Source organism: Stenella coeruleoalba, assembly GCF_951394435.1.
Source record: "Stenella coeruleoalba genome assembly, chromosome: 12".
Classification (NCBI taxonomy): domain Eukaryota; kingdom Metazoa; phylum Chordata; class Mammalia; order Artiodactyla; family Delphinidae; genus Stenella; species Stenella coeruleoalba.
Window position 1 is genome coordinate 32,388,467 of NC_137158.1, and position 144,179 is coordinate 32,532,645.

General features: G+C 43.1%; 1 long non-coding RNA gene across 1 annotated transcript; it reads right to left on the reverse strand.

The window, feature by feature from the left end:
• Nucleotides 1–57,485: 57,485 nt before the first annotated feature.
• On the reverse strand, nt 57,486–104,715 carry LOC307195256. The gene is made up of 3 exons (XR_013830762.1): nt 104,067–104,715; nt 60,346–60,453; nt 57,486–57,738 (listed from the first exon to the last, which is right to left on the reverse strand). It is a non-coding gene; the product is annotated as an uncharacterized lncRNA (long non-coding RNA).
• Nucleotides 104,716–144,179: the final 39,464 nt, after the last annotated feature.

Genomic DNA, 144,179 nt, shown 5'->3' on the forward strand with positions numbered 1-144,179 from the left:
ATACACAAAACCAGTCATCCCAGAGAGAGCAGGACTCTTTGAGGTGTTCAAAACACAGAGGTATCTGGAAACATTCATCTCTGTCTTAGGAGATAGGTTCCTATTAGTTTTGCCCAAACTAGCTGGTTTATTTAATATATTGATGTGAATACAACAATTTGACTGCAATTCCCTTTTTCTTTCATCTTGTCATCATACCAATTAAACTATTTTACCACACAACATTTTTTTACAGTGATCCATTTTCCCTTGCCCAGGTTTTAGATATTATCAGTTTCTACCAATTTTTACAATGGTGCCAATTCTTAAACTTTACCAGAATATAGAGTTTTGTCTTTAAGACTATATGAGACTGTTTATCTCACTCTTGGGTTTCCGTTAGCTCAGTACTTAAAGAGTACTGACTACTAGCTGCTACAAAGACCAGTGAGTACCGACTGAAAGAGGGAAGATTGAGTCTTAATAGGAAATTCCTTTGACTAGCAGATATATTTATCACACATGTTATTTGGTCCATTGTGTTTTTTAATGCTAGCAATAACATTAAAAATGTAATGTGGCTATTGACACTTGAAGATTCTATGATTCGTTTTCTCTGCTCATGGACTAAGTATAAAAATAAATGGCATTTTCTGCTATTTCCCAAGTCTTAACCATATTTTTTTTGCCTACCTCATAATGACTATACTTGTCCCCTTTCATCAAGTATGGCCAAAGAAAAGTCAAAAACTTGTGTTTCTCTCTGAAATCAAGGTGGCAAATTATCAAGAAGCAACTCTTCGATGCTTTTGAATGGCTGAAGCAAAATATCCCACCTTGATTTAGGCAAGAAAAAAGCCAGAGAACTCCAGTTGTTTTATAAGATCTTAACATCACCAAAAAAAAGAAAGAAAGAAAAGAAAAAGGATTACTGATTTCTCCTTCCTCATAGCTTTAGACCACAGAACGTGTCAGGATTTCCAATAGGCTCCATTACTCATACATCAGAGTGTGTGTGTTTCTCTCCAATGAACTCATTTACCATCCTGTAGAAGACCAAGGGATTTGGTGCCTATATCAATCAGGTAATTGCTATAACAAATAAACCCCGAAAGGTCAATAGAAGTTTACTTCCTGTTCACTTAACAGCACTATGCAGTATTCCTGGTAGATGGGCAGATTTCTTGCACTCAGTGAGTAAGAGATCTGGGTTTCCTCCATCCTGCGGTTCTGCCGTTCCCTAGGATTGCAGAGTTCCCTACATCCAATCACAAGGACACACAGACTGTGGTGAAGGCACACTCTGTTCTCCATACCCTGGGCCAAGAAATGTGTATCATTTCCACTAATAGCCCACCAACAAGAATAGTCATGTGATCCTACCAAGAAGCAAGGAGTTTGGCAAAGATGTCCATGGTTGGGCAGACACTTTCCAGTGACAATTCTGTGATTGGGGAGCACTTATTTTGATGAACATCTCGCTCTCCCAAAAATGTTCAACTGAACATAGAAATTTTCATGAACTAATGACATGCACTGATCTCATATTCTTTTTTTTTTTTTTTTTTTTTTGCGGTACGCGGGCCTCTCACCACTGTGGCCTCTCCCGTTGCGGAGCACAGGCTCCGGACGCGCAGCCTCAGCGGCCACGACCCACGGGCCCAGCCGCTCCACAGCATGTGGGATCCTCCCCGGATCGGGGCACGAACCCGCGTCCCCTGCATTGGCAGGCGGACTCCCAACCACTGCGCCACCAGGGAAGCCCTCTCATGTTCTATTTTGAAGCAGATTCTCTCAATATCAATACACCATGATTATAAGTTACTTAATTTTTCTAAAATTCTCCACTCTTTGAGGTTTTAGGGATACTCTTTAGCACAACAAAGAAATGGTGTACTAAGAGTTCTTCAATATCCCAAAGATTTAATGAACTTTCCGTAGACCTCACTCACAGAGGAAAACCGCACGTGATCGGAGCATCAGTTTGATAGTATGACACTTATCTGTGTTCTGTAATTTTTGCCTGCATATTGTTATAGTTTCATTTTTATCTTTAAAAGTGCCCTGAATTGGAACATTGTTTATAGAACCTTAATTCTTGACAAGAAAAGTATACTAAGTTCCAATTAATAAGTCAGTCATTTCCCTCTGCTGCCTGTCTGCTCCTTATTGGATCCATAGGTCCATAATGTGTCAAAGATGGCAAGAACCTTGGACTTGATCCAGTCCCAAACTCCTCATTTTACAGATGAGCAAATATGCTAGCAAACGTTATTGATCCCCACTCTTCCGATGAGTTTTCCCTTTGCTTTTCAAGCCTTCACCACTTCTTTTTACCATTGTGAATGCCAGGCCATCACCTGAACTAGCTTCCCTGTGACTCCTGTACCCTTGTCTGTGTTTACTCATGAAGTGCAAGGGCTTCCGTTATCCAAGCAATTTCCTAAGTAATATGGCAGGCAGTCCGTGTCTCATTTCAATGTTATTAGTAAAAGTGATATACTGATATTTCTGTTTAACACTTGGCATTGTTCTTTGACAGACATTAGTCAATATAAAAGAAAGCTCTCTTGTTCTCTCCCTTCAGGAACAGAAACTATGAAAGAAATGTCCTACACAACACCCTTGCCTTTTTTGGTTAATTCCTGCCACCAGAAGCTGGAATTGTAATTTAGTTCATCATAAAAGACTCATTTCTCCCCATCAATCTGCTCCACACTCTCATTGACCTTCCAGGAGGACAATCACAGAGCCAAATGCCTTTAAAGGTTAAAGATATCAATTATATCTCAACAAAGCTGGAAAACAAACAAATAAGTGTTTAAGAGACTCATACTAGGGAAGTTTAGTACAGGTATTTTTTTCTTTTATATTTTGCAAGGCCGGATGTTGAGAGTCACATTTCCACATCCAAAGATTTTCATCCCTTTGTACCAGAGTATATTTCACTAAATGTTTAGTCAGTTTCCAAACATTTTTTTCTCAACATTTCACTGAAATGTAATGCATCACTATCAGAGTATGAGAAGCCACCATCTCCACCATCTCCTTCCTGAGCTCCCCGTCCCTGCATGCACACACACTCACAAGGTGGGTAAAGCTCTCTCCCTTTGCATTTCCATAGCAGCTTCTATTCATATCTGTCTTAACACTTATCAAGGTATATACTTCAGATGTTGGGGTGGAAACTAAACTGTAGCACCTAGTGAAATATGGAAGATTCTCAATAAATACTGGCTAAGTAAATGTATAGGAAACCGTTAACGTTAGGTTAACCCAGATATACAAATTAACACAGACTCCTAAGCTTCAGACCAGAAAAAGCACAAAGTAGATAACAGGAAGATTTCTTTCTAATTGACAGGAACGATACAGTTGCAATCAGGTGCAATTTTTTAGACTACTGATGATTGCTGAACTCACGGATAGAAATATGAGACTGAATATTTGTTCATATATTGAACAAATATTTATTGAGTGCCTACTGCTTACCAGAGGCTGTAAATAGGAGGAAGAGTATGGATAGAGCCAAGGGTGACTTTTAAGTTCTTTACTGAATGGCCTTTAAAAACTCCCTTCTCCATGGTTTTCCCATTGTGTTCCCAAGGGGTTATATCCTGAGGAGCACCTTACTCTCAATACTTCTTTATATCAACATGTTTTAACATTCCTCTGAGCCTTACTGTGTATCGGTCTCTGCGCTAAGCACTTTACGTGGCTTATCATATCCAATCCTCCTAACAATCCATTCTGAAGATGAGCTGGAGACAGAGAGGTGTAGTCATTCTCCCCAAGGCCACATGACTGCAGAAGTGATCTCCATACCCAGGCCATGAATCACACCACTGTACCCCTCCTTGTGGTTGGACCTCCCTCCCTTTTTCATAGGGGATATTCAGCCTCCACATCATATATTCAGCAAACCCTGGCTCAAGGTCAAGACTGAGGGCCCGTGTCTTGCTGCTGGCCCCTCGCTTGCCACTCTTTGCTCAGTCATTCTTTCTCCCACAGCTCCACCTTTGGATGCTCTGCACAGTGCTAAATCCCCCGCTCTATCTCCAAAAAGAGACACACGCGGTAATTCAGGATCCTGACATAATGAAGAACAGCACGGTTCTGGGAGCATGCCATGGTGAGGGTGACAGCTTGGGCACGTTGGGACCACACGTAGCCCATGAGATCACAGTGCCCTTCGAGGCCTTCGGGGAAGGGAAATAAACCCCCTTGGTCTGAGGAACTGAACCCCCGGGGATGGGATGGATGCTCCACTTGACTCAGCAGTCTCCCTTTTGACCCGCAGACCATTGGCTCTGACGGGCTTCAGATGAAACTTTCTCCAGCCTGCCTCATCAAAGGGAAGCCCGCTCCTGTGTGCACAGAGGCTTTGAGGCTTGAAGAGGAGAAAGAATATAAAGTGAGGAACTGAGGGCTCTCAGAGGACATCTCTCCCCAAAAAAGCAGAAGGACGCAAGAATAAAAGACCCATGATTTCTCTAACGGTACGTAAAAAATACAGGTTGCTAGTTTGTCATATCGTAAACGTTTTCCCCACTGACTCCGAAGCCGTCGTGAGCTGAACCAAATCTGAATTAAGAGAGGCTTCAAAGGAAGCTTAACAGTTGGTCACAAGGGGTAAATTTCCCTGTACTGCCAAACGGAAGGCTCCCCAGAGGGTGCTAAGTGGTAGGGTCCCTTCAGTAGCTAATACGGTAGAAAATCATAACTCTTCACAGGCCAGAGCTGGATGCCACTGCCACCTTCACCAACTTGCTCAAAGTCGCAGTAAAACCAGAATGCAGACACACAGCTGTCATCTCTGATGACGGATTTACTGACTTCGGATGGCCGCTTCTCATTTTAATACTTTCCTCCCCAGCCAGGATGCGAATGACACAGACACACGCCACTGAGATTCAGAAAACTCTTCCCACAATTGCTGTGCTTTAGAATAAAGAGTCACCTTCTCAGAGAGTGGGACACCTTGGAACAAGTGCACATTTGCAGACAAAGCAAGAGGAGAATGTTCAGGCTCCCCCTCCAGCCTGAGGGGATGGGGTTTGCTCAACCTCCAGCTGCCTGTCTGCTCCAGAAGCCTTTCTGGATGACGACCTACATCCCCCAAAGGGAAGAGGAAAGCCCACACCGTTCCCACCAACTGGGATTTTGACTCCTCATCAGGGAAATTTGTGAGTGTGTTTTGTTGTTGTTGTTGTTGTTGTTGTTGCGGTATGCGGGCCTCTCACTGTTGTGGCCTCTCCTGTTGCGGAGCACAGGCTCCGGACACGCAGGCTCAGCGGCCATGGCTCACGGGCCCAGCCGCTCCGCGGCATGTGGGATCTTCCCGGACCGGGGCACGAACCCGTGTCCCCTGCATCGGCAGGCGGACTCTCAACCACTGCGCCACCAGGGAAGCCCTGTGAGTGTGTTTTATAAACATTTCAATAGTGCTATAAGCCTGGCACTATTCTAAATGCCTTGCAACTTGTCACAGTAACAATCCCATTATAATACCAACGAGGAAACTGGGATGTAAACGTAGTAATTTGCCCCACGTCACACAGACGGTAAGTGGCAGAGCCAGGCACCCAACCCAGGCTTGGGCTCCAGAGTCCAAGCTCTTCAAGGCCAAGCCCGCTGCCTCGCCATTAATGCTCTTTTTCTACACAAACTAAATTCATGTCTCTGTTACATAAGAGCTTCCTCTAGGTTTGATATTCCCAGCAGGGCTCACACGTTATCAGTGTTTGAAGGTGCAATTCCACAAGCTGGCCCAAGACTCTGGGGGAAAGGGAGAAAGTCAGAAGGAGTGGAGAACCCTTGCCGTTATGCTCCCATGAGCAGTAAACTGGGCAGCTTTGTTTTCCATTGCTGTTTTTCCGGTTGCTGTCAGGAAACCAGGGAGCTTGTGATCCATCTGCTGCTTGGGGTGATACCTGTGACAACTTCCGTCTGCAGGCTCCTCTGGGTCTTTTACGTCCCCACTGGTTGTTACTTGGTTTCTCTACTTCTGAAATGTCTCCGGATGCTGTTTCATTATGTAGAGTCAGGCAGAAGACAGACGGATGCGTGTGAAGCGGCGGTGAAGCTGCCACCGGGTCTGCAGTGTCTGTGGTAGTTTATTACTGCTGCCAGCAGAAGAGAAATCTGATCGTGGCAGACGCAGCCTGCTGTGAATCAATATTTTACAGGTAGTATACTTTGAAGAGATGACATCGAGACAGAATCAAAAGAGAGGAGGGAGAGAGAGGGAGAGAGGAAGAAAAGGCACAAGCAGGAGCAGAGAATTTATCCTGACATCCTTTGACAGTCCTTCCCACAAAGAGTGAGAGGAACAAGCCAGGGTAAGGGGAGCCGACGCTGACGCGGGGGAGGATGGACTCTTTGACAAAAGCCATTACTCCCCACTTGCCTTCACCACACACACGCCATCACAAAAGGGGAAACGCAGCTGTGATACCCTTTGGACCAAAGGATGCCTGTTCTGAGGCGCAAGCTGAGAAACACCCAAAGACACGACAGGAAGCAGACCTTTTCCCCTCTGGTTCATGGACCGGGAAGCTGAGAAAGCGCTTGGTGGAGAGATGAGCAAGCCCTTCGCATGCCTGTCCTGGTCTGTGCTTTCCAGGTGTCCTTGGGGATCTCTGGAAAGCATTCCAGAGCCTCAATGAGGATAAAAATAGAGGGGAGGTAGCAGGAGTTTGCCAAGGCTTTCAGGCTCCCAGTGGACTGCGCGTAGGGAAAGCTCTCCCCGGCAGCACGCCTGCAGACACAGGTGCTGACAGACTGACTCCCAGATGAGGTGGGAGGCTTGCTGTGCTGCCCAAGACACAAGGAAGCTGTACTTATATGTGGCCTAGAATAGTGGGAATGTGGCTTCTCGAGGGCAGAGAATTAATGAAATAGCAATCAAGTTCCTCCCCTGGACAAGGTAGTAGGGATATGAGAGAGATACAGAAACTAATAACCCCCAACCCTTGCCTTCATGGGGAATTAAGACAGATACACATTCTGCACTAATGCACAGTCTACTGATGAGTGCCCAAGAGATACTGCAACAATGCACTGCGGGACTTCAGAAAAGACCGAGCTCTCTTATACCCTAGAATTGTAGCCTTTTAAGATCCGAGAGGAGCCTTGACTTGAGGGATGAAGACAACTGACTTGACACTTGACAGTGGGATCTGGGAGAGCCTCCAGCCATTTGTGCCAGGACTGGAAAGATGGGTGGAATCTGGGTCTGGCAAGCCGCACTGGGTTTCAATGGGGCAATAGGGCAAGGAGACATCCCGGGCAGAGGAAGTTATCTAAGTCAGCATTTCTCAGACGGTGTTCCAAAGCGCACGGGGAGTGTAAGAGAGATGTTACATGAAATAGGTTCTTGGACAAATACATTTTGGAATTCCTAACTTACATGGAGATATTAACCCAGGGTTAAAAATGTTAGAGAAAGTTTTAGGGTGAGAAAAAAGGTGACCAATAGTTAAAATCTACAGCAGTTAGAGTGAACTTTTAAGCAGGCAAATCTGATCATTTCACACCCCTGCTTACAATCCTTCCAGGGTTTTCCACTACTCTTAGAATTAAGCCCACGTGCTTAAGAGAGTTGTCTTATGCCCCTCCCTGGCATCATTTTAAGCTTGTCCTTTCCCTCTGTGGATCCAGCCACGTGCTGCTCTTCTAGGCCTTCGAATGCATCACATTCTTTCTAATGTCCAGGCCTTAGCATGTATGGTTTCCTCTTCCTGGCTAATTCCGAAAAATTCTTTAAGCTTCAGCTTATTGAGAACCCTGAGTCAGGTTAAAGTCCCTTACCATGTGCTCCCAGTGAGGCCTGCTTTTCCCTCCACAACCTCGCACCCCGTTAGGGCTGCACCCTCAGGAACACAGTGCCCAATGCCCAGGGAGCTCTGTAACACAGGGAGGATGAGCCTTGAAACATCTGCTAGCGCCAGGGCATGGGGGATCCCTGAGGAGGGAGACTCGACATCATTAGCAGCCAGTGAGTGGACACTGGGGGAAGGGAAGACAGCCTTGAAGCTGTTTCTTAAGATGGTTTGGCAGTGACACGCGAGGTAGTTTGGAGCACAGAGAGGCTGCTAAGAAGACAACGCGTTAGGAGAATACTGCAAGAGCTTGGCTAGAGGTAGGGAGTCTAGTCCAGCGGGTTGCTAAGGAATGTGAAGGGAAACGAGAGGCTGGAAGAGAGAGGGTCTGTGGAAATAGTCTATAGGACGCCACAAGTGATGGGACAGAAAAGGATAAGGGGAGCAAAGGTGACTCCAGGTTTTGAGCCCACGTGACTGGGAGACTGGTGATGTCATTCACAGAATGGCCTTCAGGAGACGCAGCTGAGAGGAAGGGACTGTGAGAGGAGGAGGGAAGGGGTTCCACTGTGGATACTTTGACTTTCAGGGGAAAGTGGATGTGGCCCTCCCTGGAATCCCTTTACCAAGGCTGGAGTCAGCCTCACCTGCTCCCTCCCTCGCACATCCTGCCATTGTCCATCTCCTGGGTCTCCCAGCTTGGTCCCTTCCTCTCCTCTCTACCGCCTGACTACTGCCTGTACACAGGCTCTACCACCTCTCATCTGAATTCCATATGCTCCGTGATGGTTAATTTATGTGGCAACGTCACTGGGCCATAAGGCACCCAGGTATTTGTCAAACGTTATCCTGAGTATGTCTGTGAGGTGTTTTGAATGAGATGAACATTTGAATCAGTAAACTGAATAAAGCAGATTGCTGTCTCCATTGTGGGTGGGCCTTGTCCAATCAGTTGAAGGTCTGACTAGAACAAAAGGCTGACCCTTCCGAGAATAAGCAGGAGCTCCCCCTGCCTGACTGCTCTGAGCTGAGACATTTGAGTCCTTCAGACTCAGACTGAACTTTGGCTCTTCTTGGGTCTCGACTCTGTAGATTTGGGGATTGGAACTTACACCATTGGCTCTCCTGGTTCTCAGCCCTTCAGACTCAGAATGAAACTACACACCAGCTCTCCCAGGTCTCCACCATGCCGACTGCCTGTCTTGGGACTTCTCAGCCTCCAGAATCTCATGAGCCAATATTTTATATTCTCTTTCTCTCTCTTTCTCAGATAGATAGATAGATAGATAGATAGATAGATAGATAGATAGATAGATAGATCAACAGAGATATATCTATACAGAGAAATATATCCTTTTGGTTCTATGTCTCTGGAGAATCCTAACACATGTACTCTTTCTCTCCCTGCCGACCCATCTCTCAGCTTCCCACTTTCACCATATTAGGCTCAATGGACAAATTACTCTTTCTAAATTAGCTCACTTCCAACCATGCTACTCCCTAATGAACCTGGATTTAGAAGGTAGGAGGGTGATGAAGAAATCAGATAAGAGAACCACTAATCTTAGGGAGAGAGAAAAAGAGATGATCAACAGTTAAATATCACGAAACATTGAGGATAATGAGAACCCGAATGACACCACAGTTCCACAGTGAGCCATACTAGTGACCCTTGAGGGATCCATTTCTGCAACTTGCTGGGCTAACCTGAGGTTGAGAAATGCAGAGCAGGAATAGTGGAAGCCCCAGAGCAAGGCTTCTCAAGCTGTCTGTGAGGAAGATTCAAGCTGCTCCTCCGTTCTCACCCCCAATCAATGGCAGACTAATATTCTTTAAAATACAATAAGGGTGGATTACTTTTTAAATGATCACATGCTTGGATGTCATGGCAATTTCACATTGCTATCAAAGTTTTTAAACACTTCCTTTCAGTTCCTGAATTTATCTCACTGTGGACCTGTAGCAAACAGCTCACATCTGTCCATGGATCACATTTTTTTCAGGTGAAGTATAGTTGACTTAAAATATTATATTAGGGCTTCCCCGGTGGCGCAGTGGTTGAGAGTCCGCCTGCCGATGCACGGGACGTGGGTTCGTGCCCCAGTCCGGGAAGATCCCACATGCCGCGGAGTGGCTGGGCCCGTGAGCCATGGCCGCTGAGCCTGCGTGTCCGGAGCCTGTGCTCCGCAACGGGAGAGGCCACAACAGTGAGAGGCCCGCGTACCGCAAAAAAAAAAAAAAAAAGTTACAGCTGCACTCACACACACACACACACAAAATATTATATTAGTTTCAGGTATATAACATAGCAATTTGATATTTTTATACACTACACACCATACAAAGTTATTATAAAATATTGACTATATTCCCTGTGCCGTGACTTGTTTGTTTTTGTAACTGGCAGTTCGTACCTCTTAATCCCCTTCACCTATTTTGCCCCTCCCCCACCCTCTCCCCTGTGGTAACCACTAGTTTGTTCTCTGTGAGTCTATTTCTGTTTTGTTATACTCATATGTTTGTTTTGTTTTTTAGATTCTACATATAATTGAAATCATACAGTATCTGTCTTTCTCTGTCTAACTTATTTCACTAAGCATAATACCCTCCATCTCTATCCATGTTGTCGCAAATGGCAAGATCTCATTCTTTTTTTACGGCTGAGCAATATTCCATTGTGTGTGTGTGTGTGTGTGTGTGTGTGTGTGTGTGTGTACTACATCTTTATCCATTCATCTGTTGATTGCTACTTAGGTTGCTTCCATATCTTGGCTACTGTAAATAATGCTGCTATGAACTTTGCGGTGCTTATAGCTTTTCAAATGAGTGTTTTCATTTTCTTTGGATAAATACCCAGGAGTAGAATTGTTGGATCATATAGTAGTTTTATTTTTAATGTTTTGAAGATTTTTCATACTGCTTTCCATAGTGGCTGTACCAATTTGCATTCCCACCAGCAGGGTACTAGGGTTCCCTTTTCTCCACAGACTCACAAACACTTGTTTGTCTTTTTGACAATAGCCATTCTGACAGGTATGAGGTGATATCTCATTGTGATTTTGATCTGCATTGCCCTGACGATTAGTGACGTTGAGCATCTTTTCATGTGCCTGTTGGCCATCTGTATGTCTTCTTTGGCATGGGCATTTTGAGTAGCAATGATCTACATCTGTACTGTCCCTTCCAATGCAGTAACCACTAGCCACGTGTAGCTCTTGAGCATGTGAAATGTGGTTAGTCTGGATTGAAACGTGTTCCCAATATCAAATGCTTAGCATGAAAAAGAATGTCAAATATCTCCTTAATACTTTGCAAATTGATTACATGTTAGGATGATAATATTTTATGCATATTGGGTTAAATAAAATAAATTATTAAAATTAATTTCACCTGTTTTTATGTGGCTACCAGAAAATTTTACATTGCATATGTGGCTCACATTGTATTTTTGTGGACACTGGTCTAGATGGCAAAACACCTCAAGGGTCAAGCATCCTTAAACCTGCAACCATGGATTCACACCAGCAATTTGTTATTTTTCCATAGAATCAAACCACAACCCCATCCCTGTCTTATTTCTTAGTCATGTAATTATATCCCAGTTGTTTCGCAAAAATATTTGCTTCCAGGCGGAGCTGCACTGAACTGAGCACAAATGGGTTTGAGGGAATAGCTCTCCCGGTACAGAAGAAGGCTCAGGTTTTGCAGCCTCCAAAACTACAGCGGGAAAGGGTAGGAACAAGAGTGTGCAGGAAGAAGAGGAGGACATGGGTCTTTGGAGGATGAGGTGAGCTTCCCTGTAAATGTCAACATCTCAGCGGGTTGACCTGACTTACTAAAACCCTCGTGGGGAATTGTGGTATAAATACTTAGTCTAAATTACTGAACTAAATACTCTCTTCACAGCAGGCCTCAGTTAGTTCTTATATTAAAGAAGAAAAGTTGTCCTTGGAAAAAACAAACCATCAGGTCCTGTTTAGGAATAATTTGCATTTTCAAGAATGTCATCCCAGTCGAAAGACTCTCTTAACAGCAGATTCACTGTGACTCAGTATCTGAAGAAAACCTTTCACTTGACTGAGAGACTTTGGCTTACGTGTGGGTTGAGGAGGGAGGACAGGATATAGTGTTAAATTGATCCCACGGTTTTGTGCTCTTTAAGCAAATTAGCAAACATTCAGCCAAGACTCTTGTTAAAGATTTTCTAATAAATTAAAGAATAATAAAAAAATTATTATTGCCAATTGAGGATACGCAGCGTTATCTATTTTGCCAAGAGTGATCAATTCGATTCACCCCAATCATTCCTTCCCCTTGAGACAGTTCCTTGCGTATTGGCACACACACCAGGTTCTCACTGTGGTAAGTGATTCGTTGTTTTGGGAATCACTCCTTTTCCACGTTCGCTGTCACTAGCAGGTGGTCTGACCGGAGACCATCAGGCAAACGATCTGCCTGCCACCTCCACCCCTTCCCGTTCAAGAGGCGCTGTCCTCACGCGGGGACGTGGATAGGAAGAGAGGGAAGCAAAAAGCTTTCCGACCTCTCTGTCGTTTTCCTAACCATCCAGAGCCTCAGGGCAGTACTGAGGTTACAAGCTTAGGCTCAGCTACTGCCTTCATATGCTTGGCATCAGCCACAAATAAAAGAGTCATTTTATGACTTCCTCTTTAAACCCATAAAATGCGTGGACTTAATGTACTTGATTATCATATCGGGGCAAGAAAGACTGACTGTCACTCATTGTTATGTGAAAAACCTAGAAAATATCATAGCAGTGTGTGGTATCCAAATACTGAAAACCTAGGGAGACAACACACCTCAGTTTATGTCTACTTTCAGGATGTAATTAATAGAGCCTCCTTTCATTCCCCCAAAGCACCCCTACTTGGACAATAAAGTATATGGCCACCCTACAGAACTGGAAGAGATGAGCAAAACAACTGGGCACGCAACCTACTCGGTCCCATTGCCTCACTTCTATGAATCACACTCATAAAAGCTGTGTATGCAAAGCAAATGCTGCATAACCATAATTATGATTTCCATCGGGAAGTGACCATTGATTAGGAAATGGAGTTCTTTTATTGGAGAAGTGTAGGGCTAGCCAGAGGTTAATGGGGACAAAAACGGGCTGGCCTTGAATCCTTGATAGATTAATACTGATTTGCATGGTGAAGGTTAAGTGCTATGTGGGCTGCCAAAGGAAACGCAAGTGTCTCAGAATGATTCTGGATAAACAGGAAGGTCAGAACAGGAACAAGGGCAACCTGTGCTCTGCTCCCGCGTATGTCCTCAGGGGGTGACATGGTCGCCTCTCTAGGGGCTGAGCTCCTAAGTTCTCAACAGCTCACCTAATGTTGACAGCCTGGGAAGAGTAACAGGAAATAGTGAAACACATGCTTTTACAGTACAGTGGTCCTTGCCATGGCCTATCTCTGGGGCAGGAGTCTAAATAGCTAACACAAGGCACAGCCCAAGTGGATGCTCGCTGGAAACGGCCAGTGCGACCGTGCTGTGTGTTCCGTCTGAGAATCACTGCTACGGGCAAAGCCCAACAAGGTCTGAGTCTACCCCACTGCTTACACACCCCCTCATTCCCTATGCTCCAGCCACACTGGCCCCTTTCCAACCCCTGGAACAAGCCAAACTCAGCTCCACCTCTGAGCATCTTCCAGTGCCTGGTATGGTCTTTCTCCAGGTCCCAGAAGGGCTGAGCCCTTCCCTTCTGCCAGGCATCAGTGCAGAAGGCAGCCCCTTAAAGGGGTCTTGCGGACAACTCTATTTAAAGGAATCAACCTCCTGGGATATTGTCTGTCAAGTCCCCCATTTATTTCCCTCATTATATGTCACAAGGTGGAACTGTCTTGTTTGTTCGTTTCCTTCCTTATTGTTTGTCTCTCCCTCTAGAACAAACTCCATGAGCACAGTAGCTCTTATTCTTTTTTTAAATAAATTTATTTATTTATTTTTTTGGCTGCGTTGGGTCTTTGTTGCTGTGCGCAGGCTTTCTCTAGTTGCAGTGAGCGGGGGCTACTCTTTGTTGTGGTGTGTGGGCTTCTCTGTGGTGGCTTCTCTTGTTACAGAACACGGGTTCTAGGTGCTCGGGCTTCAGTAGTTGTGGCTTGCAGGCTCTAGAGCACCGGCTCAGTAGTTGTAGCACACAGGCTTAGTTGCTCCGCGGCATGTGGGATCTTCCCAGACCAGGGCTCGAACCCGTGTCCCCTGCATTGGCAGGCGGATTCTTAACCACTGCACCACCAGGGAAGTCCCACTAGCTCTTATTCTTCTTAGCCATTATATCATTGTGGCAATGCCTAGAACATGGTATTTATTGAGTGAGGAAATGGATGGATGGATGGATGGATGGATGGATGGATGGATGGATGGATGGTGTTTACAGGGGATTGGGCACAATGATCCCCAGTGAGGGATAGTTGCCCCAAAGCTACCTTGTCAACCTCATCCTCATGGAGTCAAAAAACCCTGAGCAAATAAGAAATAGCAGGGCTGAAGGAGCTCCTTGCCAGATACCCTGCATAAGCCCGATGACGAGAGTGAAAGAGTGTCCAACTTCTTCCCAAGATTCTCTGACCATGGATTATAAATCACACAGAACCCAGAAAACTTTGTCCACCATCTCCAGCTCTCTAAGCCTCTGTTCACAAGAGCAAAGTGAAATATTAGGGAGGGGAAGGCTGGGACACTACCAGGGAACTCATGGAAAAAGACTTACTGGGAATTCTCTGGCAGTCCAGTGGTTAGGACCCTGCACTCTCACTTCCAAAGGCACGGGTTCAATTCTGGTCCAGGAAATAAGATACCGCAAGCCGCAGCCAAAAAAAATAAAAAAGACTTCCTGAGGCAAGGGGGCACAGGAAGAGGGACTTAAGGAGGCTGGGAGGGGTGACTAGACCAATGTCTGAATGAATCATCAGGTCTGTGGTCTATTCTGAACACATCTGCTGCCCCATCCATCCTCCACTCCACAACGCGTGGACAGACACTGTCTAAATCTGAGGAAGTTACTTAATCCCCAAGTTTTCATTTTCTCACCTGGAATGTGGTAATAGGGAGTTACCTCCCCAGCTACTGTGAAGAGTGAGCACTTTGCAGATGAAGAGGGCTTGGAACACTAACAAGCAGTGTAGTTTGGTGATGACGCAGAAGACTTCCAAAGACAAATGCAGCTATCCATGAAATTACACCAAGATGCCTTCCAGCCTAGGAGGGGAAAACGCTACAGTGGTGAAAAGAGGTCATCCCTGTCCCCTGGAGATGAAAAAGCATTAGGTCTTAAAATGTGAAATTTTTCTAAGAAGGAGAAACAATGTAACCACACATCAGTACAAGAGTATTCTATCTTTTGTCACAAGTTTACGGAAGAAAATGTTAAAGTCATGACACCTCAGCAAAGCTGAGTAAGAGAACTGGGGTTAGCGTCAACTGAAAACTGAACGGGAGTTAAGGACGCTTCGCCCAGCCTACATTTTCAGGATACATCATCGTAAAGCTATGAAACTGGGGGTGAGGAAAGGCAGGGGGTTTCAACTATCTAATTTACTCAACTGATTTCTATATACTTGCTTTTAAAGGGTGCTGTCTGAAATACTCCCTCAAATTCTACCTTTAATATCATCATCATAATAATTTCCATACCACAGTGACAAATGCTCCAAGGTTCAGAGTGGCATGGTGGTGAGAGTTACTGCAAACGGCACATGAACTCTACGATGTAGTTTTGCTCAGGTATAAAAGGGACTCTTTGATTTGATCATAGAATTATCAACTGAATTATTTCTAATATAGGAGATATTATTAGTGAGTCAATGGCTTTTCCAACACACTTAAAATTTAGTTCTTAAATTTGAATAATGGGAAATGGAATAATATCTTTTCCCCAACATTTTGCCATATCCTTCATTTAATAATGTGTACCTAGAGGAATTCCTGATGTGGGTATATTTTTCATCTGTGCTTTCAGATGTGCTTATTCATGCATTAACATGTAATAGAGGAAATAAAATTTCAAAAATCTCAGTCTAGAAGCTTAGTTGAGAACTGAGGTTTCGATACATGTTAAAGTCATTGTATGACAGTATTATAAACTTGTGAGTTTATAAACAATTTGAAAGATATTCTGGGGTAAACATAAACCATTATCAATTTGGCTATTGTCTGAGTGCTCTGATGCGGGGGTTTTATAAGTGAATTCAGTGTCGTGCACCTAAGCATGAGCCCCTGGTTGAGCACCCCAAGCCATCTCGGTGGGTGTCTGCAAGCTTGCATTTGGCCTTCATCAGACTCACCAGCACTTTCCCTTTAAGATTTCCCTCAGTGTGCTACACTCAGGCTCATAACAGGCTTTGCATTTGAGTATTTTGTTTTAGTGTTGCCTGTAAGTAACTTTAACACTTGACTAACCAACCCTTGGTCACTTGCCCTGGGTATTTTCCCTCCCGAGCCCTGGAGCTGACGGCTGGACCTACAAGTGCTACAACCCACAACCCCTGCCTGAGTGTGTGCATTCCCTGAGTCTGTGTGACGATGACTTTTTCCCCTTCTTGTCCTGGAAACCTAACCTTTCCATTTATATTTTTTCTATAGGATAGAGAAGCCCTGTTAATAAAGACGTTTCACAAAAAATGTCCATCTGTGCTCATTGGGATAAATGAGGAAAAGGCAAGGTGAACATAGCATCCCACTCTAGAGTTAACCCAGGGCCAAACCAAAGCTTGTAATCCTAGATATTCATTCTAACCATCTTAATGTTTCAACATATCATATAGCTTTTATAAAAAAAAAAAAAAAGACCGAGGTTATTTTTATTTCCTGGTTACAATATTATATTTCGAATTTTTAAATTGGCTAACATGCTTGGTAAAAATTTTTAATTTTATAATAAACAATAACTAATCTATTTGACATCTTACTCTGGTTATTTTATTTTTTAATTCCTTTAATGTCTATTCTTCTATTTGTAAAACTAAACACACACACCCATATACAAAGTTTAGAAAATACAGAAAAGCATAAAAACAAAATAAAACAAAATCACTGAGAATCCCACCACCTCGAATTGCATAGCATTGCATTCTGATGCATTTTCTTCTTTTTCTCTCTCCATTTATTTTACAGTAAATCAACAAATTGGCTCAGAATCCAATTAAAACCCCTGCTGCACTGTAATCCTTTGTAGAAAAAGAAGCCACAAAGGAAAGCTCAGCTTCACTCACCAGGCCCTGCCTCTGGATCCCAAAAAGGATGCCATCTCTTCTAATAAACATATTTTGAGCACCTTTTGTGTGCTAAGCACTGGGCCATGTGCAGGGAACAGAGATAAACCACTCAGTGCCAGCACAGTCACCCTCGGGAGGCAGAGAAGTAAACGGACAACGTAGTACGAAAAGCCCATGACAGGAGTGAGCCCAGAGAACAGGGATCAGAAAACCTTCCTGGGGGGGGATGGCACTAGGCTTGAGTCTCAAAGGACTGCGAGAACCTAGTTAGGCAATGAAGAATGCACGTGCCACAGAGAAGAGCCAGCAGCGTGAGCAAAACCTCAGCACTAGACAGACTGGCAGATTCAGGACCTGCCAGTCATCTTACACAGCTGGGGCCACAAAAGGGGTTATCCACCAGAGATGTGCTCAACTCAGTAACTTCCTCCTAAGGTTTGGAGAAGCCAGATGTCTGTTATTTGGATCAATCTGCGTCAGAAGTGGAGGCACTGGCATCAAGACAATATCGATCTTCTGGATCTGAAGCTATGACCTATGGACTTTCCCCAAGGCCCCCTTGGACTTGAATCAATCATTTTTAAGGGTGGCCAATGTCCAGGTTGATTGAAGACATTTACTAAATGCCAGCTTAGAAAGGAAGCAATCTTGAGCAGGTCTCTCTCTTTTTTTTTTTTTTTTTTCCTAGTTGAAATCTATCAGTCTAATCATCTGCAGAGGTAAAACCTACTTAAGTGTAAGAGCACAGCTTCCTAAATTATACATTTTAATAAAAAGACATGTAGAGGCAAAAGCGTGAATAGCGTACATGCCCTCTAACCTATGTGTGGATGCACTCCCTTATTATCTCGGTACAGGCCTCATCTCCACCAGCCTCTGGTCAGAGCCCGTGTTGAAAGCTCACGCTGCTAACGAAAGTAGCAGTGCGTGACTAACAGTACACGTTAAACCAGGGATGCCAAACAAGCTTCATTTCACCTGCCAGACCCTGCTGACTGGTAGTGACTGACTACCAAGAACAAGGGAGTGGATGTGTTAGACTTTACGCGCCACACAGTCGCTATGGCGGCTATTCAACTCCGCTGTTATAGCGTGAAAGCAACCACAGATAATACACAAACAAATGGGCACAACTGTGTCTCAATAAAACGTAATTTACAAAAACAGGTAGTGGGCTAGGTTTGGTCTGCTGACTCCCAGCCTAGAGTACTGAATGGAGAAAGGCCCAAGCCAAGTGATAAGGGTGGGGACACAAAGTTGCAATCACTCTATTATATTAACTCCACCTAGGGCTTGAAACTTGGAAATGAGACAGCTTAGTGCCAATTCTGACTCTTTCTCTAATTTACCAGGTAACTGCAAGACAGTTGTTTCATTTCTTATATTGGTTAGTGTTCTTGGTTGCAAACAACAGAATCCGCTCTGGCTAGTTTCAGGCTCAAAGTCATGAACCACACAGCAGGATCAACATGATAACCAAGGATCTAGGGGCTCCATCCCAGACATCTAGAGAGCCAGATGCCTTCACCACCATGCTGAGCAGTGGATCCCTCACCTGGACACCAACTCGTGTTGCTCACTTCTGCGTTCAAGTCTCACTCTTGTGCATCTGAATAACAAAGTCTAAGTGACATATCTGTTCCCCAGCTGAAGAGAACAGCTGGGAAATATAGGTTTTAGATTCTCTCTTGAGAAAACAATTCTCACAATATAGGAAACCATCAAAATTTAAAACTCGTGCACAAAAGACACTGGGCAACCCTGACTGACAGAAGTTCTCTATACCTCCCAGTCTGAATTTCTTCCCCTGTAAAATTGGAGACCCTGTTGTTGTACCAAACTGCTCAGTAAGGTAATTTAGAGGTGATGTAGATGTTTAACTTCTAAAATAAGGAAAAATATTTTACTTTGACATAATTGGTTATTTTTAAACTTCTCAGGATGCCAACCTAACGTGTGAGCAGCTGTTGAAACACATAATAAATATATGGCTTAAAACTTAATTTTATCACCGATTTTTACTTGTAATTCATTACTTTATTGTCATCCCACCTCTAAAATTAGCTACCCCATACACCAAGGGGTAGAGGAAATCCAGGAAAATACAACTAATTTTAATAACAACATTAATAACAAGAACCTTCCCAGTCATACTTTTACTATATACAGAAGAACAACTGATGTCATTTTGCTCGCCTCGCAATTTTTAAATCTTCCTTTCCTTATTTTTGTCACTAAGTACATCAGACCAGAGGCCGTGGCACCACGTGTCGCCTCTGTAGTCCTGGCAAGTGTCCTTTACACCTTGACAGCTTTATCACCTACAGTCAGCCTTTCCCATAAGACAGGCAGGCATGTTATTGGAAGCTGGTGCGTCGGCTCCTTGCACGCGTTTATTGCTCTTCTCATCTTTGTCTACAAAGGAGGAGGCTCTTTTATGGTTGTGGGGATAATTGATTCACTAGACTTTCCTCGGGTCTTTCAAAAAGCTTCTCACCTTATCACTTATTACGATTGGAAGCTTCTCTCGCAATTCAAGCAGTAGGGTAATTTTCCAGACTTGGGGAAATCTTCCCTTCTCTCACTTTTTTATGCTGGTTTCTCTTAACTAATAACCTGTACCACGAATCTCCATTCCTGCCATCAGTCATTACCACTTTGGCAATTAAATTCATCACATGGGCCTCCCTCTCCCGGTTTCCCCAAGGGCTCTTCTAGAGCACATTTCATCTAATTCAGAAATCAGCTGCTGATCTTTTTTAAAGATAAAAAATACATATTTGCTCCTCATAATCAACTTTTCTTTAAATAATGGAGAACTCACTCCATTTATTTAAAGACATAACAAAGTTTATTCCAAGTCATCTCGGTCTTGTTCATTACCGTATCCCCAGCAACAAGCTGGGCCTGGCACATAGGGGTCCTCAAAAGTACTTGTTGAATTGATAAATAATAGAAATAATCAACCTTAAATTTCTATATACCATGTTCCAGATTGTTCTTCTCAGCCTTTATATTCTATGGCACAAACACCTCTGGTATCCAGTATTAGATAAAAATATCAACCACGGCAAAGTAGACATTTCCATCAATATCTTTCTTAAAACAAGAGAAACAGAAAATGGTTCACCAAAGGTCCAGTTGGTTAGGACATTATATTTGTATGTTCACTAAATGTAGCATAGCCATTTCCTTTGCTTTAAGTGTAACAAAGAGGGTCAGGAATCCTTGGTCTACCCCTATCACCCCCAGTCTGTTAAGTTAAGGTAACCTCTTAGATAATGAATCACCCTCTGGTCATAATTTTTGAGCCACTAGTTGTAGATATAGAAGGTGTAGGATATACATTGTTCTTTTCATTTCACATTTTGAAATGCAGTATCTCTAATACCTGGGTTATTCATGGAAGTACATAGATGGCTTAATCCACAAAATGTTGTTTATATGTGCAAATTATACCAACTGCGAAAGAATCCGTAGCTTTAATCAGCTTCTCAAATAAGTCAGTGACCCAAAAAAGCTCCTATCTAAATGTAAGAGTGAAATCTAGCTATACCTGGTTGTTCTGCTTGAAGTGGCCCTGCCTAAGGCAGCTTGAAAAGAACTACTAGGGAATAGCATTTCCAGCTTTTCTGGGAATTCTATCATCTGGAAGTCTAGAAGCATCATAGACTCAAGATGTTAACTAACTTAAACTATTCACCAAAAACTATTCTCTGGAAGACTAGGTGCAAAAAATTATGAATCCAAGTCAGTCAGGTTAAAACAATGACCTTTCTAAGATGAGATTTAATCCATACCAAAAAATTCTGCCCAAAGTGCCAAACTCTGCTGGGTATTGCATACAACACACAAAATGTGGGATCGTATAAGTAGAAAACCACATCTATATCCATACCATGGAATATTACTCAGTTACAACAGAAAATAACTTGCTGATACATGCTACAACACGGATGAACCTTGTAAACATTATACTAAGGGAAAGAATCCAGTCACAAAAGACCACATATTTTATGATTCCATTTATACAAAATGTCCCAGAACAGGCAAATCCATACAGACAAAAAGTAGATTGGTAGCTGCCTAGGGCTGAAGTGTTGAGGGGAAATGGGAAGTGACTGCCAATGGATATGTGGTTTCTTTTGGGAAGATGAAAATATTCTAAAATTGACTGTGGTGACGGTTACACAATCCTGGGAACATACTACAAAACAGTGAATTGTACATTTTAGATAGGTGAATCATGTGATATGTTAATTGTATCTCAATAAAGCTGCTAAAGAATAAAAAAGAATGAGCTGGGGAAGGGTGAGCTGTGACAGGGCGAGAGAGAGTCATGGACATATACACACTAACAAACGTAGTAAGGTAGATAGCTAGTTGGAAGCAGCCGCATGGCACAGGGAGATTGGCTTGGTGCTTTGTGACAGCCTGGAGGGGTGGGATAGGGAGGGTGGGAGGGAGGGAGACACAAGAGGGAAGAGATATGGGAACATATGTATATGTATAACTGATTCACTTTGTTATAAAGCAGAAACTAACACACCATTGTAAAGCAATTATACCCCAATAAAGATGTTAAAAAAAAAAAAAAAAAGAATGAGCTTTCTCCATATCAGAAAAAAGAAATAGAAAACCACATCGAAAAGTCAAAAGCTGAACGCATAGTATGGTGTGTATGAGGCGTGCATTTCAGTCCGTGCTGATGGCACAGGGTGGAATCGTTTTAGGATCTGCTGGAAGTCAAATGACTCTCAAGAACAGTGTGGAAAGGATATGTTAATGTAAAAATTCAAGTAGTGCAGGAGGACTGAATGTCCAGAAAACAAAAGGCTGTGGATCTATACTCAGGAATGGTAGTCCTTTTTGAGTAAACATAGGTAAGCTCTTCTCACAGGCACCCTGAACTACTTCCTCTTTCTAAATGGTGTGAGTTTGTCTCTGCAGCCCACAGATGTTGCAGAAATTCATCTCATCTTGCTCTTTACAGCCTGGATCACTGTACCCTCTCACTCAAGGGAGAGGAAATGTGTACAGTGCTTCTTCCCCCATCCCTCACCATTGGACAGCTTCCAGGGAAAGCACTTGCTTTGCCTGGGATTGAAACATATCTTTTTCATGCACGTGTTCCCAGCCAAGACGTGCTTCTTAAGAAATATATTACATATAAAGACTGGGGAAGCTCAGAACCAGGCTTCCAAACTTCTTTTTAAATCTAAAACAACAGAGAGTAGATTACCCATGCTTTTTACTCCATATCAGGATATATGTATAACATAGTTTCTCCAAACAGAGTATATTTTAAACAATAAAAGCTCAGAGGGAAAGACTTTTCTCTCTAAACAGACACCGGAAACTAAGTACAAAATGCAGTATCTCTTCCAGCAAAAAAAAAACCTAGGTGTCACACTGGAAGGTGGAGAACAAGATCTGAAGAGAATGAGCTATAGCACAGGTACTTTTTGATTAGCAGGATGGAAGGCAGGTGGAAAGAAATTTGGGTGTGTAGCACTGAAATGGTCATCACTGAAAAAGTGAGAACTTAAGGAACTAGTATTTGGATAATCAGTCCAAACAAAGTATTTCCTGAGTCGAATGAGGTTTTACATTTTCAATTACCCAGAAAACTGCCTTAAATTTCCATTTCATGCTACGAATATAGATACGGGCAAAGCTATTACTGATGGGGGTGGGGGAGAGGGAGGGAGACAAGTGAATTAAGAGTGAACTGAGAATGCGAAAGTTTCTAACAGCTTTATACAATCATTCTGCATAACTTAACGTTGGGGGTATAATTTTGTAGGTGGAATATTTCAATAGCATCCATAAAATTCAGGAAAATAATAATAAAGGTGAGTATTAAAAAATAAAGCTAACCAGGTATCATTTCATTTTATATAAAATGGAGATTGCATTCCCAGCTGGTCTGAAGTTAAGACAGCTATTTCCATTTACTATGCCCCTTAAAGCAGTTTTAAAAGTATCAGCCTCTCCGCTCAACTGTAAAATGCCTGCTAGTTTTTGAAGGAGTGCTTTGGAGGGTGAGAAAGATTCAACTCTAAAATGGCTAAAAGACAGTTTTATGAACCTCACTGTGTCTACAAGATGAAGAATTCAGGCCGTTATCATGTGCTTATGTTTCCAGGATATGAACAGGCAGCTCCTGAGTCCGTACTGATGACTGCTTACTATGCTGGCACCTTTTGTGCCACACAATAGGTAACACATCTGCAAAACTGCTCTCAGAAGCAGGAAAGGCAGTTGTTAAAATTACACTCTTCCTACATTAAAACCACCCCCAGTCGTAAGCCTTGCGAGTACCATTAAGAAGTCATCTTACCTGATCCCTGTTGATGAGCTTTATATATATACATTTAGTCTTCTGAAAATATCATCAAGTCATGTTGCCAGCCTTCTATTATTAGCAAGGATTCCACCTCTTGTGAAGCAACAGAAACCAAACCATTACAGCTTATAGACCCCCTAATTCCCACATTAGGCAACCAGTCTCCCATTGGGTTGGAAAAGGCTGAAATTTGCATGCATATAGAGTTTAACCGGAAACATTCATTTCAGTAGAAGAGGACATCTCAAGGTGGCAAACATCAAAAGTTTTCCATTCCCAACCCATTTGCCTCTTGTACAGAGTCGGTCTCCCTAGCCCACTACCCAGCAGCCCATCAGAATCATGAGGGTCCATCCGGATTATGTTTAATATTACCCTCAAGAATTGGGCACCTCACTTTTTCCCAGAGGATGAACTTTTAGAGCAGGTTTTCTGTAATGAAACCAGAGTCCTTGATTAAGAGCAAGGATTCAGCAAAACCTTCATGGGAATCTCTGCCTGTTTCCTAGGAGGCTGGATGCCCAGAAAGCCACATTCATGAAATGGTGGTCCAAGAATTTTCTCACATTTTTATTTGAAATCTGGATTTGTTTTCTGGGGCTGCTGTAACAAATTGCCATGCATTGGGTGACTTAAAACAACAGAAATTTCCAGAAAGTTCCAGAGGACAGAAGTCAGAAATCAAGTCTCCAAGGAGAATTTGTTCTTTGCATCTCTCAGCTTCTGGTGGCTACCAGCATTCCTTGACTTGTGACCACATCTTTCTAATCTGCCTCCATGGTCACAACCCTTCTTCTGTCTGTATTTTCTCCCTTTGCCTCTCTCCTATAAGGACATTTGTGGTGGCATTGTAGGACTAACTCAGATAATCCAGGATAATCTCTTCATCTCAAGATTCTTACCACAGACATCTGCAAAGACCCTTTTTCCGAATAAGGTACAAATTCCAGGGATTAGAATTTGATAGCAATATCCAAGGCCTTAATCCTTGAGTAGCCACAGGTTTTGAAAGGGTCATTGGTACAACTGCTGATTGACACAAGGCTGTTGGTTTATTTAACATTTTCCTCTAATCTGTGCCAAAAAGTTTGGGTTTTTTTGGTGCATTGGTGCTAGAAGACGTGAAGACATCTGGCCTTCCCTGTCTGCCCTTTAATCCTGCCACTCACTTTTATCCTCTCTCCATCACCTTCTCTTTGCCCAACACACTGACTTTGCTCTGTTACCAAGAAGGGGAATGTGTACAGTGCTTCATCTCTTTATTTCACTTGTCTCCTTTTAAAGTGAGTAGGCAAGAAGAGGAAGCATAGTTCACAGAATCCTTAGGCCACAATGATTTAGCTTTACTCTCAATCCACTGCCTTCAGGAACAAAAAAGGTTTTTTTGTGTGCCATAGTCTGTTCCCTCTTTGTCTCCTTTCTTCTTTATTCTTAGATGAACTTGGCTAACAAAATGTGGCTGCCCTGCTATTTGAGCCCATTGCTCTGCCAGCTCCTGGCCAAGGTGAGGATTGGGGCCAGGAGACAATTTAAGGCTACATCTCCGCCCAGAAAATCCCCCGTAGGGAATAAACACTAAAGGATAGTGTCCACATATGGTCATCTCCCAAAACCTGTGACCACCTGAAATTTGAACTCAGGGTCTAGCCTTGCTTTCTAACACCCACACTGCAATAAAAAGACAGGAAGTACAGTACAACAGCCCGGCAGCATGAGCACATGTAACTTACCTGAATTCAACTTAATGCACAGAGCTGAGGGTACAGACAAAGAGAGAACATTCAGTCATGGGGATGTTTCCACCTGCCATTCCACTCAGTCAGCATATGTTCCAATTAGCATGAGATGGGAGACATTAATTTCTATTTCCTCAGTTAGTTTGGCCTTGGTTTCCTGGTACCTCTCAAAATATAAGCATCCTGCTACACTGTGCAAAATTCTAGAACTGAAAGGTACGTATTGTCATGCAACATGATCCTTAAAGGCAACCCAACCACTTTATGTAAATGCATACCTAACACTTAGAAGATTTTATATATATATATATACATATATATATATATATATATATATATATATGTGTATATATATATATATTGCTCTTTATGGACATTTTCATTATTCAAGGGTAATTTTGACAATTCATAATTTTTCACTGGCTTTATAACCTCTGATAGTTACACTTCAACTGTGACAAAAGAAGTAAAGGAATTAAATAGCTAGAAGTAAAAGACACCATAGATGGTATCACACAGTTAAGTGCTTTTAATGAAAATCTTTATAACACCTCAGCTGCAGAAGTAGTTTTAAAGGTCTTTTTATCCAGAATATAATCTGTATCAGTCAGGATAGGATATTATGCTATAGTAACATACATCCCCGAAATTCCAATGGTTTAAAAAACACATCCAGGGTTTGTCTCTGCTCATCCTGCGTGTCTATTGTAGGTCAGCTGTGGTTCTGCTCGGCACTATGTTCATTCAGGGCCCAGGCTGACTACACCTTGACAGTTGTATGGCAAACAGAAAAGAGACATAGAGAACCATGACCTTTCGCTTAGAACTTCTTCCTGGAAGGGGCAGATGTCACATGTACTCACATCTCAATGGCCGAAACGAGTCATATGATCACTCTTGAGTGGGTCAAGAGATGTATGATTCTCCTGTAGAGAGAGGGGATTGCAATATTTAGCAAACTTCCAAAGATTCCCTTCATCATTTACCCAAAATGGCCATCCAACCAATGCTTAGCACCTCAACACCCCTTAAAGAAGACTATTCTACTTTCATTCAGTTATAAGTATTAGAAAATTGTTCCTTAAGATGGTTACAAATCTATCTCCTTGGAGTTTCCACCCATTGGTCCTCATTTTGTGCTTTGTCCATGAGGACAAATTTAGTTGTTTTCCATGGAACAGCTCCGCAAAGATCAGAAACACCCAAGCCCTTCAACTATTTCTCACAGTGTGGCATTTGATCTTTTCTTGATAATCTTATTTCCCCAACTCTTTATTCCAATAATAAATCTCTTCAGCATTCTCTCTGTGTCTAGAACTTTTGACACGTTTGGCTTCTAGCCATGTGTTTTTACCATCAAATGCACTTCACTGGGTTCAAACGCCTGTCACAATGCCTGCGGTCTCCCTCCCAATAGCCAATGAACAAGATTCAGCAGGAAGATACACGGTTATGGCACCCTAGGTATCCGTGTTCCATGGCACTGTTTGTACCTCATTAGTAAACATTTTCTTTAAATTATCTTGGATACTCATTAAATATTAGCAGCTACTTAGAACCAAAGGATAATTATGAGTTTAATGAAGCGTGCACCAGCTTGCTCAAGTCTAACGTTTGTTTCTCTGCTGGGACCCCATTTTACTTTGCACTTATCCTTCAGCAAAGCTACTCAACAAAGTCACTTTGGCAATAAGAAGTATTTAATTAGATTAATGAATTTTTATCGCCTCTCCTAGGGATTAGGCTTGTTAAATCCTGGCGACCAAAGAACAACAGATTTTTTTTATTACTGAATGTTTAGGGATGCACCGGTTGTGCCGCCGTGGCGGTCCTCATAAGGCAAGCTGCCCTGGGCAGTTCTACCTGGCATCCCTTGGTAGGCCAGGGATATTTGGCATAGACAATCCGTGCCTTCAGTGAAATCGCAGAAATCAAAATGCAAATGAAATCACGCACACCCCAGTCAAGGCTTTCGGCAGCTGTCTTTCTATCAGAGGCTGCTGACTTAGGGTACCCTGACAAAATCTGCCCCTCTTTCTCTATCTGCAGGTATTTGAGAGGAAAGGGAAGACCCTACAACCAGCACAGCTAGCTCTTCATGAGGGCATGCGTGTCCACGGATATTCTCCTAAGTCACTAGTGCGGTGGCTCATAATAAGGCAGGAAGGGCAAATTATTTTCAGAACAGTTGTGTTTTCAAGATGTTAAGCGATATACGTATGTAAAACAATTTGGTGTCTTTCTTAAGTAATGCTTTGGATGGTGGCAATATCTTTCATCTAGCAACTTCAAAGCACTTTTTTTTTTGAAAACACGGACCACGTTTCTCCCCATCACATTCTTGTGAGGTGTTTTCAAGCATCGACATCCCGGCTTAACACATGGAAAAACTGCGGCACAAAAGCACAGAACTGGTTAAATGGGTAAAAAAAAAAAAAAAATTCCACATCACAACAAAAGCACGGTTTTACGGTGACAAGACTGATGTTCTTTCAGACGTATGTAAATCCAAACAGAATCACGGAATCCTCTCGGAGTTTTACGATGATGCCCCAGGAAAAGAAAAAGGAATAAGAATGGGGTCTGAAAGGAGATGGGAGACTTTCTGGGGTGATAAATTTTTGATCAGAGCAGAGAGGGGAAAACAGACCTGGAGATGCTGAAAGTCAGCTTTATGGCAATTCAGAGGAAAATTCAAACTAAAATATAAAGAAAGAGATTCCTAAATTTAGTCAATTTGTAAACATTTAGGATTTGTTACACAACATACACATGACCGTATAATTTATCACCCCAATTGGGACATTTTTGAGAGAGAAAGGCAGTGCCATTAATCATTACACTAATTGTACTTCTCTCAGTTCTTTTCAGTTAGCCCAGAAATCAGTTTTCCGGTCTTTTAAATAAGTGTTCTCATTTAAACACTGTCCAAGTGTTACAAAAACCTTAGTTTTTGATAAGGAACTAGGAGAGAAGTTAAAAAAAGAAAAAATGAGCATGGCGAAGGGTTTGTAGGAACTACAAAAATGTGTACCAGGTTGACGGCCTTTTTCTTTCCCAAGATCAGTCTCCTTTTCTAACACTTCAGGTGGAAGAAATGCTGCCGGAAAAAAGACTGCATGAGGCTCACTTACAGTCTAATTTCTCTCTTCTTTCCAGTTATTTTTTTAATAAAAAAGCCCAGTGTTCTCTGCTGCCCGTATTTAGCTGACTGCACTAAAGCAGTCGCAAAGAAGGTGGCATTTAGGGACTGTCCCTCCCTGTAGACACAGACATTTTTCACCACACTATCAGTAGTTTAAGTCCATATAGAGAGAGCTGGACTAGATCCCCCTACAAAGGAAAAGTCCCCTTCCAGCACTTACCCTGGTGAGGTAGCTAATGGAAATAGTAGCGTGGAGGGGGGAACTTTTGTTTTGTTCTATTTCAGGACCCAGCATAAGAACCCACATATTTCCTCTAGACCAGTTCAGTTCAACAGAACTTTCTGAGATGATGGAAACGTTCTATATCTGCACAGTCCAATCCGATAGCCACTCACTGCCCATAGCTATTGAACATTAAAATGTGTCTAGGGGGCTTCCCTGGTGGCACAGTGGTTAAGAATCCGCCTGCCAATGCAGGGGACACGGGTTCGAGCCCTGGTCCGGAAAGATCCCACATGCTGCAAAGCAACTAAGCCCATGAGCCACAACTACTGAGCCTGTGCTCTAGAGCCCGTGGTCCGCAACAAGAGAAGCTACCACAATGAGAAGCCCGTGCACCGCAAGGAAGAGTAGCCCCCACTTGCCACACCTGGAGAAAGCCCGCGCACAGCAATGAAGACCCAATGCAGCCAATAAATAAACAGATAAATAAATTAAATTAAGAAAAAATAATGAAATAAAATTAAAAGTTTAAAAAAATGTGTGTAGTGTAAAAATAAATTAATTAAATAAAATGTTCTAGTGTGACTAAGGAAGGGAATGTTTAATCATATTTAGTTTTAATGAATTTAAATTAAAAGTCGCATGTAGCTAGTGGCTACCGTGTTGGACAATACAAATCTAGACACTCAAGTTTATACATAGACCATTTTGTTTTCTAGGAATCAGTAGATGCTGCACGTGTTCAAGTTTCTAACATCTAAGAACAGTTTTGCACATTGGAAACCATCTTGTCTTTAACTAGAAAAGGGGTCCAATCTTGGGTTCAGCCACCGAGAAGACAGCAGGAGCGGGGAAACTTTCCACTGCCGTAGTGACAGCCCCCATCAGAGCAATGATTGAACAGTGAAGGCTCTGGGGCCAGCATCCTAACCTTAAAGGACAGACTCCCAAGTGTACACACACTTGGAAAGCAGAGACACGTGGATCTGTCAGAGCATGAGATGCTCATGCGTGAGACTTAAGGTTATCTTTCTTTTACCTGCAGTTAAGACAGTTTAAAACAGCCGAGCGGTTGCCTTTGTGCTAATACCACTTAACATTATGTTTGAGTGACAGGTCTGATTCACCAAGGTAGCAAGATCTGTCTGGGTCTGGAGGGCTCTCCCTCCAGTGAAGACAGCTGAGTGACTACAGATTGAGAGCTCTTTTTCCGCTCCTTTCATAAACAACTCTGGTGTCAGACTGTCCCCTGCTGGACAAAGAAGGAATTTAAAATTAGGTACCTTAAAAAAGGACTGCCACACCTCCTATTTCCTACATGAGTGCTGTATTTTACTCACGGTTCCCGAGACTTGTCACTATGAGCAGTTCGGATAAAATTACAAGGCACTGGCCTTGGCGGCATCCTTTCATTTATTCCAGATCTTGAGGCAACACAACAGCACAGAGGTGACCACACCAAGGGTCAACTTGGACTCTCTTCTGTACCTTTTGAGCGGCTTACCCTTCCTTACAGGGTCTGCTGAATTTATGAGGGAATAGCACATGTTTTATGGAAAATCAAAGCCGGATAAACCGTAGGGGAGTTTAAATTAATGCAGCTCACACACCCCACACACACAAGAAATCAATTCAACCCATGGGCATCAGTTGACTAACCACCTGACATAATATTCTTCAGTCACCAAACCATGCCACAAATGCCGTTATTGGGACTCTTTGGCACTAACCCATATTTGCAATATCAATACAAATGCTTTGCTATTCAGGCATAGTTAAAGGACAGATTTCCTTTGTTAAAAAGGTGTTTCCTAAAGTCCAAAGTAAAACCAACTGAATTTCAGCACACCTCTGACCCACAGAGTCATGATATGCACTAAATTCATTACCTACTCAGAAACAAGCACTGGATTTCACTTTTTAAACTACTTAACCCTTATTTAACTACTGTATTCTATTTTTTAGAATTTTGACATTTTCTGTATCTATTTTTCCCACTTCCAAAAGGGAGTCAAGGTACAGAATTAAATATAAACTCACTGAAGTTAGGGAGAATTCACCTTACTACATCCTTACCATAGAGGAGCCACAGCTAGGACTTCATCAGAATAATCACATCCGCATGTAAGATGCTATTCAGCTCCATTTCAGTGGACCTCGCCCTGGCCCTGAAGTTATAAGCCAGATGGCACTGACCCTAGGGATAGGTACAAGCGACACTGAGGGAGAGAGAGCGGTGGTCTGGATACAGAGAGGACATATCTCCAATTAATAAAAACTGGATGAATTTCACACTTTATTCATCTTCCTTGACTTCGGGACAAGGACACTTTGACAAGACCCTGGACAACAACTACGGAAACTTTACCCTCATTTAAACCAAATTTAGTTTCTGAGAAAATGACACATTGCTAGACAATGACACATCACATGCCTGGTCATTAAATCTGCTGCAGGGTCTGAAGTGGATGGACTAGGACGGAAGTCCTGCGCCACTCGTAAGGCCGCCCGTCTGCTAACGCGCCCCTGCAGCCCTGAGCTCCACAATGTCCTGGGAGGCGACTCACCTCATGCGGGGCCTGTGCTCCCGGAAGGAGGGAGGGCGAAGGGGGAGGGGAGAGCGCACGTGATAATAATAAGGCAAATGAGGAGACCAAAGCTGACCTTATAGTCATTGTCTCTCTAAAGACCAGAGGAGTCACCACAGGTGACCAGTCATGCTGTAACACTATCAAACTTCGGGAAATTCAGAACCTCAGGATGGGCAGCTGTCTCCATCTTGTTCTGGCCCCTCTTGGATCTCCTCTTGTTTGGACCTTCATGGATGGACACAGCTCTTTAAGGTCATGGGCACACACTTGTTCTTCAGTGATCCTGTTGCTCTAACAGAGCCACATAGGAGATTTTGAAACTGCAACTCAGAAGACTCCAAACGCACGTAAAGGTGTTTTTTTTGGACATGGTCATTTTGTCACTTGGTTATAAACTGATTGACAGGTAATGAACTCACAAAGGAAGCCTTAGGCACCCAGGTGCGGAAAATGCCGAAATGGACCCCTTCCACCTCCAGGAATTGGTTCCTCTGCCAGCGCTAGCACAGGTAGGGCTGGGGATGAGGTGAATCTTCTCCTTTCTTCCACCTTTATCTCCTTCTGTACGAAGTGAGGATAGGAACATCTGCTTTTCTGACAAAGGTATTTTGCCCGTGTTTGAAAAACGCCTGGACGGTGCAAAGTGATAGGCGTTGCTGGAGTGACAACGTGTTGCAGGAACAGACAAGCCTGGCCATGGCCGGCCTCCCACTCCCCCGGAAGTGGTGCTCTCGGGGGCTCTGCTTGGCCCCGGGCACCAGACCAGCTCACATGCCCTTCTCCCTTCTACACAGATAATCTATCACTAAAATGAGGAAGAGACACATGTGACGGTGTGTGGCAGGAGCAAATGCTGCAGCCAGGAGGACCAGGGCCACCGCAGTGCATAGACAGCCTCCTACACAGGACTCCGAAGGCCTGCCTGGTACGATGGAAAGCACACACAGTAGCGAGCTGCAACTTATTTCCCACTAAGAACTTTTCATTAAGGAAGGCTTTCATCTCTCCAAACACGTTAATCAAGGCTTTCATTTGTTAAAAAAATAAGCCATCCAAAGAAAGAAGCATCTGGAAGAGAAAATATTGCATCTATCTCTTTAAGATCTGGGGGTGACAGTAAAGAGATACATTGTTAAGGTATTTCTATAGAAATTCTTCAGATAGATTTAAATTCATGAAATGAATGGATCACAGGCTAACCAATCTATTATCTTGGCCACCTTGACAGTTGATATAGATCAATCTGGTTTTATCTAGAGCTTTTAATTGTTTTTTTTTTTTTTTTAAGACTGTGGTTTCAGATCAGGATCATCTGAGCCACAGCTGAATTCATCCACTCTTTACTAAACTTCCTCTCTGATAACAAGAACTAACAGTTATTGCATGTTTAGTATATGTGCCAGGCACCATGCTAGCACTTCACATGCATTAACACATTCAGTGCCTAGGACAGCCTTGCAAGGTAGGGTTCATGATTGTCCCTAGTTTACAGATGATGAAATGAGGAACTTGGCCAAGGTTACCTAGCACGTAGGGGCAGAGTCAGGACTGGATGTGCACGTGGAATCCAGTTATCCATAGGACGCAAAAGTGTGTATGTGTGTGTATTCAGAGCTGTGGTACTTTAGAAATGTGGGTGACCATTTCTAAACCTTCAGGAAGAAGGGACAGTCAGTGTCTGCAGGCTGACCACCCTAACAGCCAACGCAGGTCCGGTCCATTTGGTTTTACTTGCCTACATCTGGAATAATGAAAATTTAACAAGCTGACGCTCCTCGGTACGACCCTTAGGTGTATTTGTCGGCATGCTGTATAAAACTACGTATATTTTTCATTTAGCTTATCGAATTGATTGGCATAAAGGGGTTCATAATGTTTTATGAACTTATTACTCTTATTACTCTTTTGATACGTGTAGGATCTGTAGTAATGTTCCCTCTTGAACTCCTATGCTTTGTCACCTTTCCTCAACCTTGGTTTGAGAATTTTGCTGTACGCTTTAAGGAATCAAATTTGGCTTTGTTTCCTCTTTGTTTTCTATTTTATTGACTTCCACCATAAGTTAACAAGTGTTTTCAAGAACAAGCAAAGGGAATATATAATGAAAAAAATCAGAGGAGTAGTTGGTTTTCTCCACAAGGAGATTGACAAAAGATAAAGAGAGAACATTGTGGGATAATGTGAATATGCTTTATAATTATTTAAATGTTGGTTTCATAGTTGCATACAATTGTCAAAATACATCATGTACGCTTAAGATCTCTGTTTTTTTGTTGTTGTTGTTTGTTTTTTTGCTGTACGGGGCCCTCTCACTGTTGTGGCCTCTCCCGTTGCAGAGCACAGGCTCCGGACACGCAGGCTCAGCGGCCATGGCTCACGGGCCCAGCCTCTCCGCGGCATGTGGGATCCTCCCGGACCGGGGCACGAACCCGTGTCCCCTGCATCGGCAGCCGGACTCTCAACCACTGCGCCACCAGGGAAGCCCAAGATCTCTGTGTTTTAATGTTTATAAATTAAATCTCAAAAAAAGAAAAAAAAAACTACATATATTAACAAAGGCTTCTTAATGTCCCACACCAGTCTTTGACAAACTCCATCCTCGAAGCTGATTTAATATTGCCGGTTTCTGATTTAATACCAAAAATAATTCCAACCCAGTAAATCTGTTTCGAGAGGAAGACTGAGAAAAAGGGCCAGGCTGTGAGTGTGTCTTCATGCTCTGATATTACAGATAGGAGTTTAATCAGACATGAAGTTTTCACTCCATTGCCGTACTCAGTGTCAACAGGCCCATCTCTTTCCCTGTGCCAGGGATGATACTAATTTCTCCCGAGTTACGTGTGAAGTGACCAGGGGAAGAAACACAATCAATCTACCCCGAAATTGGTAGCGGAATGGAAACACCACAGAAGCTGCTTAGAGCTAAGGTTTGGACAACATCTATTCTGCTTGGCGCTGAGAAGAAATTGTTTTAAAAGAGAGGAAAGGGGAGAAGGATAAAATGGAAATCTAATTTGGAGAAGTAAGGATTAAAGAGTCCATTACTCATGCTGTTTACGCTGTATATATTGAGTTAACAACATGCGATTTTACTGGATGAAAATGTGGGCCCCATGCGAGGCGAGCATGGTGCAGATCAGTCCCCACGGTGACAGTAATGAGTGAGGGTTAGTGTCTGGTCGGTGTGAGGCTGTAAACAGTCCTGGGTTTGGAGCTGGTATAATAAGTGGAGATTGTTCCTGGACTTACTGGGGAGCACAGATAGTTTCTGCCCCAGGAAAAGCAACCACCCCCAAGGCAGAGAGGTGCAGCATCACTATCTCCCCACTTATCTACTTGTAATGTGCGAATTGGGGGCCTCAAAGTGCAGAGTCCCGGCAGGGGGCAGGACTGCAAGCTCCTCCGGGTTGGCTGCCTGCCTCCTTTTATTTATGTATTTATTTATCCTGTCTACACGCAGTTCTGTCAATACTTGCCAAGTTGGTGTTTCTGCCTGCCCACTCCATTCCCTTTCTAAGGGTGGGGGTCAAGGGAGGAGAAACCAGCTGCCAAGTTAAGCAAAGGAGACCCTGAGAATCCCAGGTGTAGATCAATCCATTGTGATGGGGCTAGGAGGAGAGAAAACAGGTAATAAACTCATTTCTGAGCTCTGTAATGAGTCACCATCAACGCCACCCTCACCAAGCCTGAGGTCAGGCAGTGAAAGACAGGTGGAACGCAAGGGGAGAGAGGGAGCCCATTCATCTAAATCTCAGAGGGGTGTTAGCTGGCCAGGAAAAATGGGTTTAACTTCCACAGGATCTGGTGTCCTGGACTGTAAAGAAAAGAAAAAGGGATTTTACTCTTTCAAAGCTGTCGCTGGCTATTGGCTACACACATTCTAAAACTAATGACCTGCTCACTGCCTAATATTTACCATTAAAAAGCCTGCATATTATCATTAGAGTGAAGATCGGATCAGGCAAGAACCATCCATGGATGCGAAATCTAAAGGGAATTTCCATGCTGGGCAAGATAGTTGCATGATCTTAAAATGCCTGCCCACAACGCAGTGAGAGCGTGGCATGGACATATATACATTTACATTACCCAGTGTAAAATAGCTAGCTAGTGGGAAGCGACCGCATCGCACAGGGAGATCAGCTCGGTGCTTTGTGACCACCTAGAGGGGTGGGATAGGGAGGGTGGGAGGGAGACGAAAGAGGGAGGGGATGTGGGGATATGGGGATATATGTATACATGTAGCTGATTCACTTTGATATACAGCAGAAACTAACACACCATTGTAAAGCAATTATACTCCAATAAAGATGTTAAAAAAAAAATGCTTACCCACAGACCGCTTATTAGTTGCAAGGGGAAATATGGTAATTATAAAATGGAGAAACCAGAAGATATCTTGACTGAGTGACCACAAGTAACATCACCGAGGAGGGGAGGTGCCCATGGTTTGCCTCTGGATGTACCACAACTTCCCCCAGGGAACATTTCGGCCGAGAATGCATAGCCTGCTTCCAACCAGGAGGAAGCATCTGACAAAATGAGAAATGTTCCATTAAGAAAAGATGGAGTCCTGTATTCCTTAAAAATGCCAATGTCAAAAGGACAAAGAAAGGTTCTGGAAATGTTCTAGATTAAAGGAGGCTAAAGAGATATGACAACTAATCGCAATATTTGACCCTAGACTGGATCTTGTATTGAGGGGGAAAATGCTATAACGGCTTCTATTGGGTCAATTAACAAAATTAAAATGTGGACACTAGCTTAGACAAAAATACTGTGGCAACGTTAAAGTTCCTGAAGCTGATAGTGGTACTGTGGTTACGTAAGAAAATATCACTGTGTTAAGAATATACTCAGAAGTATTTAGGGATAAAGGACCATAATATATGTAAATTACCCTTAAATGGTCCAGAAAAACTAGTCTGAGCATATATACATTTACATATATCATATTGGAGAGTATAAATATATGTACATGTAAAGAGAGAGAGCACAAATTATATAGCAAGTGGGATAAAATGTTAACAATAGGTAAATATGGCCAGAGACTTTATGGTGTTCTTCATACTATCCTAATTCTTGCAAGTTTTCTGTAAGTTTGAAATGATTTCCAAATAAAAAGATTTGTTTTAATGTTTAAGCCTTCAAGTCAGCACTGCATTTTCCTTGCTTATTGCATTTGAATAGATGCTCAAGCCACAGGAAATTACACAGAGATGCGTTGGTGCGTTTTACTTACTTGCAGTTTATCTGTTCTACCAGAAGCAACATATCCTCGACTCAAAATCTTCCCCAATCACTAACCGATAAAGCACTGTCCTAACAAATTTTCATGCATAAACGAAAGACGATAAAGCAAAACTGCGTGCTACCTTAAGCCAAATACTTTTCAACATTGGGATTCTAAAGCAATTCTATTGTACATTTAGAAATTTCCAGTTATGCTCAAATATATCCTCCTGTAGTATCCCAACACAGAAAGAAAGTATCCAATAGATGGCATTCTGAAAATATTCAACCTAAGATATACAACACAGTTTGCAGAAACATATTATTGTAAGTTATATTATGACTTCTCTTTTATTTAATGAACAATGTTTGTAATAGCTCTCTACGAACAGCCCACAAATATCCAAGCAGTTGGCAGCTCAACCTAAACTTTTACTTGGTTATAGTGCCTGAATAAAAATCTTGCACTTCTATTCGACCTCTTCCTGATCTCACAATTTGATGAAGAGATTATGATTTACCAAAAGTTGCAGCCTGGGCTTCCCTGGTGGCGCAGTGGTTGAGAGTCCGCCTGCCGGTGCAGGGGACACAGGTTCGTGCCCCGGTCCGGGAAGATCCCACATGCCGCGGAGCGGCTGGGCCCGTGAGCCGTAGCTGCTGAACCTGTGCGTCCGGAGCCTGTGCTCCGCAACGGGAGAGGCCACAACAGTGAGAGGCCTGCGTACCGCAAAAAAAAAAAAGTTGCAGCCAATTAGGCTAACAGGAAGGTGCTGTTGTTCCCAGGAAGCACCTCCTCCTCACCAACATAGTAGCTTTTTTCAGCCCCCTATCAGTTGTTTAGAATGGTGGGATTTGTATATACCCTACTATGTGTAAAATAGATAACTAATGAGAACCTACTATATAGCACAGGGAACTCTACTTGGTGCCCTGTGGTGACCGAAATGGGAAGGTAATCCAGAAAAGAGGGGACATATGTATATGTATGGCTGATTCACTTTGCTGCACAGCAGAAACTGATACAGCAGTGTAAAGCAGCTATACTCCAATAAAAAAAAAATTAAAAAAAAAAGAATGGCGGGATTTGGTTAACCTATTACAAACAGCTATTCATTGCAGCTTGAGTGGCGAAAGGAAGAAAATCAAGTAAAAAGATTAGTTTTAAGGGGACCCAGCTGAAGTCCTGGGGTGTTTTCCAGAGCTCCTTCTCCTGGTGGGTCCTGAACACCAAACTATTCCCCAATACTTGTGAAAGCCTGCTGTGGTTTTACTGAGCTCTCAGCTACCACTTTCTGCTCAGCCCCTCGGCCTCCTAGCTGCCACTTCGGTAAGCAAGTGCCTGGCATTCAATGTCAGGTTCACCTCCCTGGACTTCCCCTCCCTGCAGGATCTTGGTCCCTCAAGACCTTGCTGCCTCAGTGTTTTCCAGTGCCTGCAAACAAATGATTTGTGACATTTGTCCACCTGTTCTAGTCATTCTCACCAGGAGAGTGGGGCTAAAATAAGATGGTCTGCCATTGTTGGATGTGTCAATATAATTATTAAGGGGACAAAGGAGGATACGAAACTTAGCTAAGGAGAATTTTGAATTTTCTTAGTAGGACAGTTATGAAAAAGAGTTAAAGATACGACTTTTATAGACATAGAAGCAAATTTAGCCTTAACAAAAAAGACTTGGAAGAATGTAGTCCATTAATCAGCAAGTGACCTTTCTTCTTCACTCTTTTCCTCCTTTAAACACTAAGTGATGCCTTTTGCCCCTACTTCACTTTGCACCCCCAAGGAGAGAAAGAGGACCTCAGTGAGTTAAAACAGTTTTTCCAACTGCATTCTGTGGATAATAAAAGTAAATGTTGAACAGCATGGGAAGCAAGGAGATAGCATTTATGGAGCACTTACTGAATGCTGGGCACTGTGGAAGCATTTCACTTTTAATCCTGACCATGACCATTAAAGTAGGCACCATTATTGCCTCCATTTTACAGAGGAAGAAATTGAGAAAGTAACTTGTCCAGAGTCACACAACGAATAAGTGGCAAAGCTGGAATAAGAGCCCAAGGAATCAACTGTGAGTTTGACAGAGCTTTACATACTGCAAAGCACTCTTCAAGAGTTGCACTGCCTGGCTGCAGAGCCTGGAGCCAAAGAAGCTGAGATGAGCACAACCCTTGTCTTGTAAAGGTGAAATACCTACATTTTGGTCTCTGTCAGCTGGTGCCCTTCACTACAGCCCCACCTGTGCTTGACCTCAGCTTCCCTTACTGCTGGCTCCCAGCCCATGGTCATCACTTGTCTCTTCGACCTTCCAGAAACAAGGAAGGAAGTGGCATTTGACTCCTTCTGTGCACCAGATGCTGGGATTGGCCCTTCACACCCTTTATCTCATTTAATCATCACAGCCTCTCTGTGAAGTTGGTTTTATTATCTCTATTTAATGGTTGAGGAAACAAGGGCCCACAACTGTTCAATAGCTTGCTTCTGTCTGCCTCCAGAGCCTCTAACCTTTTCACTAAATTGTGCTGATTCCACTCCTGATCTGAAAGACAAAGGCTGTAGGCAAGATTTCACTGAGAAACATTTCCCAGGTGCTTTAAAATCAGGATCTCAAAAAATAAGAGGCCAGGTCCTTGACTGGTGGTAGATTCTCCTGGAAAAACCCCTTTCAAAGTGAGCTTTTCTTTTGTAAATTAAAATCTTCTGGAAAATAGTGAATCCTGCCAAACCTCCAAAGAGAGTAGTTTCACCTAAAATTCACCTAAGAAGAGCCTTTATCTCTATTTCAACGAATGACTGAAAACCAAAGATTGGTATGAGACATGCTACATCACATTGGCTAGACGAATACAAAATTTCAGGAGTGTTGGGTCTGAATTCTCCCTGGAGAGAGGGCATGCATCTTTCCTCTCTCCCAAGTTTCCAGAATGGCCCCAAGGAAAAGTGTGGCTGCTCTGAAGTGTGAGGGACAGCTTGGGTTTGTTCCACAGCTGGCAGATGTCAAGATTCCTCTCTCAGAAGATGGAGAAGTAACTGAACAAATGTAAAGAAATGGGAATTAAACTCTTTTCATGCCTGGTTATAATGAGTGATGTCTGGGGACTCTTTGACAAGGAAATGAAAAATCTACGTTTCATGGTTTAGTGAAAAGAACACTAACTTCCAAACCAAGGGCTGGCTCAGCCTCTTACCAGCTGTGTGACCTTGAACAATTTGCTTAACCTCTCTGTGCTTCCATACTTTCACTGGTATTACTCTCGCTTGAGGATACATGAGGATGCAGGTGAAAGGGTCTGGGATGTATTTGGCCCACACCCTCCCTTCCTTATTCTCTCGTCTCAGAATAGTGGCCCTGGGGTCCCTAAAGCAGTTGTTCTCAAACATTGGTGTGCAAAGAATCACCCAGGACACTTTGTCAAGCAAACATTCCCTTGCTCTGGTGCAGTAGGTCAGAGGCGAGATTGAAACGCCTGCAGTCCCACTACTGGTCAATTTCTAAAACCCACTTTGAGGAACACTGCCCAAGGCCTTTCTAGCATTGCCCCTCTTGGGGCCAAAACTACTCTCGAACTGTACCTCTCCAAATTAAACACGTGACCCAACATTTTCTCCTTTCCTTATACAGTAGATGCTACCTATCAGCGGGTTCCAGAACCACAGATTCAACCAACCATGGATCGAAAATATTCGGGGGAAGAAAATTTCCAGAAAGTTCCAAAAAGCAAAACTTGAACTTGATGTACACAGACAGCTATTTATATAACATTTACACTGTATTTACAACTATTGACATAGCATTTACATTGTATTAGGCATTATAAGTAATCTAGAGATGATTTAAAGTGTACCGGAGGATGTGCGTAGGTTATACGTAAATGCTATGCCATTTAAATAAGGAATCCTGAGCACCCGCGGATTTCGGTATTGGGGAAGTCCTGGAACCAGGCCCTCGTGGATACCAGGGCAGCTATATACCTGCCTGCGCTGGTCAGGGGGCCCAGCAGTCCCTGCTTGCTTCATTCTGGAGTGTTTCCTGTGACATTAGGGCATACTGGCCAGCAGAGTGTACTGCCAGTTCCATAGCGCCCTCCCTGTCTGGCCAGATTTATGCCACCATCAGCGGCTTCCAAAAACCTAAATCACGCCTTAGACAGTCTGAGTAAAGGGGACCTTGAGGCAGAAAAAGTTAAGTGGGAAGTGGAATCACTTCATGGCAATTAAAGTGCTTTGAAATGACTTTAAGTACTTTTTTAAAATAAATTTATTCATTTTATTTATTTTTGGCTATGTTGGGTCTTTGTTGCTGCGTATGGGTTTTCTCTGGTTGCAGCGAGCGGGGGCTACTCTTCGTTGCGGTGCGCGGGCTTCTCATTGCAGTGGCTTCTCTTGTTGAGGAGCACAGGCTCTAGGTGCACGGGCTTCAGTAGTTGGGGCGCACGGGTTTAGTTGCTCCGAGGCATGTGGGATCTTCCCAGGCCAGGGCTCAAACCCGTGTCCTCTCATTGGCAGACGGATTCTTCACTACGCCACCAGGCAAGCTCCCCTCCTAAACATTTTAAAGAAATCTTATTACCTACCTTACTGCCTGTGATGTTTTGCTGATATTGCTATTTAGGAAATATACTTATAGATGTTAGTGAAAGCCTAGGGTCATCTGGATCATCAAATTCCCTACACAAAATCTGTATTTCATATTGGCCAAAGATGTTTGTTGTTATTTGCTTAACGAAAAAAGGCTGGTAAATTAACATAGTCGACCTCATGGACTTCCTCTTTCTTCCATTCCCTGCTAACTGGTGAGAATGAAACAGTAGCGAGTCCACAACAAGCGCAGGAAGATGACGCTGAGGAGGAAGAAGGGAGCCAGGCAGAGAATGTCGGAGACTAGATTCCTCCTTATTACAAAAGCAACATGCGGGCTTCCCTGGTGGCGCAGTGGTTGAGAGTCCGCCTGCCGATGCAGGGGACACGGGTTCGTGCCCCGGTCCGTGAGGATCCCACATGCCGCGGAGCGGCTGGGCCCGTGAGCCATGGCCGCTGAAGCTGCGCGTCCGGAGCCCGTGTTCTGCAACTGGAGAGGCCACAACAGTGAGAGGCCCGCGTACCGCAAAAAAAAAAAAAAAAAAAAAAGGCAACATGCACGGTGTTTCTGTGTGTGCAGCTGCAGAACAGCTACCGATCCTGCATGTATCTCCAGATTCTTGACTGGGAATTAAATCAATGCACTGCAGCCAGCAGCACAAACCGAAATGGACCATACAATCTTAGTGGGGTGCAAACGCTCCAACCACTTATCTGCTGTTGAGCAGTGCACTCCATCCTAGATTGTTCTTAGCTCCATCTGATCTGCGGGTCAGCTGGTCAACTGCTCTGTGATGATTAACTCAGGAGTCTAATCAGTGTCTATGACAAGGAAATGCTGTGGTCCTATCAATGAAAACAAAAGCCCCCGTAAGACTCACTTAACTCACATACAGTCTGTCTCATAATAACTAACAATTTCTCTTTCTCCCTCTTCCTCCTCCCTCCCTCCCTTCTCTCTCTCTCTCTCTCTCCCTCCCTCCCTCCCTCCCTCCCTCTCTCTCTCCTTCTCTCTCTCTCTCTCTCTCTCTCTCTCTCCCTCTCCCTCTCCCTCTCCCTCTCCCTCTCCCTCTCCCTCTCCCTCTCCCTCTCCCTCTCCCTCTCCCTCTCCCTCTCCCTCTCCCTCTCCCTCTCCCTCTCCCTCTCCCTCTCCCTCTCCCTCTCCCTCTCCCTCTCCCTCTCCCTCTCTCTCTCTCTCTCTCTCTCTCTTATTCACACACACACACACACACACACACACACACACTACTTCTCCAACAGAACTTCCTCTTGTTCCAAAATACCAAACTCAACACCAACTACTTCTCTTTTGTTCACCCCCAGTTCCTTCTCACACCCATTCCTGAAATAATACCCTAAAGTCATCACTTGTTGCTGCAGGACAAAGGCATAGCATGAAAAAGAAAAGAAAATGAGGACTGAGTTCTCTGAAAATCTCAGATGCCCGCAGAACTAAGCCATCTATGCATTTTAGTCAAGCGCAGAGCTCCCCCTAATGGCCGGCCCAGGAAGAGGCTAAAACGGAGAACCGGAAGTTTCATACAGTTCTGTATTTCCAAAAACGTAAAACAAAGCAAGCCACTTCTCAAATGCTAATCTTGTTCGAGATAATCTTGCCCTCTTTGCACCCTCTCACCTCCACCCCACCCACAAACTCCCATACCATCGCCAGCAGGTTCTGTGTTAGAATCCCACCTGTCAAGGCCACCTGGTGGGGTGCCCCTGTCCCCCAGTAAGGCTCATGCCTGGGGCGCAGTGAAGAGCTTTCACAATGAACCTGGCTCTGAAGGCATCTCCTTGTCATAAATGCCAGACTGTCACAGTGGACTCAGGGGAACTGTTTGAAAAATTATGGTTCTGGTCCTGAATTAAAGGACTGCCTTCCTCCTGAAGGACAGCTGTTGGCTGACTCCAGTGCCAAGAAGACACCCTTCTAAGTGTCCTCCTGCGTTCCTTTAAATCATCGCTATTCCTCTGGCTGAGAAGCTGCCAGCAAGCCTCACGGCGGGGGTTGTTTGCTCACTGTTAGGGCAGGACCCTGGTATCTGCTCTGCTCAGGAGCACTTTGAGAACCAAAGAACACGCAGAGCTCTCTGAACACCGGACAAGGGCAGCTTCCACATCAAAGGAAAATGCGTGTCATTTACTGAAGCTGACAAAAGCCTCCAAGTCACTCAGGGTCTCATTCCAGGCAGAAGAGATGAGGATGTGGCCCCCATCCAACCCTCCTCAGGCCCTCATCCTCCTTCAGACTTGACTCCAGTCAGGTCTACGGGACCCGAGCCCTGCCCAGCGCCCCCCATATCCCATGCCCAGGTATTGGGTATTACCCCAGACCTCCTTCTCCACTCATGCCCTCACAGAACATTTAGAACAGTCACCTGATTCTGGACCTGCCATTAGGATACAACACGACTAATGCGCTAATCCGGAGGTGGCAGACTGGAGGCCCGTGAGCCCGGCCCAAATCAGGGTGGCCACAGAGATTTTGTAAGACCATGCAGGGTTTCCAGAAATTCTGAATTAATTATCAACATTTTAAACATCAGGCTATTTCAGGCATTAATCTTTTCAAAAGGAAGGCAAACGGCTGCCTGGACCTCAGTCCTACACACTCGCAGGGGCCGGGCCGCAGCTGGCCCGCCACTCCTGTCCAGTGCCACCGCAGTCAGCAGCCCTCTCGCAAGCTACTGGCCTGGCGCCTGAGGCACTGTGTTTGCAACCATGAATTAATCAGATATATAACACATTAACACAGATTAGTTTATTTGGCGCCTCTCCCAGGTAACATCTTCACCCAGTTAAAATGCCTGTCTACAGAAGATTCCTAAGAAGTGATTCTAATGAAATCTGATAATGAGAAAGTCAAAGGGGGAAAATATTCTAGGTTCATAAGGCTTTTCAGCACCCTTCTAATTTCTCAGTGACAGTTGGGTGTTTGCCACATCTTCAACATAGGACCCACTTTGTACTATCTGGTGGATTTGTTCAAATTAGTTCCGCTGGAGAACTAAAACTAGAGAACACAGAGTAACCTTAAGTCCTTTTTAAAACAAAGCAGACTCTGCATAAATAAATACAAAACGTTGAGATGGGCCTGAAAATAAACTTAGGTCCAGGGCCTAAAAGAAGTCAGGATAATTTATTTGTGTCTCTTTTGTGTTTTCCTTCTGATTGGTTTTTAACGGAATTCAAATTTGTAGAATAACTCAGAGATGTTGTCTTCAGGCAAATGATGTGTTTTCAGCTAAGAAGAAGAATCTGGGCAGGCCAGGGGTTATCAGAATGTCAGTCACTGGGGTTCAAGTGCAGACCGCCAATGTAAAATTTTCAGAGTAAGTAGAACTTTGAAAATTAGGTTAGAAAAGAAATTGCAAAACTACTGTTTTATGTTTTGGGGGGATTTTTTCTGTCTGTTTGTTTTCTTTTTTAAAGTAAGAGTTTGGTTGGGTGGATTTATTTACTCAGTTGATAGAAATAAAGAGATAGGTACATATAAGACATAGATATTATACTGTATAGGAAATACAAGTCCTACATCAGAGTGTATGCCCTGAGGACAGAATCTACCAAAATGTATTGTCTCGCTATGTCTCCAGCCCAGAACTCAACACCCCGGGAGCAGCTAAATACTTGATGCCTGACTGTGTCCATGAAGCCACGTTTCTCAGCCTATTATTATACTACAGCTTGTCCTATTTTACCTGAAGGACTTTTCCAATTAGAATGTTGTAATCGGAAGTTAATCAGGCAGAACATTCATAATACTGCCTATAATTTTACCAGAAAAAAAAATTTGTTTAGATATTAGATTTTTTTAGTCTCTCTACTTTTCACAGCTTTATAGCATTGAGTTTTGAGTTTTAAAACTAAACACATATTTTATAGAAATGCTATAAAATATTTTTCATAAAAATTACTAGAAAGTTATTCTTGATTTTTTTAAAAAATACCTTTTTAGAATCCTCATCTTGGGTAAAACCTTCATTTTATCACATAATTTTTCGTAATTTTAGCAAAAGTAAGCAAAACCAACAAAAAATTGTTCATTGGAAATGTAATTTTTTTAAAAGATGAATAATTCAGCTTCTACGTCTTCCAAGACAGCTATGGGAGATACGCGGAGCAGTCACGATCATAAGAGAAACCTTAAAACACTTAAAGATAACAAAGTCTTAGACAATACCAGAAACTTAGATATTATCTGTTCAACACTCAACTCAGATGAGGGAGCTGAAGCAGTAAATGCTGAAGTGAATTGTCTGAAAAGTTACACCTCTTCTTGAAAACAAAACCAGGGATTACTTTGGGTCTGTGCCGCTCATCACTCCAGACATCCTTCCTTGATTAGCAAGTGACGTTCAACCATGTTGAATATTCTGCACTAAGTTAAGGTGACCGGGAGCGTTAATAAAGGAATATCCCTTTCCCAATGAATTCCAATCTGTCGTATGATAAGAATTCACTGACTGCATCTGACAACCTTTTAGAAACATGAGCACTTGTATATGCAACAGATTATTTGTTGCCACACTTACCAGTATGCACAGGGCCCCTGACTAGGAGCTGAAAGAAAGACAAAAGAAATGGAAAATTCTTCTCTACCCTTCTGAAGCTTACAATCCTTAAAGTGTACTCCTCCTTAAAGGAGATAAGAAGTAAACATGTTAAATAATTAGCAGACATTGCAAAATATCACACCAAATCACTGGTAGGGCAAAGTGTCAGAGGATTAACTAAAGAACAAGACCAAATGTGGATAGGATGCATCGCCAAGGGGATGCTTGCATTAGGCTCTGTTAAACCCTGAAGGTGCCACCAACTGGGTGGTATGAACCCCCCCACTGGGGCCCTAGCCTGAGCGGAGACCCCCCTGTCTTGGCCAGGGAGTTTCTCTTTAACCTTCTGAATCACGCAGCCAGAAAACGAAACCAAAGCTGAGATCGAGCAGGGCAAGCTTTATTCGAGGGCCAGAGTATAGAGAAGCGGGAACTTAGTTCAAAAATCAACTTCTCAGCCGGGGTGCAACTGAGACAAGGTTTAAAGGCAAGGCTAATGGAAAGGAGGCAAAAGTATTGTTTTTCTGGGAATAGGTAGGGTTCTTCCGGGAACTGGGATGCCACCTCTTTTCTGTCCTCGTATGGTCCTTTGGCATCTGGTCAGGAGCCCGTCAAACCATCAAGGCACGGCAGGCGGAGATCTTACTATTACAGTGAGACGGTAACGGGCTGCAGGGCAAGGTTGGTCCCGCTTTTGGAGCTGAACCAGCCTGCACCAGCTTCCTTGTGGTTAGACGCTCTCATTCCTGTGCTGTGAGCACAGCTAGAGGATCTGGCTGGTGGTAGTTTTTCTGAACGTTTCCCCAGAGGGAGGGACAGGGGTATGGTTCTGGGTCAACAGCCTTGGTCACAAGGAGAGGAGGAAAGAGGAAGGGAGGGGAAAGCAGGCCTTCAAAAGACAGCCCCGTTGCAGTAAGATATCTCTGACTAATCTGCTTTACCCCTCAAATTCACTGCTGTAAACAACTGCAGGTTCTTAAAAGAATCATAAAGCACCTCCTGACCTTGACCCATAGTGGTCTCTGGCTCTTTTGACGCCCCTTCTCCCTCGCATGCGCAGAAAGCAGCGCACTCTTGGCCCCTTTTGGCGCCAGCCAGGCCTCTGTATGACACTTTAACAGAGCGTGCAACTGTGAGACTGGTAACACGTTTCTGGTAAGACCTGGTCCCCAGATCCAAACTAGTGCTCCTGGTTACAGACAACTGCCCAGTTAGCCTCGGGGGTTGGGGGAGAGGGTTGATTTGCAGAAGATGCCCTCCCCTGGAAAGCCACATTGGTCCCTCCGCACTGGAACAGAGTCTGAACCATCCATGGTGGCGTCCGGACCCCCTAAGCCAGCTCCACAGCCCCTTGCATAGGAAAATTGCACTGCTCGCTCAGTAATGACCATGTGATGGGCATTGTACCTACACAAGCCCACTTAATCCTCAAAGCAACACTGCAAGGTGGATATCGTCCTCTTTGTTTATCACCTACAGAAACAAGGCTCACGGGGCTCCCGTACCCAGCCCTGCACGGCACCAGAAGTTAGTATTAGGGCTGGAATGTGAAGTCAGGTGGTCCTGAGCACCAAAGCCCAGGCTTGAATAATCATCATGGCCTCCCTGGGGGGTCACTCAAGGTGGAAATGGAGCTAGAGCAGCTCCTTTATGTCAGAGCTCGGCTCTTCACTAAACCTGAAGGGGGTTGGTGTCAATGAGTGGCCGGGTGATTCAGGAAGTGATATTCCTGCTGATTCCTTTGACGGTTAGACCCAGAGGAAGCCTGACACACCGTGAACTCTTGAAGGTGAGGACACATCATTGTTCCATCCCCTGTGGCACTCGGGAAGGGGCCTTTCTTGTCCATCCACCATCCTCAATAGTTAGGTAAAATAATGACCCATCTCCAAAAATGTGCTTTGTAGTATGCTTATTTCATCCATATAGTCCTTTCAATTTGCCTTTTTCCCCCCCTCTTTTTTTTTACCGGAAGGGGACAAGATGGTGGTAACTGGCTGAAATTTGACTTCAAGACCACTGTCAGAAAAGGTCATATCTGGTGTCATGGGTGCTATAAACAAGTCGTGGCCAGCAATTTCTGGTGTAGTAAAGTTCTGTGGTAGAATGAGGGACACATCGGTCATTTATAGAGTCTGTCCTGAGCAAAATGTTCTTTCTTTCCTTGGAATGGAACTTTGAATTCAATATGGCTTCTGGTTCAAGCTTTCTTGGCCCTGTCCCCCCGTCACCAGGTGGGCAGGTGGGTACCGCTGGATGGTCCGATATTAGATCAACAGGGAGACTGCCATCACAACAAAATTTTGCTTGTGCTGCATACTTTTAGATCATCTTTCTCCTTTCTCCCAAATTCATCACAAAGGAAATGAAAGTCCACGTACCACGAAAGAGATAACAACAATATTCTACAGATTAAAAATAATGTTTAAAAAATGATGACAAAGTGTTTACAGCTTAACTTTCCACACAGAGATACACGTAAAAACTTACAAAGTTGGGCCCTGAACTGTGCTCCCTTTATGTCTCTAATATTGTGCTCATAAAATCTCTGAAGACCGAGACCCCATGCAGGTACAGTTACTGCTATTTCAGATACAACCTGTAATAAAGTTAATCAGGCACACATTTAACAACATACATGTGGTAATTGTTATGGCACTGCATAGTAATTGGACATTAAGACTAAATGGTTTACATAAATTATAGAAAAATGGGGAAGCCACATTAGCCCTTCCTCTATACCACTGGTTCCCAAATGCCTGTGTGCAGACCACCCGTATCCACGTTATCTGGAGAGCTTTTGAAATTATAAATGCTTGGAGATTATAAAAGCTGACCCCTGGAGAGTCAGGTTCAGTACATTTTGGTCTATGGGGAAGCTTTGCACCACACCAAGGCTGTCAAGTTCACATGTCTTCACAAGAAAGGCAAGTAAATTGGGATATGGGGCGATGTCTTTTAACACAAGTAAGCATGTGTCTAAGAAAATAAGTATTTCTTCCAAAGGCATTTACACTGAGAATATTTTTTAATACTCTGAGACACCTCTGCCACCCTTCGCCCCACCTCACGCCCCTGGAAAACAGGTCTCTGTACTGAGTTGACACTGACAGTTTGCAACCTCCATAGACTAGACCATAGTGGCTGTACTTAAGGGTTTACGTTTCTTGGTACGTGAAGCAGAGATGGTACACAAAAGGATCTTCTGCTGCGTATGGCCATGCCCTTCACACATTGTAGCTAAGCCTAAGTCATTGCTGACAACACACATTCACTCATTTCCTCATTCAGTAAGTTTTTACTGGGCGTCTAGTATGTTTCAGGCACCTGCCTCAGCACAGGAAATACAAAAATTGAATAAGACCAGTAGCTCACAGTTTGGAGGGATAGGTTTCAAAATGATTCTGACGGTCAGAATGGCATGAAAATATTCCTTGAAATCCAAGTGCAAGAACTGATTGCTCACTGTCCGAAGGCTGAGAAAACCAATCTCTCAGAAAATCTGTTTGAAGTGTTCCTCCCCAGCCAACTGCCCACCCCGCCTCTCACATCCCAACATCGACACAGAGGACAGGCCGACATCTGAAGCTCCGAGGCTCTGTGAAGCAGACGTTACCTCATGCTACATGGCTCTCTTGTTCACGGTGGCACCAAGAGACATGGGGCTTCCAGGACGTTCCATCCTGCCAGCCGTCTGATGATGTATTTGAAATGCCCATTTCTGGGGCTCTGCAAATGAGTGACATTTATAAGGTATCCTTCTCTTCCCTGAATCAAAAGGTACTGAGATTTCTTTTAGCTTCTGCTCCCCCAGCCAGTGCTTAGTGTTTATATGGCCAAAATATTGAGCAAGTTACTCAATTCCATTTCTGTGCTCACTATTTCGCTACAGAAATGCAAACTCCCCTGGGTAATTCCAAGCAGTTTCTTTACCCAGAGATCATCTCTGGCCACAGAGCAGCTCAGCTGCAACCTGCGTTGTGTGCGCTGCATTATACTGTAACATTTTCAGAGTCAGGGAAGATTTATTCAGTGATCAACTGCTTCGGCATCCTGAATCACTCCAGAGACAGTCTGTTAAAGAGGGGACCTTGAGGGAGCTGAAAATGTAAGCAAGAAGTGAAATAATCCTCTTTTCCTTTTAACCCCTTAAGCCCTGATAAGGAAATAATATTCGTTTTTTTATATGCATAGAGGAAAATGTCTAGAAGTGAATTCCTCATACTATGGAGTGCTTATCTGTAGAAGGTAAAATTAAAGGTGATGTTTATTGTCTTCTTTTCGATAATCTATATTTTCTACAATAAACTTTAATTCTGTAGTAAGAGAAATATTGTAAGATGCACGTACTGTTCTTCAAAAAGTTCTTCCAACAGAGAAAAAAGACATCATCAGCTATCTCAGGAACTAGGTCAGAATTTGGAAGACCAGTACACTATTCACCAAAACAGATAGAGTGGTTACATATAACCAAAAAGCAAAGGCTTACAGAGCTTTTAATATCTGAAATTAATACAAGTCAGGAATTGCTAATAATTTTTATTTAACACTACTCACTAGACAAAAGCTGTTTCAACTTATTCCAGTTTGCTTAGAGATTCAGAATGAAAGGTATCCTGAGAGGGTGAAAAAACGGGAGTGTCATGTACACAAATCTTTAAGACCCTTCAAAGTGAATATCTAACCTGCCCTCTGAGCTCTATGGCAGAAATGGGCAAAAGTGGCCTTGTTGCTAATTGAATGAAAGCCAAAGGGGCAGGTGATGGAATCCGCCACCTACCCCAGTCTGCCTACTTTTGGATCACACAGGTTTGCTGAAGGAAAGAGCGAGCCACAACTTGAATGACCTTCAAACTCAAGATCAAGGTGAAATATACCTCTTAGAAGTATAGACACACCTTCCCTCCAATGTCTTACAGTCAGGCTGTATTGTGCACAACTACACAAAAACAAATTTACTCGGTAAGTCAACTGGGGCACTTGCTTACTTGACGGCAGGATTTTTAATTTCTTTGTCATTTGACCTCACGTGCAAACAGCCAAAACCAAAATGTCTGAGAAAGGACAAACACAAGAAAAAACAGCTGCTAATGGATCAGGCTGGGCATACAACAAGCAAAGGACATTCTGAATAAAGACCACCGACTGACTAAAGGGGTGGGGGGAGGGTGGATTTCAGATGGTGATAAACCCTATAAATTAGCATGTATCGTCAAACATGCATATATAAAACCGCTATAATAACATCTAATCATAACATCCATGGCAGGAAACAATCATGCATGAATTGTGGGTATAGTTCAAACTTTTAACATAAAGGATGATCATTTGTTACTTTAAGTTGAAAAAAAAGTCTCACTGTAAAAAAAACACTGATGGAGCCTGGGTCCCTATTGTCAGCTACAATAGGAATTAAATTGAAACCTACCTATGGATTTCAGATTAACTGTTTTCACATTTATTCACATAATAGCAGAAATGACTAACTAGCTTTGATTATATAGAATAAAAAGCACTCTGTTTAATTAATTCACCATCGGTTTTTACCAGGTGGACATCAGCCAGTGTTTGGTCTTTATTTATGATGTGTACAATCAACTCACTCAGAAAGTTTAAAACATCAAAGTCAAAGTTTAATTTTTTTTCTGTCAGTAGTTGTGAGAAAGAAAAATAAGAGTTGAAAAATTTTGTAGAAACCACAGACAGACAAGGCGAGACAAAAGGAGAAATCTTCATTTCCATAGAATTGTTTTATTTTGACCAAATATATACTACTCTCAGTGCAATTTGCTCTTTAACCATTCTGGGAACCTGCCCTTCCTGTGATGAACAAACTGCGCAGTATCTCCTGATCTCGACAGCTGCACCAAGGACGACACTCAAAAATCAGTGTGCTCTCTGAAACAGGGTGCAGCAAAGATGTGAAGGCTAGATAATACATTCATGTGGTTTTAGATTTTTTAATCCCTTTAAAGATATGTTTCGCCAGTGTTATCAGATTTGACGTTATTTTCTGTTTTTCTAATCACGTCCCATGATGAGTTTGAGCACCAATTCAAGAGTTAAAAACTTTAAAGAAAGGAAAAAACAGAAAGAGAGAAGGGAGGTGTTGCTTAGAGAAATGCACACAGGGTCCAGGCTCCCTACCGTTTCAAATTCTATCACATGTCCAGAATGAACCATATCCTTCTCTGAAACCACAGAAGACCATCACTGATGAGAATGAGGCCTCTCTCTCTCTCTCTCTCTCTCTCTCTCTCTCTCTCTCTCACACACACACACACACACACAGACACAGACACACACACACACACAAAATGAACGAGAGATGTCACCATGAACAATCCCAAAGGCTATGCATTTATTCATTTCTAAATGCTATATAACTTCATTTTAAGGACAATTAAATATGTATTTGCATTAATGAATATATGCTTTTGTGTGATGTGTACAAGCCAGGGAGACTCTGCAGAGGTTTGCCACCAACTGTACTTCAGATTCTATCAAATCAGATCAAATGTATCCCTTGAAAGACACTCTTGAGTTTCTAGATCTTCCTTATAAATTTCCTACTTCATCAGGATGTTGCTGTGGTGTTTTCTTGTTTGTTTCTTAATTCTTGTCCAAAACAACCTATTTTGGACACTTCCTTCTCATATTTGCTCCGTTGTGATTCTAACTTCCCTGTAAGTCTGTTAATAAATAATACATCGTCTTGTCGGCTTTGGCAAATATGTGTAAGTTACAGCGTTTCCTCTTCTTTCCATTAGTCCATCTGGCAACCATTTCATCCAGCAGGAACACACAGCAGAGTGAAACTACTCTGAGCACCGTCCTTAATGGAGAGGCACTGCAGCATTTCACTGTTGGGGTAGCAGCGTTGGGTGACCTGTGGCATCGCCCTCAGTGAAGTGAAAACCATTTCACTAGCTGTCTTTTCAACTGTGACAGGCCTTAGTCAAAAAACCAGAGAGTGTGACCTGCCAATCACAGGAGTGAGAGGCCCGGGGGCCATATGTCACCCGATTCTGCAGCCCCTTCTGACTTGCGGTGTAAATAATTCCCAGTCAGCAGGCTCTTCTCACCCACGAGCTGCAGAAACAAGAGTTTTTCCATCTACACTGTAACTTGTTTGGTCACGGACTTGGGTGACTTAAATGTGAAAATCATTTCCCTTGTGGTATCTGTCATTGGTTGAGATATGTGATTATTGGTCTGCTGGATCCACAATTCCCCAGAAAAGATTGTTGATCCAAATCCGAGAGAGCAGCAGAATCTGTGTGTGACACCAGTGGCGTTTTGCCCATCACCACACTCCAGGGAACGTGGCCTGGGAGCAGGGACCACATTGCTCCTTGAATGGAAATCAGCCTGTTAAGATGCTAGGCCTCCACGCGGAGTATCACAGCCTCTCACCATCACTCTTCTAGCTGCCAGCTCCAAGCCCCAACTGAGAAAATGAGGTAAAAATACTGAAATGTAAAAAGCACTACACACACATCATTACTGCTTTTACGATTAACGATCGTCATCTCAGACTCTTCACTTTTGCAAGCCGGTACCTAGTATGCTTTTTGAAAACTGGGTAAAAGTGCCCAGCTTTAGAGAAAACTTTGGCCTTGATCGCCAGAGGTTTTTTTTTTTTTTTTTTTTTTTGCGATACGCAGGCCTCTCACTGTTGTGGCCTCTCCCGTTGCGGAGCACAGGCTCCGGACACGCAGGCTCAGCGGCCATGGCTCACGGGCCCAGCCACTCCGTGGCATGTGGGATCCTCTCGGACCAGGGCACGAACCCGTGTCCCCTGCATCGGCAGGCAGACTGTCAACCACCGCGCCACCAGGGAAGTCCGCCAGAGGGGTTTTGAGATGGCTGCTCCCCACACATATCATGCCACTCCTCATGTCCACCCCTCGACCTGGCTGCCTGACACTGTCTACCAGAATCACCCGGAAAGCTTGTCAAAACACAGACTGCGAGGCCCCCACGTAAGGAGTTTCTGATTCAGCTGATCCAGGGTCAGGCCTGAGAACTGCATTCCTAACAAATTCCTAAGGGATGTTGGCCTTGCTGGTCTGGAGACCACTCTTGAAGAATCACGGCTATAAAGATAGAGGACTTCATTTAGAATATTAAAAGAGGTATGGGAGATGCAAAAATAGATGAGTTATATGAAGAAAATGTGGAGGATGGGAAGAAGGGATCCCAAGTGGTTGCATTAGAAAATTACCAGCCTGCTGTCATATGTATACATACAGACCCAGTAGTTTTAATCTCATTTAGGGATGAGTGTACTGAGGCTTTAAGTGATTGGGACATTTGCCCAGTGCCACAGGGCTGGTCTAGCACTAACAGACCAGAACTAAATTTCAGTTCTCCTCTAGTCTATGTTTTCCAGCGCAAAACATTGCCAGCAGTTAGGATATGCACTGTTTTGGACAGGGAAAGAAATTTCACACTTGATCGCTTTCAAGGAAAAGTGGTGCTCAGATAACCCACTGTAGCCACTCGAGTTCAGACAGGAGGACAGAAGAGGAAGCCTCACCAGAAAGAATACCATCCAGAGATGCACACGTAGGTTTTCACAAAACGGCTCATTTATTAACCAGGTTGGGTGACTTAGGAGTCGACCCGGCATTGAGCTTGAAACTCTCTCTTCGCTGCTTTGACTCTACCACCCAAGAAGTACTGGAGTAGCTCGATTCCCTGTATGGTTTTTAGCAGCATCTGCCTTCAGCACGCGTTCCAGTTTGACTTATCCTGGCAGAGACAAAGCCTGCACTTGCCCTGGAAGCCCAGTAAGAGCTAGCATAACCCAGGGCCTTCATTTCCTCGTCTGAAACAAGGAGAGGGTAAGAATCCACAGACATTAATTACATGGAGATGTGTTGAACTTACTCAGCAGTCTGAACAAATTCCTTTCTGGCAGCATACATGGATATGGCTTGTGAGATATTGTCTATATGAGCAGTGCGACAGTTCTAGAAAGATCTAGAAATAAGTATTTCTATGTGTCTCCAATTAAGTCACCGCCCCAAGTACCAATAATGAAAACAATAGTGCTGTCAGATTATTGTTTGGTTAGTACAGATTTGCTATACATAGCAAATCTTTTAATTCACCTATTGGTCTTAGGAAAGATAGGAAAGTAAGGACAGGAGCCATCGTGCGCTGGTAAATGTTGAACAACCAGCTCTCTGGGGAGGGGTTGCCCTGACTTGTAATGTTTGCCAATTTCTGTGGTGTAAATAATCTGCCGCGGTCCTTTGAAAGCTGTCAGCCATTTAACAACTAACTTTCAAAATTCCTGACAAAAATTGGCTCTCAAGAGTGGCACCACCAGCACACCACTGGGCAGGGAAGAAATCACATGTGGCGAAAGTATCCAACGAATGGGATCTTCCCCACCCTGTAGGGGAAAACAAATGGCGGAGTGGGAAGGGGAAAAAACACTGTTCTAGAAGTCAGGTAACCTGAATTATAGTTATTTGCCAACAGCCAGATAGGTAAACAGATCTGTTACATACAGAACCAACTAAAATGACACAGTGGACTGCACACGAAAGAAGGCTCTAGCAATTAGTTCACAAAGACTGAAGAGATGTCTCAATTGTCCGCCATACTATCGTAATACTGGCATGGATTGGTCTAAAGGTCGGGGTCTTCCAATCCTGTGATTCCACAAATTCCACTTGTACGTCAGTTTACATCACCAAGCACGGTAGGATGCAGGGACCTATGCTACCAAGACCTAAAGGGACAGTGTGGTGTGACAAAAAGCACTGACCTAGGATTGGAAAGCCCCAAATAGAGTCCTTATTGCTCTACTGAAGGACTTTGGGAAAATCATGTTAACTTTCCTAGGTTTCAGTTTGCCTCATCTATAAAGTAAATAATTCCCTAGAGTCCCTTACGACTCTAAAATCCTAGGCTTCCAAATGGAATTTATTGTTTTAATCACTCAGTTGTTTTGAGTTTAAAACTATGCTTGCTGCAAAGTAGTGGTGGAAATAAAAACCTGCATGAATTACAGCCTGAGTGTCATTAGGGCTTTAGCACGGGAGCTGAGCACACCATTCTGACAGAATTGTCAGTGAGAACCCAAGTCAGGGGCAGTGTGGGAAGAGCTCCCCATATCAGCTCCTTGCCTTTTAGTAATTTCAGTCATAGAGGACTGGGATTTGCCTCTGAACTTCTCCACACCCACCCACTGCAGCTCCTCTGTGGCCTGAACCGCAGACTACACAAATGCAACCCCTCCCAGAGTCCACTTCACAGGTCTAGGGCGGTCTTGCTACTCAAGGTCCACATGGGCTCCTTATCAATACAGACAAGGGTCTCTGTGGCATGAAGTGTTAATTTTACAAGATGAGCTGGAACAACCTTTTTATTACTCCAACTAGAAATTAAATTATTAAAAGTTCTGTGCCTATTGCAAATAACACTGTTCTACTCATTATGTGATCTATTCTTGAACCTGCTGGGAACTGTTCCAGAAACTTCTGCCTAATGAATTGTGAGTGTGGGTGTGGGTGTGGGTGTGTGACAGACACAAACAGAGAGATTGGGAGGGGGGAGGAAATGGGGTAGAAATAGGGTATGGAGAGCTGGGTATATGAGCCTATGAGCTTGTGTGTACATAGATACGGTTCACGGAAAAGTGACCAACAAATGATTTTAAAAGAGGGATTGGGTCAGAATTCTAGCTTGCTCTGAACATTCAAAACCACAGCGTTAATGTAGAGTTTCTCAGGTATTACTAACTTGTGACTTAAAACTGTTAATTATTGAAGGTTGATGTAACAGTATCTTGCCTTCCTGATTCAACGTCAAACAATCAAATCTCAAACTGATACTTCTGAAACAAGGAAAATCAACACCACGTGGAGCATCACGATGGAGATGATGCTCCAACCAGCTCTGTAAAACCACAGAATGAGACAGGATACGAGAAGACATGAGTGAGGGGAGTTACGGACGGTGATGTGGCCTCCGCATGAAGATACAGACTGCAAACTAAAAAGTCAACTTCGGGAACCACGTGCCATGTTTGACGTTCCCGGACCAACAGCAATGATGGAGAAAACAAAAACAAACCCTAACTTTGAGTCCTTGTGATTATTAATTTTTTTAAGAAAAAAGAACTTTATTTAAATCAGGCCCTGAGCAGGTTGGCTGAACGCGTGGAAACCTCGCTCAGCCCGCAGATGTCTGCCTGAGCTGCCACATGGCAAGAACAAGCCCTGGGGGGTCTCAGGAGCCCAGCACAGGACCCAAAACTTCTGATTCTGGTGCTGGATGCAGAACTCCCCATCCCTTTCCAGTTCATTACAAACGCCTATTGTTTGCCGTATTTATCTGCCATCACTGCTGTTTGTTAGCAAATGGAAAGAGGACTGCCAGGACTAAATTTCAGCCTGCCGTCAGAATAGGGCAAAGGCGCTACAGGAATTGCACGACAGATGGTCTTTGAATGATATACAGAACCTCTGCCCTTGGGCCCGCTTTGGAGGAGCTGTTTTGGATTGTTGCTCGTAAGAGTGGGAGGTTGTTGTGTGATACGTGATTATTCCATAATAATTTAAATTATTTTGCCTGTTTTCAAACAATAGTCTCAGCGTTTTTTAATTTTTACACTCACTGAGTTGTGACACGAGCATTCTTTTCTCTGTGTTAGCAGGGATTAAAATCAAGCCCTGTATCCCTGCCCCTTTTTCAAATAATCCATGTTTAAATAAATTACCTCGGTCTGGAAAACCAAGTTATGTGGCATCCTCCTGGCACACACACAAGCAAGAAAAAAAAAAATTCCTTATTGTGGAGTCTGGTTTGAGATTGTCGCGGTAACAAGTTTTAAGAAAAGCCTGCTCTTTGCCTCTCTGGAGCGAGGCTCAGGCTAAGGGAGGTTCATTGACATGCACGTGGAGATCCCATCGGATCTGCTCCAAGGTACAGTCCGAGGCAGTCAGACGGCACCCGATGTGCATGTAAATGAAGCTCCCCGAGGGGGGTGCAGGTTTCTGGAGATGGGAACATACACCTTCTCGGTCTCATCCAAATCCAGCAGAAACTTCCGAATGTTTTTCTAAAGCAGCAGGAGCCAAAGAGAAGCAGATGCTAAACTTTCAAGGCATTTGAATGCACTTCTCCTTACCGGGTAGATTTGTTGGCTGAGTGCTGGCAGACGAGGTTTGGGGCTGGAACGCAGGCTTTCAGTTTCTTGGCCCAGTGGGCAGGCGGGTATCACCCTGCACATACCAGTGGTTCTGGCATTGGCCTCCAGCTTTTACCTAAAGGAGAACATCGCTCTGGTAAATGCCAGGGGCTGTCTTGAAAGATAAAATCTACAGTGAATGTAAACCACAGGAGAATCAGGGAGTGAGTTAATAATATTCATAAGGTGGCCTTTTTACCCAACGTAAGAATGTGTGGCTTTACCTGGAGGTTGTTGCTTATGAAATTCTCCCCTATGGTTGAATTCTGTGTCCCCAGATAGGCTGTGGTCCCACCCCACAGCCAAGGGCCAAGTCAAGCTGTGGATAATTTCTGGGCTGACTAGTCTGGCACCTTGGTAATAAGAAAGAAATTCTGCATCCCCTTGGTCTTCAGCTATGTGATATAGTTACCTCGAAAACAGGAATCTCTGGTGAGTGGGGTTACTAGAAAAGAGAAAAAAACAAAACTCTGACCCTGCTATTTGCTAGAGAAATCCCCCATGGAGTCTTAAGTGCTTCCCAACAACTGTGGTTTTAAGCCAATAACAGCAGCTCTTCTAACAGAGAGAAACCCAACTCACACAGCACGTAATACCCAAATGAAATTCAGATAACTCCCACTGTGTTGACAAAAAGGATTGGGGAAACGTCCTCTGCTCCTTCCCAAGAAAGACGTGCCTTTGGTGGGATTCAGCCAGCCTGCCCTCCCAGAGAACGGCCACCCCGCTTTCTCCCCCGGCAAGGCAAGTGTGCAGAGAGTTCTGGTTGCCCAAAGCACAGATTCTCAGGAAAAACCAGGATGAATCGATGCTTGGCACCTCAAGGAGCCACAGCTACTCGTCTTTTGAGACATGGAGGATCATCTAAGGAGAACTTCCCTGCTTGCTAGGGTGTGATTGCTTTTGTAAGCACGCTGCTGCTGACAATTTTCATCAAGGTGTATGATTGGAAGAAGGGCTCTGACAATATCAGCAATCACAAACAACGTGGATCTGTGTTCTCAGCCTATCTGAAATCGTGAAACTCCACTTCCAACACGTTTACATGTTATCGTCTGTCACTAAGTTTCCGTATAGGTCAGGTCCTATGCAATGTACCGTATATACATTATCTCTAACACTGACAACAACCAGGAAGGTATTTATTGTCGTCAGTACGTAATTCAAATGGAAAAAGGGTCTCATGTTGATTGAATGACTTAACAAAGGTAACTCAGAATAAGTAGCCAAGTCAGGAATTGAAATCCCTATTTAATTCCAACTGCCATATTCTTGCACTGATGTATGTGTACGTCACATATGTGCCGTATCACATTCATTGTGAAAGTGAATGCAAATTTCAGCATATCTTAGATTCCTGAAGGAAGAGCGTATGTATACCCTCAGTACTGGACACGTTGTGAATTCTCAGCAAATACTTATTCACTGGAGTATTCCTTTATAGCTATAGAGTTCACTTAGTCTCAGTCATGTAGGCTTTACCTGCTACTTCTTCATGCTCATCTCACATGATGTTTACCCTGGCTAGACCTAATTTCTGGAAAGTTTCCCTGGTTGGGCCAAAGGGATTCAGCCAACCAAAGTTCACATGGACCAATTCTAGGTGAGAGCAACTATCAGTACCTATTCCTGAAATGAAGTCAACAAGAATCTAATAAACACCCACAACCAACTCAATTCTTCTGACAAAGAAATACGGTAAAAATAAATAAGTAAAATATGGAGAGTTCCAATAAATTGACCAAACAACAACAACGTTTTATTTATTGACTCTACAAGAGGATAAAGAGCAAACGATTCTACATTCAAATCCCCAACTGCATCTTGTGCTTTGTAAATAAATTTCCCTGTGTTTTTGTACGTAATTCACACAATTTAGAAAATAATGCTGTTTTAATACAAACACACATAATAAATATGTTTATTAGCTTCAAGATAACCACTGGGAGATTCCATTCAAGATCAAAAAATAGATAGCTTAATTCAATAGCAAGATGACTGTAACTAAAATAGAAATATATATTTTAAAAGAACAGCTACATTCAAATGTTAGCCCTTTTGCCACATTTCCTGAGAGCTCCTTTTTTAACATTAGCAGTCAAAAGAGTGGCATTCTGTCAGGACCCCAAGACCTCTATGGATGGCAAATTTAACAGTTAAAAGATTGCACAAAGTGCTTTTATTCTGAGCCACATGTGAATTGGGCTGAAGCATAAAGGAAAAATAAATGGGAATTAGAGGGCAACTCACAGAGGCATTCCAGTTGGGGAGAGAATACCACCATTAAATCCCAAATGCAATTTACGAATACAGCATTTGAATTTTCTAATTGTTTCTACAAAAAAAAAAGAAAGAAAGAAAGAAAGAAATGAGGCTAATGGAATTACATTGGAACCAGCCATTCAATCATAGACAATTTTGCTGACCAATGTCTCTGTACATCCAGTCCTGAGCTCCTGATCACATCTGTAATCTGGCCAAACTTTGAGTCCAATAAGAGAAATCTTTTTCCTTTTTGTTTTTTCTTCCCCTGGGTAGGAATAGAAGAGTCTGGTGATTTCAAGTACTCCATGTTTCATGGTCAAAGAGGATCAATTTGAAACAGCTGCCGGGGACATAAGAAACAGAAAGGGGGCCTTGGAGATCATTTCAAATCATCTAGAACCACTTTGAAACTACTCACCGCGTTGTCCACTCTTCTCCCTCCAGTGGCCTAATATGCACTCCATAGCGAACAGGAGAAAAAGAGGTCTCCTTGGATAAGCTGCCAGACCAGTGAGGTTAAGTACCTCTGAAACAGATAATAAAATATTATTATTATTACTTCCGATAAAATTATTATTTTCTATCGGGAACACATGAACACACACTATTGTATGACAATTTTTAACGTTTGCAATAAACAATCCAGTAGACCTCCCAAAGGCTCTCACCTAAGACTAAATACACAGGCCCAATCTGTTTTCAAAGTTCTATGCATACAGTGCTCCTAAGAGGGCAACGAGCTCAGTTCCATACGATGAAAAGAGTCACTCATTCATTCATCCACGGCATATGTTAAATTTCAGGTATACCAAGCAGTGGGAACTCAGTGTCTATCCTCAAAAACGAATACTGTCTAGTGAAGAGACAAAACGTGGTAACAATTACGGCTCAAAATGAGAATCGGTATGCAACAGAATTTCCCCCGGTTTGACCGCCTGTGTGCTTCATCACTGAGGCTCCCCACACTGAGGTCCAAACACTTCCTCTCCCATCAGACACAGCTGCTGCTGTCACCCCTCCTGTAGGACAGAGTCTCCCCTGCCACTCTACCAGAGCTGCTTCTGTGACCAAGGCAGTGCACACTGCTCCTGCACACCGCTATGACCCTCGCCCATCTCCCCTTGCCCAAAATCTCCTTAGTCAAGACCAGCCTGTGGCAGATTAAGAGGATATAACCCTCTCCTGTTGTGTTTCACCTTGTTGTAGACCCTAAAGAAATTTTACAGACTTTAGTGAAGTGGCACCTGCAGATCCGTAGGATTCAGACTCATCGGAATGAGGCCAATGTGCGTTGGGCCAGGAGACAAATCCAAGCCTCCAAGAGGCTCCTTGGAAAGACCTTGAGCCAGGCCACCCCACTGGCTGTGCAGACATCCCCAAACCTGCCTGAATCTTGGAAAAGGACAGAGCTTGGCTTCTTTTCCCAGGAGGTTCCTTAGCCTCAATGGCAACACATTTCTATGGGGTCTCTCCCACCAGATCACAGACACATCTTGACAAGTATGACTCCCTCTTGGGCTCCAGTGAGGACAGCACCAGTGCAGTTGTGGAGGAAGTACAGTGGGGCGCAGAAAAAGCAGCTGAGTCTGAAAAACGTCACTAAGGAGATAAGATTTGAGAAATGCATTGCACTTCATGAGTCAGACCATCATTGCGCACGTTGGAGGATGGAATCTCAGGAAAGTAGAGGAACAGCCAATTCAAAGACTTAGAGGAATGAAAAAAGTACTGTGTGTTCAGGGAAATACATGCTTGCTTGTGTGCTTGCTTGCTGAAGCACAATATTTGGCAGGAAAGAAGTAAGAGATGAGCCTGGAAACTAGTAAGGGTTTGATCATAAAGAGTCTTATATGCTACCTGAAAGAATCTGTTTTATCCTATTTTAGTTTTTTGTGGATTTGGGGGTTTGTGGTTTTTTTTAGCAAACATTTGAAGAGTTGAGCTGGATAATTATTTGATCATATTTACCCATTGGAAAGATCACTGTGCTAATAGTGGAGAAGGTGGATATGAGGCTAGAGAGATTAGAATAGGAAGAGGCAGGAAGATCTATATGGAAGGGGCTACAGTTTTCGGGCAGGAGGTCATGAGATATTGTGGCAGACAGAATGCTGAGATGGCCCCAGAATTCCCACCCACAGGTGCACATTCCCCGTGAAACCCACTTCCCTTGAGTGTGAGGGAGGACTAAAAATATGATGGGTTTCATTCTGTGATACACCAAAGGTGAAGGAATTTTGCAGAGGTAATTGAAGTTCCTAATCAGTCGACTGTGAGTTACTCAAAGGGGAAATTATCCTGGATGGACCCAACTTAATCAGGTGAGCCCTTAAAAAAGTATATAGAGGTCAGAGACTGGAACCATCAGGGATACCCTCCTGCTGGCCTTGAAGAAACAAGCTACTCTGTTATGAGAAGGCCTACGAGAGGATCACATGGCGAGGATCTGCAGGAGCCTCTAGGCTCCTCTAGGTAGGAGGCAGCAAGCTGAAATCCTGACCCATATAAACTGTGAGGTAATAAATGTGTGTTGTCTTAAGCCTCTGAATTTGTGGCAGTTTTTCACGCAGCAATATAAAAAAGACAGATATACATAGCAGGAGACAAAGAAGTAGTAGATTCAGAAGAAAGCATTGACAGGAAGTAGAGTTTGAGCAGATGTGAGTGAAAGAATGACTCAGAAGTTACTGGCTGAGGTGGTAGAAAACCAGTTTCATTGTGGACATGTTGAGTTTGCTATAACTTGCTATAGGGCATTCAGGTGGCCAGGTCTAGAATTCTGTTGGATATAAGGACCTAACGCCAAAGGAAAGCCAAGGGTCAAGCCTGGTAAACAGGCCACATCTGAAGGGCCAGACAGAAAGTGGGAGCCAAAGGCTAGAGCCAAAGGAGACAGAGTAACCATGGTAGCCAACAAACACGGAGGATGGAAGCAGGCAGATGGGGAAGGGGGCTGAGGAAGCCACCTGCTGGTCTCTCAGGGACTCCACGTGCTTAGGTAACTGCTCCAGGGGGTCTTCTTCTGTGTTGTTATTGTCATTGATTTTAAGAAGCAAATCAAATCAGGCAGGGCCATGGTTAGGTTGTGATCACCAGCACAAATGTAAGGAGAAAGGGAAGAAGAAGACTAAGGATGAAGCTGTCGGATGCATCCATGTTCAGATGACGGGAAGGGGAAGGGGAGTTTGCCATGAGACTGAGAAGGAGGGGCCTGAGAAGGAGGAGGAGAAAGAGGAGAGGCAGGTTTTCCTGGAAAACCCAGAAAAGGGGAAGTTTCCAGTGGACATGCTCACCAGTCTTGAAAGCCACCATATAAGGGGAGGGCGAGATGCCCATGAGGTAAAGCAATTACAACCAGTGGAATTTAATGTTAGCAGAAGTTTAAAGTTGAGTCCCAGTGGTCACTTTATGGCAAGTGCTTTACTTTCCTCATCTGTAAAATGAGAGTAATCAATGAGTGGGAAATACCCGCACTGCTTTCCTCCCAGGGTTAGAAATTCTCCCTCCCCTTCCACTCTGCTTCATAAAGGCTTGAATGTAGAGGAGCCAGCCCTTTCCACCACCTTGGGCCTAAGAAGACTGGGTCTCAACCTCAAACTGCCCTGAACTGCTTTGTTGGGTTCAAGCTAATTCCTTTCTTTTTTTTTTTTTTTTTTTTTTCCGGTATGTGGGCCTCTCACTGTTGCGGCCTCTCCTGTTGCAGAGCACAGGCTCCAGACGCGCAGGCTCAGCGGCCATGGCTCACGGGCCCAGCCGCTCCGCGGCATGTGGGATCTTCCCGGGCCGGGGCACGAACCCGTGTCCCCTGCATCGGCAGGCGGACTCTCAACCACTGCGCCACCAGGGAAGCCCATCCTTTCTGAAAGGAGAGGCTTGGAGACAAAAATGCTTGCCAACCATCTCTAATTGCCAAGAAGTATAAGAAGTTGAAATGCAGAAGAAGGGAACTTCACTCCTCTTTATTTCTTTTTTAAATTTTTATTGGAGTATTAGTTGATTTATAATGTCGTGTTAATTTCAGGTGCACAGCAAAGTGAATCAGCTATACATATACACATATCCACCCTTTTTTAGATTCTTTTCCCATATAGGTCATTACAGAGTATTGAGTAGAGAGAACCTCACTCCTCTTTAAAGACACATTGTCACTTTGTTTACTCAGCACTTGCTTTATTGGAAAACAGCTGAGAACCAAGAAACGAACAAAAGAGACCTCTAACAGCCACCTCTACACCACAGAACACACCCTCATTAGTGAGCTTTATCAGAAAGGATTTCTTAGGGTTCTTATTCTTACTTTTCCTCTTTGGAAATTCTAATAGGCTTGGTGATACGATTTCCAAATAAACAGCCCAATAAGAGCAGCAAATTATAAGAAAAAGAGGACTAGAAGAGGCACATCGATAACAGTAACCAGTGACAGCTGATGGCTTAACAGCAAGGATGGAAACAGGGGGGAAAATAACTATAGAAGGCAAACAAAAGAAGTAAAAATCACAGCAGTTTAGGATCATTTAGTGTAGAATAAAAACATTCTGCATACTACAACAGACCCCTGAGGGCACTAGAGCTCAGCATGATGGCATAAGCCATCATAAAAAAAGTTAAATTACATTTGCTTATAGTCTAAAAGGCAGAGATATTCATAATATACAATAACAATAAGAGGAGACTTATGGCTTGATCCACTTATTCTTTAAACGGTATTTCTTGAGGAGCAGCAATGTGCCTGGCACAAAAAAATAAAGGAGAAAGAATGAGATGGTGGCTGTCTTGAGCAACTCTCAGTTATCTGGAAGCTCAGCTATTCTGAGAAAATCATTCCCTGAAAGGTGTCCTGTCCAGAGCCCTTAGAACATTTATTAAAATATCAAGGTTTAAAAATAAATAAATAAAATAAAATATCAAGGTTTTTGAAAAATCTAAACAATTCACACTTCCCTCATTGGCAAAACCAGGTCTATTTTATCTAGAATGAATTGACTACTTTTGCTGAAAAATAACAAGAAAATCTGAATATGATTCTCCCAGTACAACAGCTATCTACGCTATGGTTGTATATAAAAAAACACCTTCAGGAGCTCCACTGATTTTTAACAACAGTCAGGCAGGAGTGCTTCTGTGCACCCAGAGTGCATGCTATTTGTTTTATGTCATTAATGTAAGCCCCAAAAGTGTTGAAGTTAAAACCAACAGGTCACTTAGATCCAGGAGAAAAAAACCTAGCTCTTTCTGATCAGTATCTTACACCAGTTTTTGGAATCCCACAAAGTAAAATCTAAACCAGTGTTTCCAAACTATAGGTAGACCAGTTATATTAGAATTCCAAACTTCTGGGCCCCATTACAGATCTACTGGGACAGAATCTCCATATTGTTTAAAACCTCTGCAGGTAATGCTAACACGCAACCAGAACCGCCTATGGCTCTAATATTCTACTGTTTTCAATGTATCTTACACCAAACAAATAAAAGACAATTTCCCCATAAATACTATAGTCCAAATTCAATGAAAAGAAAATCCCAGATGTTCTATATTAGATTTTAATCTTGTAACTAAAGAGAAAATAACATTAACAAGGGAAATAAAATTCATGGTATTTTTTTCATAATTTTGAGGTTTACAGATTAGAAAAGTGAGGAACTAAGTTAAAAAGTTTCAAACACAATTATATTTTGGCTACATCATCTTTGTATCATCATGCATGAACCCTCGGGGTATTAATAATCAAGTCAAAGGGAATCTGAAACTTTTGCTGGAAAAACAGAATTTCAAAAAAAGCTTGTCAGTCTTTAGGAACAATGCCAGGTGTCTTTCTCTTTCTCTCTCTCTCACTTTGGTGCTGTTTAAATTTCCTGCTTTTGCAAGCCCAGATATAATATGAGGATGAAAGAAGAAACATGTAGGAGCCAGAAATAGTCTCATTACATAGAATTTAGGGACCCTGTGGAACGTAACAGGTTAGAGAGAGTGACATTATATGTAATTAAGATGTCTAGGGTTAATTTCAGTCCCCAGGGGACAGATGCAAAATATATAACTATTAATAGCAATGGTTAAATAACAATAATACAAGTTCTTCTTGTATTATTAGATCCCAGAGTTGGGGGTTTTTTTTGTTTGTTTTTGTTTTTTGGGTTTTTTTTTTTTTTAAGGATAAGTTACTATTATTTGGAAAACTCCAAGAACAAGTTGAGTAAAGGGAAAGTTACTTGACGTAGGACCAAATATTATCTTCTAAGCTAGAGGGCCAGATGGTCCCACACATGATTTTTGCCTCTCTCAAGGAGAAGATAAGTTTCCCCTACTCTCCTTTCTTATCAGGAACAAATTGAAAGACTTAACAGACTAGGAAGCTGTGGTGACCAGTGTATATGCTGGGTTTTGGCAGGCCAGAGAATCTAGTCTGTCCTTTCCTGGTTTGGTAAAAATTTTGTAGAAGCTCTCCCTGGGCATTTAGTGTGATGAACAAATTGGCAAACCAACGTGTACCCTCTATACACAGAGCATTGTTTTGGGAGCCGAGGGAGATAAGTATCTTAACACTGTATGAGGCAGGATTCTGTCCTCAAGGAAATTAAAATATAGCTGGGGAAAAAAAATCCACAAACATCAATTAGGGAATTGTATGCCATAATTCATGATTAAGTAAAAAATTAATGTCATAGCTGTTCAGAGAAGGTGAACTAAAATGAGACTAATTGGGAAAGACTTCATGGAATTAATGCACTTGGGCTTTGAAGGATGCTACCAGAAGTAGTCTCAAGTGGTTATGCAAGTGAAAGAATTGGTACTTGTACATGGAATTACATGTATGTAAAAAACTTTATGGTTTTCTTTTTCCCTCTTTTTATTTGTCTTTATTAATTTAAAAGAAAGATGGAGACTTTTTGCCCTTGGCCATGACTTAGAAATGTATATAAAATGAGGTTGACGATTTAACAGATTTAGTGACATGTTCTTAGACAATCTTCAGTTCTTCCTAGATTTGGAGAAGCAGCAAACTTGAAACAGTAAGTAGGAGAAAAATGGGGAGGCTGCTGTAATTAGACCAGCTGATACCAGAGAGTAGCAACTACGAATAATAACGGATGAAGCAGAACCCTGAAGGCTCAACAGTCTGGGCCCATTTAACACTGAGAAAATACAACCATACTCTTCTCATCCACCCACCCCGAATTGCCCCAGAATGCAACCATCATAGCTCCTGGAATGCACTTTCTCTACCGATACCAATCTCTTTTTTAAAAAAGAAAAAAAAGGAAGAAAAATCAAAAGAGGGGGAAATACAGGGGGAAAGTTCATTTATTTGTTTACATAAGAATTTTTTTATTGAGCAACTACAACTGCTTTAAGTACTAGAGACACAGCTGTGAACAAAAGAAACAAATTTCTTACAGTTTTGAGCTTTTGTGCCAATGGGAAAAACAATTCTCCATCTTATGATTTTTAAAAAGAATGAGATAAACAAAGCTTCAGATATAACTTAGGTCCATTCCCCATGGGTTAGTGAAAGTCAACCTAGATTTTTTTTTTTTTAATCTATCCTTCACCACCTCTCTGACACTGAGTCTAGATCTGTAGCCTTTGCCTGCGATTCTTTTTCAGGAAGACCCCTCCTTGTCTATAGTTAGCAATCACTCTTCTGCTTTCTGGATCTGGCCTTCCTTGCCCCTTCTCCATCTCTCTTACTTGCAATAGAGGTTTTCTTTTCCTCGATTCCCCCATTTTGTTTGTTTTCCCCAAACTCCAAAAGGTCATACACCTAGGCAATTGTGAAAGCCAAAAGTCAGTTACATGATTCCTTCCTCCAGACCAAGGGTCTGAGGAACTAAGAACTAAGCTTCTTGTTAGCCTCTCAAGACCGGTTCCCACCCTGGGCAGGAGTCACAAATGACATTGCTGAATCATGGCCTAGGGGACATTCAGGAACTAAAAACAGGTATTCTGGTTTGCGAGGTTGTTCTTTCAAAAGAGAAACTTAAAACCCTTTTCTTTTCTTTAATGAATGATTCTCGTTTTGCTCTGAGACTGCAGCTCCTGTTTTATTTTCAGTTGTCTTTTTCCATAACTCCTTTTAGAAATAAAAATGGGAAACGTTACCTAGCCCCTAGGAAGAAATATGTACATACATTTAAAAAGCAGTTTCATGCAACCTTAATAACCTGAATTCTATTTCCCTTTCCGTACATGATGGATGAAATTACTTTGATTATGCTGGCTTTCCAATTACTCATTCATGCCAAGAAAGCTAGCCCTTGAAACCTCGTCACCTTGTTTATTTCTTTCCCACCTTGCCCTTCACAATCAGAAAATCAAAGAGCACTGGAGCCGGAAGGAGCTTCCATGATCCCCAAAGGAAGGATTAAACTTAAAAGTCATACATATTGATTGACCTGAGTTTTCTAAAATTAAACCCAAGTAAAAATTTCAATACCAATTTTTAAGCTGTAAAAACTGATTTGGAGTTACAGAGTTTTGAGTCATATGAAAGGCTTGGTAAATATATAACCTGGTTGCCAAAGGGTTTCTACTTAATATACCAGGAAATGATTTATTCCCATGTGTTCACTTTATTCCTTAATCCAAATCAGTGATTTTCAAATTGTGCTCCTTTGGAGTCTGAGGGTCTATCACACACAGAAGTGAAGGGGGACCAGTTTTGGAGGCTCTACATGCTCTGTGCCTGCTTTGACCAGAGACTTTCCCCTTTTTCTCTCTTAGGGTTGGGTTATCAAGTACGAGTTCATACAAATAAAGTTTTCTGCTACTACCCAAAAAGGAAAAATAAATTTGAAAAGGAAATGAACTTACACAAGTAATGGTACACAAAAAAATACAAAAAGTCAACCATAATCATTTTCTCACAGACAGTTAGACTGGGGCTAGCAATTGGTCCTGGAATAAGCATCGGGCTGGCCTTCTGCTGTATAATTCTCCTTGACTGGCTTTTCACTACCAAGCACCAGGGCTCACCACCAACTGCCCCAGGGGCCAACTCCATAGCCATAGGCATCCTGGCTACTTAGATACAGCTCTGCTAATCTGCTTGTAGTTGATGGTTGCAAGTTCACATATTCATTCAACAAACACAAAGTGAAGGGCTCAAAGACAAAGACATGACGCCCAGAAGCAACAAATTTTTAGTCTAATGGGGAGACAGATAAGCAAAATTTATAATTCAATTATGGTATATAAAAGCAGGATGACCATTATTTTAATGGGAGATGTACAAGGTGTGGTGAAAGCTGGGAAGCAGCACGCCGTAGAAGAGTCAGGGAAGGCCTCACAAAGAAGCCTCAGCAGCATTTCAGGGGAAAGCACAAAATATGAAGCAGGGAGGGGGAAGACTTGGCTGGATAGGCAAGCAAGAGCCACATTAGGAAGCGTCACGCCATACGGAGGACTCACATGGTCTATCCTGTAGGAAATGGGAAGCCAATACGCCATTCACCTAGCATTATTGAACAATGGATAATTTCCTCATTTCTCCAGCAGTTTTTTTTTTTCCTCCTTTATCCCATTCATGTCAGCAAATATTTTTTGAGTCCCAGCTCTGGGCCAATCACTGCTCCGGCCATAAAGAAACTTTGAAGTCATCTAAATCCTCTGAGACTCCAGATCTGCTGCCAGCCACACCCCCAGCAGGGCTTTTGGGCTAAGCCATCCCTGGGATGTTTGCTCCAACTGCCCAGTCATTTCCTTGGCATCTCGTATGGGGATTTTCCACCAGGAATCAGCAATGGAATTTTTTTTTAACATCTTTATTGGAGTTTAATTGCTTTACATTGTTGTGTTAGTTTCTGCTGTATATCAAAGTGAATCAGCTATACGTATACATATATCCCCATGCAATGGAATTTTTTTAACTGCAGAACTAGATAACATAAGTAAGGAAAAGAGTTTAAAAGGAGGCTCTTGACAACATTTAAAATAGCTGCTCAGCATTGAAAATCAGCTTACGGGATGGCAAATGCAAATGTGAGAGCTCAGACAGGCCCAGCTCAGTTTTGCAAATCCTTTGGTAATGAAAATAGATCCGCACTTTAATTTTTCAAACCATAAACCTCCCCGAAGCAAGTAAGAAAAGAGAAGAAACATAAGGGAAATGTTCTACAAAGGAAGTGGATTTTGCATTTGATGTGTGGATGGAACGCAGTCAGGACAGAAGTGCCAAACACTGTGAAGTGGGCTCAGTCACGGCTGGTACCCCCAGGTCCATTCCAGTTGGGAGCATCCCTTTCCAAAGTCCAGGATCATCTCATCTCCCTTCCATCCCCAACTATCACATCAAACCTTGCTCTCTGGAAAGGAGACAGTACCTTCATGAACACTAAGGTATAAATGACAGCTTTAAAATGCCACTTCTTCCGTAGGGTATTTGCATTTTAACAGAGTCTAAAACCTCAAGCCAAAGGGAAACCCCTATGAATGTGAACATATGAAAACAGTTTGCAATGAGTTTTTTTGCTGTTTCTCCACAGACTCAAAAGTTACCTGGCAGAGAGCAGCTGCTTGATTATTCAACAAGGGAGAAGCTGAGATTTACAAACCATCAAGTTCAGACCTAGTATACTTTCTTGGCAGAAAAATAAAACGAGGGGCAGCGCACGTGGCTTCTCCAGGGCTGAGCTCCTGCCCAGTCCCCCAGCAGCCCCTCAGGTGGCTTCACAGTGAGTTTTGAGACGCTGTACCTCGCTGTGGATGCTTTCTTCTGAATTCCGAAAGAAGGATTTCCAACACACTCTGACGACAGAGCATCTCAGCAACTGCCCTGCATCCGCGGAGCCCTCGCTAACAAGTCTTGAACTCAGGCCCCCTGTGGAGGGGTGAGTTGGGGGGCACGGTTCTTCCTGAGATGCTCTCTCTCGGCCCTAGAAGAGAGGTGATAGCTGCTCCTGGTATCTGCTACTCCTATTTCTTCACATTCTCTTTACACTTGTTAGCTAATCCCTCATTGCTCCAACCCCCTATTGAAATCAATAATTCTTTATATTAAGCTTTTCCTGTTCAAATTAACTAAATAAAGCACTTTTTTATTGTCTTGAACTTGATAAGTTACCAAATTCTTCTCCCCTCCCCCTGCTCCGGTTCCCTACCCCACCAGCATAAGATGTGATTCCTTCTGCCAAGAGATTCAGACAAAGCCAGAATACCTAGTTTTATGGCCCTTGTACAGTTTCTTGACATATAAAATCACCAAAGGCACTGCCTCAAGGCAATGTTTCTGAGTGTCTTACTTTCCTCATGGCTTATAAGCTGAAAGAAATTCAAATATCCCAAATTTCAAGGGGTGAGGATGTAAACTTACTTGCTAGATCAGTTCTTGGTCTTTCCTAGGTTGTAGAAAGTCTAGGGAAATAGTCCATGAGGTAGGAAAACGAAATGAAACAAGAAGCCTAAGTTTATCTGCCTGATATATGCTGAAGAACTCAAGAAATGAGGAAGACAGAAGAACAAAGCATCCTGAATGTTGGAGAAAGTCATCATAAAGAGCGGGGCGGGGGGGGGCTTCCCTGGTGGGTGCAGTGGTTGAGAATCCACTTGCCAATGCAGGGGACACGGGTTCAAGCCCTGGTCCAGGAAGATCCCACATGCCGCAGAGCAACTAAGCCGGTGTGCCACAACTACTGAGCCTGCACCCTAGAGCCCACGAGCCACAACTACTGAAGCCCGCGCACCTAGAGCCCGTGCTCCGCAACAAGAGAAGCCACTGCAATGAGAAGCCCACGCAACACAATGAAGAGTAGTCCCCGCTCAACACAACTAGAGAAAGCCTGCACGCAGCAACAAAGACCCAACACAGCCAAAAATAAATAAATAAATAAAGTAAATTTTTTTAAAAAGAGAGATTTAGAATCCTAGAGATTTAGAAATTTTCAAGGAGATCTTAATAAGTAGTACTCTAAATTATAAATGTAATCTCTCTTTAATCCTTGAAGAGATACAAGTGAAGATTGAAATTACTTTTTCTTATGGTTGCTGGACTGTTTCTTAAAGTATGAGGCAAGCCACATGGGTTCCCGTCATATTAGTTGTTCTAATACTTCAAAATGCTTATTCTTTCAATAACCCTACAAAGTGCCCTAAAATTCTACTTCTGAACCTAGGAGATTAACTTTGCCAATTATGATCATATTTAACCTTTATCAACTGAGCCGAAACACCTGTAATCCCTCCAAAGAAAGAGCCTACTTTCCAACCAAGGTATCTGTGTCAGGGATTGATGGTCATCACTCTTATATGTCAGTCAGTAAACCTCTCTCTAGAGTTTGGATGGGGTTCCTTCAACATGACAAACACTTTCTCGGCTAATTGGTAAAGATTATCTCTGAATAACAAAGATCATCCTACATGCAAACACTAGGGAATCATCCCCACATGCCAGACCTTGCCAGTGACCCAAGTTTGTTTCAAACTAGTTCAATGAGCATGTAGTGAACCAATATAAATCTAACTCTACTAAGAATAATAGTGGGATTTGTTCCACTTACTTTGTTTCTAAAAGCATATAGGGTGTGACCCATACATCCTCTGATGCCTTTTGCTTTTTGTCTTTCTGTATTTGTTTCCTAGCCTGGTACTCAAGCAGGTGTTCTGCCCATGACCTAAAAAAGGGTGGCATCTCGAATCTGCCTGCCAATGCGGGGGACACGGGTTCGAGCCCTGGTCTGGGAGGATCCCACATGCCACGGAGCAACTGGGCCCGTGAGCCACAATTACTGAGCCTGCGCTCCGCAACAAGAGAGGCCGCGATAGTGAGAGGCCCGCACACCACGATGAAGAGTGGCCCCCGCTTGCCACAACTAGAGAAAGCCCTCACACAGAAACAAAGACCCAACACAGCCATAAATAGATAAATAAATAAGGGTGGCATCTCTCCTGCTTTACTTCCACCAGCCCTCAATATCCACAGAGTCCCAGTTTCAACCCAACATTAAAACTCTTTCAACCTGGTTTCCCCCCCGCACTGGGTTCTCTTATCCAAATCACATCTTTCTGTACTGCCCACAACCGGTTGTTTTCTTTGAACTACCTCTGCTGTATCATATCATACAGACTTAAAAGTAGATGATCCCTCCCTCCACTTTTCCTGACAAGGAGTAGCAGTTTGTTTTGTTTCTTACAATCCCATTAATCCACGGTCTTCCTCACCCCTAGCATGGAGCCAGGCCATTATTGTCAGTTCCCCACTATGTTTATCATTTTAAACCAAAACCTCTCATTTTATGCCATCGTTATGATTCTCCAAAACCCCTTCACCAAAATAAGTATATAGTTCATCCTGAGGCTGATGCTCCCCAACTGCTCCTGCGTTTCTCCACTTCAAAAGGTAAGCATGGTAAGAACGTTAAAAAAAAAAAAAAAAAGATTAGTAAAAAAAAGAAAAAAGATAAGGATGGGATGCAGGGAAAGCTTTGAGAACAAGTCAATGCATTTTTTGGCCCCAACTCAGAGATTCCTGTGGCAAACCCTGCTGATCGGCTGATGCAACATCCATACCCAATTTCTTGCTCCTTTGGTCCTTTCTACTATAGAACATGGAACGAGTCAGTATGTACTTTTCCAGGCTTTTCTACAAGTAGGGTTAACCATGTAACATAGATCTGTCCAATAAGATGTAGTAGAAGTCAGCCGAGGTGAGGATGGTCCTGGGAAAGCTTTTGGTTTCCTGATAAGAGAGGCAAATATAGCTGGCCTTGCCCAACCCCCCATCTTTCTGCTTTGAAGGTAAGTGCAATATCTGATGTTGGAGCAGCCATTTTGGGGCTAGGAAGCAACAAGGACAACGGAAAGCTGACCGTGACATTGTCAAGCTGCTGAACCAACTCTAGCAGCTGCCTGCTTCCCTGACCCTTTGTTACGTGAGCCACTGTAAACTGAGTTTCCTGTCACATGCAGGCCAAAACATTCCTACTTAACATACAGGGCCACCAAATGTCTTGCCAGAGCTACCTTTAAAAGTTTCTTCATCCTTTTCCCACTTTGAGAAAGAGGTTTTATTTAATAGTCTTTATTTTCCTGAAGAGTAAATTATCTTTTTTTCCATTTCATCATGATACCACAAAGGAATAAATTTTTTAGAGTTTGTGTGCTTATGAATTTAGTGGTATCTATCACTACCTGACATTATGTTATTTAATTACTGTAATTATATTTATTGTTCATTAATCCATTAAAGTTGCTGCCAATATATTGATTAATTTTACTCTATGTCATAAACATATTTTACTCAAAATTAATATCATATTGTATATGTTACATTTTATTGATAATATATCATTATATTATCATACTATATAATATGTTGTCTACTTATTGTTTTTCTTTCTCACTGAAATAAAGACAGTGCCTAGAATAGTGCCTGGCACCAAGTAGCCATAGAGTAAATATTTCGTTAATAAATAAATGAATCTTACTTTAAAAAATACTTATTTAGGGCTTCCCTGGTGGCGCAGCGGTTGAGAGTCCGCCTGACGATGCAGGGGACACGGGTTCGTGCCCCGGTCCAGGAAGATCCCACATGCCGCGGAGCGGCTGGCCCCGTAAGCCATGGCCGCTGAGCCTGCGCGTCCGGAGCCTGTGCTCCGCAACGGGAGAGGCCACAGCAGTGAGAGGCCCGCGTACCACAAAAAAAAATAAATAAAAATTAAAAAACAAAAATACCTATTTAAAATTAGTCTGTTTCAGGCAAAAAAAAATCAATGGGTGTGTTATTAAGGGGTCCGTTTAAATGAGGGGTTCAGCTTGACATCCTACAGAAGGAGCCTTTGAAATGACGGTAATTAGTTTTTAAAATAAATTACATTTTTTGCTATTTAAATTCCCACAGGCAATTAGACTGCTGTTTTAAAAATGAGAGTCTGGGAAGATGTCTCTTTGGTAGACTCCTGTTTTGACCATGGTCCTTCTTAAACCTCATGTCTGGGGCACAAAGTCAAAACATACCTTCTCTTCAGCCTCAGGAATCAGAAGCAAGATGCTGACCCACACTTTTGCCAGTTAGTTTCCGAATCCCATTCAAAGATGCCTTTATGACTAGTGTCATCTCAAAATGTATACCCTCTGTTTTCCTCTATGCTGCACAATTTAAAAAACAAAATCTTCATGAAAGTTTTTTAAGTCCTCTCTGCTGAAAAGCAAAAAAAAAAGAGTGTCTGGTAGCATGTGGTCTTTCTCATGTCAAACAATTAATGTTAAATATTACCCATGTTTCTCTTAAGGGCCCTTCCCACCTCTGGAAATTGAGCAGATCTTCCAGCATGAATTCTGGCCAGCCCAGAGGTCATCCACAAAGGGAGGATTATGGCTTCATCACCAGAGAGGAATTCTTCACGGCCGATGCTGGATCGGTGAGTGGCTCTGCCTGCCAATGCAGGACTCACGTCAGCTATCGCTCTTACCCAGATTTGCCCAATAGGGCACCGCTGACCACTTTCCAGAGCCTGAAGCCTTCACTCGGTGCACACAGGAAAAGCAGAGTCCAGCGTGACGAGCTCTGAGCCAAGTCACCTGTCACCCAGAACAAAGCCCACCGCAGGTTCCACTGTGGAACTCTGCTCAGTGGACTTGAAGGTCAGGCTCCAGCCAATTCAACTCCCAGGGCGGAAAGGTGCTCCCCAGAGGTAAGTAGTTAAAGACCTTGGATTTGTTACCTACCACCGCAGAACAAAATTACCACAAACCTAGCAGCTCAAAGCACCGCACATCTATTATCACATAGTTTTGATGTGTCAGGAATTTGGGCACAACTTGGCTGGGTCCTCTACCTCAAGAGGCTGCAATCACATGTCAGCCAAAGCTTATCTGAAGGCTCAACTGGGGAAGGATCCACTTCCAAGCTCACATGGTTGCTGGCAAGATTTAGCACCTTGCAGGCTGTTGGACTGAGAGCCTCAGTTCCTTGCTGGCTTATCTGCCAGGAGCCTCCTTCAGTTCCATGTGGGCCTTTCCATAAGTCTGATCACAATAGGGCAGCTCGATCCATCAGACTGCAAGGAAGAGTCACTCAAGCCACACACGCAGGCTTCAGTCTTCATCTTCTTTTCCCACACATTCAGTAAGTCAGTCAGTACGTCCTGCTCATTCTAACACTGAAGTGTCTCTCAAATCTGTCTCCTCTCCACTCCAAATGCTAAGATTCAAACACTCAACATCTCTCTACAGAACTGTCTCCATAGCTTTCAAATGGGTCTCTCTGGCCCAGTGGGAGGTTAGTAAAGGCCCTGATATGTAGAATTTGCCGATTTCTATAGTATAAATACTCCCACCCTGGCTCATTTCTAGCTACAAGTGTGACACCACAATGACAGTGCTGGGGAGAGAAGCCCAGCAGCACATCATTATATAGTGTTTCCACCATACAGATACAGTGCACATAGATAATCTCAAGAGCATAGGTAATGGTAAAATGCAGCAAGATAATTAGGAAGTGATACGCTTTGCGTGTGTATTGTCTTTGTTTTCAATATAACTTAATAGTAACTTTATATAATTTAATATTTAATAACATCCATGTTCAATAACCCACTCAGAAAATTCCTGAAAACCTAACAATTGGCTCTCACATCTGATACATACCCTCTCCAACACACCACAGCCGTGTCCCTTGTCTCTTGCACTCAAGTTGTTCTTCAAAGCACAGCAGACAGACATTTCAACACAAATCCAGTCATGCCACTGTCCCTGCTCTTTTTGGTGGTTTCTCATACCTACGGCTCTGACCATGGGTCATCCTCTGACCACACCTATGGTTCCAACTGCATTTTAGTTCACAATTAAACATGAATGGTAATAACAGCAGTAACAGAACCTAACAGTTTCAGTATGGACATTTACTCCGTGCTAAGTCCTTAGCATGCATGTATTACATCACTTAATCTGTACAACAATCATATGAACTAGCTACTCTTAGCCTCCCCATTTCACAGATGAGGAAAATGAAGTGTGTCTCAGTGACCTGTAAAAGTTCACACATAGCATAAGTAATGGAGCTGGTCTAATAGTAAAACCCGGACCCTTAGGACTAAAATAGTCTCATCAATTCAACACTCTCCACAGGCACTGTGTTCCTCCTGTCTTTACCCCATTGCACTTTTTTTCCCTCTATTTAAAATGCCACATCACCACTGACCCCAGTACCACATCACTCCACCCTTCTCACGCTGCTACTCTAAGTACCTAGTTCAATGGTCATCTAAACTGGGAGGCAAGAGAAACTGAGAGGCTCAAGAGTGTCCAGCCAACACTCAGAGTCCAGTAACACTGGGATCAGTGCTTATTTGGGGCCATGAGGCTTTCCCAGCAAATAAATAAATAAATAAAAATAAACCAAAAAATTGTTTGATCCAAATGCCAAGGCACAAAGGAAACAGCTAAGGTGTCTCACAGTTGAAGCAGTCAAAATATATTTGTTAAAATGGGGTCTGGCTAACTATCCCTTCTTAAGCTACCATTAAATTAGCTAACATGAAAGTGACAAAGACAAGGAGAGAAAGAAAGAGAACTAGAGGGGAGGGAAGGGGAATGGAAGAGGAGATGAGAGGAAGGGAGGAGAGAGGAGAGGAGAAGACAAAACACATAATGACATCCATCACTTAACTTACAGATAGCTTACTGCCGAGATCTGTGTGGCAGGTAGATGTCTCAAATACTACAGTAGTCCCCCCTTATTTGCAGGGGATACATTCCAAGACCTCCAGTGGATGCCTGAAACCACAGATAGTACAGAACCCTATATATACTATGTGCTTTTTTCTATACATACACACCTACGATAAAGTTTAACTTATAAATTAGACATGGTAAAAGATTAACAACAAGAACTAAGAATAAAGTAGAACAATTGTAACAATATACTGTAATAAAAGTGATGTGAATATGGTCTCTCTCTCTAAACATCTTGTACTGTATTCACCCTTCTTCCTGTGATAATATGAGATGATAAAATTCCTACCTGATGAGATGAAGTGAGGTGAATGATGTAGCGTTAAGCTACTATCGATCTTCTGACCATATGTCAGAAGGAAGATCGTCTGGCTCCAGTGATCCTGAATCCCTGAGTCATGATGATGTCAATGGTTGATGTTAGGAGCAGACAACGTCAATGGCTGGGGATGCCAGGCAGGACCCAATGAGACGGAATGAGATTTCATCACGCTACTTAGAACAGCACACAATTCAGAACTTACACGATTGTATATTTCTGGAATTTCACATTTAATATTTTTGGACCACAGTTGCCCACAGGTAACTGAAACTGCAGAAAGTGAAACCACGGATAAGGGGGTACTACTGTAATCTAAATGCAGTACGATGGGAAATAAATTGTGCTATAACCATTTAATCAATTATTAGCCAACAATGAAAAGAATGAGATGAACCTATGTGATATGACATGGAAAAATCTCTAAGATATTATCAAGTTGGGGTGGGGGGGAAATATACAGACAGTATGTATAATATGCACCCATTTTGTTTTAGTCCTAACTGTATTAGCATGTGTACATTTATGTAAATATATAGAAAAATGTCATATTAAACTTTTAATAGATCCCTCTGGAAGGGGGGTAGTTTTTCCCTTCTTATTCTATACACTCTATACACAGTTTGCATTCTTATACAGCAAATGTATCTCTTGAATAATTGTCTTTGTTCTATTTTGTTTTCTTACTACGCATTACTCAAATGTCAACTCTGTAACCTTCCCCTGATTTCCTTTGCCTTTTCCTGGATGATTCAAAAGCCTGCTGTACTTTTCTCCACATTCACATGTGTACTATTATTCAGTAAATAATTGTAAACATAATCGTCTCCTACAAGATGGGTTGCCTGTTTCATTCATCTCTGAATTCCCCACACCCAGCACAATGTCTGGCACATAGTGGACTCTCATTATTTAAATGAATGAATTAATTAATCAACCAAACAACATAGGAGTGAGACAGTTAAGCTTTCCAAATTCTATGGCTAGATTATCTATGCCCTATCTGATTCCATGGCCTGTAGTTTATCAAGATAAGCTCAGGACTCTTCTTAAAGAAGCAGTATAGTGGTTAAGAGCAACGGTTCAAATGTCAGCTCCATCACTTTCCAGCTGGTGACCCTGCGCAGGTCACTTACCTCTGTAATTCAGCTTCCTCTTTTATGAGATGGGGCTAATAACAGTTCCTACTTCATAGAGCTGTTGTAAATATAAATGACTTAATACATGTGTTGGCTATCACTATTACTGTTATTAAGAAAAGAGTGAGTTCCCTGGTGGCCTAGTGGTTAGGATTCCAGGCTTTCACTGCCGTGGCCCAGGTTCAATCCCTGGTGGGGAACTGAGATCCTGTAAGCCATGTGGTGCAGAAAGAAAAAAAAAGATATTATCTAATAACAGCAGGAAAAAAATCAAAATTATTACAATCTTCAGGATATTGAACTTCTAAAGAGACTGAGGCTGGCTAGTATCTTCAAGGCCAGCACAGAGAAGGTAGGATAAGACGGGACAAAGCACAGGGGAGGCAGCTGTGGGCATCCCTGTAGATGGAGAAGGCTGAGTACTGCCTCCAGGTGGGAAGATGGAAGCCTGGATGCCCTAAGGGATTTTAGTTTGTCCCTAACAGAAGGGTCCCCGCTGAGTCAGAAGAAAACTTTGCAATGTTTGGGCTGAGGGGTAGAGCCCTTTAAACTGTGGAAGGGCCCATTTCTGTGCTCACGTCTCAGGCCAGAGGGACAGCTGTGGGTGGAATTCAATTTCCTGGTGTCCCTGCACATCTCCAGGATGAGGAAAGCATTTTGAAAGCCTATTTCCTTGTGTTTCAGAGATACTTCCCACAGATATGAACTATGGGAGTCTCCACCCAACCTGCCACCAGCCACATTTCTAAGGGGGAAATAACTTATAATATCCTTTCCTTTCATTGGTTTCTGGTGAGATTTTGATGCAGCTGACATTGAAGGCTCTTCCGGAGAAAATGGACCAACCAACCAGCCGTTAGGATTGCTGTTGGGCTTTAGGTCTAGCTCATGATTTTTGGTGACATAATTTGACCACCTGAGTCTATATAATAAGGAATCTTGTTTTATACAATTTAGACAGACTCTGTTCATAAGAGAAACAACACTGAGCAGCAAAGCGGGAAGAAGGAGGCACACAGACACCGGGAACTGCAGTGAGTTTGTCTCAGGCAGACAGGAAGCTAACAAACCATGTATGTGTGTGTGACCATGAAAACTGAATTAGCTGCCAGACAGAGCAAGTGCCCTAAAACTAAGATACATTTTTAAATGCTTTTATTCTGAATATTTATTCATAGGTCAAGCCTCATTTTTCATTTCATTAATGCATTCATATTGCACCTGTTTTCCTCTCCCTTAGGTGCTTTACATATCCAAATGAACAAATGCCAATTCACTCCAGGCTCCTTCACTGCCTCTTAACTCTCAGCCTCTGACATTCCCTTTCTCTCTCTCCTACCTGCTCTGAATCCTGCTCTCTTGGACCTTCTCAATCCCCAATCCACAGTCCCACGCTTACCACCCTTAGCCTTGCCCACATGTCTCCTTTTGTTTGCCCTGAAAGATGCCAGACTGGAAGTAATTTTCCTTTGATTTAAAATCCAAGCATGAGAAAAGCTTTATCAATTCAGTCTCAGCATCCAGTTCTAGAGAGAAGGCAGTAAAAAGAGTTTGTTATTTCCAAGTGTGTTTTTTGTCTCAAGAAGCTTTAAACAACACTTTGAACAACCAGACTCAACTGATCAGTCTGAACAGTTAAAAGAAAAAAAATCTTCCCTTGTATTTAGCATGACTATCTAATCACCAGGTAAATTTCAGTAAACAAGGGATCAGAGGGACTTGAGGACAATCTTCCCTCTTAGAAGGCTGCAGTTAAAAACCTGACATGATTCAGTCTTCTGAAGGTACTTTTCCACTACCCTGGAGAAGCAGCCCATGGTCTATCCAGATTATTGGATAGTAATTATTTTTGTAAATTTTCAATTGATATACATCAGCATGCAGAAATTTTAAGGGTACAGCTAGTGAAGTTCTACAAACTGAACAGCCTGTGTTACTAGCACCCAGAGCAAAATATGTTACTAGTGTCCCAGAGGCCTCCCACGTAGCTCCTCCCAGACATTAACTCATTCAAGTGTGACTGCAATTCTGACTTCTATCACCATAGATGAGCTTTGCCTGGTTTTGAACTTTATATAAATGCAATCATACCACATGTGCTCTTTTATGTCTGGCTTCTTTTGCTCCGATATTATGTCCATGAGGTGAATCTATGTTGTGGTGGATGTCGTTAAGTCATTCTTTTTCATTGCTGTATACTATTCCCTTTTATGAATATAGCACAGTTTATTTATCCATTCCACTGTTGATGGACATATGGTTTGTTTCTAGTTTGGGCAATTATGAATAATGCTGCTATAAAAATTCTTGTACATGCCTTTTGGTACACACATTTATGAATTTCTATTGGGTTTATACCTAAGAGTAGAACTGCTGCAACATAGGGTATGCATATGTTCAGCTTTAGAAGATATTGCCAAACAGTTTCCCAAACTGATTTTAACAATTCATACTCCCACCAACAATATATATGAGTTCCAGTCCTCCACATTCTCTACAACACTTTGTATTGTTAGTTTGTAAAATTTTAAACATTCTCATGGTGGTTGGGAATAACTCATTAGGGTATTATTTTGCATTTCTCTAATGGCTATTGATGATGAGGACCTTTTTGTATGCATATTGGCTAGTGAGATATTCCCTTTTGAAGAGGGCTGATTTGAGCCTTTTGTCCATTTTTAATTGGATTTTCTTCTTTTCTTATTGATTTGTAGAATTTTTTAAATAAATTCTAGGTGCTAATCCTTAATATTTGTGATGTAAATATCTTCTCCTGTCTAATGTAAATATCTTCTTCTGTGGCTTCTCATTTCACTCTCCTTAATGGTAAGAAAAGAGATTTTTGATTTTAATGAAGTCAGTTTATCAAACTTTCACTTTATAGTTAGTTCTTCTTGTGTCCTATTTAAGGAATCTTTGCATATTCCCAGGTCTTAAATACATTCTCCAATGTTGTCTTCTAGAATATTTATTTCACATTAAGGTCTATGATCCACCAAGAACCGATATTTGTGTACAGTCTGAGATAGGGGCCAAAGTTATTTTTTTTCCATATTTATATGCAATTGATCTAGCACCATTTATTTAGGAAAGAAGACAGCCTTTGGCCCTGTACAGCTGTGGCACATTTGTCATAAATCCAGTGGCCAGGGATATATGTGGGTCTGTTTTTGGACTTTCTATTCTATTCCTTTAGTCAATTTGTCTGTCCTTGGTCCAATAGTGTTAATTACTGTGTCTTTATAAGAAGTCTTGGTATCTGAAAGTCTACAGCCTCCAACTTTGTTCTCCAGGATTGTCTCCACTATTCTTAACCCTTGCATTTACATATACATTTTAGAATCAATTTGTCATTTTCCATTTTTTAAAAACTGCTGGAATTTTTATTAACATGTCATTAGATTTATACATCAATCTGGGGAGAACAGACATATTTTCCACACTGAGCCTCAGATCCATGAGCATGTTATAGTCTTCCATTTATTTAGTTCTTTCATTTCTGTCAATAATATTTTATAGTTTTCTGTGTAGAGGCCTTGCATTTATTACATATTCCCTGACTACTTAATATTTTTTCATGTTCGTATAAATGGCATCTTTTTAAAACTTTACTTTCCAATTTGGTGTGGCTGATATATGTAAATATAATTAATATCTATATGTTGACTTTACTGTATACCGTGGCCTTACTAAATTAACTATTATTGATTCTAATAGTTCATTTGTAGATCTTTTGAAACCTCTGTGTACACAATTCTGTCATCTGCAAAGAAAAAGTTTTATTTCTTCCTATATAATACTTACATATTTTGTTTTGTCTTATTGCATTGGCTAGGAATTCCAGTACAATAATGAATAAAAGTGGTGGTAGTAGACATCCTTGCCTCATTCCTGATATCTGGGGAAATATTTTCACTCTTTAATCATTAAGAGTGATGTTTGCTGTTGATTTGGCAGGGAGGGGAGTTTGATTCCTTTTATAATTAAGAAGGTTACTTTGGGCTTCCCTGGTGGCACAGTGGTTGAGAGTCCGCCTGCCAATGCAGAGGACACGGGTTCGTGCCCCGGTCCGGGAGGATCCCACATGCCGCGGAGCGGCTGCGCCCGTGAGCCATGGCCACTGAGCCTGCGCGTCTGGAGCCTGTGCTCCACAACGGGAGAGGCCACAATAGTGAGAGGCCCGCGTACCACAAAAAAAAAAGAAGGTTACTTTCTATTCCTAGCTTGCTAAGGATTTTTCATAAGTTGGTATTAAATTTTATCAAATGTAGTTTCTTAATTCATTGAGGTGTTCATTTTTTTTCTCCTTCACTCTGTTAAAATTTCTGCTTAATTCCACTATGGTCAGAGAATATACTCTGTATGATTTTTATTTTTTCAAATCTGTCAAGACCCCGCATATACTCTATTTTGGTAAATGTTGCACATTCACTTGAAAAGAAAGTGTATATCTGCACTCGTTCAATACAATAGTCCCTGTATGCAATTAGGTAAATTTTGTGGATCATGCTGTCTCCATTTTTTATGTGCTGACTAAATTTTGTTGTCTGAAAATCCATAGCAGAAAAATAATTAGAAAATCACCAAACATTTGGAAATTAAGCAATATAATACTAATTAATCCACAAATCAAAGAAATATTCACTATAAAACTTAAGTAAAACTGTGCTTAAAGAAAAATGTATAACCTTAATGCTTATGTTGGAAGAAGAGTACAGCTTAAATTTATGACTGTTTTATCTTCCTTGTAAGTTGACTCTTTTCCCATTAGGAAGTGTCTCTTTTTATCTGTAACAGTGCTTCTCAGCTGGGGACATTTGGTAATGTCTGGAGACAACTTTGGTTGTCACAATTTGCGGTGGCAGGTGCTATTGTGTCTACTGAGTAGGAACCAGGGATGCTGGTAAGTGTCCTACAGTGCACAGGACAGTCCTCCCACCACCCCTCACCACCAACAAAGTGTTATCCAGTCCAAAATTCCAGTAGTGCTGAATTGAGTAGCCCTGTTCTATAGTAACACTTCTTGCCCTAAAATCTACTTTATCTAATATTAATTTCATTAATATTCACATGGGATCATTTTTCTTCTGCTTGAAGAACTGTTATCATTTCTTTTGATGTTCAAATGCTAGAGATGAATTTCATCAGCTTTTGTTTATCTCAAAATGTCATTTTTATTTTACCTTCATTTTAAAGAATGTTTCCTTGGTAGAAAATTCTAGGCTGACAGTTACTTTCTTTTGCCACTTAACAAATGCCATTCTATTTTTATCTAGCTTCCATTAGTTCTCATAGAAGTCAGGTGTTAGTCGTATTTTTGCTCGTGGGCATGTTTCTTTTCTTTCTGACTCCTTTTAAATTTTTGTTTCTGATTTTGTCTTTTCTTCAGTTTATTGTGGTATGTCTAAATACGGTTTTCTTTGCATTTATCCTAATTATAATACATAGAACTTCTGTGGTTTGATGTCCCATGGATTTATGAAAATTGTCAGCCAATATATTTTCAAATATTACTTCAGACCCATTTTCCCTCTTTTTGCTTTCTAGGACTCCAATTACATACATTTAGAGTTTTTCATCATTTCCATATATATCTCATATTGCATATTTTTCATCCTTTTTCTCCCTCTGTGCACCAATCTGGATATTTTCTACTGACCTATCTTTCAGTTCAATAATCCTCTTTTACATGTGTTCTAATCTGCTATTAAACCCACCTTTGAATTATTAAATTCAGTTCATTGTAATTGCAGTTATAGAATTTCTATTTGATTCATTTGTATAGGTTCCTGTTCTCTGGTGAAATTTTCCATTGTTTCCTCCATTTTGTTGAGCACATTAGTCATAGTTATTTTAAACTATGCCTGTGTCTGAGAGCCCCAATATCTGAATCACCTGTGGGTCTGTTTCTTTTATAGTTTTTCCTTGTTTTTTTTTGGCTTTTGGGGTTTTTTTTTGGTCCTTGGGTCCTGTTTCCTATTATGCCTGGTAATCTCTTATTTTAATGTGTGAGAAATCCTGTCTGTGTATAACTCCACAGAGAGGATTTAATTTTTTTTTTCCTGGAAGACAGAGAACTGGGAGATCATCCTGATCCAGGTTAGGTGAGTCTATTTCTGATTTCCCCTTGTCCCAGGGCTTGACCCTCCTGGAGTCCCAACTGAAAGCTACAGCTCATTCCCAGCCCCCCTCTTACTGAATTCCAGCTTCAGTCTCCTTAGCACTGTGACACCACCCTCTCTGCTTAGCTTTTTAGCCTCTTGCATCTACTTTCTACTTAGTTTATCAGCATCCCATTCCAAGCGTGTACTTCTTAGGATGTGACAAATGACCCAAGGAGAAATTACAGGCAGGATACTGGGCTCAGTATCCTACAGCACTCTTTCCTCTAAGATCTCTAAGATCCTCAAGCCCTGGCTGCCCCGGGAATCTTGAACTCTAATATTTGACTCCCAGCCTAATGAGCACACTTGCTGCAAAGTTTTTGTCCAGACTCTGTGCCCTGCCCTACAATTGGCAATTGCTCTATAAGGAAAAATTGATAGTGAATGTAGGACTCACTTCAGTGAGTTTTCCTTCTCTTTGGAACTTTGACCTGTCAAGTCCTGGCTGCCTCGATTTCCCTTTGTTGCCTTCAAACATCTGTTTTATAGTTGCTCTTAGCAGGAAGGTTAGTCTGATACTAGCTACTCAATCTTAATCGAAAGCAGGAGTGGTAATTACTTTTTAATAGGCTATAAGCAATACAAAGTTAAGAACTAATTGGATTCATTCAATTATTTGGCTAATTAGACTAATAACCATCTTGAATTTCCACAGCACCATTCTTCCAAGGATTTCAAAGCCCTTCTACACATTAAAAAAGGACCATTACTAGTTCCCTCCAGCTCTAATTTATAATTTTAAAATGGAATGATGGATAAAATAACAAGTTCCCAGGTACATAGCCATTCAGAGAAATTAGATAAAAAAACAGTACTAACATGCTGATTGGCAAAATCATTGAAGTGCTTTGAAATCCTAGGAAATAGATTCCCCTCAGGTACACCATGGTTCATATTAAGCACGTCACTCCCCATAACCTCTAGTGATCTAAAGGGATATGGAATTTACGTAGCATGTACTAAGTGCTGGTTTGGGTACTTCATCAAGCAGAGTAAATATAGGTTGCATCAAGGCTACTCAAATTATGTTTTTAAAAATATAATTACAGGCAAACCTGAGAGATATTGCTGGTTTGGTTTCAGACCATCACAATAAAGGGAATATCACAATAAAGTGAATCACACGATTTCTGTTGGTTTCCCAGTGCATATAAAAGTTGTGTTTACAATACACTGTAGTCTATTGTGTGCAATAGCATTATGTCTTTTAAAAATGTACACAGCTTAATTTAAAAAGTACTTATTATTAAAAAATTCTAACCACCCTCTTACAATGTAGGGTGGCCACAAATCTCTAATCTAAAAAACGCAATATCAGTGAAGCACGATAAAGCAAAGCATAAGGAAACGAGGTATGTCTATTACAGTGAAATAATTTTCTATAAGATTTATAGGACAACAAATACTGCAGTTTAATTCAGAATCAGGTTTCTCATGTAAGTGATGCCATGACAATATTACAAACCATATTCTGTTTATCCTTTCAGGTTTACTGTAGCAGTAGCCTTTGAAGTGATATTTTTTCCTATGAAGTTGCAGTTTTTTCCATGCCTTCTCTCCAGAATTGGCATTAAACCTGGATTTCTTACAAATTCTTTCAAGAGAAGCATATTCAGCTTATAGAAAAATCTAAAGGTTAAAAATAACCAGAAACCTGAATGGGGAGAAAAGTTACTAAATAAGCTAGTAAGAGCTTGTAGACCTGAGCTCTAAATCATAGTAAATAGTTACAAATGAAACACAAAGCACTCAATAGACGCACAATAAATATTTGATGATATTGATTTCTTGTATCCTAGGATGAGTTTTTAGTGGGGCTTTGATAGTAATTGGGTACCTCATCTTAATTCCTTGACACAAAGGAATTTGGAATAATCCATCATCACGCTTCTCCAAGATTCTAAATAACGAGCACCACAAGCTGGGTGAGAATAGGTTGCCCTCATAAGGCCCCTTGCAGCCCTGTGACTTGAGAATTAATAATAAATGGAGGCTGGCATTTTTATAGCCAATTTCTGACCAGAATTGAAAGTGTCTCATAGAGACTGGCTGGACTTCTTACCTTTTCTTGAAAGACTAGGAAGAAACAAATATGCCTCTGCCCATTTTACAGCACAGAAATCAAATATTTCAACAAAGGTCACATCACATGCCCACCTCAGCTAGGTCAAGTGCCTGGGTGTCCCCACTACCCATCGAATGAGTTATTGATTTTCTGCTTACTGTTACTCCCTACACTGCTTACTTCACAGACAAAATCCTAACTGCTAGACTGTTTCTAATATAGTGGTACGGTTCTTATGTCTGCAAATTAACAACGTCTGGTATAATTCTTCTAATGCACAGCTCACACCCATTTTGTCCCATTTATGAAAAAGCAATATAGCAAAATTATATAGGTGAGGAATAGTGAGAGAATTAATTGGGCTCTCATTTCCTTCTTGCATTTACCGAAAAAAGTTTCCATCTTGTTGAACGTTTCTAGTAGGTTACTATCACCTGCATGATGAAGATAAAAGATGGGATAGGTAAATTAGGTTTTAGAACAGTAAGATTAAAAAAGAGTAGTTCAGGGCTTCCCTGGTGGCGCAGTGGTTGAGAGTCCGCCTGCCGATGCAGGGGACACAGGTTCGTGCCCTGGTCTGGGAAGATCCCACATGCCGCGGAGCGGCTGGGCCCGTGAGCCATGGCCGCTGAGCCTGCGCATTCGGAGCCTGTGCTCCGCAGCAGGAGAGGCTGCAACAGTGAGAGGCCCGCGTAGCAAAAAAAAACAAAAACAAACAAACAAAAAACAGTAGTTCAGATCCTATGCAACCTCAAACTTCACGAAGCTTAAAAAATCTAAATGGAGAAGTTTTAGAAATTACATGAGTATCATTTGAGTTTATGCAAGGAATAAATTAAATATTTATCACTTCTTGACTCCTGTATTATAATTGCCTGCTCTCCACAGTGAGAAGATCCATGGTCAATGCTGTAAACCAATTTCCACTTTTTAGATAAAGACATAGTCTCTAAATTCAGTAACGCTGTTTCCACTTTCGGTTAACAGCATGCAATATGCTGAACTTCCTTTATAACCTTGAGCCCATCTCACCAGCTTTGGGATAAAAGGGAAATTGTGTCGGTAGCAACCAAACTGCCAGAAGGAGCAACTCAAATATGTCCCACTATCCAGCCAACACCCGGCAAGTGTCTAGTGGCTGGTAGAGGTAACGGTGGAATAGAGGTGGAAGATGGATTAGGCGAGCACACATCCACTATTGGAATGTGGCTTGCTTTACTTTGTCTTGCTGATGTGAGTGGACTGCAACCTCTTTCTACTTCTACAGCCCTTTCCTCTGTGAAGCTCAGCAGAAACTACAGCATCGACAGTCCTCCAAGGGAGAGAGAGGGTCAGCAGGGAGATAGGAGACCAGCTCACCTGGGGTCACTGCTCTAGGCTGCTCGGCGCCCCTGGGGAATCTCTGATCTCCCCCAGCAGCATCCTGCCAAGAATCAGGTACCTCTCCCTCTTTTTGTGATCAGCTCGCTCGTTCCCTCCAAAAAAGGACTTTGCTCCAGTTTAAAATCCTCACCTCCCGCTACCATCTCTCAGGTTGCGTTCAGAATCAGAAAATCCAAGAAATATATTCACAGATGTTCCCTTGTTTATTTGTTGACTCTGTGTAATTTGTTTGCCCTAATTTGTTTTTGTCTACCTTGGGACTTCCCTTTTTAATTTCCCTTTCTCTGTTTACCCCTCTTTGTGGAGCAGCGGTCTGTTAAGCTGTGAGAGACACACGCCAAATTAAAAAAAAAAAATGCACTGCAGATTGTTTTAAGCATGGGCTGCCCCTTTGGGCCTGAAGGCCTTGCTTGAAGCCTGCACCTGCTTCTCCTCTTGAGACCAGGGCTCCTGATCTTTATCCCTTGCCTTTAAGCTGCCTGATTCCTATTATCCAAAGTCAAACAGCGTTCTCTACATTCACGCCTCCAGCACTTGGCATGAAATTAATAAGCCTGGCTGATATATTTCCCTGGAAGCCTGCCACTCTTTAACAGTGGTGTTAGATTAAAAATTTTGGCATGGTTAATGAACAGGGAAAGACTGAAGCCAAAAGTTTCATGCAGCAATGCAAAGATTTGGGGGTTATGAAAAGAATACCAACTTTCCTCATATTTTCTGAATGCCATCCTAATTACAGGGTTAGATAACGAGCACAACTAGACAGTCAGCACCAGAAGAAAGAGGGCATTCTCAGGCTCTGCTCATACTGAGATTCTATCATCTTTCCTTTCAATCACATGGCCTTCTGTTAGACTGGGCTATCTAAAATTGTGATAATAGCTATTTGTGCTCGAAACAGGCCTCCCTCATCCCAGGTCCCTATTTTTCTCATTAAAGGAGCACTGTGAATGGATTTCAGGCCCCAAACCGATCTTCCTGATGTGAAAGTCAATCCAGTGAGAGGAGATTGTTTGGAGTTTATTGAAGACCAGTGTCTCATTGTTGGAATTCCAGTCTTCACCATTTATGTCTACAGCCACACTCCCTAAATCATAAAAACACATTCCCACCCACCCACCCAGCACAGGGGAGACACTTATTACCTAGGCGCATCACTTCGCCCTCACCCCCTTCTCAACACAGCACCGACTGTAGAGGGTTAGCCTCACTCAGAAGATGGAAAAATCCAGTGGGTGCGCATGACCCATCCCATGGGATAAGCGTTTCTCAAAAGAGAGACAAGTGTTTGGCAAAACCAAGGCAGAGTCCTGTATGCCACACAGGGCCGTCTCAGTGTAGACGGGGACAGAAACCTGGAGCCACGAGCACTCTACTTCTGAGAGGGTGATGCCACATGGCCAGAAGCCTGGGAATATGAAAGGACCAGGATGAGGAGGGAGGCAGGAAAGGAAGAAGGAGGAAAAGGAAAGTTCTCCCTGCTTAGTGGAAGCACACATATGCTCTCCAGGCTTGTTCCGTCTCCTGAAGAATGGCAAGGGGTCACAGTGACCCCTGGTGCATGCCACCCCACTTCAGGAACTCTTGGCTCTGAGTCCCAAGGCCCAGCAAACGTGGGATCTCAGGGGCTGTAGAGCTCCCAGTTCTTTGAGCCAATTTGGAAAGCCTGGGCAAAGAGCTCAGAAAGCGATGCTCAGCTGATCAAACACAAGATTTACTTTTTATGTGCTCTGAAGTGGCAAGGAAAATCAAACTAAACCTATCTGTGATCCATGGACAATACAAATCCAAGAGACTGTTATTTTTAGGTTTCGCTTTAGTTTCCCTGATCAATGGAACAGTCGTAAGCAAAAGCATCATGTCAAAATCACCAGCGTTGCTCCAAAAGCTCATTTACAACTCAAAAACATCACGTAGAGGAAGAGGCATGGGAATCACATCACCTCCACTTGCATCGGCCAATGCAACAGCCATTCTGGCACAGATACCCTATCTAATCAAAGACCTGAAGGAGAAACAAATGGAAAATATCCCTCCGTGAGCTGAAAATAGGAAGAATGACTAACACTCTTCTCTTAGGTTACTGGGAGGCAAAAGGCTTTTACAGCACGTGAGGGATTCATCAGGAGACAAGAGTTGACCCTCGGTAGAGTCAAATCAATTTCATACCAACCCATTACAACAAGCGTCTATTATATTCATTATTGCAGAATAGTTCAAAGCTTTTTTTCAACATAAAGCAAGCATAAAGAGATCAAAGCTCCTGGACCACACATAATGCAGTTGAAAGTTGTCCCAACATGTTCTCTGCCTGCAAGACAAATAAGTTAAATATATTTGCAAATGTCAACTTCGTCCCTTTTAATGCCTCTTAAATTAGGTCAGTGAGTCTGTTTTGGAAACAGAAGTAGGATGACTCACAGATACTTGCTTGGCTCATTACTTGAGCTTAGACAACAAAGCAACTCAGTTGTAAGTGCTCTGGAATTGCCCTCCTATGAGCCACATCCTTAGGACACTGTTACACTCTGACCATTTGTATTTAGAGCCCGATCCTTTGTTCAAGAACGGTACACTGCCATTGTACATTGCATCATTATCAGGAAACCTGAAAAATGTAAACCCATTTTAAAAATGTGTTTAGCTCTTCTAGCCCCCAGGGTAAATGCTGGTGTGCTCGTGTGGCTGCACTGAGACTTTCTTCTCTCAAACCGAACTTGCCCTGAATACTAAATTCCTTTCAAAGAAAGATGAACCTTTGCAATAAATGATGTCCCATTTTAAAGACTGGTTCCAACGTCCCAACATATCCATTTGTCTTTGATCGCCTGAACTCACATTGCCCCCTGCTAATACCTTTCTTGGGGAGTTGTCACAATCTTCCTTATAACGGCATCAGGGTTGTTTTTTTTTTTTTAATCTGTCTCAGTTCCTCAACTAGAGGGTAAGTACTTCAAGGGCAGATCCCATGTCCTTAAGCTGAACCTTCCCACGAGTTTGCCTTTCCTGAGCAAGACGTATGTATTCTCATGCCAGCTTAAACACCAAAAACTTTAAGTTAATTTGCATTGAATAAATAAATGAATACATGTTTCCAGTCAGCCCAATGCTTTGAAGACAAAAATCTTCTTTTCATGATTCTCCACATTCTGAATAGCACAGACCTCCTGGAGTAACTGCCTAGGCTGAGCAGAACACAAGGAGGATTTCAAGGGGACAGCAGATCTGAATGATTTAAACAGGGACCACAAAAAGGCTATTTATGAGTTTAAAAATGCATCGGGTCTCAAAGTATCATCCTGTATCTTTCCCATCTCCTCACTAACCCAGCTTGTCCAGTTTAGAGATATTCTGCAGCATCTTCCCAGGTGTCCCATTCCTGGCAATTATAAGCTTCTATCAAATAACCAGCATATACCAGCCAAGAGACTAAGGACAACCTTAGATGGGTTGTGACATTGGGAACTCAGTCAATGTCCCGACTGGGGTCCCAGGCTGAGAACAGATATCTTGGGCATTGTATTCATTTCCTTTTGCTGCTGTAACAAATTATCACAAGTTCATTGTCTTAAAGTTTTGGATCTCAGAGGTTTAAGATGTGTCTTACTAGGCTAAAATCAAGGTATCGTCACGGGGTACATTCCTTCTGGAGATTCTAAGGGAGAATTCACTTCCTTGATTTTCCCAGTTCCCAGAGGCCACCTGCATCCCTTGACTCATGGTCCCATTTCTGCAACTTCAAAGCCAACAACATCAGGCCAACCCCTTCCCACTCAGTCTTCTCTCTGGTCCTCTCTCTTCTGTCCCCCTCTTCCACTAGTAAGAGCTCTTATGATTATATTGAGCCTGGATCATCGAGTGTACTCTTCCCAACTCAAGGTCAGCTAATTAGCAAACTTAATTCCATCTGCAACCTTAATTCTCTTTACCATGTAATCTAACACACTCATGGGTTCCAGGGCTCAGGACATGGACAGATTTGCAGCCATCATTCTGCCCACCACAGGTAGGCAGAACAGGAAAGCAAAGTCCCCGAGTCCTGGGAACCACTGGCTCAGGATGGAGAATGGAAGGCCTGCACTAGAGAACACTGTCTGCACAGAGCCCTCGGCCAAAGGGCCAGTGCTGCCATCCATCCCCAGGAGGTCACCAGAGCACCCCTGCTTCTAAGGTGGCTTCTTCTTTGAGGAAAGAGTGGGAAGTGATGAACTAATCCATGCTAAGAGACTCCCCAAGTCTTACTGTGACACAGGCACTCCCTGAGGAAGGGGTACCACTTGACACAGGGAGATGATTGACCAATGGTGAAATTTCAGGCTTCATTTGGGAAATTATTCGGATGATTCTCAAAATACACCAGGTACTCACTCCTCTCCCCACCTTTGCAATTAGGCTGCCCTTATACCAAAGCAACAACAGTCAGAGCATCACGTGTGCATGAGAATGAGAAAGGGATAGAACACAAAGACCCAACACACACACACACACAAACACACACACACACACTTTCTTATTGTTCTTAGACATCCAAAGGATCTTTTTCTCATATAGAAAGTTAAATAAGAAGATAGTAACTTTTCCATTACAATTTGCTGTTGCCTCCCCCTAGGGGTACCAGTATGGGTCAGTTAATGTCCTGTGAAGAGCAGGGGTGAGATTCTTTATGGGGTAGTGTTTATCCTCACCATATGTTTTCTGGTATTGACTGAGAGTGTTAAGTGGTGTTTCAGGAATCAGGAGGGGGAAGATCAAGGGCATCTAGGGAGGTTAACACGTCTAAATGCCCATAATTTGTGCTGATCTACTGCTAATCCAGCAAATGGGTCCCGCTTGGAATGTGCTGTATGTCAGCCTCACATTTTCCTGTCTTCTCGTTTACTTAGAAAAAAACAGGGAGGTTTCATTTTTTTAATACGGTGGCTGCAAAATAAAAGTGAGTGTGACTACGCTGAGATTCTCGAGTAATTGAAGGTTTGGGTGGCACCTGGGTACCCTGACTCCATCCCCTCATCCCAGGAAGACCTCCCACCCTACCACCATGGCCAAGCTCTCATTTTCCCATTTCTCACCCCACATTCTCACCTGCCCTCCTGGGTACCCACGGTAATCCCTTCCTGAGTCTATCAAGGCGCTTGCCCTCTTCCCCTACAAACCCAAACCCACACTTCTCCAGAGAGCTTCCCAATACTTTTTGAATATCCAACCTGACTACAAATAAAGACATTCCACTTAAAACTACACAGAGAGATGGAATCTCAAAATAGAGAAGATTCTAAGAACTGATGACACTCAGTATAATAAGGCTGCTGACGGTGCGAATAAATAGGTGCTGTGGTTTGGAGGGCTTGGAACCACTTAACTGGAAGGCAATTTAGACACAATTATCAAGAGTCCTTCAAATGTTTATGTGCTCTGACTCTGCAATTCCTCTGTAGGAATCCATGTTAAGAAAACAAAGAGAAATGTAGTCAAAGACTTAACGTGCAATGCTTTTCATCACTCACTTACTTGAAATTGAAATAAAGAAAAAAACCTTGGAAACAAAAGTACTATCATCTGAATGTTTGTGTCTCCCTAAAATTCATATGCTGAAATCCTAACCCCTAAAAGTGATGGTATTAGCAGGTGGGGCCTCTGGGAAGTAATTAGGTCATGAGGGTGGAGCCCTCATGAATGGGATTAGTGCTCTTATAAAAGAGGCCCCAGAGAGATCCCTAGCCTCCTTCCACCAGGTCAGGATACAAAGAGAAGTTTGCAATCTGGAACAGGGCTCTTCCTTGACCATGCTGGCACCATGACCTCAGACCTCCAGCCTCCAGAACTGTGAACAATAAATTTCTGCTATATAAGGCATCCATTCCGTGGTATTTTGTTACAGGAGCCTTAACAGACTAAGACACAATGAATCCTAACAACAGAAAGGTAGTTAAATAAATAATGCAGCCATTAAAAATTATGTCTTACAGGAATAAAGACGCAGACGTAGAGAATGGACTTGAGGACACGGGGAAGGGGAAGCTGGGACAAAGTGAGAGAGTGGCATGGACATATATACACTACCAAATGTAAAATAGATAGCTAGTGGGAAGCAGCCACATAGCACAGGGAGATCAGCTCGGTGCTTTGTGACCACCTAGAGGGGGGGGATAGGGAGGGAGGGAGGGAGACGCAAGAGGGAGGAGACATGGGGATATATGTATATGTGTAGCTCATTCACTTTGTTATAAAGCAGAAGCTAACACACCACTGTAAAGCAATTATACTCCAATAAAGACCTTAAAAAGGATTGGAACTAAGATGGGAGAGTAGAAGGACGTGCTCTCATTCCCTCTTGTGAGAACACCAGAATCACAACTAGCTGCTGGACAATCATCGACAGGAAGACACCAGAACTCACCAAAAAAGATACCCCACATCCAAAGACAAAGGAGAAGCCACATTGAGACGGTAGGAGGGGCACAATCACAGCAAAATCAAATCCCGTAACTGCTGGGTGGGTGACTCACAGACTGGAGAACACTTATACCACAGAAGCCCACCCACTGGAGTGCAGGTTCTGAGCCCCACATCAGGATTCCCAACCTGGGGGCGTGGCAATGAGAGGAGGAATTCCTAGAGAATCAGACTTTGAAGGCTAGTGGAATTTGATTGCAGGACTTGGACAGGACTGGGGGAAACAGAGACTCCACTCTTGGAGGGCACACACAAAGTAGTGTGCACATCAGGACCCAGGGGAAAGAGCAGTGAACCCAAGGGAGACTGAACCAGACCCACCTGCTAGTGTTGGAGGGTCTCCTGCAGAGGCGGGGGTGGCTGTGGCTCACTGTGGGAACAAGGACACTGGCAGCAGAAGTTCTGGGAAGTACTCCTTGGCATGAGCCCTCCCAGAGTCTGCCATTAGCCCCACCAAAGAGCCCAGGTAGGCTCCACTGTTGGGTTGCCTCAGGCCAAACAACCAACAGGGAGGGAACCCAGCCCCAGCATCAGCAGTCAAGCGGATTAAAGTTTTACTGAGCTCTGCCCACCAGAGCAACAGTCAGCTCTACCCACCACCAGTCCCTCCCATCAGGAAACCTGCACAAGCCTCTTAGGTAGCCTCAGCCACCAGAGGGCAGACAGCAGAAGCAAGAAGAACTACAATCCTGCAGCCTGTGGAACAAAAACCATATTCACAGAAAGATAGACAAGATGAAAAGGCAGAGGGCTACGTACCAGATGAAGGAAGAAGATAAAACCCCAGAAAAATAACTAAATGTAGTGGAGATAGGCAACCTTCCAGAAAAAAGAATTCACAATAATGATAGTGAAGATGATCCAGGACCTCGGAAAAACAATGGAGGCAAAGATCGAGAAGATGCAAGAAATGTTTAACGAAGACCTAGAAGAATTAAAGAACAAACAAACAGAGATGAACAATACAATAACTGAAATGAAAACGACACTAGAAGGAATCAACAGCAGAATAACTGAGGCAGAAGAACGGATAAGTGACCTGGAAGATAGAATGGTGGAATTCACTGCTGCAGAACAGAATAAAGAAAAAAGAATGAGGGGGCTTCCCTGGTGGCACAGTGGTTGAGAGTCCACCTGCCAATGCAGGGGTTCGTGCCCTGGTCTGGGAAGATCCCACATGCACAGAGCGGCTAGGCCCGTGAGCCATGGCCACTGAGCCTGCGCGTCCAGAGCCTGTGCTCCACTACGGGTGAGGCCACAACAGTGAGAGGTCCATGTACCACAAAAAAAAAAAAAAAAGAAAAAAGAATGAAAAGAAATGAAGACAGCCTAAGAGACTTCTGGGACAACATTAAATGCAACAACATTCACATTATAGGGGTCCCAGAAGGAGAAGAGAGAGAGAAAGGACCAAAGAAAATATTTGAAGAGATTATAGTCAAAAACTTCCCTAAAATGGGAAAGGAAATAGCCACCCAAGTCCAGGAAGCACAGCGGGTCCCATACAGGAGAAACCCAAGGAGAAACACGCCGAGACACATAGTAATTAAACTGGCAAAAATTAAAGACAAAGAAAAATTATTGAAAGCAGCAAGGGAAAAATGACACATAACATAGAAGGGAACTCCCACAAGGTTAACAGCTGATTTCTCAGCAGAAACTCTACAAGCCAGAAAGGAGTAGCATGATATACTTAAAGTGATGAAAGGGAAGAACCTACAACCAAGATTACTCTACCCGGCAAGGATCTCATTCAGATTCGATGGAGAAATCAAAAGCTTTACAGACAAGCAAAAGCTAAGAGAATTCAGCACCACCAAACCATCTCTACAACAAATGCTAAAGGAACTTCTCTAAGTGGGAAACACAAGAGAAGAAAAGGACCTACAATAACAAACCCAAAACAAATCAGAAAATGGTCATAGAAGCATACATATAGATAATTACCTTAAACGTGAATGGATTAAATGCTCCAACCAAAAGACACAGGCTTGCTGAATGGATACAAAAACAAGACCCATATATATGCTGTCTACAAGAGACCCACTTCAGACCTAGGGACACATACAGACTGAAAGTGAGGGGATGGAAAAAGAGATTCCATGCAAATGGAAACCAAAACAAAGCTGGAGTAGCAATACTCATATCAGATAAAATAGACTTTAAAATAAAGAATGTTACAAGAGACAAGGAAGGACACTACATAATGATCAAGGGATCAATCCAGGAAGAAGATATAACAATTATACATTTTTATGCACCCAACATAGGAGCACCTCAATGCATGAGGCAACTGCTAACAGGTATAAAACAGGAAATCGACAGTAACACAATAATAGTGGGGGACTTTAACACCTCACTTACAGCAATGGACAGATCATCCAAAATGAAAATAAATAAGGAAACAGAAGCTTCAAATGATACAATAGACCAGATAGGTTTAATTGATATTTATAGGACATTCCATCCAAAAACAGCAGATTACACTTTCTTCACAAGTGCGCACAGACCATTCTTCAGGACAGATCACATCTTGGGTCACAAATCAAGCCTCAGTAAATTTAAGAAAATTGAAATCATATCAAGCATCTTTTCTGACCACAATGCTATGAGATTAGAAATCAATTACAGGGAAAAATAAAGTAAGAAACACAAATACATGGAGGTGAAACAATACATTACTAAATAACCAAGAGATCACTGAAGAAATCAAAGTGGAAATCAAAAAATACCTAGAGACAAATGACAATGAAAATACCATGATCCAAAACCTATGGGATGCAGCAAAAGCAGTTCTAAGAGGGAAGTTTATAGCTATACAATCCTAGTTCAAGAAGCAAGAAAAATCTCAAATAAAGAATCTAACCTTACACCTAAGGGAACTAGAGAAAGAAGAACAAACAAAACCTAAAGTTAGCAGAAGGAAAGAAATCATAAAGATCAGAGCAGAAACAAATGAAATAGAAACAAAGAAAACAATAGCAAAGATCAATAAAACTAAAAGCTGTTCTTTGAGAAGATAAACAGAATTGATGAACCATTAGCCAGACTCATCAAGAAAAAGAGGGAGAGGACTCAAATCAATAAAACGAGAAATGAAAAAGGAGAAGTTACAACAGACACCACAGAAATACAAAGCATCCTAAGAGACTACTACAAGCAATTGTATGCCAATCAAATGGATAACCTGGAAGAAATGGACAAATTCTTAGAAAGGTATAACCTTCCAAGAGTGAACCAGGAAGAAACATAAAATATGAACAGACCAATCACAAGTAAAGAAGTTGAAACTGTGATTAAAAATCTTCCAACAAACAAAAGTCCAGGACCAGATGGCTTCACAGGGGAATTCTATCAAACATTTAGAGAAGAGCTAACACCCATCCTTCTGAAACCCTTCCAAAAAATTACAGAGGAAGGAACACTCCTAAACTCATTCTATGAGGCCACAATCACCCTGATACCAAAACCAGACAAAGATACTACAAAAAAAGAAAATTACAGATCAATATCACTGATGAATATAGATGCAAAATTCCTCAGCAAAATACTAGAAAACAAAATCCAACAACACATTAAAAGGATCATACACCATGATCAAGTGGGATTTATCCCAGGGATGCAAGGATTCTTCAATATATGCCAATCAATCAATGTGATACACCATATTAACAAATTGAAGAATAAAAACCATATGATCATCTCAATAGATGCCAAAAAAGTTTTTGACAAAATTCAACACCATTTATGATAAAAGCTCTCCAGAAAGTAGGCATAGAGGGAACCTACCTCAACATAACAAAGGCCATATACGACAAACCCCCAGCAAACATCATTCTCAATGGTGAAAAACTGAAAGCATTTCCTCTAAGATCAGGAACAAGATAAGGATGTCCACTCTCACCGCTATTATTCAACATAGTGTTGGAAGTCCTAGCCTCGGCAATCAGAGAAGAAAAAGAAATAAAAGGAATACAAATTGGAAAAGAAGAAGTAAAACTGTCACTGTTTGCAGATGACATTATACAATACACGGAGAATCCCAAAGATGCCACCAGAAAACTAATAGAGCTAATCAATGAATTTGGTAAAGTTGCAGGATACAAAATTAATGCACAGAAATCTCTTGCATTCCTATACACTAATGATGAAAAACCTGAAAGAGAAATTAAGGAAACACTCCCATTTACCACTGCAACAAAAAGAATAAAATACCTAGGAATAAACCTACCTAGGGAGACAAAAGATCTGTATGCAGAAAACTATAAGATACTGATGAAAGGAATTAAAGATGATACCAACAGATAGAGAGATATATCATGTTCTTGGATTGGAAGAATCAATATTGTGAAAATGAATATACTACCCAAAAAAATCTACAGATTCAATGCAATCCCTATCAAATTACCAATGGCATTTTTTACAGAACTAGAGCAAAAAATCTTAAAATTTGTAATGGAGACACAAAAGACCCCGAATAGCCAAAGCAGTCTTGAGGGAAGAAAACGGAGCTGGAGGAATCAGGCTCCCTGACTTCAGACTATACTACAAAGCTACAGTAACCAAGACAATATGGTACTGGCACAAAAACAAAAATATAGATCAATGAAACAAGATAGAAAGCCCAGAGGTAAACCCATGCACCTATGGTCAACTAATCTGTGACAAAGGAGGCAAGGATATACAATGGAGAAAAGACAGTCTCTTCAATAAGTGGTGCTGGGAAAACTGGACAGCTACATGTAAAAGAATGAAATTAGAACACTCCCTAACACCATACACAAAAATAAACTCAAAATGGATTAGAGACCTAAATGTAAGACTGGACACTATAAAACTCTTAGAGGAAAACATAGGAAGAACACTCTTTGACATAAATCACAGCAAGATCTTTTTTGATCCACCTCCTAGAGTAATGGAAATAAAAACAAAAATAAACAAATGGGACCTAAGGAAACTTCAAAGCTTTTGCACAGCAAAGGAAACCCTAAACAAAATGAAAAGACAACCCTCAAAATGGGAGAACATATTTGCAAACAAATCAACAGACAAAGGACTAATCTCCAAAATATATAAACAGCTCATGCAGCTCAATATTAAAAGAACAAACAGCCCAATCCAAAAATGGGCAGAAGACCTAAATAGACATTTCTCCAAAGAAGACATACAGATTGCCAAGAAGCACATGAAAAGCTGCTCAACATCACTAATTATTAGAGAAATGCAAATCAAAACTACAATGAGGTATCACCTCACACCAGTTAGAATGGGCTTCATCAGAAAATCTACAAACAACAAATGCTGGAGAGGGTGTGGAGAAAAGGGAACCCTCTTGCCCTGTTGGTGGGAATGTAAACTGATACAGCCACTACAGAGAACAGTATGGAGCTTCCTTAAAAAACTAAAAATAGAATTAGCATATGATCCAGCAATCCCACTACTGGGCATATACCCAGAGAAAACCACAATTCAAAAAGACACATGCACCCCAAGGTTCACTGCAGCACTATTTACAGTAGCCAGGTCATGGAAGCAACCTAAATGCACGTCAACAGACGAATGGATAAAGAAGATGTGGTACATCTATACAATGGAATATTAGCCATAAAAAGGAAAGAAATTGGGTCATTTGTTGAGATTTGGATGGATCTAGAGAATGTCATACAGAGTGAAGTAGGTCAGAAAGAGAAAAACTATTGTATATTAATGCATGTATGTGGAATCTAGAAAAATTGTACAGATGAACAGGTTTGCAGGGCAGAAATTGAGACACAGATGTAGAGAACAAACGTATGGACACCAAGGGGGGAAATCGGTGGGCGGGTGGGGTTGGTGGTGTGATGAACTGGGCGATTGGGATTGACATGTACACACTGATGTGTATAAAATTGATGACTAATAAGAACCTGCTGTATAAAAAAAAAGACGTTAAAAAAATAGAGAAAAAAGAAAACAATGGCATGGGGGGGTTGGGTAAATGCTGAAAAGCCACATTAAAAACAAATTATGAATGAAAAAAAATTATGTCTTAGAAAAATATTTGATAAGACAGGATAATAATGAAAATACAATTTTAAGTAAAATCACAAGATACACTCCCATCCCAAAATTTGCTTCATATATTGAATTATTCGTCAGGATTTTTCCGTAATATTTCTTATTGCTCCTACTCTTCCTGATGTGTTATTAATTACCACAGGGAAGAGATGACACAGCAAAAAGTGGAAAACACAGGAGTGAGTTCTTGATTCAAATGCTCTGCCCTGGCTTAGGCAAAATAATTGGAAAGATGCGATGTGAAGAAGAGCAAAGCCGCCCACATACCCTACCCCAGGGTTAGATAAATACCTTCTTGCCTGGATCAAGGAAGAGCTGAAGGAGATGCAGAAAAGTAAAGAGTGTATTCATATCGTGTGTGTGTGTGTGAGTGTGTGTGTGCTGGGGAAGAGCATGTAGTATGATGATAGGTTGGAAAAAATGGAGAGCAAAGGGAACCTAGGCTCTTCCTGAACAGAGCTCTGGGAAACAGCAGAGTGATGCAGAGTTCCCTATGCCCAAGGAGGAAAGAGCCACATGCTGTGTCTAGGCTGATAAGCACCTCATCACACATACCCAGTTCCCAAGAAAGCATGGGAGCAGCAGGACAAACCAATGTCAGGATTGGCATGGAAGTCACAGGCTCTTTGATGGCCTCATGAAATCTCCTCCAGCCCAGGGTGGCACCAAAACAGCGAAGCAATCCTGGGTGATCGTGAAAGCAGGGAAGCGACTGAGAGACAGAGGCCCTGGCCCTCGGAGGACCAGTGCACACTCTCCCTCAAAGCTTTACAATTGAACCAGCTCTTTGGTTCTTTCACCAAAGAGCAGACACAGAGTTCCCTCCTATTCTGCATGCCATTGTCAGGGACCCCACCACACAGTCACATTTTAAACTTCTGACCTATGTGCAATCAGTTCTCAGACCCCATATCCGGTCAAGCCTGTCCGCTCTGGCTGCCCTCCTCAGAAGAAACCCTCCTCCAACAGCATGGCTGGACTACTGGGCCCAGGAGAAGGTTTTCCACTGTCCAGGCTCTCTCCTCTTCGTTGCTAACCCACTGTTGCCAGCAGTCATCTTCCTGAAACTCTGATTCCACCGGCCCTGCTTGGAAGTCCCCAGCAGGTCCTCAGCCCAGAGCTCAGGCTTTACCTGTCCCCCAGGCCACATGATAACCAGACCCACCCAATGAATCCACCTACCTCCCCATTCTCTGCAATAGAAACCCCATTTCAGACTCTCTCTTCTCACCTGGAGCATCTTTGCAATCCAAACTAGCCACTCTTCAAATTCCAAGTCAAGTCCCATTTTCTCTAGCAAAATTTCCCCATCCTTTTAGTTCCCACGGATCTCACCTTTCTCTGATTCCTATGGCACTTATTATCTAAACCAGTTCCTCAAATTCTTAACCACTTCATATTTTTTCACAACTGAAGTGTATGTTGTCTCTATGGTGCAACCACCCAACTTGGTCAAGTTCAGGGGTGGAGGTGGGGGCATGGGAAGGGAACGCGTTTTCTGCACCAGTTGCCCAATGATGAGAGTGCAGGAAGTGCTCCTTAGTGCATTCATTGAACATCAATTCCTTTCCTAATCCTTCATTCCCAGCTGCATTCAGGGCTATGGGAAAAGGAACAGACTGCAGATAGGGCCAATGGGCAGAGTGGGGACCTGGGAAAGGGTTCCCAGCAAAGGGGAGAGTGCTCACTCCAGAACACAGCTTAGGCCTCCCTAGTGAAGGAATTTATTTAAACGCTGTACTTAAGACTACGTTCTCTATCAGAGAACAGACTTGTGGTTGCCAAGAGGAAGGTGGAGTGAGAGAAGGATGGATTGGGAGTTTAAATTAGCAGAGGCAAACTGTTATATATAGGATGGATAAACAATAAGATCCTACTGTCTAGAACAGAGAGCTATATTCAATATCCTGTGATAAACCATAATGGAAAATAATATGAAAGAGAATGCATATATATGTATAATTGAATCACTTTGCTGTACAGCAGAAATTAACACATTGTAAATCAACTATACTTCAATAAAATAAATTTTAAAAATAAAATAAAAAAGACTACGTTGGTGAGACTTAAACACCTAGACAATATTAGTACTGCTAATGTGTGCTTTAGGTCTGAGACAGGGAGAAAAGGCAAGGTTTTAAAGAAAAGAATATGAGTCTAGGACTTGTTTAGTGAAGTAGTTTAAGCACAATTTACCAAATGATGGTGCAAAGCAGAGGTCACAGAACAGCTGTGTATGTGTGTGTGTGTGCGTGTGTGTGTGTGTGTGTGTGTGCTCACGAGTGGACATTCATTGCCAAGAGAGCTAAGAGCTGGCCTATCACATTTTTACCAGAAACTGTTTAAACAGTATATGTTGAGATCAAGAAAGAAAAGTAGGGCTTCCCTGGTGGCACAGTGGTTGAGAGTCCGCCTGCCGATGCAGGGGACACGGGTTCGTGCCCCAGTCCGGGAAGATCCCACATGCCGCGGAGTGGCTGGGTCCGTGAGCCATGGCCGCTGAGCCTGCGCATCCGGAGCCTGTGCTCCGCAACGGGAGAGGCCACAACAGTGAGAGGCCCGCGCACCACAAAAAAAAAAGAAAGAAAGAAAGAAAGAAAAGTATACGCACCACATCAGAAAAGTAGATGAGGGAATGTACAGGAAATTCACACACACACACACAAACACACACATACAAAAATTCAACAAGCACAGGGAAAACATCCCACCTTATTAGTAATCAGTCAAAAATATCTATTTCCCTCCTCCTTCCCTAAGGCCTAGGGGTATCATAAATGGGAATCTCAACAAACAAATTCAACTTGTGTTTGCTTTCTGTCTACTGTGTGTCAGACACTGGGTAGCAATGCAAAGCCATCAACAAGTTCAAGCAGGAGAAGACATGCTCACCTCTATGAGCCCGTCGCTGTAGAGGATGGACAGGCGGAGGGGAGACAGCACAAGGTAATCTAAATGCCGCATTAGGATCGCGGTAGTGCAGGTGACGACATTTGCTTCCAACTCAAGTCATTCTCTTCTTCCTTCTAACCTATTTTCTCTCTTTTTAATTTTAATTCACTCTAACTACCAATATTACAAGTCCTGCCAAAGGGATGTCTTTATAAAAGGCTAAAAATTTTTCACAAAAACTGTATCTGGCTTTTACTTTTCACCAAAGTGTTAAATTCTGAAACTTGGAGGTTGTGTACAAAGGTGCTCAGATTCCGGAGTGAAAATGAGCCACGTATTTTGGCTGCTTGAGTTAAGTGAACCAGAGATCAGCAGACACTTCCCAGATGAAAAGTCAATTCGCTTCAAAGAATTATTTTCTCTTTAATAAATTGTAAAGCATGAGAGTAAGTCACTTTGCACGTTTCTGGAGCTGTGTGACTGCCACATACTAATAATGGCTACGGTGGTCATCTGATCAACAGTGAGTTGCTATTTCTCACACAAAGGAGGAGAAAGACACCCAGGGCAGGAGTCTGATCTCAGATTGTCAACTACAGAGATATTCTATTTTAAATATATTCTGTTTTACTTGGTTTTGCTTTCTTTCTCCCTCCTCGTCCAGTAAAACAAATGCTAGGTGTTATTTTATGAGAAACCCTAGGTCTTCTTGTAAGGAAATAAGGAGCAGTTCAGCTCCCCAGAGCGTCTGTTCACCTTGAACGCTTCCCTCGGCTGGTGGAGAACACGACTGGAATCAAAACGCAGACTGACGTGCGTGGAGATGGGCTCCAGCTCCCGGTCACTTCGGAGCGTCGTCAGTCTCCGGAGGTGGGATTTGGCTCTGAGAGAGCTCGGCGCTCCGTTAAAGACGTGCATGTCCATGCCTTGGCTGTAAGTGACTCCAGGTTTGGTGCTTCTGCGTGGAAAGGGCACTTGGTTAAATACGCTCATGCGATGTGGTGAAGCAACTCAGCCGGGAACTCTTCTGGAAAGCGGCTCAGGCCTCCATTTCTGTTGTTACCAAATGCAAGCTTGTGTGCCCGACACACAGTGAGGCCAAACAATACCGAAATGTCAGAGTTTGGAGCAGAGAAAGGTTTACTGCAGGGCCATGCCAGGAGAACGGGGGGCTCCTGCCCTCAAAACCCCGAACTCCCCACAGGGTTTCAGCAAAGCATTTGTAAAGGCCAGGTGAGGGAGGGGCGTCGCAGGATATGCGATCAGCTCGTGCGCAAATCTCTGATTGGCTGATGGTGAGGTAACAGGGAGGTTAACACGATCAACCCTTAGGCGCCAGAAGGTCTGGGGGCTACACAGTCGCAATCATCAAGCAGTTAATTTCTTCCATTTGGTGGTGGTTTTCAGCACCTGAAAAACTCAGGAAATATACATGAGATACTGTTATCTGGGTACTTCAGAGAGGAGCTACAACAGAGGATTGGGGGGGGGGGGGGTCTGTCCCTGAAGGCCCCCATAGGGTCCTGCTCGGGTACACTGTCACTGAAGAGAAAAAGGAGCTCTAATTGCTCGGCATCGAGGAGGCATAACCGTGGTATTTAAAGGTAGATACAGTCCAGAATCCTGAGTGGACCAGGATCTTGCCATATAGTTGGCTACTTCTCAGCAACTTAAGCTGTGGAAGCTCCGTTATACTTTTAAAAATTGCTTTTGGAGGGCTTCCCTGGTGGCGCAGTGGTTGAGAGTCCGCCTGCCGATGCAGAGGTCACGGGTTCGTGCCCCGGTCCGGGAAGATCCCACATGCCGCGGAGCGGCTGGGCCCGTGAGCCATGGCCACTGAGCCTGCGCGTCCGGAGCCTGTGCTCCGCGGTGGGAGAGGCCACAACAGTGAGAGGCCCGTGTACCGAAAAACAACAAACAAAAAAAAAAATTGCGTTTGGATATTCATGTTCCAGAGAGCATTCACTCTCACTCCGTTATTACTGTTTCATTTCACCAGCTGTTGACTGAGCCCCTGACCAGGTGTCTGGCACTGTGCTAGGCACAGCAAAGATCAATGGGACAGGAGCCCTGCCTCCACTGAGCTCAGTACCAAGAGAGTGCAGTTTTTCTATTGGGAGCCACCTTTTAATCTAGACATTTGTTTACAATTCTTCTGTCAGAGACGGAGAAAAAAACCCTAAATCTCCCATAGATTGTTTCTTTGGATGGCCAACGAAAACATTTTATAACTGAGAGCACTGGATGAAGATTCCTCTTTAAAATCCTTCCACCTCTAGCAAAGGTACCACTCAAGACATTTCCAAATGAGGAGGGAGATGTTATGGAAAAGAGAAGATTACCCAGGGACAAGTTATTAGAAAATATGTTGAAGGACCTTATGATGAAGGCCCTGTTGGCTACAGAGGACTGTTTGTCAGACTATAGAGTTACCTACAGCCATTCACACAGTCTGGTGGAGTAGGGCTTCCAGGACCCGCTGTGCAATCTCAGGGGCAGAAGGCCTCTGCTCAAACAAGTCCAAGTTTTGTGCCTTTCTGAGTTTTAAGAATTGCACTACCAAATCTTCCCTTCTCTGGACCCTCATTCATGGAAATAAAATCATGAGAAAAAAAATTACTCTTTCTCCCAAGAGAAGCAGGAGAAGGAAACCACACACAAAGGTCATAAATGTTCAATACACACTGTGATCCCTGCTCATCCTTCCCTGGGCTCCCAGAACATCTACATCCCTGCTTCTAGCACTGGCCATATCAGTCTGTAGTTGATTATGTATATACACTGGTCTCCAACTTCTAGCATGTGAGCTTCCCCTGAGGCAGAGGCTATGCCAAAGCCACCTTTGTGAACACCCCAGAGTAGGGTCAGATGAGCTGGTGGCTGAGGGGATTTTGGCCGGCACTGTACCAGGAACCTTGGGGACACATAGGAAGTGCTGCCTTGGCCCTTCCCCCAGAAAGGGCCTCAAGAAGGGGTGTGATCCCATAGTCCTTGGGCAAGAGGGGAGTACGGCATAGAAGGGACAGGCTGCCCCCAAGACAACCCCACCACCAAGACCAACTACGTAAATTGCAGTGTTTCATGCAAAATGAAAATGCAGCAGCCTCTGTTTAAAAACTATTAAGAATGTCAAGACTGGACAGCAGAAACCAAGCGTGGGCCCCTGTGCGGCTACATAGGTCCCACGCCCACGAAACCAGCCCAGCTTGGCACCTCCTCTGCTTCCTCTACCCTTTGTATTTACCCCTATTGTAGCACTAACCTCTCAACTGAAATCTGTTTGCTGTTTTCCCCACTCAAGAGTGAGTCCTTTGAGGGTAAACATTGTATCTTATTGATTTGTTTTCTCAACTCTTGATACAATGCTTGACTGATGACAGGCGCTCAATAAACATGAATTTAATTCAGTGAAATGGAATAAAACAGAATGGAATGGTATGCGCTCCATGTATCTTCTTGTCTAGAGATTCCAGAAAGCTTTGAGGTAGAAAAGGGTCTAAGGAACAGTGGTTTGAAAAAGTTTGTGATTCAGTGGCTGTGATCCTCTCACCTGTAGGAAAGTGGAAATTTAATTTGTTTTTCTCTTTGGAAAGTGGATGCCTCTGCATGGCTGCTCCTTCTCTTCCTTCCTGAGCTGCAAGATGGCGCAGCAAGAACACTCTAGGAAGGGTTAAGACAGACCCCAATGACCTTTTCAAAATCTTTTAGTCTTTTGAATATAAATGTTCATTTTAATCCTAAAAACCAATAATTATATAGATAAAAAACAAGGACCTACTGTATAGCACAGGGAACTATATTCAATATCTTGTAATAACCTACAATAGAAAAGAATCTGAAAAAGAATATATATATATATATATATATATCTGAATCACTTTGCTGTACATCTAGAATTAACACATCATTGTAAATCAACTACACTTCAATTAAAAATTATTTTAGGATGTTTTGCCTAATGGCTGCTTTTAAAGGGAGATCCCTTCCTAGAGCAATCCTGTGGTGTCTGCAGCACAGTGAGACTGGGGTCAATATGACCCCTTGCTCTGCAATACCCGAGTTCTTTCCTCTCCCTAATTGACTTTCAGAATCAGAGCTGTCCTGAGCCATCTTCAGCCAAGACTGGTTTGCTCTCAGTGGCACACTGGTACATTTTCATTTAAACTTTAATTAAATCTTGTCTGTTAAGGTGTCAGTGACCCATCTTGGCATCTAAAAAGTAACACATAAAAGTTAATCTCCTAAGGTCCTAGAGCACAAAACCCTGGGAATGTGCAGGGGATATGCATGTGAACTCATTTCAGAAGAAGTGTATTTGGATGGGACTATTCTGAGTGAATGAAATTGGAAAAAAAAAAAGGGGACTTCCCTGGTGGCACAGTGGTTAAGCATCCTCCTGCCAATGCAGGGACACAAGTTCGAAACCTGGTCCGGAAAGATCCCACATACCGCATAGCAACTAAGCCTGTGCGCCACAACTACTGTGCCTGCACGACTAGGGCCCGTGCTCCGCAACAAGAGAAGCCAACGCAATGAGAAGCCCATGCACCCAAATGAAGAGTAAGCCCCTCTCGCCACAACTAGAGAAAGCCTGCACACAGCAACGAAGACGCAACGCAGCCAAAAAAATAAGACTATCTTTGATCAATGAGAAAATGTTTATAAAATCAAGATAAGTCAACTCATTGTCTATTTGTTTTGACTTAAATATTTTATGCTGTCACATTGTCGGGAAATATGGGAGGCTAATGGGGAAATTATTCATATAGGAGGAACTGTCTAATAATATAGGAGTTTGGATTAAGGAATTCCAGAACTGGACTCACTCTGAGAGATCTGTAGTTATTAGTTCTCTACTACTGTATTCGTTTCCTATTGCTACTGTAACAAACTACTGCAAACTGGGTGGCTTAAAACAACACAATTTATTCTCTTACAGTGCTGTAGGTCAGAAATCTGACACAGGTCTCACTGGGTTAAAATCAAGGTGTCTGCAAGGTTGCATTCCTTTTGGAGACTCTAGAGGAGAATCCATTTCCTTGCCTTTTCCAGCTTCTAGAGGCCACCTGCCTTCCTTAACTTGTGGCCCCTTCCTTCCTTCATCTTTCAAAACCAGCAATGCTGCGTCTCTCTGTAGTCACATTGCCCTCTGACCTTGGCCAGGAAAGATTCTCTACTCTTAAGAATCCATGTGATTAGACTGGACCAACCTGGTCCCCCTACAGCTCCTCCTGCATGAGGCTGCACTTATCTTTTGTTCTGTACAACAATGGAGACATAAGCTTCCCTCATCTTGGCTTGACCTTCTAATGACCTTCATGGACACGTCCCCCCTGCCCCTGCCCATCTATCTGCATGCCCACTCCAGCCCCTCCTGCCCTCCCCGCAAGACCAACCGAAGCCCCTTTGGCAACCACAGGTACAGACATCCACCTCCCATTCAAGATGGTAGATAGCTTTAAGCAACCACTAAATTCACATGTATGACACTGGAAGAGATTGAATAATTTTTTTCTGGACATCTCACTTTCTTTTACATAAACGTTTTGGGGAGAGGGGGAAGATGGTGGAAGAGTAAGACGCGGAGATCACCTTCTTCCCCACAGATACATGAGAAATACATAAACATTTTAAGATCATCTCACTGTCCAAAGTAAGAAAGAGTATTTGGAATGTCAGCATAATTATTTTCGTTGGAACTTTATGACAGTAAAATGCACAGATCTAACCCATAACATTTGATTAGTAGATGTGTATAACAAGATAGAGCTATAACATAATCTTTATATCAAAATGTATTTTACCTCAGCATAATTGACAGAGATCTATAGAAACACACAAAGCTTTTTGCTGCTCTACTGAAATATGAATCCTTTAAAAAAGATAGAGAAATTAATAAAGTAATAGAAAGTATAGCTACCAACATTAAAAACAAAGCTGTGACAGAAGAGAGTTCTCACTTACCTGTAATAAGAGTTTTTTATTTTTTAATTTATTTATTATTTTTGGCTGCGTTGGATCTTTGTTGCTGCACACAGGCTTTCTCTAATCGCGGCGAGCGGGGGCTACTCTTCGTTGCACCGCATGTGCTTCTCATTGTGGTGGCTTCTGTTGTGGAGCACGGGCTCCAGGCGCACGGGCTTCAGTAGCTGTGGCACGCAGGCTCAGTAGCTGTGGCTCACGGGCTCTAGAGCGCAGGCTCAGTAGTTGTGGCACACGGGCTTAGCTGCTCTGCGGCATGTGGGATCTTCCCGGACCAGGGCTCGAACCCGTGTGCCCTGCATTGGCAGGTGGATTCTTAACCACTGCGCCACCAGGGAAGTACTGTAACAAGAGATTTTTAAAAACTTGTTTTCTCTCCTTAACAAAGCAGATTTGGCTTACAAATTTTCACTTTCCCCTCATTGTTCCCAATCTCCCAACAAAAATAAAAGTGTTAAAGTTTATTATCAATGTAACATTTCTGTTTCTCTGTTATCAAGTAGGTATTTAAATTATAAGCTTTTTTAACATGGGAAATTGTGACGCCTTTAAGGTCTTTTCTAAGTTGTGTGGGATGCTCCCAGGGGATTCTGTCTCTCTCTCTCTCTCTCTCTCTCTCTCTCTCTCTCTCTCTCTCTTTTTAACTAAGTATATCTCTCTGCTTCCTTTCAGAAGGCAGGAATATGCAAGACCATCTCCATCAACCAGATTGCTTCTGAATTCTTCCGCTTTCAGAAGCTTCCTGCCTCAGGTGACTCAGATGTACCTGGGAGCATCAGCTTCCCGGGAGATCTCTCAGGTAGATGCTTGGGGTCTCAGGTCAGAACCGGCCCAGCCAAGGCACAGGGGGTGGGAGGAGAGGGTGGCACCCAAAGCCCTGGATCTAGACTGGCCGGGAGAAGAATTCAAACAAGGGGCTCCCTGCCTGGGGCTGCTCTTGACAAGTGACTGGAATGTACGTGTTCCTGCATGAGTCTCTGCAGTGTTCAAAAAACACACAAGTCAACTGACAGTTTGTTAGTGATAAGGATAAAATACTAGATACTTCAAGAATACTTTCTAGTTTATTATTCTTTCAAGGTGCAACAGAAATGAGAAAGAAATGGGGGAAAGGGGAGAGGAGAGGAGAGCTTGAAAAGAAAGGACATAGGCTTTGAGCAGCTACTGTGGACCAGGTGCTTTACATACCTGTCCTTCACAATCCTCCTAATTGTCCTAGGTCATCATTACTGTTCCCAGTAACAGGGAAGGCAACTGTGGCCGAGTGTGTTTATGTGACTTGCACGTGGCCCGGGGCTTACGAGCAGCAGAGCTAGGTCTTTTTCTACCATCCCTCCGTGATTTCAACTCCCAAAGTCCACTCCTTGCCAAGAGGTGACGTTGGGCGGTCACTCAGTGCCCTTGGTGAGGTCTTGTCCTAACACACTAAGCAATTCCCTTCACACTGGAAGTAGGTGTCACCTTTCTACCACCCTGGACCCTGGGTATCAACACAGTCCACCAGCATGAAAAACTTCAGCAGCTGAGAATCTGAATTGGGGCCTCGGTGTCTCCTCAACACTCCCAAAAGCCAGAGAATTTTCTGGGCTCCCTCTCCCATGCATCCCAGGGGAGTCCAGCCAAGCTCCGGCCCCACAGGGGTTTCTTCAGGCTGAGATCAGGCCCCAGGGCACTATGAGGGGTTTTAAGGCTTCCCTTCAGTGGTTCAGAGTACTCTGAATTTTATAGGCTGCCACTTGAGTTGGTTTCCTACCATCCATGGGCAGCTGACAGCTGTCAGGGAGGCAAGCCTCCCTCTCGCCAACGGCCAGTCCTGAGGCTCCTTCACAGAGACAGGGACAGAGCCCAGAGAGACCGTTCTGGCTGTTTCTGTGAGGCCCCAGCAAACTGGGTTTGGCTGCCAATGGCCTCTAGAGTCTGCAGAACATGCAGGCTTCTCGAATCCCACTGGATCAAGTTGCCACGAGCTGGGGACGGGCCTGGTAAAAGACTCCGGCCCCTCCCGAGGATCGCTTTGTTTCCGCCAAATATGCTTTTCTTTCCTGCCACTAACACCTTTTGAGTTCTTCCCATGTGCAAAGAGTGGGGAGGCAGAGCCTCTGGAAGGTGTTCTGTCTCCACCGATGAGGACAAAGCACAAGGAGCTTTGTCATTCATTCGTTCATCCATTCATCAGTCACTTATTCACTTATTCCACAGATAGATATTGAATATCTATTCCATGAAAAGTACTGTGTTAGGCAATGTGGAAAATGAAAGGAGAGCTCACCAGAGGATCCCGCCCTCACAAAGTTAATAGAGGAGATAAGTCACAGATATAATTTCTCGAAGATAAGGTAAAGTATAATTGTTGCAATGATAAAAGAAGAAGTAGAGTGGCATGTGTCCTGGGAATGGAAAGACATTACTGGCATTTGGAATATCGGGGAAGTTGTCTGGGAGTTTATTTCCCCAAAAGCAGACCCTGAGACAAAGATCTGAGTGCAGGTAGTTTATTGGTGGGGGAGAGGATCTCAGGAAGCACAGGGAGTAGAAGGCAGCAAAATGAGGAAGATCAAAACAAGATATTGTAATGAGTAGGTTACCATTATGAGCAGCTGGGGCTCACCTCCTTGGGGAGCCACTGGAAGAGCCCTGAACACACCTGAGAATCATCACAGTGAGGGAGGAAGAAGCTGGAGTGTTTTTCCCTCAACTCTCATGGCTCAGGGTTGAAGGTAGCTCCTAGGACATTCACTCTCTTTGCCTGGCAGCTCAAACCCCAGCCTGTGGCCGGAGAATACTCCCCAGAGGAAGTTCCGGTGTTTACAGGACCCGTCTGCGGGTCCTCTGGATGGGGTAAGGGAATGGGGTGGGGCACCTAGCCTGCGCTCCAAAGGTCTTCATGGAGAATCAGTACTTGAGCAGGGTCTGTCTTAGTCCGTTTCAGCTGCTGTAACAAAAATACCATAAACTGGGTGGCTTATGAACAACAAACATTTTTTCTCACAGATCTGGAGGCTGGCAAGTCCAAGGTCAAGGCTGGTTCTCAACAGCCATCTTGTCACTGCAACCACACATGGGAATGACTAGGGAGCTCTGTCAGACCTCTTTTATAAGGGCACTAATTCCATCCATGAGGGCTCCACCCCTATGACCTAATCACCTCCCAAAGGCCCCACCTCTTAATGCCGTCACGTTGGGCATTAGGTTTCAACATACAAATTTTGGGGAGACACAAATATTCAGTCCCATTGCAGGGTCTTAAAGGAAAGACAGTGTTTGGCTTGCGGAGGGCAGGGATATTTCAGGTGAAGGAACAGCCTCAACAAAGACACAGAGGCAAATAACCACAGGCTGTACGAAGGGAACAGTGAATAATTCAGCAAATCTGGACCCCGGGATAACACAGAGTGGGGCTGGGAGAAATGCAGTAGGGTAGGTATGAGAGAGCTGGATTATACATCAGCGTGTTATAGGATCAATATGTAATGTGGATAGTTGGAAATCATTTTAGAAATATAGATGACATTTAAAAAATTCAATCCCTGCATAAAGAACCTCACTCTGCCTCAATGGCAAACTATTTGACTTGACCAAGAGGCAGGCTCAGATTGAATATGCCTTGTCTTTGTGGCTAAAATTGCGTTTTTGAGTGGCCTCCAATATTGATTATGAAGTGCTCTTGCTGGTGAACTACAGTTAATCTTTATGCCCCACAGAAGACGCTTCAAAATATGTCAGGGGCGTGGCTCTCAGCACTGCTAAACAGATACTTCAGGGCAACGTAAACAAGGCTGAATCTTCCAGCCGAACCATAAATAACCCACTGCCTCCCTTATAGTTTGGGAATCATCTTCTCTGAGTGTATCACCATTATACCGAGGTCTTGCCTCTGCCCCTTGGCTACTCTGGAACTAGAATCTCTCCCCACAGCCCAGCACCCACAGGGTCATTCAGCTCTCTGCAGAGAATTCCCACGCCAAGAATGACCAGTGCTGGGAGGCCAAGAGACTCTGACACAGCGACACCTCCTGTCCAGGGACTTTCTGTCCCCAGGATTGTTGTTCCACCACATGTATAAGGACACAGATTTGGGGTGGAGGCTTCAGTGGGTGAATTAGAGAAGGGTTTAGAACCTCAGTCTTAGGAATTCAGGTTTTAGGCCCATAGCAGAATTGGGAAAGTTCCTTTTCTCATCACGGTCAGAGACTACATATTCTCTGACACCTCAAGGGAAATCAACCATTTTTTTTGGGCTGCGTTGGGTCTTTGTTGATGCGCGTGGTGGGCTTTCTCTAGTTGTGGCGAGCGGGGGCTACTCTCCATTGCGGTGCACGGGCTTCTCATTGTCGTGGCTTCTCTTGTTGCAGAGCACGGGCTCTAGGTGTGTGGGCTTCAGTAGCTGTGGCACACGGGCTCAGTGGTTGCGGCTCATGGGCTCTAGAGCGCAGGCTCAGTAGCTGTGGCACACGGGCTTAGTTGCTCTGCGGCATGTGGGATCTTCCTGGACTAGGACTCGAACCCATGTCCCCCGCATTGGCAGGCAGATTCTTAACCACTGCGCCACCAGGGAAGTCTCAAGCTTTTTCTTTCTTTTTTTTTTTTTTTTCTGGCCATGCAGCATGCAGGATCTTAGTTCCCCAGCCAGGGATCGAACCCATGCCCCGTGCAGTGGAAGTGTGGAGTCCTAACCACTGGACCACCAGGGAAGTCCAAATCAAGCTTTTTTAAAAAATGACTTTAATAGAAAAATAAATATCTATATTCCTTAGTTCATGAAACTAAACACGTCCCCAAAATGGGATGCAAAGATGAATTTCCCAAAGCTGAATCTTATTTTTAACTCAACACAGGAACCTTCTCTTTAAAGTTGTTTTTACTGTGTAAAATAAGAAACCATTTGTAGTATGAATTTTAACTTTCCTCACATCCAAACCACCATCATCTTATGTATCTGTTTGGTAATCTCAATGTTCTTTGGGTTTTCTTAGAATGGAGCATTCAATTAAAAATGATGTTTATTGGGAAACTTTTGAAGGTGAGGAGTACGTGTATTACCTTGATTGTGGTGGAGGCATCACAGGTGTATACATATGTCCAAACTCATCAAACTGTATACATTACATAGATGCAGCCTCTTGTAAATCAATTATACCTCAATAAAGCTATAAAATAAAATGCCTTTTTGCGGTACGCGGGCCTCCCACTGTTGTGGCCTCTCCCGCTGCGGAGCACAGGCTCCGGACGCGCAGGCTCAGCGGCCATGGCTCACGGGCCCAGCTGCTCCGCGGCACGTGGAATCCTCCCGGACCGGGGCATGAACCCGCGTCCCCTGCATCGGCAGGCGGACTCCCAACCACTGCGCCACCAGAGAAGCCCTAAAATGTTGTTTTTCATTCATTTCAGCTCAACCCTTTATTGAGAGCCTGCAAGGAAGCGAGAAGCGCTATGCTAATGAGTCAGTGAGGCAGGGGTGAATGTGGCACATTCCTGTAGGTTCAAGGAGTTAACATCCTTATTTTATTTTCACTGAATGTCATAGTGGGCATTATGTCATGACTATAGAAAAGCTGGAGTTTCTTAATGCAGTGCTGAAAGGGTGACAGTGGTAGTAATTTTACAAACTAATAAAAAAAATATTGACCTCAATAACTCTTCTTAGATTATTTGCAAAGAGTTTAAAACCATAAGAATAGGTCCATACTCATTTTCTTTCACTGAAATTGGAAAGCAATGTGTCAGATAAACAATAATCTTTACATTTTTATTGTCCCTTTCCACAGACGTTCATAATTTTATTTCTTTGCAGGAATTTCTCGCTGCGTCTTGAAATTCTCTCCACAAGTCCAGCTTCAGTTGCTGTTCAGACCACCCCCATTTCTTCTAATCATCTCAGATGATGATCAAATAAAATCAAAGTCCTTGGCTTTCCAAAGAGAAGCCGTTAGAAAAGAAAGTAGAAAAATCCAGTGGGAATATTTTCCTAAAATTTCCAACAAAAGTGTGAGACTCAGGCTGGCTTTCAGCGTCAGCACAACAGGTCTCCTGCCTGGGACAACTGGTTCTCCACTTGCAAGCTCAGGGACCCTCCCAATTCTAATCCTGAGCTGGGGCAATAGAACTTAAGAAGGTCCCTTTGTGTGTCTGCTCTGAATGCATTATACAATATATACCAACTTACTTAATTCTCCCAACACCCCCCAGAGCTAGGTTGGCATTAGCTCAAAGCTAAGACACCTGAGGTCTTTACCAATGGTAAGTCAGTGGTGAAGCCGGGATTAAATCCAGGTCTGTCTGACCCCAAAGCCCATGCCCCTTCAGCCATACCACATGGCCAATGCTGGACCATACCACTCTCTTGCGCTAAGGGTCCAGCATCTCTGAGCCCTCACCTGGTGTCTGGTGCCCTGCTACCCACTGACCGGCTGCTTACTGGGTATTCAGATCACTGACTAACTCCTTCTGCTGGGATTTGTCTCTCTGCTGGGGCCCCCAGCTACCTTGTCTTGGATTCCCATCGCTGGCTGCATGGCTGACTCTGCCAGGCTATTTCCCTGCTCCTTGGAATCTCTCCTGCTCTGGCCAAACCAAACCTCCCTCGGCTGCTGCAAGCAGACCAAGAGCCATTCCTGGCCTCTTCCCAGTTTCCCTCAATCTGCCCCATCTGCCTGTGAGCCCCTGATCCAGGGCAGTGTGAAGTCCCCAAAAAGGACAGGAAACATCAGGACACCAGAGACGGCAGGTAATCGACTCTGTGAGGGTACCACGTGCAAGAGGTCGAGCAAAAGCTGACTTCCAAACTAAAAATGAACAGGCTTTTGCCCAGAACCTTCTAGATTTCTAGCCTCAGACCCAAGAAAAGTATTCAACTTTCTCCAAACTTTACGCAGAATTTCATTTACCGCAGACACCCAGGGCCAGACTAGCAGTAACAAGAGCTGGAGAACAAAAGCAATTTTCTTGAGTAATAGTCGGCAACCTTTCCAAAGGGAGGCCCCATCAGGCCGCTCCCCCTGATGCTCAGGCGTGCCTGGGCTGGGCAAGCAGGCGCCCACTCATCTCGGGAGGTGGGGAAGCATGCTGACTCTCAATGAGAACCACAGGCTGCAAGGTCCTACCCCAATTTAGAAGAGCATTTCTGTTCAAAGCTGGATCACTGCATCTCAGAAAGCACCCTGGCTTCCAACTGTCTTAAGCCATAGCTGTTTGAATAAAGTAGTCTGTTGAGCTGAGGCAATTCTCTAAATACCTCAGAGCATCCAAACAAAATATTTCCTCTTTAATACATCTTAATACCCAGGTGGAGAGACTGAATCAGGATGTTCCTTTTCCGGTGTGATCAGGACTCACACATTTTCTAGTTTCAAGGAAGACAGAGCTCATGGTTCACCTAAAAGGTGGTTCCAAAATGATTTCTTCCCAGTTGAAGGAAATAATGAAGAGGATTATATGGTCCTCAATATAGTCATGAGAACCTGTAAGTACAAGGTTTCCTCAGTCCCAACATGCTTAACTTTTTTCTGATTACCAAGTATATATTTATGGTAGAAAATTAGAAAAGTACAGAAAAGCACAAAGGTAAAACTTTAAATCAATCGTTATCCACTAACTCAGAGATCACTGCTATTAACATTTTAGTGAATACATCCCAGTGTTTTTTCTGTGCATGTACATTTGTCTCACCTAGTTTTTTGTTTTTTACAAAAATGGAAACATTTTGTATAGACTATGTGTATTCTGTTTATTTTACTTAATATCTCAATTTCCCATGACATTGATTTTTCTTCTACAACATAATTTTAATGGTTGTATAATATTTGCTGTTGGATATTTAAGTAGTTTCTAATTTTCTCTATTAGAAATAACATCAGTAGTAAAAGTTCTCGTGCACAAACCTCTCTGTGCATCTCTACTTATTAGTTCCTTATGATAAATCCCTTGAAGTAGACAAAGTCAGAGAGTATGAATGTTTTTAAGATTTTGGTTTATATTAACAGGTTGCCCGTCAAAAATTGTACATATTTGGGCTTCCCTGGTGGCGCAGTGGTTGAGAGTCCGCCTGCCGATGCAGGGGATACGGGTTTGTGCCCCGGTCCAGGAAGATCCCACATGCCGCGGAGTGGCTGGGTCCGTGAGCCATGGCCGCTGAGCCTGCGCGTCCGGAGCCTGTGCTCCGCAACGGGAGAGGCCACAACAGTGAGAGGCCCGCGTACAGCAAAAAAAAAAAAAAAAAAATTTGTACATATTTGTAGTCTATGCTCTATTCCTTGCATCTTTGCCAATAGGGGGCATTTCAATTTTTTTGCCAACTCAATAGGTGAAATTGAGAGCACACTGTTTTAATTGGCATTTCTTTGTTTATTAGTGAGCTTGAACATTTTATCATATGCTGTTTGGATATTTGCTTAAATATTTATAACTTTTATTCATTGTTTATATTATGGTATTTATCTTTTCCTATTTATTTTTAAGAGCTCTTTATGCATTAAAAATATCCATCTTTGGTCTACCATACTTGTTGCCAGGATTTCCCACAGGCTAACATTTGCTTTTTAATATCACTTAGGATATTTACTTAGTTATAATTTATATGCTATTTTGAAAGTGCTCCAAGTAAGAAGTAAGAAACTTTCTACATATAGACCCTAACATCCACTGATGGGAGCAAGGCACCACATCACACAAGTTCAGGGGCTCTAGTTAGGTTGGAAGTGATTTGAACAGCACCCACCAGGTATGCAGTGGTCTTGGATTCCAAACACACTGTCCATAGAGATTGTAAAGAAAAAAAAGCAGCTGAGACTTAGTCTGAGCTCCTACCTGGCCAAGTTGATTTCTGACCAATGATACAGGACAGGATGCAACAAACTTTTCCTGTAAAGGACCAGACAGCAAATAGTTTAGGCTTTGTGAGCCATATAGTCTGCCACCACTACTCATCTCTGCCATTGCAGTGTGACAGCAGCCATAGACAATACACAAATGAGTAGTTTTGTCTAAGTAAAACTTTATTTACAAAAACACTACAATCTCAATTTCATGTAAGTTTCACATCTCACAAAATATTATTCTTCTTTTGATTTTTTTCAACCTTTTACAAATCTAAACACCATTCTTCTCTCACAAGCCATACAAAAACAAGTAGTGGGCCAGATCCGGCCCATGAGCAGTAATCAGTTGGCCAACCCCAATGCAGGATGAATGTCTGGTTCATACAGATCTACAAGAGAAGTCTGAGGAAAAGGACACGTTTTAATTAGTGAGCAGAAGAGATGTGTACCACTTCCATGTAGGATCGTTAGACACCATCACACGGCTGCACCATATTACCTCTTGTCTCACTCCCAGCAATGCCCCTGCGGCTCAGCCTGGATCCCAGAGTGAAGATATATGGAGCAGGACCACAGTCAACCTGCGATGAACATAAAACCTGATTGAGAAATAACCCTTTGTTGATAAAAGCCACCAAGATTGGGGGATCACTTTGTTACTGCCCATATTTTAGCTTATGCTGACTGATACATACCTGAAGAGATTATTTTGTGTTTGTATTTGTGTAGCTCCTATGGGCATTTGAATTTAAAAGTTTTAAGTCATGTCAGCTTTAGTTTCTTCAGCTATAAATTTGCAATACTCTGTACAGTTAACAGGTTATTATGAGGATAAAAATGAGATAAGATATGTGAAAATGCTTTATAAATTACAAAGCACTTTAGAAAGGTTTTTATTATGTTTATTATCAAAAGGCCATAAAATAAGATAGATTTTACAGAGTTCTACTATAGAAGTGGAGGTGCTATGGCCAGGGAGGGATTCAAGATAATTCAAATCACGGAATTTTTTCGAGACAAAGTGGTATTTGAACTAGATGTTGAAAGACTGGCAGGCTGCTAGTAGCAGCATGAACAAATGCAGTAGGGATGACCCTATCCTGGCACAGTCTTGAATTCCCTTTGTCTCTGCCCTGGTTTGACGTCCTAAGACTGGTATCTGTTCATTAAGTAAATGAACAGATAAACACACAGGTAAACAGTGTGTAACAGAAGAGGACTCTGAAATGTTCACTCTGCAACCTGATGTTATGTTTCAAATTATTTCATTTTGACTCGGAGTGAAGGCAGCCCAGAGGAGTTAGCTACATAATTGCTCTTTTTTTCTTTTTTTTTTCTTTTTGCGGTACGCGGGCCTCTCACTGTTGTGGCCTCTCCCGTTGCGGAGCACAGGCTCCGGACGCGCAGGCTCAGCGGCCACGGCTCACGGGCCCAGCCGCTCCGCGGCATGTGGGATCTTCCCAGACCAGGGCACGGACCCGTGTCCCCTGCATCGGCAGGCAGACTCTCAACCACTGTGCCACCAGGGAAGCCCCATAATTGCTCTTTTAACAGTCCTGGCCACCCTTAGCACATTTAATTATTTCATAATTACTCCTCCTTATGCCCAATGTGGAAATTATATGCAGATTATCGATCTTTAGGATGAACACAAAAGAAAAGCAGTCATCACTCTCTGTCCCCAGCAGGTCTCCTCCCCTTATCATGAGGACAAACAGCTCTCTCTGGGCAATAAGCAAAGTTGAGGAAAAGCCTGGAGGCCCGAAGAACCAGGGGTGTGAGCTTGGAGACGTCGCAAAGGGCACAGGCACAAAATGCTTACACATTTCCAGAAAGAGTTCACCTTCTAAGCCTGTGAGCCACAACTACTGAGCCTGCGCTCTAGAGCCCATGAGCCACAACTACTGAGGCCTGCGTGCCTAGAGCCTGTGCTCCGCAACAAGTGAAGCCACCGCGGTGAGAAGCCCGCACACTGCAACGAAGAGTAGCCCCCGCTCGCCACAACTAGAGAAAGCCCGTGTGCAACAATGAAGACCCAACAGAGTCAAAAATAAAATAAATAAATTTAAAAAAAAAAAGAGTTCACCTTTGGTTTATCTCACCCAGATGCACAAATGACAAATGCTCCCTAAGACACCCAAATGCTCAGTTAGCAAAAGTCCTGCAAAACTCAAATTTTGTGAAAGTCAAAAACACTTCAGCATAATTTTTTCTTCCTTTCAATCCATCAGAGCTCACTTTCACATTATAAAAATAAGCATGAGCTGAATCTACTGAACCATCAGTGACTAGGCACAAAGTGGGCGCTCGCATCGCTGGATTTCACCCTTACGTCTGCAGTCAGAGCTCAAGCCTTTCCAGAGTTGGTGCTCTGCACTTAGTGAGGCGATCAACGGGAACTCATGGCAGCTGACAGGACAATGACACGGATAACACTGACATACTCCAGGCTAACTCTCCCGTGGTCACCCACATCATCCCAGAAAGGAAGGGAAAGCCCTGCTCAGAGTGGCTGCTGCTTGTAAATGTTGACTCTTTGTTCCTGAAAGAACCCTAACTCTCCGTGACTCTAAAATCTTACTATGGCTTTATAGAATTATTTGAGGAAAATAGAATTTGGGTAAGACCAGAAATGCATAAGTGTCTGCTTATATTCAGTATTAAGTCTCAGAACTTGCCTATTACAAGAGACACCAGCAGCATCCCAACTGCCCATGAAGAGAACCACTTACCTCTTTTGTGGTTCTTTTAAGAGTCAGCAAGTGTAAAACAAAGCACTCAGCCCCTTATCCTTCAGTATCTCTGACCAAGGGACCATTATGTTCATTCAAAGCCTCTTCCCTCCTGAAGCTTATAATCTAGTTTGGGAACAAGACAAAGAGATGAGTCATTAAGAAACAGCATCAGACTTGGGCGGCAGCACAAAGCAACTTCAAGGCTGTCCAGGCTTAACCGACCGAGGAGCAGTTCTCCAATAATTCAGAGCAAGAGAGAAATCTCGATGGTCTGGAGTGGCCATGAGGATGTCTGGGTAGAAGGTAGGACCTGATCCAAGGGTGGATGGAATTTTTTTCTTTATGAAGAGATGGGCAGCCAACATTCACAACATGCCCAGTAGACCCAGAGTCTCAGAGGAGGAGTGTGCCTGGTGACCTCAGGGACAGTAGGGCCACAGCTGAGTTGTACCCAGAGATGAGTTGTGCAAAATAAGACTGAAAAGACAGGTTAGGGACAAACTGTGAGGGGCCTAGAATGCCAGACTATGGGGTTCAGAAGCCAGCCTAAGTGTGAGAAGCTAGCATGACCCTCTACTTGGATGTGTAATAGAGATTAGCAGTTAAGACCTCAGCCTCAGTTTCTCACCCTTTAAAATGGGCATAATAACAGTGCCTAACTCATGGTAATATATATACATGTATGTATATACAATATATATTATATGTATATCAAAATACATACATTTATATAGCTTATATATCTAAGCTAATATATACAGTATATATGTATATATACTGCTAATATAATATACTATGATATATTATATAGCTTAGAACAGGGGGCCTGGCAAGTAATACGTTTTAGGTATGTTATTATTTTCTTATCTTTGGTGAGATTCATCAACCCACCTGAGGAGTTTCACGCTCTTTGGACATGGCTAAACAGGCATATTTAATTCATTCTTTGGATTTTATAGACAAAATAAGTATGATTCTCTTGGCCCACGACAGCTAGACATCTGTTTCCTAACTGTACCCCAAAGAGAAAGACGGCATCGGGCGGAATAAAGGTCTGCAATCTGAGCGCCACCGAGCAGCCAGCCGCAGTGCGGAGTCTCGCGTCTTCCGCGCCCTTCCCCTGGCAGCCGGGAACTGAGAAGCCTGCCCATTAGAGCGCCCGAAACAGTGATTAAGATGGACATCCTCTGAAACAAATCGGAAACTTTTTCTAAAGGGGGAAAAGGCTGAACTTCCACAGTATAAATATTACTAGATGGCCTCGGGCTCAGATGCCATTTACAAACTCCTCAAGCTGCGCTCTCGCAATTTATGACATTTAACAGAGCCACTGGAGAGAGCTTCGGTCCTGCCTCCGCTCCGGAGCCAAATATTAGCCTCCTTGTGTTAATGAGGCCGAGTCAGGGAAGAGTAAGACAGGAGATCATTTGAGTGACTTTGCTTGTTAACTTTCAGCCCCTTCTCTCCCCCAGCACTCCTCTCCTCTCTCCCCGCTCCAGAGAAAGCTGGGCGCTCTCAGGCCGAGGATTCAGCGCGCCCCCCTTCCGCAGGCGCCAGTGCTGGAGCCGTTCATGGCTCTCCACCGCCCCAAGTGTCGTGGGCTGCTCTGTCCCCAGGGCTCTGTCTCTACTAACCTCCCTCACTCCAGCCTGGAAAGGGGTGTGGCTCTGCTGAAAACAACTTCCAGGCCTCCAGCCTGGGAAAATCTGAACTCCTACAACAACATGTTCTGACCAAGGTCCACATCCGGACAGGAGGCTACTCATTTGTATCAGCCACATACGCCCCTCCTACGCTCCAGCCCTGACCTTCTCCTGGGCAGGGCAGTTACGCTCTCTAGGCTTAGGGTCGTCAGAGTTAGCAAAAATGACTAATTTTTAATATGTATTCCCGTGCAATATTTTTGATAGACTAAAATCTTTTTCTTTGTACATTTGAAATTTAGATTTGATGAGCATCCTGCTGTTTATCTGGCAGCTCTATTGAGACCTCAGTTTCCTCATCTCTAGATGGAATATTAAACTAGATCAGTGATTTTCAGACTTTTTAAAGAACGAAGGTCTCCTGTCAAAAAAAAAAAAAAAGTCTTGGGGCCTTCCCTGGCAGTCCAGTGGTTAAGACTCCGTGCTTCCACTGCAGGGGGCACAGGTTCGATCCCTGGTCAGGGAACGAAGATCCCGCATGCTGCATGGCATGGCCGGAAAAAAAAAAAAAAAAAAAAAAACTTTCCCAGAAGCACATGTATGGAATAGGTAGAACAGAGCTGCTATGGTTGAGGCAGAGGTGGGCAGCCAGAGCCCTCCCCCTACCTTTTGCTGAACCCAGGTCTGCACTGGGTTCTGTTTCAAAACCAAGGGAGCAGACAATCTGTCCCACCCTTCTAATCCCTTCTGTCTCCACCAGCCCAGGCTTCTGGTGTCCTTCACAAATGAAGATCCTACAAAACTTCAGGTCACCCATGTCTGTTTCTCTGCCACTGGAATTCTTCACAGGTACACTGTCGTGGAGGTAAGGGGCTCATCTTCAGATTCACCAGGTCCTGATTCCAACCTCCAAATCCATGAGATGTGGGCTAGGCCCCTCCTCCTAGACTCATGCCATGAAGATGAAGCACCTCAGAGACTATGCATGCTACGGGGGCAGGGGTGCACCAGCCAGGCTGTGTGTGGCAACAGGGAAAGCATGGCCTCCGAGACCAACGCTGCCGCTGTCCAGCTGGGAGAACGTGGGACTTAGCCTCTCTGAAGATCCATTCTTTGATAAAGGGTCATTTTTAAAATAATCAGATAAGGTATATAGAAGAGTTTCATGAATAAAAGAAGCCAGAACTTCCCCCCAAAAGAGTACAACATTATATGATTCCATTTATATGAAACTCTAAAAAATGCAAACTAATCTATAGTAACCAAAGGAGATCAGTGTCTGACTGGGGATGGGGTGGCAGGGAGGGACCACCAGGGGCACCAGGAGACGTTTTGGGGTGATGGGTATGTTCGCTATCTTGATTGCAGTGACGGTGTTATGGTCGTGTACATATGTCAAAACTTATGAAATTGTTGTCCTTTTTTTTTTTTTTTTAATTTATGGCTGCATTGGGTCTTCGTTGCTGCACACGGGCTTTCTCTAGTTGCGGTGAGCCAAGGCTACTCTTCATTGCGGTGCATGGGCTTCTCCTTGAGGTGGCTTCTCTTGTTGCGGAGCACGGGCTCGAGGCACACGGGCTTCAGTAGTTGTGGTGCACGGGCTCTAGAGTGCAGGCTCAGTAGTCATGGCGTGTGGGCTTAGTTGCTCCGCGGCATGTGGGATCTTCCCGGACCAGGGCTCAAACCCATGTTCCCTGCACTGGCAGGCGGATTCTTAACCACTGCGCCACCAGGGAAGCCTCAAGTGTGTCTCTTAACAAAAACAAAATTTCAAATTCATGTGACCCTGCATATGCCCCCGGCTCATGGAATATCACCTCAGAGGTACAAAGGACTCTGCCCGTCATCTAGGCGGACACTCTAGCGAATGCACCCTTTCCTCCTCCCCCTCCCCTGCATCCAAATCCTATTGATTCTGTCTCCCACGTCTCTGATACCTCTCCCCCTTCTTCTACCTCCACCATCCTCACCTGGTTCAGACACTGCCCTGTCCTTCCTGGACCACTGCCGCAGCCTCCTGATGGACTCCACACTCCCCAGTCTTGCTCATGTCTCTTAGTTACACTTCAGCTAGAGTGATCTTTTTAGATGCAAATATAATCATGTCCCTCTGCTGCTTAAACCTTAAGGTGGTTCCCCACTGTCCTTAGAACAAGACACAAACTCTCTACCGTGGCCTCCAAGACCCACATGATCTGGCCCTTACCCACCTGTCCAGCCACGGCCTGCACCACTCTTGTTTTCTCTGTTCCAGACACTTTGGACTTCTTTTTTTTTTTTTTTTTGCGGTACGCGGGCCTCTCACTGTTGTGGCCTCTCCCATTGTGGAGCACAGGCTCCGGACGCGCAGACTCAGCGGCCATGGCTCACAGGCCCAGCCACTCCGCGGCATGTGGGATCTTCCTGGACCGGGGCACAAACCCGCGTCCCCTGCATCGGCAGGTGGACTCTCAACCACTGCACCACCAGGGAAGCCCTGGACTTCTTTATATGGACTGTGATCCTTCTGAACCCCAGCTCTTCCTATGTCTCCCATAAGCTATTCCCTCTGCCTGAAAGAGTCTCTACCATCATTCCTCTAGGCAGCTCCTCCTCTGGGTTTCAGTACAACTATCACTTTCCTGGAGAAGCTTCATTAATTCTCTAGACAAAGTCTGACCCCCCATTTTAAGTCTCCAGTGCCTCTCCAGTGGCAGAGCTTGGCTTAGCTCCCTGTTGTACCGGCTCCCGTTCTGACGACTGTTCCACCAGCCTGATCACCATCACGAGCCCTGCAGGGGCAGCTGGTATTCAAATGCCGCCTCTTCGGTGCAGATGCACACTTGTATAAGCTTCTGGAAAGGAACTTTACAATACGGATCATGAGCCTTTAAAATATCTGTACTTTCCTAGGACAAGGAAAGAATGTGTTGATGAGTGGTCTTTCTGATAATTATCTTTTTCATTGTAAATGAACACCTTCCCTTTCTGAGTTTAATGTTTATGCTCTCTAACCCACCATCTCCACTTAGGAAACACATCCTAAGGAAAAGATCTAAATGGTGAAGAAAAGTCTGTGGAGAAAAATGTTCATATAAAACAGAAAAAAGTGAGATAGCCAAAGTATGATGATGGTGAAGTAAATTAAGATGTATCCATAGATTAGAATATTAAACAGTAATTTTGAAAAGCTATTGCATGTTTATGGTTTTTAATGATAGCGTGATTAAGTGAAAAGGTAGGGTTTAAGTGAAAAGGTAGGGTTTATTTTACCTAAGTGAAAAGATAGGGTTTATTTTACCTATTCCATTTTATTACATCTAATATAACTTAGAAATGTCCCACTAAAACCGTCTCTAATTTGGGAAGGAAACTGACACGAGATAGCCAAGAATTAGACTTGTGGAAGAGAATGACAGTGGCAGATCATCGTTATTATTATTTAGCTGAAATAATATCCATACATACAATATACATCGCTGAGCACATTTTCAGTCATATCAAATATCCCTCACATCCTAGCTACCAGAGTCCCCGCGAACTGCTTACACAAAATCTTCGAACAGCTAACCCCAGAATGATCCCCTTGAGGCAAGCAACTGAGTGAGATGACAAGAATGTATGTCGAGTTCCTCGAAGCTACCCCACAGGCAATTTTGGTTCTTCCAGACCTGTTACCCGAAGTCTGGCACACTAGAGCCCCCATGTAACTAAATTGAGGATATTTCATCTTTAAAATGAATATTCAGTGTGTCCACTGGGACGCCCTCATAACCAAAAGGGAATATGTTTGTCCTGCCCCCTGCTTCTGCATCAGTGACTAACAAACGACTCATCACCTTCCTGTTTCCCTGCGAGGAAATATATATTTCGCCAGGTGAAATTGCCTTTAATTCTGTTCTTGATAAATAGATTAAAGACGTTATTAATAGCGTAAAGATTTAGGGAGTGTTGTTTATTTGATTTACTGTAGAAAATATCCAAGAACTAAGAAGCTGCTTGGTGTTGTGGGCAGAAATTGTGTTTTAGAGTAACAGAGGCCTGGATTCAAATCCTGGCTGAGTGTCTTTTGAGATATTTAGCCTGGCTAAGCCTCAATTTCCTCATAAAATAATGCTCAAGGACTACTTTGCCAGGTAGCGATGAATTTAAGCCTTGTCCAGTGTCCAGCACATTATGGAAGCATAATTAATTGTTTGTGAATGAATGGCCTTAAAATGCTTAGCAGAGTGCCCTTCCGTGTCCATCAGTGTTTCCCAAGCGTTAAAGTGCATAAGGAAGCCTCTTGGGATCCTGACAAAATGCAGATTCTGATTCATTAAGTCTGGGATGAGGTTTCCGACAAGCTCCCAGGTGACACCAGTGCTGCTGGTACACAGACAAAGCTTTGAGGAGCAAGGTTGTATATCACTGGTTCTCAAACCTGGCTACACCTTGTCAAGGAAATTTTTAAAATACTGATGACTGGGTCCCAGCCCCAAGGTTCTTATTTAGTTGATCTGAAGGTGTGGTCTGAGCCTTGAGATTTTTCTTTTTTTTTCTTTTTTTTTGGCCATGCTGCATGGCACGCAGGATCTTAGCAGGATCTTAGTTCCCTGACCAGGGACCGAACCCACGCCCCCTGCAGTGGAAGCACAGAGTCTTAACCACTGGACCGCCAGGGAAGTCCCAGCCTTGGGATTTTTAAAAGCTTCCTAGGTGATTCTGCGGTGCACCCACGCTTGAAAACCGCTACTCCATACAGTGCTTAATAATGTGCTTAATAAGTAGGACCTATTATAAATTTGATGAGGATACAGATGACCGTGATCATGCTTAAGTAACAATATAACATACTGCAATACTATTCTATAATAAATAATGTATACTATGCTGTATAAAGAGCAGAGAGAACCGAGTAACTCAGCAGGTAGGTCTTAACTTGCCAAAATGCAGAAGAGAATGGACCAATCAGAGTCTATGCAGAATTTAGAGATTGCTAAACTTTAACTCCTCTAAATGAATTATATGCAATGCTTTAAAGAAGAGTGCTTTTTTTCAAGGGTGTCTCTTCAGACGTATTCCAGTGCGTAGTACACATAGGGAGGTTTCCATCCTATCTTGTTAACTAAAATGTTTGGGTTTCTTTTAACTGTGCATTCTCATTTCCAACAGAGTGGGAGCACGAGACACATGATACAGTAGGGAAAATGTCGAGGCAGCGTTTTCAAACATAATCATCCAAATGTGAAGGGACATGCAGTTCAGAAGAAACAGAGTAAGATGATATAGCAAGGAGAGAAGGGAGCAGGTGATGCAATCTGATGTGACGCTGACAGGCCAGATCAAAGACTCTGACGGTGAGAAACATTTCATTTGGGAATCGAGTGAATTGTTATAAAGTTAAGAGCGAGAAGGACGACTGTGGAGATAATAGGACTGGCTTTCAGCCACCACATCTAAGGACTTTGCCCAGAGGAACTATTCAAGTGCTCGTTCAGAACACACTGTCTGGAAGCATAAATGGAAGTGTCCAGGATTCCGGTGGGGTCCGCTTGTCTTTAAATGTCTCCACCCCAGTCCTGGAGCCTCTGACCTTCCTGAGTATGTCACCCAGATTCCAACAATCTTCCTCAAAAAGGACCAATCTCCTCTCCTTGAGAGATTTATGTATCCTACCCACTCGCTGAGTTTAGCACTTAATTTGCATTTAGCACTTGCTTTTGGACTCACTTATTACCTATGTCACTAATTATTTTTTAATTGAGGCATAGTTGTTTTATAATGTTGTGTTAGTTTCTACTGTACAGCACAGTGGAGTTCCCTGTGCTATACAGCAGGTTCTCATTAGTTATCTATTTTATACATATTAGTGTATATATGTCAATCCCAATCTCCCAATTCATCCCACCACCCCACTTCCCTCCTTGGTGCCCATACATTTGTTGTCTACATCTGTGTAGGCCACTAATTTCTAAGTTAAAACAATTTTTCCCGCACCATATTTTCAAATTATTAAATGTCTTTTCATACTCCTTTAAACCTAATCATTTTATTATGTCTTCTTAAGTTAACTCTTTCAGCCACTTTACTGTTTGGCAAATCTGCCACTTCAAAGGAAATCATTTTAAACGAGTCATTTGCAAAGCTGAGCAATAATCACCCATGGAGGAGTCTGAAGAGAGAACACGGAAGGGCTTTCTCTCTGGGCTTGCCGCTCTCCGAGGTTGCCTGAGTTGGGCAAGACATTTATTCTTTTGCACCTTGTTTTTTCCATAAGTGTTTTCCATAAGTGTATTGAAAATATGAGAGATTTTGATAGAATGATACAAAATTTCTCAGAAGAATACAACATTAAAATTTATCAAGACCAAAGTGGGAGTAGAATTAATATGAACCAATTGTACAACTTCGAAGGAATCTGAACATATCTGAAACAATAAAATTATGTTTACATTGACCAGATCCAGAGTCTTAATAAAGTTCAAAGAATACTATGGAGTTAATAATAATTGGATTAAAAATGTGAAACTATATATTTTCATTATGGTGATCAGAATCATAAAAGAAAGAATAAAAAACTGAATTGAAGCCTCTGGCTTATGTGGGCAAATGAGAAATCTCAGTAAAGTACAACTAGACAGAGCGGCTGGAAGGGTCTGACATCAGGGAAGAATGCCCCACACCTACATCCACTCAATGGAGTTGAAAGAGAGACCTAGTTATAAGCGCTGGAAGGAAACACAGCCTGACAGGTGCGATATCGTCTCTAAAGGGTATAGTCAGAGAAGATGATGCCTGACACACAGTAGGTACGCTTGGATGGATGGATGCATGGATGGATGGATGGGTGGATGGGTGGATGGATGGATGGATGAGTGGGTGGGAGGATGGGTAGATGGGTGGATGGGTAGATGGGTGAATGAAAGGGTGGATAGGAGGTTGATGGGTGGATGAATGCATGGACGAATGGGCACTCAGATTCAGAGTCCAAAAAGAGGTAGCATGCTACCTAAAAAGGCAGCTAATCAGGGGATAAAAGGGACACAGGAGAAACCCAGCAGCCTTGACAGGCAGGCAGCATCAGAGATATCCATCAGCAGATAGAAGGTATTCAGGGAGAGAGAATGAAGAGAATCCTCACCGTGAAGAAAGAAAAATAAATGGGAGATTGTTGAAACAATAATTTATAAGAGGCAAATAATACAAAAACTAAACTCTCCAATGAAAATGCCAACAATTGGGTCTTGAGTGCTAGACAGAAGCTCAGTTATCAGACGTAAGGCACAGAGTAAGACGGATGTCTCAGGACTGGCACACAACTTCAGTTATCAGAATCAGCGCGTGAGGTCAAAGCTGTACCAGCACCAAAGGCCACTGGATGCTCAAACCTGAAACTCCTTAAATCCCTCTTGCTTGCAAGTGGGATTAGTCCTTGAGCCCAGGGCAGAGCTGAGACTACAGGTGTGTTCAGGAAGACCCAGCCTTGGGGAGAAGAGACAACTGTGACTGGAAATCAGACAACCTGGGAAGCCAAGAGGACCCTAATAACTCCACTGAAGAGAAAGGAGAACTGAGATGAAGTTCCAGAAAAATGCAAACATCAAATTCCACGGACCTTTCCAACAGTCATCTGAAAGCAGACCAACAGCGTTGCGGTTGAGAGCTTGAATCCTCATGTGGTCCCACTTCTATGTGCCGCCATTACTCTAGTAACCTGGCAACACCAGCGCCACCAGCCACTAATATTCCTTGACTTCTCTTCTGTGCAAAGAGCCCTGTCCCAGGTTTCTATCAGGAAAGGGAATTCCTTTGATTTAGAATAAACTGATGACAGGAATGGTAAGACTGAGCAAAGATGATGTGAAAAATAGCCAAGGATTTTTTTTCCAAAATCAAAACAGAGACCATACATTCGAGCAGCAGGGACTTCTGCCACCTATTAAAATTGATGGGAGGGACCTCCCTGGCGGTCCAGTGGTTAGGACTCTGCGCTTCCACTGCAGGGGGCACGAGTTCGATCCCTGGGGTTGGGGAACTGAGATTCTGCATGCCGCTCGGCCAAAAAATAATTTTTTTAATTAAAAAATAAAAATAGGGCTTCCCTGGTGGCGCAGTGGTTGAGAGTCCGCCTGCCGATGCAGGGGACACGGGTTCGTGCCCCGGTCCGGGAAGATCCCACACGCCGCGGAGCGGCTGGGCCCGTGAGCCATGGCCGCTGAGCCTGCGCGTCCGGAGCCTGTGCTCCGCAACGGGAGAGGCCACAACAGTGAGAGGCCCGCGTACTGCAAAAATAAAAAATAAAAAATAAAAATAAAATTGATGGGAATGGTCCATTTGGACTCACGGATATACCACTTGCTGCAATCAAAGCGCCACCGTGTGCAGAAGGCACTTCCCTTTCCAGCCCAGGTCCAGTCTTCTTATGCCCTCATCCAAGTTGGCCTCCATGGCTGAGCCTCTCTCCAGCCAAAAAGGCAAAGCTGAAGAGCTGAGGTCACTGACTCAGTGCCCCGGGGTGGGGGCAGCTCGCTCTTATGGAGGGAAGCCCCTTCTCCCATCCTCCCACCTGCAGTTCTGAGGAGCCTTCTCCGCATCGGCATTCTGAAGGTGTCCTCTGATGTGCAGTGGCATAGGCTGAGCAGCTGTTTGGGTTTTCATTCCATATATTTTGCCCGCAGCATTGCCTCCAGCCCCTCGCACCTGCTTAAGAGGATCGTTTGCTGGGAGCGTCCTTGAGATGTGATACTGCTGCCTTTGCTTAGCAAATAACCCTGGTTTCAAAGAAGAGAGACAAGCTGCCTTGTAAACCCAGAGCCGCCATGGAGGATTCCAGAAGGAAGACTCGACTTTCCAGAACCAGGGTCTGTGGGACCTCATCCCACAGCTCTGTGAAGCACCATCCGGCAGCATCCTTACCCCTGGAGCAGAGCGTCGGTAACAAAGGAAAGGAAGTGCTTCCCTAAAGTCTGGCTCCCTGCACTGAGAAAAGTGAAAAAAACTGCCTGAACTCTGAATGTTAATAAGCTGGCAGTCACTGGTCTGTCGTTAGAGAATAGGAGAGTACCCCCACGTGCTAATGGAAGATGCCTGTATCTTCCACACCACAGCACCCTTGGTGCTGGCAACGATGCCAAGGAGATCCTACCCCAGGGAACCACTCCTCCAGCCCTGCCCTCCATGCTCTTTCAAAGAAGAATTTGCCTGGGCCACTCATGTCTCCTTCCCGTGAAAAAAACTCTCATGTGTGTCAGGGCCTGGAACTCAAGACAGAGCAACTTTATTCCATTCACTTCCACTTCCTTGAGAGCTTGTCCTAGCTTGAACCACTAACACCATCCTCTTGTTCTGCTCCCTCCTCCTCCCCTCTCGCCCTTCTTGGATCCCCTAAGGAGTAAAGCAGGGTTAGGGAGGCAGGACAAAGAAACTAAAGGGATGGATAAAGCTGGAAGTGGAGACCAACCCAATTAATTTTCACCACTATTGGGGACTTCCCTGGCAGTCCAGTGGTTAAGACTCCACGCTTCCACTGCAGGGGGTTCAATCCCTGGTCAGGGAACTAAGATACTGCAAGCTAGCTGTATTGACAGGCCCTTCCGTTGTCATCCTGGCAGAAAACTGGAGAATGACAATGCCTACCCCGCGGGGCTGTTGAGGGAATTAATGATATAATGAACGCGCAGAGCCCAGCAGGCAGTAAGCATACAATAAACGGTAGCAGGTATCATTGTTTTCTCCCCGGACAAGCCATGCACACCAGCAACCTGCATATCGTTGTTACTGTCTCTGTCACTGGCTACCACAAGTACCACCCACAGCTCAACCTCAGCAGACAGGGCAGAGGCAGCATCACTCCCATCTGGCTGCCTTCAGCTGGCACCCCTGGAAAGCAGGCAACCTGTTCTTATCGAGGCAAGCTGAGCCCCAGAGGACTGACCTTTAAGCTGAAATGGAAATGAAACAGAAGTCCTTTTCAGAGTTCAAAGCATCCAGGTACCTCTCCCTTCCCTTTCGTAACACTGCCCAGTATTTGCAGTTACGGGCTGGCTTCAGAGAGTAATGCTGTCGTTCCAAGGACACACTGCATCAATTTCTGACCCACCTGAAACCACGTAAGCGCCCAAGAATATCCCAGACCCTGTAAGATTTACAGACCAATTTTCTAAACCTAAGTGGTTTGCATAGGCTTTGGATAAGAATCTGAAAGCATGTTTCCTTATCTAAACTGGACCACTTTAAAAGAAGAAGAAGATATAATATTAGCTTTCTAGGGAGTGGTTTGCAGCAATACAAGACCAAGGAAAACAATCATTTGGAAAACTAGTGTTAAGAATCAACAGTTCCTCTACAGGAAAGACATGAGGCTGCATTTCATATATACCTGAAATCGCTACTGTGATACAAAAATCACCAGGTGAACTCCAGTGGTATCATTTATTTGGACCCTGACCACTATCTCCCAGGTTATGACAGAAGGGATGTGATAAGAGGAGATATTGTCTATCTGGATAGTCACGGGGGGTGGTTGGAGGTCGTAAACCTGCAGAGGTGTTCACTTTCCATTACAGTCCATAACAGCTCTCACCATGGAGGGCATGGTGGTCCTGGGCCCACGTGTCTCGGATGGAATGGAGACACTGAACTCTATGCAGCTACAGCAGAAGCCAGAGATTTCCTGGGTATAATCTCCCCTTTAGTCAGTCAGTACTGAGTGCTCCTAGGATGAACAGGATTTTACTGGGAACCTAGAAGCATATTCTTAGAATTAGAAGTAACCCCACACTACTTAATATGTTTACCATATTGAACTGGGAAAATGAAAGTCTTGCCGGGTAAGAATGAAAATAAATAATATCCTTAAGTGGCAAAGAGTCTTTAGATATAGATTTTTCAAGTATTTCTCATCTTTGTTGACCGTCTGAGGTTTTTCAAACATCACTTTGATCTTCAAATGTGTTGTGGGCTATCATGGCATCTGTCCATATCTCAAAGCAGTTTCAAAATTAGCACATTTCCTATCTCCCCCAGAAGGAATCTCTGAGACCATTTTACAGGTAACCTGGAAAGATGGAATCCCAGCACACCTGAGGGAGGGGAGTGTGAGGTGAGGAATGTTTAAGAAAATATTTGAGGTCTATTTGGCACAGAATAAATAGAAAAAAACCTGACAAGGTTTCCCCCATTGCCTCCCACACACCTGCCTTCTGAAAGGACATGTCCTTTCACAGTCCTGCTAGAGAAAATTTCTAAGCCATCCAGAGGAAAGGACTCCTTTAGCAGGGCCCTTTGCATCACCTCAGCTCTGCTGGGAGCTCTCCAAGGCCAGAACAACTGAGAGAAGAGCTTCACCGGCCAAAACAGAGCAAACATGACAACAAACAAATTATAGCTAAAATTGGAGGTAAGAATTCAGTTTTAATTAGGAAAAGTGCCCAACTCTCCTTTCTGTACTTGGATGAGACGGCCAACGCCCAACGCAGAAAGACCACCAGGCACCCTAACTGTTCACTACACTTTCCTGTTTCTTCCTAAGACATTTGCCAATGCACACAAGACCCATCTGGCAACTTCATCAAAGCAACAGTAGGGAAGCAGTTGCACACCCTAAAACCGTTGGGGTCAGATCCCTCTCTTAGCCTACTTTTGCCGGTATCACCACCAAATGTGAACATAAGTGGCAGAGTAACAATGGCCTCAAATTCTTTGTAACTCCCTCCATAAAAATGTCATTTATTATGGTTACCAAAGTGGAAAGAGGGGGAGGGGTAAATTAGGAGTTTGGGATTAACATACACACACTACTATATATAAAAGAGATGACCAACAAAGACCTACTGTATAACACAGGGAACTCTACTGAATATTTTGTAACAACCTTTAAGGGACAAGGATCTGAAAAAATTACATATATATATAACTTTGCTGCCCTGAAACTACCACAACATTGTAAATCAACTATACTTTAATTAAAAAAATTAAAAATTTAAAAAGTCATTTATGAACCGCTCCCCTTGCATCTAGACTGGCATGTGACTCCCCAAAGAACTGAAGTGGTACCATACCAGTTCCAGGCCTAAGCCTTAAGAAAGCCTGGCAACTTCCACCTTTGCTCTTTGGAGATCCCTGAGTCAGCATGCAGGTAATCTGATGGAGAGACCCCATGGACAGAAGAGGTCCTTAGACTGTGGAGAGGGACGGAGGCTCAGCCCTCCCACTGAGGGTAGCTAGGGTAGCCCTCCCCATGACTCGAGGTCTATGCACCATCGGACTGCGCTTCCTTGAAAGAGACTCCAAGTGACGCAAGCAGAGCTGCTCCACTGAGCCCAGAGCCCAGTCAACCTACAGAACCAAATGAGAAATAATAAAATGGTGGTTGTTTTAAAAGCCCCTAAATTTTGGGGAAGTTTGTTACACAATAATAAATAACTGATACCACACAGTTCTGGTAAATCAGAAATAGTCTTGGGATCTCAAGAAGTTAGCCCTACCTACCAGAAATCTACCCTGGGTGAAAGAAAATAACCAACACTTCCAGATGACCGACCAGCGGTCAGGTGATACATCACCTGCATCCCAGTGCGTGGGGAACAAACACTGTAACACTTGGCTAAAAGAGGGCGACTGAGAAAGGACAGGGAAGTGGGCGTCTGGCTGATTTTCTTCATAGTGAGACACCTGCTTTCAGGTGTCACCAACCAATCCCTCAACCAGCTGAGGTAACCTGCCACCTTCTCCCATAAGCTACGAACTATGTCGCTTTCATCAATGCCTGAACTCCAAACCGCAGCACACTGCTGGAGGAAAGGATAGACTCTACAAAAGACGGGTCAGGCTTCTGGTAGAAGAAGGAATCACACAGGAGGAATGTCTACAGGGGTTTGCAGTAAACAGGGTTGGATCTCCCGGAGTCAGAAAGCCCCAGACACTTTTTCCTGATCATCAAGTGCTGCTCAACCCTCAAGTGGAGATCATCCACTCACTCCCCAAAACTGCAGGAAAAGCAATGCACCCAAGACCTGCTTTACCGTATAATCATTATCAGTCAGTCTCAAAGAGCGACTAACTGGCTCAGTCCAGAGGGGAGGACCAATCAGAAGCTAGAGGACTAGAGATGCTGCATAATGAGACCAGCCAATGCGTAGCCAATCAGCAGCTCAGTCGGGTGAAAAAGAGAAAGCTCTGCGGGAGGCTTGCACTGTCCCAGCATCTATCTCACACCAGTGGGGACGACTTAACTGAACTGTCAGCTATAAAATAGCACCCAGTGCATGGTTGGCAATGTCCTGGGAAAAGACACATATAAAAACCTACACTGAGATACAATCAACTAAAATTAGGGGAGTAATTAGGGTTTATTTATATGAAACTTACTGTTGCCATTAAAAATTATGTCTAGGAAGGGAATTCCCTGGCAGTCCAATGGTTAGGACTCCACGCTTCCACTGCAGGGGGGCACGGGTTCCATCCCTGGTAGGGGAACTAGGATCCCTCATGCCCCACCGTGTGGCCAAAAAAAAAAAATGTCTAGGAAGAATACTAATGACATGGGAAATGCTTACAATGCTTCCTAGCCGAGCAACCTTGGACACCTTACTGAAGTTTTCTGCGCCTCTGTTTCCTCATATATAAGTGGAAATACAACCACATTCCATTAATTTTTTTTACATCTTTATTGGAGTATAATTGCTTTACAATGGTGTGTTAGTTCCTGCTTTATAACAAAGTGAATCAGTTATACATATACATATGTTTCCATAACTCTTCCCTCTTGCGTCTCCCTCCCTATCCCACCCCTCTAGGTGGTCACAAAGCACCGAGCTGATCTCCCTGTGCTACGCAGCTGCTTCCCACTAGCTAGCTATTTTACATTTGGTAGTGTATATATATCCATGCCACTTCTCCCTTTGTCCCAGCTTACCCTTCTCCTGCCCCATAGCCTCAAGTCCATTCTCTAGTAGGTCTGCATCTTTATTCCCATCTTGCCCCTAAGTTCTTCATGATCTTTTTTTTTTTAGATTCCATATATATGTGTTAGCATACGGTATTTGTTTTTCTCTTTCTGACTTACTTCACTCTGTATGACAGACTCTACGTCCATCCACCTCACTACAAATAACTCAATTTCGTTTCTTTTTATTCCATTAATTTTAGGATGCATGTTTTCCCACATTTTAACATCTCTGAAAAAAAAATCATCATTTTTGGTGACACAATGAATTGGTGGGTTTTTTTCTTTATTTCTTAGTGTACATCTGATGATGATGCATCTTGGAACCCTGGCCTCTTAGACTCGCTGAAAATGTAGGACTTCCTGCATTAGGTTTTTGTGAGGATTAAAAGAGTTAATATAGGTGCCTCACAAGGGGCAAGCACTCAAACCAATATTCGTTATAACCATTATTAACTGGGAGTTCCTTCTGGACACAGGTACCCATCTTTGCAGGAACACAGACAGGCAATCCCAGCGAAAACAAATATATTCTGCTCGTTATTTTGGTGCCTGGACTTTATATCACCCATCCCTCCCCCTCCGTTTAGGGCTCCTCAAATCTGGTTGCTCAGGGAGACACTTGGGGGAGATTTTCTAAAGGCTGATGCCTAGTACATCCCCCCACCCAAGACATACACACACACACACACACACACACATACACACACACTCTGCTTTAACTGGCCTGGGATAAGACCCTGGCATTGGGATTTTTAAAAGCTCCCTAAGTGATTCTGAGGTAGACCCCAGTTTAAAAACCCATTGCAGTAAATTACAAGGTCTTTGAGACTAAAGGCCTTTCTAGGAAGAAAACCAATATAGCAGTGCAGTTAGGGTCCTGGAGTTGGCCAAGTCTGGGTTCCAATTCCTGTTCCTCCCCTTGACCAGCTAAGTGACAAACTGCTTCACTTCTCCCAGCTTCAATTTCTTCATCTGCAAACTGGGAACAATACCTACCTGCTAGGTTTGTTTAGGGCAGTCATGAAATGAGCTAAGCATACACACTGAATAATTAAGTTATTATTAGTGTCATTTGATGGCCATTTCAGCATCTACCTAGTGACTTGCCAGTGGAGGTGCTTAATAAATTTTCCTCGATTTGAATTTGGAGACTATAGAAAAGCCCTCCCACAAGACAGGGGCATAGAGAAGGAGGTAATCAAATGATGACAGGTTGGGGCCACTCTCACAGTTCAGCATAGGCTTGTCTGCGCCTCACGTGGTGGGAACACAGTAATTATCCCACCTCATCACCAGCAGGGTGGCTTCCTGACGATGACCACCAAGGCAAAGACCTCTGCCCTCCAGACTCCCCCTCCGAGTTCAGTCTCCTGTGTAGGTAAATTGGCAACTGAGCAGCATCTGATAACTTGGTCCACAAATTATCACAATCTGAGGGATCTTTCAGAACAAGGGAAGGTGAAACGAGGTAATGTGTAAATACTCTACTAAATGCAGGGCTGTGATGTTCCTTTCCTCAGGGATAAACCCTGACCTCGAAAACTGAGTGGAGACAAGGCCCCATCCCCACAGGCCTCCCATCCTGTGTGCCTGGCCCCGGGGGACCTCCAGCCAGGACTTGCCACACTCCAGCAATAAGCTGTACTAACAAGGATACCCAGGAAAATGTGCAAAAGCTGAGCAGGGAAATGAGCCCCAGGTCCCGCTCCTCCCAACAGCATCAAATTTTTATTTCTTGATTAAACAGAAGCTCTGTGGAAGGGAAACAAAACTAGAATGGAAATCATTTGCTGCCCTCTTGTGGGTGACTTGGTATCCTGTCCCTCCAGTTTCCAAGATGAGACACAGGCAAAAAGGAGGGACGTAGACTTGGTGTCCAAAGCTCTGCTCACCTCTGCAAAGCACCTGGAAAAACTGTACCTTTGCTTGCTCCCAACCATCCCATGTGTGTCTGGAAATCGGTCTAGTTCTAGCCAAGGCTCAGTGTACTCAAGGGAAGTCTGGGTATACCTTTAGCCTTGGAGGGAAAGGTGAAGGAGGAGAAACAATAAAATGTCTGACTTACAGTGTTTATAATTTTCCTGTGCTACAATCTGGATTTGGGCTCTTGGCCCAACCTTGGTCCAGCCAAGGGTAATGGGGGGATGGGGTGGAACTAAAGTCAGGGGCTTAGGCCCATTATGAAATCCTGGACTAGATCAACTATGAAACCAAACCAGGCTCCAGGGAGCTGGAGGGGAGGTGAATCCACACAGAAGGCAGCCTGGGCGGGAAGCGGGTGCTATACACTCACTGCAGCCCCAGTCTTATCCCCACTGGGCCAGACAAGACCTTAGCCCATCAGGAGCTCAGAAAATTGTTTTTGTTTTTAGGATTGTTGAAAGATATACTCCCTAGCTTAGAATATATCCAGAATGTGTGTTGAAGTTGCTGTCTCTCTGGAGACTACCTGTGCTAATGAAACATTGAAGATTCCCTTGTTTGCCGACTCATTGCTTGCAACTTAACTAGTGATGGATAAATGAACCGGAATGAATCTTTTTTAATTATTATATTCTTAATGTATACATGAAATTTCAGAAATCTTATAGAAATGCAGCCGCATAGTCTAATAATCTAAGGAAAGAGGGGAACCTTAATAAAACAGTGTTTTATTTGCTATTAGCTCCTTACTGGTATATCACAATGCAAAGGCTACTGATATCATTGCTGGAGTTGTGGTTTTAAAGCAGCATTCGTTCTGATCCATGCCTGTTTTATGAGCATCCTCCATCCCAAGATCACTGTTGTTTTCATTCCGAGGCTGGTCTGTGCAGAAATTGATCAATGAATTTCTTTTTTTCCTACTTCATGGACTGTCCTAGCATCGCATAAATTCAGCTTCATAGTCATGATTCCTCAGATGGAGGAAGCCCTAAACATACATCTCACCTACCTAGCATCTCCTATGGTCCCACATATTGTAGAGCTGCACTGTCCAATATGGTAGCCACTGGCCACGTGTGTCTATTTAAATTTACATTTTAATTCATTAAAATTGAAGCCCCTCCATTGTATCACCCACATTTCAAGGGCTCAGTAACCACACGTGGCTACCATATTGGACAATACAAATGACAAACATTTGCAAGATCACAGAAGGGGCCTTCTTATTTGTTTATTTGCTTGTTAGTTTTTGTTATTTGTCTTGGGTTTTATTTTACTGTGTGTTTTCTTTTCCTTTTTTTTTTTTTGGCTTGCAGGGTCTTGGTCCCCCAGCGGGGTGTCGGGCCTGGGGCCCTGGGGTTGGAGCGCCAGTTCCAGGATGCTGGACCACCAGAGAATTCCCGGCCCCAGGGAATATTAATCAGCTTGAGCTCTGCAGGTCCCCATCTCTGCACCAAGACCCAGCTCCACCCAACTGCCTGCAAGCTCCAGTGCTAGATGCCTCAGGCCAAACAATGAGCAAGACAGAAACACAGCCCCGCCCACCTGCAGACAGGCTGTCTAAAGTCATACTAAGCTCACACACACCCCAAAACACACCCCCTGACATGGCCCTGTCCATCAGAAGGGGCTCTTGAACAGAACTTTTCTATAAGGTATTGTTGAAAATTTTTGGCAAGGCAAACAAGGCCTAAATTTACAGCCTGGTCCCACCACCTTCTTACTCTCCTCTCTGGCCACTCCTCCAAACATCCCACTACATGGCCCCCTAACTCATCACTTATGCTGATCTCCTGGGATGTCTCCCCTGTCCTTCCCACCCCCACTACCTGGTGAATTACTATTCATCCTTCAAAACCTAGGGTAAATGTCACCTCCTCCCTGCAGCTTTCCATGATCTACTTTACCCCACCCCACAACTAGACAGTTAATTGGCCTCTTGTGAGTCATTCCATAGCTGTTTATTTTTCATAAAATATTTGTAACTTATTAATTATTCTTAATAATATCTTTTACTAATACATAATATATTTGATTATAAAATATTTTCTTATTTAATAACAGTAATTGTATCTTTGGAAATTTCATTAAATAATTATTTTTTTAAATAAATGTGAGCTTTGATCCCACCCTAGTTTGAAATACAGTTCTCAAAAAAACAAAACACCTCCTCTAGCTTCAGGGTCAGGGTGATCTGGAGAAAAAGAATCGAACTGGGAAACAGGAAACCTGGAGTCAAATGCTTGGCTCTGCCCCAACTAGCTGTGGGAGAGGTTAAAACCCCTCTGTTTTCTCATTTATCAAACGAAGCTTTGGGTCTGATTATCCCTAAGGACTGTCTGAGTTCCTCCAGGGCCTACATCTAAGCAGGCAGCCAATGGGAGAACGGTGGAAACACAGGGTGATGAAAATGGGAGATGAGAACACCCCACTCTCCATCATGGAGCTTCTGGAAACTAAATCTAAACCTCTCCTTATTCTCCCCTCACTCATACCAAGCTGGATGACTCCAAGGCCTATTACCTCAGTCAAGCCACCAGATTCTTATAGCGAAGTCAAGGGTCAATCTACCTAGGGATGGGCTCTCAGTCCTGCTGGAAATATTCACAAACAAGCTAAATATTTCCACACAGTTTAGAAAGTGCTTCTGCATCGGATGGAAGAATGGCATAGATGACATTCCAGTCCCTTTCAATACGAAGATGTGGTACCGCTTGTATAGATCCTGTCACTCACTATCTAGGTGACTTGAGCAAGCAAGTTAATTTCTCTTGGGCTTTTCAGGCTCATCTGTAAGAAGAGAAAACTAAACTACATGGTCTCAAGGTCCCTCTCATTGCAAGCCTCCATAATTTACAACAGAGGGGGAACAGATCATCTGAAGTGGGGGGAGGGCAGATTCACAGAGATTAGGAAAGAAGTGGGAGGGGAGAAAGGAATCTGCAGTTAGAGGAAAGAGGTGCAGCTGATGAAAGACCGAGGGAAGTAAAAGCTTTCAAGAGGGAAGAAAAAGCATAAACAGAACCATGTAACAGGAGAGAAAAGAAGAAATCAAAAAAGAGGAAAGAGAAAGATGAGAAGACGGAGAGGTTCTGCCTTCCCCAGCCCTTCCTAGCTCTATTTAATACCCCCATCTCCACCTTCTTTATTGTTCAGCTGTCTTGATAAATTTCCACTGGCATTAACATAAAGCATGTGGTTAATACCATCGTCTTAATACCCAATTCAATTTTATTACTAAAGGCGTCTTTTTTTCCCAAAACAAGGATTTCTCTGAGACCCATTGCATTTTCCCTTTACGTTCATTACATATTAAAGGTTTCCAGGAGCCCCTAAATTTCCAATTTATGCTGAGGCTCCCATTTCATATGCTGAAGGTACTTCATCACCATTTGTTATGAATGAGCTACAACAGTATTGCAAATGCGCTCAGCAAACAGCTCCTGACTTTCAGGTGTCAGTTACATGCAAGTTAAACTAAATGGATGAATTTTGAGCAGGAATAATGTAGTTCATGTTGACATTATTCACAGCTTTCCCAAGAAGACAGGTATTAATCAGACAACACTCCTGTAGGTCTCAGTATATAAATATTTGGGCGTCTGGCTAAACAGTGCCCTAACCTTTAAAAGGCATATAGACCTTATGCTTTAAATAGGATCATCAGTATAAAGGGCAATTTAGGACAAATAAAAGGAAGAATTTCTTTACACAGGAGTGTGGATGTATATGGAGCCTATTATCTCAAGAGTCTGAACAGCATACAAATAAAAATAAGTCCCCAAGAAGGATTTAGATAAGGCAGTAATCACAAAATTCTGTGAATTCTTCCTTTGAAATCATTCACGCTTCTATCTCTTCCCCTGTATTTCCACTGTCCCCACTTTGGACAACACGAAGCCTCAATGGAAATTTTACAAAACACGAGAACTCAGGTGTCATTTCTGGAAGTTTATAATCTAGAAAGTGGGACATGGTATACAGCAAGAGGTGACTAGGAGAGCATGTAAGCATATGCTAGGTGATCAGTGAACAGACGAACAAGGATTGCTTCAGAAATTAAGAAGAAAGGGCCATTTCTCAAAGCAGGAAGACTTGCAGAGAAGGATGAGTTTGACATGGCCATAATACATGGGTTTCAGGGCACAGATGAGCAGATAGGATGGAAATCCCATGAGCCAAGGCATGAAAGTGGCCACGAGTTTGACACAATTTTGAGTCAATCAGCTCTCTGGGTAAAAGACGGCGTTCACATTGAAGAGTAGGAAAATGAAATCATTAGGACCAAAATATAGGAATCCTCCCTTTTTTGAAAGTTTGCTTTGCGTGACTTCACTTTTAAGAAAGACCTACTTATCTCCACTAACCAAAAGAAATCCAAAAAGGATTTTCACTTTTACAAAAAAAAAAAAAAAGGAGAAAAGAGAAAATAGCGTCCAGTAATTGTTTTGCAGTGAGCTGTTACAGAGGCGGGGGGGGGGGGTTCCCACTTGGCATCACAGCATCAAGCTGCCATAACTTTGAACTGTGTCTTTGAGCATCTGGGCTTTATCTCATTTTATTTTTTGCATCCATTGGCAAGATGAGTTCTAAGGTAATTGCTTCTTTGTTTTATAACATTTCAGCTCATGTAAGTTTTCATACTTTCTGATAGTGGGGGAACTCTGTACAGGAAGTCCTTGACAAGCAGGTTAAAGAGATGAGACTACTCTGTAGAAGGGGAAGAGCCACCAAAGGTGTCTGAGCAAGAAGTTCTGACAAGAAGCAAGAAGGACTCAAGTTGAGAGCAGCAATGTGAACAGACAGGAAGGAACAAATATACAGGATGCCCTGCTCTTTCCTTCTAATGCACGCTACTGCTGGATTAATCCTCCTGCATCATCTTACGAATCTTCCACCGGAAAGTCCTCACTGCATCCCACACAAAGTCCAAAGTCCTCCTCTTGGTACCTGCCAGGCTCTATGGCCTTGCACAGATCTACTACAGACTCATTTGCCACTTACTTAAAACAAGACCTTTCCACTGTCAACCTGCTGCTCTCTATTTCCAACATATGCACAGTTCATTATGAACAAACATATATGGTCACACATTTTGTGCCCAG